At 42.6% G+C, this 144179-nt stretch overlaps 1 protein-coding gene across 2 annotated transcripts; it reads left to right on the forward strand.

The window, feature by feature from the left end:
- The first annotated feature begins 36565 nt into the window (after positions 1-36565).
- Positions 36566-111868, forward strand: LOC126108772 (TD and POZ domain-containing protein 3-like). 2 transcript variants are annotated; one of them, XM_049914122.1, is made up of 6 exons: positions 36566-36712; positions 61840-61974; positions 62097-62144; positions 77436-77997; positions 83712-83861; positions 110845-111868. In XM_049914122.1, the coding sequence occupies exons 2-6, from the start codon at positions 61887-61889 to the stop codon at positions 111038-111040; spliced, it is 1044 nt and encodes a 347-aa protein (XP_049770079.1). In that variant the 5' UTR covers positions 36566-36712; positions 61840-61886; the 3' UTR covers positions 111041-111868. The 2 variants fall into 2 exon arrangements, with proteins under 2 accessions (XP_049770079.1, XP_049770080.1); XM_049914123.1 differs by lacking the exon at positions 36566-36712 and adding an exon at positions 38607-38710 and having other exon boundaries at positions 110845-111866.
- The last annotated feature ends 32311 nt before the right edge of the window (positions 111869-144179 follow it).

A 144179-nucleotide genomic window follows, 5' to 3' on the forward strand; every position in this document is an offset into this window, starting at 1 on the left:
GAAATCAGATACTGGACTGTAAGGCGTACCTAGGAGCAGATATAGACTCAGATCACAATATAGTAGTGATGAAGAGTAGGCTGAAGTTCAAGACATTAGTCAGGAAGAATCAATACGCAAAGAAGTGGGATACGGAAGTACTAAGGAGTGACGAGATATGTTTGAAGTTCTCTATCGCTATAGATACAGCAGTAGGCAATACAGTTGAAGAGGAATGGACATCTCTAAAAAGGGCCATCAATGAAGTTGGGAAGGAAAACATAGGTACAAAGAAGGTAGCTGAGAAGAAACCATGGGTAACAGAAGAAATACTTCAGTTGATTGATGAAACGAGGAAGTACAAACATGTTCCGGGAAAATCAGAAATACAGAAATACAAGTCGCTGAGGAATGAAATAAATAGGAAGTGCAGGGAAGCTAAGACGAAATGGCTGCAGGAAAAATGTGAAGACATCGAAAAAGATATGATTGTCGGAAGGACAGACTCAGCATACAGGAAAGTCAAAACAACGTTTGGTGACATTAAGGGAACGGTGGTAACATTAAGAGTGCAACGGGAATTCCACTGTTAAATGCAGAGGAGAGAGCAGAAAGGTGGAAAGAATACATTGATAGCCTTTATGAGGGTGAAGATTTGTCTCATGTGATAGAAGAAGAAACAGGAATTTAAAAGAGCTTTGGAGGACTTACGGTCAAATAAGGCAGAAGGGATAGATAACATTCCATCAGAATTTCTAAAATCATTGGAGGAAGTGGCAACAAAACGACTATTCACGTTGGTGTGTAGAATATATGAGTCTGGCGACATACCATCTGACTTTCGGAAAAGCATCATCCACACAATTCCGAAGACGGCAAGAGCTGACAAGTGCGAGAATTATCGCACAATCAGCTTAACAGCTCATGCATCGAAGCTGCTTACAAAAATAGTATACAGAAGAATGGAAAAGAAAATTGAGAATGCGCTAGGTGACGATCAGTTTGGCTTTAGATAAAGTAAAGGGACTAGAGAGGCAATTCTGACGTTACGGCTAATAATGGAAGCAAGGCTAAAGAAAAATCAAGACACTTTCATAGGATTTGTCGACCTGAAAAAAGTGTTCGACAATATAAAATGGTGGAAGCTGTTCGAGATTCTGAAAAAAGTAGGGGTAAGCTATAGAGACGGGTCATATACAATATGTACAACAACCAAGAGGGAATAATAAGAGTGGACGATCAAGAACGAAGTGCTCGTATTAAGAAGGGTGTAATACAAGGTATAGCCTTTCGCCCCTACTCTTCAATCTGTACATCGAGGAAGCAATGATGGAAATAAAAGAAAAGTTCAGGAGTGGAATTAAAATACAAGGTGAAAGGATATCAATGATAAGATTCGCTGATGACATTGCTATCCTGAGTGAAAGCGAAGAAGAATTAAATGATCTGCTGAACGGAATGAACAGTCTAATGAGTACACAGTATGGTTTGAGAGTAAATCGGAGAAAGACGAAGGTAATGAGAAGTAGTAGAAATGAGAACAGCGAGAAACTTATCAGGATTGATGGTCACGAAGTCAATGAAGTTAAGGAATTCTGCTACGTAGGCAGTAAAATAACCAATGACGGACGGAGCAAGGAGGACATCAAAAGCAGACTCGTTATGGCAAAGAAGGCATTTCTGACCAAGAGAAGTCTACTAATATCAAATACCGGCCTTAATTTGAGGAAGAAATTTCTGAGGATGTACGTCTGGAGTAAGCATTGTATGGTAGTGAAACATGGACTGTGGGAAAACCGGAACAGAAGAGAATCGAAGCATTTGAGATGTGGTGCTATAGACGAATGTTGAAAATTAGGTGGACTGATAAGGTAAGGAATGAGGAGGTTCTACGCAGAATCGGAGAGGAAAGGAATATGTGGAAAACACTGGTAAGGAGAAGGGACAGGATGATAGGACATCTGCTAAGACATGAGGGAATGACTTCCATGGTACTAGAGGGAGCTGTAGAGGGCAAAAACTGTAGAGGAAGACAGAGATTGGAATACGTCAAGCAAATAATTGAGGACGTAGGTTGCAAGTGCTACTCTGAGATGAAGAGGTTAACACAGGAAAGGAATTCGTGGCGGGCCGCATCAAACCAGTCAGTAGACTGATGACCAAAAAAAAAAAAAAAGTTACATTCCACAGTTTTCACTCTCAAAACAGGAACCATCAAAGGATTTCAATACCAGTTTCGTGTTAGCGAGCATACTAAATTTTGTGTCAGGCCATACGTAATTTCGACACATTATAGGTACTGTGTTAGAACAGAAGTCCATTGTATGCTTGACGAGGGCATTATTGAGTCAGCAGTAAGCTCATACAACAATCCATTACGTGTTGTTAAGAAGAAAAGTGGATCGATCAAGCTTGTCATAGATTTGAGTTAAATCAATACTATCATCATTCCTGAAACAGACAGACCGCAAACGTTGGAAGAACTTCTTTAAAATTTTGATGGTGTAAAAGTGTTGTCTTATATTGATCTCAGATCCAGCTGTTATCAGAACGAACTTCAGCCAGAATGTAGAAAATGCGCCGTTTCTTTGTTTCGGCATTTGTTATAAATTTTGGAAACTTCCTTCTGGTTTGAACATTTCTTTGGCAGCATTTTTTCGTGAGCTAAATTCCATATTACCCGAGTTCTTCAAACGTCACTTCACCTTATATGTGGACGATATTCTAAATGCAGAAGCTTCATGGGAGCAATATAATCGCATCCTCAACAGTGTACTACGTATTTTTGCAGAATCTGGACTTACAGTTGACTTGGAAAAGTCTGAATTCGATTGGACAAAGGTGAAGTTTTTGGGACACATTATTTCTTCTGAAGATATTCAGCTGGATCCTGAAGAGTTACAAGCAATCAGAGCCATTCCAGTTCCATCCACAAACAAAAAGTCCACTCTTTTCTAGGTCTCATGAACTTTTACCGTCGTTTTCTGAATATGAAAATACTAGTAACACCAAAACTTTGTTCTCCCACTGGAAAAAATACTATTTGGAACTGGGACGAACAGGCACAGCTGGAATTCAATTCTTTGAAAGAAGCACTAGTTAATGCCCCAATACTAGCTCATCCAGATCTGTCACAATATTTCTGCCTTATCACGGATTCTCTAAAGTCGGTCTTGGTGCTCGTTTATTTCAAGAAGCCATAGAAAATGACACTACTGTTCAGACAACCATTGCTTCTGCTAGCCGCTTGCTAACAAAATCGGAAAAAAATTATTCCGTTACTGAATTAGAAGTTTTAGCTATCGTTTGGGCATTTGACAAATTCTGTTTCTTTCTTTCTGGTAAGCACGTAAAAGTATAGAGTGATCACTGTGCATTACAATTTCATATGTCTTCAAAATTAAATCATGACAGGTTAAAACATTGGGCACTGTTTCTGCAAGAATTCCACTTGACAATAGTCTACATTCCCAGCAAGGAGAACATTGTTGCGGACGCACTATCACGTGCACCAGCTACGCTTGAGAAAAGTAACACAGAAGGCAACCTCGAGAAAAATTACAGCATTCTTTACATTCAGAAAGTCGCCTTTGAAAACTTTATCACCACATCTTTAAAGGACATTGCTCATGAACAAGATAAAGATCCGATTTGGAAAGACATCAAAAGTAAATGACATGAAAAGACACACACACACACACACAGATTCAGCATTATTATCTGGTTGCACTGTTGATGACTAGCTATGTATACTTTGCATTCCTGACGATTTTGTCAATAAGGTCATTTGGTACATTCATTTCAGCTAAGCACATTTCAGTCCACGAACATGTTATCGTATTCTTTGGACGACTTGTTATTTTAACATAATGGAAAAGAGAAATCGAAGAGTCTTGTCTACTTGTAAACTTTGTCAAAAAGCTAAACCATCTACCACCTCACATCTTGCTCCGTTCATTCCTATCACTCCTTCTAAACTAAAAGAATTTGCTGCTGTTGATCTCTTGCGACCCCCTGTCAGAACGTCAAATGGATTTTCATACGTTTTAGTCACTGTTGAGCTTACTTCAAAATTTGTTTCTTTCACACCATTACGTAAAGCCACTGGACGGTCTGTATCCTACGCCTTTGTTAAAAATTTCTTACGTGAAGTTGGACATGCTGCTAAAGTCATTTCAGATAATGGACCGCAATTCAGATGTGCTCTTTGGTGACACATGCTTCGGAATCGTTAAATCAAACCTATTTTTATTTCATTGCACTCACCACATTGTAAATCGTCTGAACAGGTTATGAAAGAAATCAATAAGCTTTGCAGACTTTACTGTCACAGAAAGCATCAATTTTGGGACAGATATTTACACTTATTTCAAAATGTGCTGAATGAAATGCCTCATGACTGTACTGCTTTACCACCTATTCTGCACTGAAGAATGAAGAACCACCGAACAGAATCAGAGAGCTTGTACCTTACGAATACACGTAAAATTCGACACGAAGACATAATTGATTTGGCTATTAAAAATATAAATTCTGATGCAGACAAAAAAGAAAAAAACTACACTATAAACCAATTGCAAAGAAACTATATATTGCTCAGAAAGTTCTCATTAAAGCTAATTGATTGTCACATAAGAAGAAACACTTGAGTCACAAATTCTTTCTGTTTTACAGTGACCCTTACAGGATCCAGCGTATACCACATGATAATTGCGTTGAAGTTGAAACTCTGCGTACTGGGAAAGGTAAAGGATTACATCACATTTCACGTGTAAAACCGTCTATTGAGAGATAATTAGCTTTCTGAATTAGTGGTTGCTGTAAGATTTCTACTTCACGTTACTAGTACGCTTTGTCACGCTTAGAAACTCTTAACACGCGACAATGATATGAAGGCAACTATCCAGGAAAGAACGTAGGGAACTTATTTAGACAGCAATTTCGAGTGCATATTTGTAGTGAGCAGACGGCACAGTGTTATTGTGTGTACATTCTAGGTTGTTCATTGCACGATTTCGTAACGACTATAAGGCTTACATAATTAAAACATATTCTGCTAATGAGATTTTAATGCGCCATTTGGGTTTACTTGAAAACCTTTGCGGATTTAAAGTACTTTCTGAGAAATAACAGATGACACAGTGCTTAGCTTATCTGACAGCTACACGATTATATCACGTCACTATTAATGAGTAACACAACTTACATTATTGCTTTTGGGCTATATCTGTTTTATATCTGCACAGTTTTTCTACATATGTTTTAGTAGTAACCTTTGTGGTGTAGCTACAATGAGACAGCCTTTTCCATAGCACAACAATAAAGTACACTACTTTCTTGGTCATGGTAATGTACGTAATGACTATGACATTATATGCATAGCATTTCACTTTTGTTTATAAGGAGTTAAGTACGTTGACTTTTGCAGAACTTTGCTTATGAACGACTATAACTAACAAACTTGGAACATTTTTTACCGTTAAGTAATGACAGAAATTGTCTTACAGGAAGACGCACAGTTTAACGCTACAGGACACGCATGTGAATGATTACTTTTTGTACTTAAAACACTTTTTTTGAAAGATTTTCAAATTACAAAGATACAGAGAAGGTTTTCGGTGATACATTTCATTCCATTACTGTAAGCATTAGCACCTGAGGGTATAATTACATTAACCCTCAGGGGTACACGTTTCTTTGTGTACTAAGAGTGTGGAAAGAGCTAGGAGCCGTAGCTAATATGGTATTTGCTTAGTCAGTTTTACACATCAGTACCATATTTCTCTAACACAGAGTTACACAGCTATCTGATCATTTAACTGAGAGAGACAAACATTCTTTTTACTAGATCAGTGACTCAAGTTTATGTAATTACACAGTTGGATAACTTAACACTTATGAAGTTGTATGTTGCCTCCATTTTTGTGAACTGTTCATATTTACTTTAGAAACCACTGTGACATTATGACAGCATTTTCTTAAAGATTTTGAAACTATTGAAGAAAGCAACGTTTTTGAGATTTGACTGAGGTGTTGTGATGTTATTATTGTGACGACGATGTGTATTGTGATGTCAAGGTGTGGTTGTTATCATTATGAAGGGTGAGTATATGCGTGACTGTGAGTACCACTATGATGACTGAAATTTTTGGACACTGTTATATTTATGGGGTTTTGTTTCTACACATTTGTAATGTAAATTTTCAACATGTGAAATTTTTTATATGAGACTGTCACTGTAGTGGAAATCGCTGCTGTAAGTGTTTCAGTAAAGAAGGTAAGTGACCTTGACATAATGTACTGTGGGCGACTGGAAGAAAACCATTAGTGTGTGCCTTACAGAGGCACAGGTGTAAGAAAAAGAGGCCACTAACCTCGCTATTAACATTTCTTTGTAGAAAGCATCGCAAATATGACGTGCTCATACTTGAAAACATATCATTACAGTTTGGAGCTCATACTTTCTGGTATTTACTAAAATGCCTAATGAAATGATGAGAAATATTTTACGTCCATACATCTGATTATGACTGCTGTCTTTCTAGTTGAGAGACTTTTTCTGCCTTTTGAAATGCCATATGGCTAGTGAATGAAATCTGTATGTTTTGCCTTCAATATATTCGCTCATTTTGTTTAATAACTGTTTTCTATCTGCACTGTAGCAGTGCTTAAAATAGAATTTAATAGATGTGCTAATGTAAATGTTTTCTGTCTACAGATCTATGAAATAATATTTTTATGATCTACATTCTTAAAAAAAGGAGCACTAGGAAACGAAAGAAGTATAAGAAAGAGAAGTGATTGATAACAGGAGCTATATACATAATTTTCTTTTCAAGGACTTGGTAATTTTTTTTGTATGGAAGGTTGTTGTGGTGCATCACTTTAGTGTTAAGATGTAACATAGGCATTAAGATGTAAATAGACATTCCCTTATCTGCATTGCTGCCTTTACTGCAATATTTTTTCTGCTTGATCTTTGTCTTGTTTAGGTATGGTTTATTGCTTTTCCTGCTGCTGTTTGTCAGGCATTGTCCTACTGAATTTCACTTTGTACTACTCTTATAAGCCAGTTTTAATACTGATTTCTTTTTCTTGTTTGCTGCATACTGTCTTATATTAGTTGTAAAGTGTATTTGCTTTGCTCATTTAGGTATGCTGCTGCTTGCTTTGCAAATTTGCATTTTTTTGTCATTTCTGTTTGTGTTAATGCTTATGCTGGTGCATTGCCTCATCTGTTAGTTTATGTGTCTGAGCTCAGTAGACTTTAGTTAGCTTAAAAGTAGGGATACTATGCAAGTATGGTGAATAGGGAAAGAATGCATTGAGAAGCTATAATAAAAAGGGTTGGCAAAATAAATAGTGCACAATGAAGAATGATTATTTTGAAAGAGGATATGAACAAAAAAGTAGGGTTTAGGGACAACAGGTTTATGTAGGATTTTTTTGGAAACAAATGATGAGGTAAGATAATGAGAAATAAATGATGATGTAAGATAATGGAAAATACAGAAAGCATGCTTAAATAGGACCATTTTGCGAAAAAATAAGAGGAAAGATCTAGTGAATGAAGTTTTGGGTTGGACTGTAGTACCAAATGTTATACTGAAAACAAACCCTGTCCTTTCCTTTTGTGTTATTCTGCTATGTGTTTAGGTGTACCCTTGTGTGTCTATGTTCTTCCTGTCTTTATTTGTTTATCTGATAGGATTTATGTTGTAGAATTTTCTAACACTAAGCTTCATTCACTATGATGGGGAGTACTGTTATCCTCAAATACTTTGGAAAAATGTGTAGATATTATTTATTCTGTTATGTTTTCCTTAAATAATCATATGTTTGAATATTCAGATTTATGTACTTATGTCACAATTCCTATAATACTCATGCATATGCTTATTTCTATTCTTTTGTATATCCTGTATTACTTCAAATGTTGTCTGTATTATTACGTTCTTTAATGATGTTTTCTGTACCTTTATAATTGTATTGTTATGCCATAAATTTGTAATTTTGTAGACACCAGTTCTTCAAATTAAGTGAGTAGTAGGGATTCATTTTACTACACACATTTCTGTTGGTCATACTGTTTGTGTAAAATCTCAGATGCTAAATGACTGTCTTACTGTTTGGACGTGTGTTGATAATTCACCAAGGGACTGGTTAACAGCATTGCTGGTTCTAAGGACAATTCCACAAACTTTGTGAGTGCACAAGTAGTGGTTCATGAACTTGCTATATTATCCGCAAGACTCTTCGATATTGATTATGTACCCACACAGTCGAAACAGATGGCACAGATGGCAGCTAGCCATCTCTACAAGGACTGCAGTGGTTCTGCACTTTTGGTGGCCCACCAATACCATTATCTGCACAAGGACTACATTGGGTTTGCACCTGTGGTGGCCCTCTAATACCGTCATCTCTACGAAAAATACTGTGGGTCTGCTCTGTGAACACCTACCTATCAAAATTCTTCGAAACTTCTACTGACTCTGCCGTGGGTTTGCTCTGTTGTGGCCTATTACCTGTCTGCATGTCAAGAGTTAGCACTGTGTTTCTGCTGGAAGGACGACACAACTCTTTCAAGACTGCATGGAAATGCACTACGTCAGTGTGCACTTTCCTCTACTGCTCAGACGTGGGCATATTACTATCATTCTTACTGTGATGAATGATTAGGACTGTCTTTATGGACTGTTAGGCGAATTTTTGCTTTGGACTAACATTGTATCAATAAAAGTGGGCATTTGATATCTTTGTTAATGTAAATATGAAAAATATTGTCAAATCAGTAATATCCACTGCCCAGAGCAATTTGTAAGACCTTTTTGTGGGGAGCATGGGGGCTATGTAATTAGGCTGTTTAGGTTTTTATGTTGCTAACGCCACGTAGTGCTCTGTATGAGAATCGCTGACTGCACTGTGTGCAGTCTGTGGCTTATGATCTCATTGTTGGAACATTCGCTAGAGTAGCGCTGGCCAGATAGACGAGAACAGCGTGTAGCGTTGGGCAGTTGGAGGTGAGCCGCCAGCAGTGTTGGATGTGGGGAGAGAGATGCCAGAATTTTGAGAGGTTACTATGAGCGGACGATCTGGATGTGTGTCCGTCAGAAAAAGGCAATTTGTAAGACTGGTGGTCTATTATGACTTTTTAATAATGTCAAGGTAAATACATTATTTATTCTCTATCAAAATCTTTCATTTGCTAACTGTGCCTATCAGTAGTTAGTGCCTTCAGTCGTTAGAATCTTTTATTTAGCTGATAGTATTGGCGCTCGCTGTATTGCAGTAGTTCGAGTAACGAAGTTTTTGTGAGGTAAGTGATTCATGAAAGGTATAAGTTGTCGTTAGTCAGGGCTATTGTTTTGTAGGGATTATTGAATGTCAGATTGCATTGCGCTAAAATATTATATGTCAGTTTAGTGATGATCAGAATAAGTAAAGAGAAAACTGTGAGAGTACGTTGAGTTTTGCTCAGCTGTTTGAAAATCAAATAACGTAAGAGTTTTTAAAGCACTGTCATTTTTTACATACAAAGGGGAAGTTTAAATAGTATTCGGATTACAAACAAGAGTGATCAGAATTCCTAACTTAAACACAAGGTCAATATTCTGAGCGAGCTATGTGAGATACTACAGCATACTGCATGAATTTCACCATACTGTTGAATACTGAAGCTACTGACTGTATGAATTACAGTCAGTCGTCTGGTAATCTCTCAGCTCCTTCTTTAAGTGAATGCGAGAAACACATTTCAGTTTTGGAACTATGATCTGCTACTTTGATAACGAGGCGATCAACAACAGAATCCACGAAGTCACCCAGGCGCCGTATTTTCTCGTCTTCTTTTATGGGCCGCCGTTCTATATCCCACCGGCGTTCGGAAGTGGCATGTGAAAATGCTGCGTGCGTTAGTCCCAGTACGTCTGTTTGGCAGATTAACAGTCTTGTTATTTCGCAGGCCAAATCCATTAACCTGGCTCCAGATCAGCGCTGTTGGATTCATACTGTAATGGGACAGTGGCAAATATGCAGCATGTTTATGGCGTGCTCATTGTTGTGAAAATTATTGTTTTTCATATTTCTACGGCACTCATCACGCTAGTTCGTTTGAGACTACATCTGTGGTATAAAACAATGGACACAGTGCAAATAAAGTGTATTTGGTTTTTTATTTTCCCCTAAAAATTTAATTTTTATGAGTTTTTAATTTAAGTAACCTGTATTAACAATATTTCATAAAACGTCAATAATTAAGAATTTATACATAAAATGAACTCAGAAATTCTGCGTTAAATACGTAATTTGAAACAAGAAGATGTGCATTACTCATAAAAATGATGATTAATTTGGCAGTTACTAGATGTAAGTATTTGAAATTGAACGAGAAAAATGACGAAGGCGAGACTTGGACGAACGATCCATGAACTGTACCAGATTATCACTCTACTACACTACCGATTCCTTTATACAGCAAACGTGTATTTGTTTTTGAACTGTATCAAATACAGTCCCACGGAAAATGTCAAAGCCGATTGTTTTCTGTAAATTTATGAAAAACATTAAGACCAGCCTATTACTGGGGACTTCGTAACCGTGTTCCACACGTGAGTTTCAATATGGAGCAGGAAGCTGCCTCAGCCACTTTCTTACTGCGTATTAACAGCTCGACAGTCACAGCACAACAGTACACAGACTATGACTGTGTACAATTTTTGAAATAAAATGTACATAGCTATAGCGTGATTAACAAAGATGTTGGTGTTTGTTAAAACATTAGAGTATCTTAAAGCTTCATTTAACGTTACTCAGTAATAATGTATCTCAATCGCAAGTAGGACCTACTTCCAAGAGCGTAGCATCACCAGTGTACGCGTGCTACGGCTTCTGACCGATCATCGCTCTCACGTCGGCTAAAGGGTAATACGCGACGATCCGCCGCGAACGGTACTGGTCTAGCGCGCCAGCCACACAGCGGTAGAACGGGTGAAGTTGCGGAAATCAGCACACACATTACCCGTCCGCTACAAAAGGGAGCGGTTCTAAAGTGCCGCCAATCCGCGCATGCGCACTAGGCAGCTGTAACTCACGCATGCACAGAAGGGGGTACTGCAGTGCTTTCTAGTTGTCGTTTACTTATTGTCTAGTGGCTAGTGTCATGTTCGGGATTTTCCGCATTTTCTTCAGAATGCAGATTTTAATAAATGTTTAATAAAAAAAGCAATTTTTTTCCTGTACAATTTTTTATTCTACAAATCGAATGGAGCAAAGAGGCGTCATGCGTCTTAATTCCAACATACAACTAGGAAATGTGTGTATGTGAACCGGACGAGTCGCTTTATCATAATAAGGTACGTCGGCAATCGTTTATTTCTGAGTAATATACATGTAACGTTACACGGTAATTTGCAATTTCTACCGCAATACCGTAGCTTACGAATGTTCATGTTTAACTTGACTGCATCTCTTTCTTTATTTCAGCATGCCAGGGAAGAGAAACTGGCAGTGATAGGGGAGAGAGTCCGTCCAGTTTTGCCTAGTACGACGGACGAGGTCTGCAATACACATATATATTCCGAACTTTGAAAAATACCACTAGTGCATCATTAAGTATTGGGCCTTTAAAGTGTTGCCAAATGGAGTGAATACACCCACAACAACTTTCGAAATCGTGGGCTTTGCTATTCTGTGGCTGACAGCCAGACTTAAAAGATTCGCCAGTCGCCACGAAACGTAATGTTACAACATAATAGGACCTGAACCGTAATTTTATCAGTGATCTAGGCTGGTATGATCACAAAACCTGCTAAAATACGGTTTGATTCTTACTTTCGAGAATACGAGATAGGATAGCCACCCTCATGACAGTGTCACCCCTCCTAATTCCATCTTCTATCGCAGAGAGGAGCTTCTGGGAAAAGGCCATGTGCATCCCCTCGAAATTCCGACATTCTTGCGGATCTGCAGGCCTCCCTTTTCTCATTAGCAGCGAATATATTCCACTAATTTCGTTCCTCCCTTTCAGCCACTGGCTTTTAAGCACTCTTAGGGAACGTACAAATCCTGGACCAGAGTCAAACCCAACAAAATCTAGCTATTCATTTTCGCCCTCGTTAAGCACTAATCCGAAGATTTACAGTCACTACCAGAGCAACAGCTTCTAAAACAAGTGCGTTCTTCATGTGGAAAATGCAGTAGAAATGTAAATTTAGATATACATATACCTGTGTAACAAAGTGTCGTAATATGAAACTAACTGTTGAGTCTGTAATTCAGAACAGTAGTAACCTACATTAGAGAATAAGAATTACATAATAACCATGAACCATGGACCTTGCCGTTGGTGGGGAGGCTTGCGTGCATCAACGATACAGACAACCGTACCGTAGGTGCAACCACAACTGAGGGGTATCTGTTAAGAGGCCACACAAACGTGTGGTTCCTGAAGAGGGCAGCAGCCTTTTCAGTAGTTGCAGGGGCAACACTCTGGATGATCGACTGATCTGGCCTTGTAACACTAACCAAAATGGCCTTGCTGATCTGGTACTGCGAACGGCTGAAAGCAAGGGGAAACTACAGCTGTAAGGGATGTAGCCTTACTGTATGACTAAATGATGATGGCGTCCACTTGGGTAAAATATTCCAGAGGTAAAATAGTCCCCCATTCGGATCTCAGGGCGGGGACTACTCAAGAGGACATTGTTATCAGGACAAGGAAAACTAGCGTTCTATGGATCGGAGTGTGGAATGTCAGATCCCTTAATCGGGCAGGTAGGTTAGAAAATTTAAAAAGGGAAATGGATAGGTTAAAGTTATATATAGTGGGAATTAGTGAAGTTCGGTAGCAGAAGGAACAAGACTTTTGGTCAGGTGAATACAGGGTTATAAATACAAAATCAAATAGGGGTAATGCAGGAGTAGGTTTAATAATGAAGAAAAATATAGGAGTACAGGTAAGCTACTGCAAAGAGCATAGTGAACGCATTATTGTGGCCAAGACGGACACGCAGCCCACGCCTACTACAGTAGCACTGGATCATATACCAACTAGTTCTGCAGATGACGAAGAAATAGATGAAATATATGATGAGATAAAAGAAATTATTCTGGTAGTGAAGGGAGGCGAAAATTTAGTAGTCATGGGTGACTGGAATTCAGCAGTAGGAAGAGGGAGAGAAGGAAAAATAGTAGGTAAATATGGATTGGGGCTAAGAAATGAAAGAGGAGGCCGCCAGGTAGAATTTTGCGCAGAGCATAACTTAATCATAGCTAACACTTGGTTCAAGAATCATAAAAGAAGATTGTATACATGGAAGAACCCTGAAGATACTGAAAGGTATCTGATAGATCATATAATGGTAAGACAGAGATTTAGGAACCAGGTTTTAAATTGTAATACATTTCCAGGGGCAGATGTGAACTCTGACCACAATCTGTTGGTTATGAACTGTAGATTAAAACTGAAGGAACTGCAAAAAGGTGGGAATTTAAGGAGATTGGACCTGGATAAACTGAAAGAACCAGAGGTTTTACAGAGTTTCAGGGAGAGCATAAGGGAACAATTGACAGGAATGGGGAAAAGAAATACAGTAGAAAAAGAATGGGTAGCTTTGAGGGATGAGATAGTGAAGGCAGCAGACTATCAAACAGGTAAAAAGACTAGGGCTAATAGAAACCCTTGGGTAACAGAAGAAATATTGAATTTAATTGATCATAGGAGAAAATATAAAAATGCTGTAAATGAAGCAGGCAAAAAGGAATACAAACGTCTCTGAAATGAGATCGACAGGAAATGCAAAATGGCTAAGCAGGGATGGCTATAGGACAAATGTAAGGATGTAGAGGCTTATCTCACTAGGGGTAAGATAGATACTGCCTACAGGGAAATTAAAGAGACCTTTGGAGAAAGGAGAACCACTTGCATGAATATCAAGAGCTTTGATGGCAACTTAGTTCTAGCAAAGAAGGGAAAGCAGAAAGATGGAAGGAGTATATGGAGGGTCTATACAAGGGCGATGTATTTGAGGACAATGTTATGGAAATGGAAGAGGATGTAGATGAAGATGAAATGGGAGATATGATACTGCATGAAGAGTTTGACAGAGCACTAAAAGACCTAATTCGAAACAAGGCCCCTGGAGTAGACAACATTCCATTAGAACTACTGACAGCCTTGGGAGAGCCAGTCCTGACAAAACTCTACTATCTGGTGAGCAAGATGTATGAGACAGGCGACATACCCTCAGACTTCAAGAAGAATATAATAATTCCAATCCCAAAGAAAGCAGGTGTGAAAATTACCGAACTCTCAGTTGAATAAGTCACAGCTGCAAAATACTAACGCGAATTCTTTACAGACGAATGGAAAAACTGATAGAAGCCGACCTCGGGGAAGATCAGTTTGGATTCTGTAGAATGGTTGGAACACGTGAGGCAATACTGGCCCTTGACTTATCTTAGAAGAAAGATTAAGGAAAGGCAAACCTACTATTCTAGCATTTGTAGACTTAGAGAAAGCTTTTGTCAATGTTGATTGGAATACTCTCTATCAAATTCTGAAGGTGGCAGGGGTAAAATACATGGAGCGAAAGGCTATTTACAATTTGTACAGAAAGCAGATGGCAGTTATAAGAGTCGAGGGGTATGAAAGGGAAGCAGTGGTTGGGAAGGAAGTGAGACAGGCTTGTAGGCTATCCCCGATGTTGTTCAATCTGTAAATTGAGCAAGCAGTAAAGCAAACAAAGAAAAATTTATAGTAGGAATTAAAATCTATGGCGAAGATATAAAACCTTTGGGTCTTGCCGACTGTATAGTAGTTCTGTCAGAGACAGCAAAGGATCTGGAAGAGCAGTTGAACGGAGTGAACCGTGTTTTGAACGGAGGATATAAGATGAACATCAACAAAAGCAAAACGAGGAAAATTGAATGTAGCTGAAATAAATAAGGTGACGCTGAGGGAATTAGATTGGAAATGAGAAACTTACTGAGTTTTGCTATTTGGGGAATAAAGTAAGTGATGATGGCCAGGGTTGAGAGTATATAAAAGTAGACGGGCAATGGCAAGGAAAGCGTTTCTGAAGAAGAGAAATTTGTTAGCATTGAGTATAGATTTAAGTGCCAGGAAGTCTTTTCTGAAGGTATTTGTATGGAGTGTAACCACGTGTGAAAGGGAACCGTGGACGATAAATCGTTTAGACTTTCCAAATATGGTGCTATAGAAGAACGCTCAAAATTAGATGGATGGATTACTTAACTAATGCGGAGGTACTGAATAGAATCGGGGAGAAGAGGAATTTGGGGCACAACTTTATTAGAAGATTGGGCGGTTGGTATAACATGTTCTGAGGCATCAAGGGATCACTGACTTAGTACTGGAGGACACCGTGGGGGGTAAAAATCGTAGAGGGAGACCAAGAGATGAATACACTAAGCAGATTCAGAGGGATGTAAGTTGCAGTAGGTACTTGGAGATGAAGAAGCTTGCACAGGATGGAGTAGCATGGAGAGCTGCATCAGACCAGTCTTTGTACTGAAGACCACAAATGCAACATGTTTCAGTTACGACGAAGTTGTTTTAAACGGACCAAGATAGAACATTGCTTGGGGGAGGATGTTTGGTTAGCTAAGTTGCTGTATCTGAGAGAGCGTAAAAATTAGTTCCACAGCGTGATAGCCTGTGTGACAAAAGGTATAATTGTTGGTCCGCCATTTTAATGTCTAGATCAGCAATCTGTTTCGTTGGGTTGTGGGAGCAAGATAAATTACTGTCGAGGCTTGGCAGCCTTTAGCACGCCCATTTTGTGTGTTTTGGCGAGCCTTCCACCTTTTAAGCACATGTTTGTGTTAAATAAGAAATTGACCCATTAACTCGCCAGTCTGAACTGAGTGGCTTGTCATGATTTTGGGTCCTCAATTGAAAATTTGAATTGTCTCACCGACCGAACATTATAATGTTTAAGTGATGCCAGATTCCGTGAAAAATTGTTGGGTAAGTTACATGGAAAATACAATCAGTATAAGATCTTATTGCAGCTGTTGAATGTATAGAGCATCTCCATAATGTTCATTTAGACATTTTGATGTTGTTATTTATGTAACTAGTAAATTCTTTGTTATTGGTTACTGTGCTTTGAATTTCTTTGACTGCAAGCCTGATATACATTTAATTTCACTTAATGATTCCTTCATTTTTTGACAAATTATTCCATTCTGTTTGAATTTAACTAAATGCCTGTCCCAGTGTATACACTCCTGGAAATGGAAAAAAGAACACATTGACACCGGTGTGTCAGACCCACCATACTTGCTCCGGACACTGCGAGAGGGCTGTACAAGCAATGATCACACGCACGGCACAGCGGACACACCAGGAACCGCGGTGTTGGCCGTCGAATGGCGCTAGCTGCGCAGCATTTGTGCACCGCCGCCGTCAGTGTCAGCCAGTTTGCCGTGGCATACGGAGCTCCATCGCAGTCTTTAACACTGGTAGCATGCCGCGACAGCGTGGACGTGAACCGTATGTGCAGTTGACGGACTTTGAGCGAGGGCGTATAGTGGGCATGCGGGAGGCCGGGTGGACGTACCGCCGAATTGCTCAACACGTGGGGCGTGAGGTCTCCACAGTACATCGATGTTGTCGCCAGTGGTCGGCGGAAGGTGCACGTGCCCGTCGACCTGGGACCGGACCGCAGCGACGCACGGATGCACGCCAAGACCGTAGGATCCTACGCAGTGCCGTACGGGGCCGCACCGCCACTTTCCAGCAAATTAGGGACACTGTTGCTCCTGGGGTATCGGCGAGGACCATTCGCAACCGTCTCCATGAAGCTGGGCTACGGTCCCGCACACCGTTAGGCCGTCTTCCGCTCACGCCCCAACATCGTGCAGCCCGCCTCCAGTGGTGTCGCGACAGGCGTGAATGGAGGGACGAATGGAGACGTGTCGTCTTCAGCGATGAGAGTCGCTTCTGCCTTGGTGCCAATGATGGTCGTATGCGTGTTTGGCGCCGTGCAGGTGAGCGCCACAATCAGGACTGCATACGACCGAGGCACACAGGGCCAACACCCGGCATCATGGTGTGGGGAGCGATCTCCTACACTGGCCGTACACCACTGGTGATCGTCGAGGGGACACTGAATAGTGCACGGTACATCCAAACCGTCATCGAACCCATCGTTCTACCATTCCTAGCCCGGCAAGGGAACTTGCTGCTCCAACAGGACAATGCTCGTCCGCATGTATCCCGTGCCACCCAACGTGCTCTAGAAGGTGTAAGTCAACTACCCTGGCCAGCAAGATCTCCGGATCTGTCCCCCATTGAGCATGTTTGGGACTGTATGAAGCGTCGTCTCACGTTGTCTGCACGTCCAGCACGAACGCTGGTCCAACTGAGGCGCCAGGTGGAAATGGCACGGCAAGCCGTTCCACAGGACTACATCCAGCATCTCTACGATCGTCTCCATGGGAGAATAGCAGCCTGCATTGCTGCGAAAGGTGGATATACACTGTACTAGTGCCGACATTGTGCATGCTCTGTTGCCTGTGTCTATGTGCCTGTGGTTCTGTCAGTGTGATCATGTGATGTATCTGACCCCAGGAATGTGTCAATAAAGTTTCCCCTTCCTGGGACAATGAATTCACGGTGTTCTTATTTCAATTTCCAGGAGTGTAGTTCGAAGCAACCTCTGCTGTTGCTCTGTGAAGTGTGAGTAATCTTGCTAGATGACCTCAGAGTAATAAGTACATTTAGTTTTTGTTATCATGTAACATACATAGTTCTTTAAGGACGGACTTCTGTAATTTTTCAATATATCGAGTTTGTTTCATGAATTCGTATTGTGCACTCGATTGTTTCATTTGGCCACCTGCTCCTTACCCGTCCAACCGAGGTCCCTGCTGTCTTAAGTATCGTACGCAAGGGATAAACTAAATGAGGTAGCACTGTCTTAAACAGACTGGCCTTGTATTCGGGAGGGTGGATGGTTCGCTCTTCATTATCCCACCCTAATTTAGATTTTCGTGGTATCCGTAAATCCTCTCAGGTAAATGCTAGGTTTATTCCTACTATAAGGCCACGGCTAACTACTTGTCACCCTCTTGCCATTCTACACCTATAAGCCTGCACAGACTCTATATGTGTATTACCTTAACTTGTAGTTCTTAAATTGTAATGTAAAGACGTGTCCGATAACCTGTAAAAAGTGATCTACTAATAAACTACTACTACTACTACTAATACTATTGCTACAACAACAACACACAAATGATGAAGTACGCTTACATACCTGATTAAGACATGCGTGGCAGTGTGATCACGTGTGTTCTGGACATAGTGTAAAATGCTCATGCGTACTTGTTACCTCGTCACTTCCTCAGTTTATCAACGATCAGAGGTACAGTTTTCGGTCCTTTCTTGCTTGTTACAGATAATGATCAACCTTTCGCACTCGCTAAGTAGCACACCGTTCTGCTGTTACCAAGAGTATACCCAGTATCTGTGCTGAGGGTCGACGCCTACTAATTTTGTGGATAGACAATGGGTGGAGTAAACGAAGCAAAATTTTTTTGCGCTGAGAAACTAAAAATTATGATAGAATTTTATCAGTGACACATCTTCGTAGGAGGTACCTACTAAAATTAATTGCTCCCTCATAACATGATTACCATGTGGGGCCGACCCGCTACCATGTCAGTCTCCGCCATAGCGACTCTGATTACTTCTTCAAAGTGGCAACAAGCCCAGTATAGGCGCCATAGATTTATTTCTATTTTAATCTGGTCCTGAGTTGATAGGAATATTATTAAATCCGTATGTAACCATTTAATGACTGGGGCCATACTACCTGACAGACTTCAGTGATGTGGGGAAACCGGAAGTTGCCAAAGTCTTTAACTGTATGGGACACAAAGCTCTACAGGGCAAACAATTAGCTGTGGCATTAACGGCATCCTTTCTGCAATGGTGGTGTTTGACCTTGACAACAGAAATTACAGGGAGCCGCAGGAATGAAACTCAGCTCATAATGGGGGGAAGTGTCCCTAGAAGACATCGATACCAGGCACACTCTTGTTGTTAATCCACATAAAAATATGTTGCCTTCCAGCGACATTAAAGTGTGGTTTCAGACAAGCAACATGTGTAGGCATACCTGATGGTATACTAAATTAAACGCAGTGTGTATAAAATGAAAGATAATACCTTAGTCCGATATGATTATTTTAACCTGTACAAATTTTGTTAAGGAAACATCGAGTTAGCTGAACCTGGGTTGTCTTGGTGTAAAAATGGAGGGAAACTAGGTATTATTTTATTAGTAGAAAAAGTAATGATTTTACTGAAAAGAGTGTAGTAATAGGGAAATAATTATAGCACGCACGTAGTGGAAGTACTCTGAGCACGCAGAGACTAAGGAAACCATTACATAGCCAGCAAATTAACATAGCAGCACTGTCGCATTAAAATACAAAAAATGTGAGAGGAGACCACACTATTTGTTTACAAACTATCGACGGAGAAGAGAAGTCAGAAGAGAAAGAGGAAGAAAGGGACAAGGTCCCAGAACTCAAATTGCAGCAGTGTATCTACGCAGACGCTATCCAACGTGAGGAATACTGTAAAGGAATACGTCCTTTCGTAAAATTTTATGGCAACATGTGTTAATGAAACTGAACTTTTACAGAAACCGTGTCATGTAAACGATGTTTTTTATATGACCTGAGATAAATAATATGAAGAGGCGTCCGATCAGGGAACCGAAGGAGCCATGCAAATTGGTCTCCCCATTCGATCCACTGACTGGGATATGTGAGATCCTGTACGTCACGTACTTGCACACATAAGGGAGCAGGTGTTCCAGTTAGTCGTCTTTTTGAGCACCTACTCTTCTGTACAACTCTGTCGAGTAAACAATATTATCTATGCAAACTTTTGGAATCAGCCTGTGCATCGAAATGAATTGAACATCCAGCTTTCCTCCGTGTTCTAACTTAGTTTAGTAAAAACCTGAACCCATAACATCTAAATTTCTTCCTGCTGGCTAATATATCTTACGTACATTACCATTCTACAGAAGTATTCCAGCAACTCTCGCATCAAACGTCGTGGCAGACGAAAACTATCTGCAAGACCGAGACTCAAACTAGGGACCTATGCTTTTCGCGGGAAAGTGCTCTCCCAGGAAGTTTCATATAAGCGCGCACTCTGCTGCCAAGTGAAAGTTTCATTCCGGAACTCTCGCCTGGTTTAGTTGTCATTTGGATCAGACAAGTTTACGTCGAAAGCTGCGTTCCTTCTGGAACCTGTTTCAAAACCATGCAACACGTGACAATAATAACTACTGCTAGCAGCACCATTATTTACATTGTGCTGTAAGAAGCTGTACTTAATGAAGTTCACAGCTGATGTGAACCAGTACAGAACTTCAAAATAAGAGCTGTCGTGCTGCAGGTCGCGGAAAATCGTTGGGAAAAAAGAAAAACATCTCGGTCTTCCATTATCGTTCCCCCGTTTTCATAGCTGCTGCTTTTAAGTGTGGATAACACTGACAACAGGAGACAGCCAAATTGAGGGAAGTTACACGCACAGTACATACCTACCGTACGTTGATGGAGGGAGTACGTGGAGACTCACCAGACACGTCCGGCGCCGCGGCAGCCAGTGCAGTGGTGGTCGGCAGCGAGACTCGCCTCCTGTGCTGGACTGGGCTGCCGCCTCCCACCCACTCTGTCCGCAGTTTCCCTCGAGACCCCCTCCCACCCCCACTCCTTCCCCCTCCGCCATCCACACCGCCAACGATAACCCTTGCATAGGTCTGACGTTCGAAGTATTTTTCCCGTCTCATCTTAGTCGAAGCACTAAGAAATCTTGCTCTTACGCAAACCCAGTAAGTGAATTCAAGTCACGTATTGTGTCATCCAGTGGCCATACTGGCATCGTAATGCAAAGTGATGCATTCGGTATTTATAAAATGTTTCACCGCGAAATGCGGTCCCTCCTTTCAATCATCGCACGAACACCGAAACTGCAGAGACTGAGATGAGCGATCGCGGAACAGAGTGGCTGGAACCTCTGACTAGCAGAAAGCCACGGGGGCCACATCAGATGCTGTTCATTCCCAGCCTCAGCCCACTCAATTCCCCGACAGTGACGTACTTGCCCACCACGAGGTGTTCATTTCAGTGGCCTTTCCCTCTCCTTCTGCGAGACTCGCACCCCGGACAGACCATTATTCGCCCTCTGGAGGCGCCTCGCACTCGCTGTCAGCCCTACGTCCAGCCGTGACAGTGGTTCCGATCCAGCGATGCGCCATATGATTGATGACTACATTTGTAGAGCTACAAAATTGAGAAGATCCTGACTGCTACATTTCACTCGCTCTTCCAAACGGTCCTTGCCCGTCTCTATATCCTTCCAGTTGTGGGAGAAGGCGTTCGCGCCCGAAAGTGTATGAAGATGTCGATAATCTTGTGATTGAGGGGGGAAACCACACGAGGAAGCTGTTTGACACCGAATTTTCGAGATTCTTTTGGGGTGGGAAGATTTAATCAGAATTTTAAGCAATTTTTATACCAGTTAATTCATATTTCGAACAGTTTTTGTGATTTTTTTTCAATAATTTCAGCCAAAATTAACAAAGTTAGGCTGTGATGTCCTCTTAAGTTTGTGAGTATAGTTCTCCAATTGCGTGCAGTGCAGCCATTCTGATTTTCATCAGAAATCAAAAAGGTTTTGATTTTCCATTAATAACTTATTTTATAACAATATGAAGCTCAATGCAGGTGAAAATAATGAATATTGAAGTGTCTGCAGGCGTTGGAACAATTTACTTCGATCTTCAGGATTATTTTTCTCTAATTAAGCAAAGAAAAATACCCTTAAAACCATGATATAATCTCACACGGTGTTTCATACATTTTGTAATTATATAAAGAATCATACTATCAAATTTCACAATGATCGGTTCAGTACTTTTGTAGTTAGACTGCACGCAAATGTCCAAAAAGTCTTTTCGAGATAAACGCGTTTGAAAAATAAATTCTCGCAAACTAGATATTCATGGAAGTTAACAATAATGTAAAATTCTTTCCGATCAATCTGCAATTCCAGCAGCAAATAATAACCCTTCCTTTTCCTCAGCAGTACTTGCAGCAGTACTTTCCTAGTTTTCCGACCTTCTCTCGATTCCAATCAACTAAGTGTGAAATACGATGACCCGATAAAAATGCACCTATTTCATTACTTGAGATATGTGCGTGAATAATGTACCGATGGAAAGAGAAAACTCTCTAGTTTTACATGGTTCCCGCCAGGTAGCAGTCGTGTGCGCCCACTTCACTTTTACTAAAGACAACAAAGAGGTTTTTGATGTTATACGTTTTGTGCAGTGCGGGACGGTAATAGCTGTTCAGTGTGACTTTCGTACTGGGTATGGTGTGGATACTCCAACAGCACGGGGCATTAGACGAGGGCACGAACAATTGCGAGAAACAGGTTGTTTGTGTAAAGGCGAATCGCCGGGCCGTGCCGGAGTGTGTGACACAGACGACGGACGCATCCGCCATAGTTTCACAAGGAGTCCGCAGAAATCCGTTCGCCGTGCAGCTCGACAAGTCAACATGCCCGCGATTTCCGTCTGGCGTGTGTTGCGTCGACGTTTGTGCTAATGCAAGCTCTTCGTGAATGTGACAGGCAGCACCGTGTGGAGTTCTGTAATTTTGTTCTCAGCCAGTTGGAGGGTGACAGTTTTTCCCACTCTTAGTGTTAAGTGACGAGGCAACATTCCACTTAATGCAGAGGTGGACCGTAATGCTGCGAGAGTATGGGGTACGGAAGAACCATATAAAGTTGTACAACATGAGAGGGATTCTCCAAAATTTAATGTGTGTTGTGCAGTTTCACACGAAAAGGTGTACGGTCCGTGTTTCTTTGCCGAGAACTCTGTTACAGGAAGCACATATCTCCATATGTTTGTGAGCGTTCCTATCCCACAGTTGGAGACTGATTCGAATGACAACAGGACGGGGCACCGCCACACTTGCAATTGGAACTGCGGGAATTTTTAAATCAAAGGATTACTGAACGATGGATCGATCGCAATCGACCAAATGATTCACCCTTGCATTACTGTCAGCCAGGTCTACGGTCCTGGCTGTATGTGATTATTTGTTATGGGGGTTTATAAAAGACTGTGTTTATTTGCCTCCATTACCAACAACAATGAATGAACTAAGACATCGCATAACAGCAGCTGTGGAGACTGTAACTCAAGACATGCTAGCTGCAGTGAGGAACAGTTTGAATATCGGATTGACATTCGCCATTCATGTCAAGCGAAGCATATTGAACATCTACGAAAAGGTATGAAAAAACCTTTTTGAGTTTCCCGTTAATGATAAAAGAAAATTCATTGTACGAGGGTCATTAAGTAAGTAATGCCCCACATTATTCTGAAAAGTCCGTTAATGTACAAAGACAAATGTCCCTGTAGATGCTTCACATTTTATGTTTGTTTTGTGCCCGGTGAAGTTTTGAACCGTTCTGACAGATGTCAGATCCGCAGTACAGCGTCAAAATGGCGTCTACATACGACTCACGTTACAAGCAGCGTGCTGTTATTGAATTCTTGTGTGCAGAAAGACTAACAGTGGTGGATATCCATAAACGTTTGTGTACAGTGTATGGCGATGTTGCAGTTGATAGGAGTACAGCTGGTCGATGCGTGAAGAAAGTTACAGCCTCAGGAAATTCAGAAACAGAACTCCGTGATCAGCCACGCTCGGGTCGTCCTGTCACAGCCACTGCTCCAGACTTTCTGAGTCGTGCGGAAGCCAGTATTCGTGCCGACCGGCGCAGCACAACTCAACAGTTGCCTCTACAGTTGTCGCTCAGCAGTGGAAGTGCGTCTGCAATGATCGAGACTCTCAGATATGCAAAGAGGTGCTCACAATGGGTTCCACGACTGCTCACAGCGGACCACAAGATTGAAAGAAAAGCCATTTCATTTGAAGTTCGGAGACCGACGGAAGGACCTTTCTGTCAAGGATCGTTACCGGTGACGAAAGCTGGGCGCGCCACATCGCGCCGGAAACAAAAAGGCTGTCCATGGAGTGGCTTCATCCTCATTCACCACAAAAGAAGAAATTCAGCACAACCCTCTCTTCCGGAAAAGTCATGACGGCAGTATTCTGGGATTGTGATGGCGTCATTCTGGTAGATGTGATGCCATGGGAATCAACCATCAATTCATTGGCATACGTGAAGACTCTGAATAAACTCAAGAACCGTTTTTGACATGTCCGATCAGACAAGAAACCAGCAGAAATCTTGATCCAGCACGATAATGCACGCCCGCACATAAGTATGAGTACCCGGGAACACATCGCCAAACTGCGTTGTACATCATTGCGGCATCCAGCCTACTGTCCAGACCTGCCTGCCCCCCTCCTTCCATCTCTTTGGGCCGCTTGAAGATTTTCTCTGATGATGACGAAAGTGCCAGTTATGCAGTGAAATCATGGCTACGCCCGCAGGACAAGAGCTTTTACCAGCGGGGAGTACGTGCTCTTCCACAACATTGGGGTACAGCCAAAGATCGTGATGGAGACTACGTAGAAAAATAGGACATGAACAAGACATGTTGATGTATATTGTCACAGAATTCTGAGTCTTAACAATATATACGTTCTGAGGAAAAAATGTGGGGCATTACTTAATGAACCAACCTCCTATATCTTTGTTAGTTTCAAAAATGTAGACCTGCCAAATCGGATGATTCTTTTTCATACACCCTATATAATGAAAACGGCGGTATAATCTGACGTGAACCTGTGTATTAAACATATCATCAAATGTGCAGACAGAGAGTGACTTTACGTCTTTTTCCTCATAAGCAGCGCCATTCTTCGGAGTTTGTTTGTTGCTCAGCTGCACTGGTGAGTAATTACTTCTCAGAAAAGAAAAAAATTAACCTTGATAGCGACTGCTGGCGGTCGAGGGCACAGGTTCACAAGCGATATGCGGCGCCTGGCCTTCGCTGAGTCGGCGGCTCCCTGCGTCACACCGACAGAGCGCGGTGCACTGGAGAGGCCGTTTCAGTTCGCAGAGCTGCAACATGGCGGGCGAGGCAGGGGCGTAGCAGCTCGTTCATCTTGTACTGAACTCATTTCTTCTTTAACTTCTCCAGCCCCGGATCTATGATTTTTGCAAACTCGAGCCAGAACTTGATAGTGGAGCCCATCCTCCCCCCACCACCTAGACTGCTTGTGATATGTCGTCAAAAATTTAAAAAAACTCAATTATTCAAACATATGTTCATTTTGTACCGCGCATCTTCCTGGGGAGTTTGATGTACAAAATATATATGTCCCAGCATATGTAAAACAAGTTATTCGGTCTTAAGTCTCCCAAACTGGAGTGCCACGCCTTTTCACACAGCAGTCTTCCATCACACGTGACTGTATTTTGCTCTGTGGAATTCGATCGTGTATATTTTGCAGTGGAAGCCATCAAACGTATATTCAGGGCAGTGGAATTTAAATTGTCCTGTAGTGTCTTTCCTGCTCCTAGTCATTCGGTTTCATATCCTGCCTCCTCCTAAGGAAGAAAAAAAAAGACAGTAAGAAACAACAGACCATTAAATCAATACACATTTGTTCAATCCTTAGGTCCCAGAATTTTTTTGTCTCTAATCTTGCTACAGATTTCCATGGTATGCCTTCCTTCCTGTGAATTAATCTACTACCTCATCAAAGTCCGTCAAACGGTCTGCTATATGCAAAATCAAGATGTCGTCTTCTAATACTGTAAAAACTGTTAATACGCGTAGTACTCAAGACTTGAGTGGTTTTTCGACTTGATTATGTCTATTTTTCCACTGTCTGCTAGATAAAATGAACTGGCCTTCCTAATATTGCTGCAATTGTAACACACACCAAATAAGTGAGTCTGTTTTCCCACAAATGATCATTTTTATTTACGTCACTTACGTAAGTAACATGACAGCATAACTCACGAAGTATCAATATCAAATGCCTATTACGCCTACTATAAGCAGAAAGTTTTAAATTAAGAAATAGTATCACGTTTCGTTCATGAGATCGAAAAATAGTAGACCAAATCTTTTATATAAATATGCAGTCGTCATATTCTTCCAGATAATTTGTGTGGTGTCGCCGTTTCCTCTCCTTCCTCGTTCTAACAAGAATATTTTCATAAAAAATTCTGTAAGTATTCCTTCCATTGTGAAAGCTTATTCTCTGGTTAATTTCAGTAACCCTACCAGCACCACAGGTTCAATTATCGCGCGTTTATTCCCCGCTCAGGTGTCATTACGTATTCGTACGACCCGTTTTCCGCTCTCTACTGAGAACAGAACGTAATGCGACTGCTAACCGGGGAGTGTACAATTGGTAATGTAGCGATCTGGCAAAAATTTTCTGTCAAAATTTCCTTTTATTGGATAAGCGCAGAAATATAATACGTAATCCGTCTTACGTTATTTCCACTCTGATAGTCTGAATTTATGGATTCAACTAATAAAATAACGCTGATAATTCGCACTGCCTATCAACCACATAAACAAACTGCAAATAGCATTCACCCGTTCGGGTTTATTCGGCTCAGCTCGTATAGCACCGTCCTCTGTTTTTATTTCTAGACGCGAGGGAATTCCCTGGTAGAGATATCACTTAGACTATGTATACATGCGAAAACAACTTATGATTCTTTCAGATACAAATTTAAAATAGACAACATGCACTGGATGCTCAGACGACATATCAAACAAGGTTTCTTTCTTCAAGAATATGAACTTGGTGCCGTGTGAAATTGCGGCTCTGGGTAGGTACTCCTGCCTGCCCCCCCCCCCCCCCAAATCCGGGCCTGAACTATTCTCCTCGAGCCGTCCTCAGGTGCGTGTAGTGCATGTTGATATTTTTCACGTTAGGTTCAAATGGTACAAATGGCTCTGAGCACTATGGGACTTAACATCTGAGGTCATCAGTCCCCTACACTTAGAACTACTTAAACCTAACTAACCTAAGGACATCACACACATCCATGCCCGAGGCAGGATTCGAACCTGCGACCGTAGCGCCTAGAACCGCTCGGCCACCCCGACCGGCTTTCACGTTAGGTCGTTCATAGTCATGTGAATTAACGAGTTTTATGAGGTTATTAGCCTTGATTTTTTTCAAACGGCGTTGTCATTGGTAGGGTGTGTGAATCATGTTCTGGTTTTAGTTCTATTCTTGTCCTTACTTTTGTTCGATGGATCAGAGCTGGCAATCTGAAGGTTATGTCACCTCACGTTATCTTTTGAAGATAACACGGAGAAAACGAGTGTTCTTACTGTCAGTGGCGTGCTGTTGAAAATTCCAATGGCAGGAAGATGAAGAACAGCGCTGAATCCTGAACAAGAAGGACCTGTTTATCGTAGGTCGCATGGAGCAACCAAGTGTAGCTAGCGACCAGTCCATGACTGAAAAGAAGCTTGACTTCAGGGAAGCATCCGACACAGCTTCACACTGCCGTTAGTGATAAAGCAAAATCGACGCTGTTATTGTGGGAGACCAAACACTTCCTACCTAAGGGCATTATTTTGATCAATGTAAGCAGTAGTAACTGAAGCTTGTACAAATTCGGACAAAGACACACACACACACACACCCATGCACGAGCGTCTTTATAGCATCTGAAGTGAGCTGCTGAGCATTGTCATGAAGAGGGACACTACAAAATGGCAGGGTTCCTCTTCGCTTCTTCAGGACTCCCCTTAAGGTCGATTTTCTCGAATCGCCTTAATCCAACCAGTGAACAAGGAAATCGGCTGTCATTCGCTTCCTTCCCTGACAGCCTGAATCATGGACATCCTGCTTCAAAGATCTTGCATGACTTCCACTCCTTGCTATCACACGTGAGGGTTGTGTTACATGGGCCGCATGAAATCAGGCGGAATCCCTCAGCATAAAGAGATCGAACTGCAGCACACACTTCTCACCTGGAGCGTGTCTCTGTTGCTTACGCCACCAGCAGCTGCCCATTTTGTGCTCAGAGCTGGAAAGTGCGACGAGGAGCGACCAGAGACACTGCACAGCACAGCAAAGTTGCCTGGAGTCCATTTGACAATCAAGTCCAACAAATAACCAGCATTTCTCCGGAAATATGCGCAACCTCACCGTTGTGATCCTAAAGAGCAGCGAACGAAAAAAAGGAAAAATAAAACCAAGTGCAGAAAAATCGTCCAAAGAAATCCCTAGTTCTACGTTCTAGGGGACTGATAACCTCAAAAGATAAGTCCTATAGCTCTCAGAGCCATTTGAACCATTTAAAGTAGTCCATGAATTTTTCTATTATGGAGGCAAAATAACTGATGATGGTCCAAGCAAAGAGGATATAAAATCTAGGCTTTCAATGGCTAGGAAAGCATTTCTGAAGGAGAGAAATTTGTTAACATCGAGTATAGATTTAAGTGTCGTGAAGTCTTTTCTGAAAGTAGTTGTATGGAGTGTAGCTATGTATGGAAGTGAAACATGGACGAAAAATAGTTTGGACAAGCAGAAAATAGAAGCTTTCTAAATATGGTGCTACAGAAGAATGCTGAAGATTACGTGGATAGATCACGTAACTAATGAGGAGATACTGAATATAATTGGAGAGAAGGGTAATTTGTTCCATAAGTTGACTTGCAGTAGTGATCGGTTGGTAGGCCATGCTCTGAGCCATGAAGTGACCATGAATTTAGTATTTGAGGGCAGCGTGGAATGTAAAAATCGTAAGGGAGACCATGAAATAAATACACTAAGCTGATTCAGAAGGCTGTGGGTTACAGTAGGTACTGGGAGGTGAAGAAGCTTGTACAGGAGAGAGTAGCATGGAGAGCCACATCAACCCAGTCACTGGACTGAAGATCAGAACAATAACTACAATACCGAATTTGTTAAACTATCTAAGGAGTGATATTAAATTCTAATTTTCGTTTTGGCTTCACCTTTGTTCAGAGTTTTAAGGTGATGGGGTGGTGGTAAGTTCCTTTGGAATCAAACTGCTGATGTCATCGGTCCCTAATTTTACACACTACTTAACCTAACTTAAACTAACCTACGCTATGGACAACACACACACCCATGCCCGAGGGAGGACTCGAACCTCCGACGGGGGAGCCGCGCAGACCGTGACTAGACGCCTGAGACCGCGCGGTGTAGCAGCCTCTCCAAGGTCCATACCTTATGTCACTTACAGAGTTAATCATGTGTGTTCCTTGTCATATTGCATACCGTCAACAAATATTTTGTTAATTGCTGTTCTTCCTGGTGTAGCGATTTTAGAGGACGGCAGTCAATATACCGAAGCAGAAGTTGCCTTGCCATCTGGGCAAGCGAGAACATGGCTACCGTGCATCGAGTATACTTTTCAGCTAAAACAAGTTAGCCATAATAAGCATTGCCAAAACTGGGGCTTAATGTCCCTTACTTCAGGGAGAGAGGGCCGTATCTAATTCAGTGGGCAGACTGTAGAGCTGAACTTAACAACGACCTGCAATAAACGGTCGGGAGAGCTGTGTGCTGACCACATGCCCCTCCATATCCGTATTCAGTGACGCATGTAGGCTTACGGTGACACGGCGGCCGGTCGTTACAGTTGGACCTCCATGGCCTGTTCGGACGGAGTACAGTTTTAGTTTATAACAATCCCTATTGTGTGTCGAGGGAACATAGATGTGTGGAGAATACATACATACTTCATTAAATATTCTGCCGTGTTTTGACGCTGCAGGATCAGGAAGAAAAGCTAATAACAACATATTACTAGTTGTCTTCACTTTTCTGAGCGCCTGCAGCTTTGTTGAAATGTGTGTGAAATCTTATGGGACTTAACTGCTAAAGTCATCAGTCCTTAAGCTTACACACTGTGTAACCTAAATTATCGTAAGGGCAAAGACACACACACACACACACACACACACACACACACACACACACACACACACACACATGCTCGAGGGAGGACTCGAACCTCAACCGGGACTAGCCGCACAGTCCATGACTGCAGCGCCTAAGACCGCTCGGCTAATCCCGCGCGGCGCCTGCAGCTTTGCTGTACAGTTGAATAATGAGGGCACACTGTCGGGTAAAATGTTATGGAGGTATGGTAGTCCTCCATGAGGATCTCTGGGCGAGGGAAACTCGGGAGGATGTCATCAACAGAAAAAGAAAACACGAAACTGGCGTTCTAGAGGTCACAGAGGGGAATACGTTAGCCGTTTAAGTTGGTTAGAGAATTTAAAAAGAAAATGAACAGGTTCAATTTAGATGCAGTGGGAGTAGTGAATGGTGGTAGGACGAAGGACAGGACTTCTGGTGAAGTCAATATAGGTTTACCAATACAAAGTCAAATGGGGTAATGTAGATGCAGGTCTAACAATGAAGAAGAAAACAGAAACGTGGCTAACGCAGTGTAAACAGCGCAGAGAATGAATTATCATGGCGAAGATAAACAGGAAGCTAAAACCAACCAGAGCAGTACAAGTTTTATACGTCAACCAACTTCACAAATGATACATAAAATGAAACAATTTAATATGAAATAATTGAAATTATTCATAAGTTAACGGAGAGCAAAATTTAATATTGGTAGAGGACTGGTATTCGAGTGTAGGAAAATGCAGAGAAAAAAAATTCACAATGTGATCAAAAGTACCCGGACAACAGCAAAAACATACGTTTTTGGTATTAGGTGCATTGTGCTGCAACGTACTACCAGGTCCTCCATACCAGCGACCTCAGTAGTCATTAACCATCGTGAGAGAGCAGAATGGGGCGCTCTGCACAACTCACAGACTACGAATGTGGTCAGGTGATTGGGGTGTCACTTGTGTCATACGTCTATACGCTAGATTTCCCCCTACCTAAACGTCCCTAGGTCCACTGTTACAGATTTGATAGTGAAGTGGAAACGAGGAGGGAGACGTACAGCACAAGAGCGTACAGGCCGACCTCGTCTGTTGACTGACAGAGAGCGCCAACAGTTGAGGAGCGTCGTAATGTGTAATAGGCAGACATTTATCCAGACCATCATACAGGAATTCCTAACTGCATCAAGATCGACTGAATGTACTACGTCAGGTATGTGAGAGGTGAGTGCAACTTGGATTTCGTGGTCGAGCGGCTGCTCATAAGCCACACATCACGCCGGTAAATACCAAACGACGCCTCGTTTCCTGTAAGGAGCGTAAACACTCGACGATTGAACAATGGAAAAACGCTGTGTGGAGTGACGAATCACAGTACACAGTTTGGCAATTCGATGGCAGGGTGTGGTATGTCGAATGCGAAGTGAACGTCTTTTGCCAGCGTGTGTCGTGCCAACAGTAAAATTCAGAGGGCCAACAGTAAACTTCTACACGTGTTAGTTGTAAATAAGCTGGAAAACAGTAACACTGGACAGAGCGGTGGACGAGTATACTCCCATATCTTGTTAAGCTGGTTCCTAAGACCCCAGGTTCCATACCTCAAATTGCTCAGTGGAGCAATCTCTATGTCCTGTTGAATTTTTGTCCGGCCTTACGGAAACACCCGGTATGTAATGTTAACAGTATCGATCCTTTGACACGTCCTTCTGATGCGAATGAAAACACCTTTCCACCTGACGATGTAGTTCCTTTAAGAGCAGCGTGCTGAATTCTGGTCGCAGGGAGGGCTTGAGCCTGGTCCCCTGACCGGCGACGTCTTGTTTCCTCAGCAAACGGAGAGCCGGCACTGTCCCAAGTGACTTCCTGAAGTCAGTAAACTAGGAGGAATCAAGCTGGCCGCCGATGTCTACAGCGCTGTGGCACTCAAGGAGAGTACGTGATACGTGAGCATAAAACTTGTTCAATAACTCAACAGCTGCTTGACGTCAGCAATGATTGCATCTAATTTCCTTCTTGGAAAATGTCATGACATTAGGATGTCATAACCATTTCTTCGTTGCTCCACTTGTTCTTGTTTTAAAGCTGTTCTTTTGGTTTTTGCCATTCGAATTTTCATTAGAACGGCAACAAGAAATGAACTCTCCTTTACTTCGTGTTATCTCGTCGCAAAACGGCACGCTCTGGTGAAGGCGAGGCCCGCGCTATCGCTGGCGACCCCTACGCTGTTGACCCGCGACAATTCAGGGAGCGCCTGAGTGTTTTCCTGGTGGACAGTCACTCATCAGTGCAGCTGGCCAGTGGTTTCAAGTAAGCTGCGAAACCACAACTAAATATTTCGACTGTCATTCCACGACGAAAGAAGTTCCACAAAACCTTCAAAAATAATTGTATCTTAATGTCTGATGAAGTGTTCATTGCACTGGTATGATTTCACGTTGTTACATTTCATCCCTCTCATTCTATTAAGTCCATTCATTTCAGATAATTTATTTTACTCAAATATGATATATTATATTTATTTTTCTCATATTAATTGCAAATATATATGGGTTTTGGGAAGATCGGCTATTAACATTACCATATGTAAAGCATTTATTGCAAAATTACAAAAAATCTTAATTGGATCATATACACTGAAGGAGCTGAAGATACTGGTACTCCTGCCTATTTTCATAGAGGGCCCCACAACACGACGTGTCTCGTGTCATGGACTCGACGTGTCATGGACTCCACTATTATCTGAAGTAGTGCTAGAGGGAACTGAAATCCGTAAGGGTACGAACAGGTGGAAAGTTTTTCTGAACAGCACACTGCAAGACATCCCACATATGCTCAGTAATGTTCATGCCTGGGGAGTTTTGTGGCCAGCGGAAGTGTTTAAAATCAGAAGGGTGTTCCTGCAGCCACTCTGTAGCAATTCTGGACGTGTGGTGGTGTCGCATTGTCCTCATAGAAATTCCCAAGTGCGTCGGAATGCACAATGGACAGAAATGAATGCAGGTGATCATACAAGATGCTTACATACGTGTCACCTGTCAGAGTCGTATCTATACGTATCAGGAGTCCCATATCACTCCACCAGCACACGCCCCACACCATTATAGAACAGTGAACAGACCGCAGCTGACATGTAGGGCCCATGGATTCATGGGGCGGCGTCTAGACGCTAGATACAATTTCAAACGTGACTCGTCCGACCAGTCAACATGTTTCCAGTCATCAACAGTCAATATCAGTGTTGACAGACCCAGGCGAAATATCCTCAGACCTCTGTAAGAATGTGAGAGTTCCTATTTCACATAATGCAGGTGCTCACAACTGAAAATTGTAAAGACCCACAAATTTAGTGAGGTACAGTCGCCATTTGTTCAGACGAATTATTTATGAAAGAATGGAAAAAGTGACAAGAAACCCATCTCAGGAGAGATAAGCATATGCTCCAAGGAAATGCAGGCATATACTAGGCTGCACTTACCCTGAAACTTCCTCTAGAACAGAAAGGCAAACATTTTGTTATAGCGTTTGTAGATTTAGGGAAATTTTTTGACTATGTTGATTGAAATACCTCTTCAAGTTCTCAAAGACACTAAGATGAAATATGCGCTCTGTGATCCCACATATCCGGAAGTCCACAAAAACGTGCGTTTCTCATATTAGGTGCATTGTGCTGTCACCTACTGCCAGGTACTCCATACCTTCGACCTCAATAGTCATTAGACATCGTGAGAGAGCAGACTAGGGAGCTCCGCGGAACTTACGAACTTCGAATGTGGTCAGGTGATAGCGTGTCACTTGTGTCACAAGTCTGTACTCGAGATTTCCACACAAATAAACATCCCTAGGTCCACTGTTTCCCATGTGATACTGAAGTGGAAACGTGAAGGGACTCGTAGAGCACAAAAGCGTACAGGCCGATCTCGTCTGTTGAGTTACAAAGACTGACGACAGTTTAAGAGGGTCGTAATGTGTAATAGGCAGACATCTATACAAACCATCACACAGGGATTCCAAACTGCATCAGGATCCACTTCAAGTACTATGACAGTTAGCCGGGAGGTGAGAAAACTTGGATTTCAGGGTCGAGCGGCTGCTCATAAGACACACATCACGCCGGTGTATGACTAACGACGCCTCGCTTGGTTTAAGGAGCGTAAACATTGAATAGTGGGAAAACGCTGTGTGGAGTGACGAATCGGCGTACACAATGTGAAGATCCGAAGGCAGGGTGTGGGAATGGCGAATGCCCAATGAACGACATCTGCCAGCATGTGTAGTGCGGTGGTGTTACGGTGTGGTGGTGTTTTTCTTGGAGGGGGCGTGCACCCCTTGTTCTTTTGCGTGGCACTATCACAGCACAGGACTAAATTGATGTCTTAAGCACCGTCTTGCTTCTCACTGTTGAAGACCAATTCGGGATGGTGATTGCATCCTTGAACAAGATAGAGTACCCGTTCATAATTGACGGCCTGTGGCGGATTGGTTACACGACAATAACCGGGATGAACTGGCTTGCACATAGCCCTGTCCTGAAGAATCCTATAGAACACCGTCGAGATGTTTTGGAACGCTGACTTCGTACCAGGCCTCAGCGACCGACATCGACCCCTGTGTAAGCTGTCATCAAGGCTAAGGGGGGGGGGGGGGGGAACAACAAAAGGAATTCCAGCATTACCGATGGAGGGCACCGCGAACTTGTAAGTCATTATGAACCGGGAGTCTGGATAGTTTTGAACAGATACTGTATGTAGTGAAAGGTTATTCACATTACGTACAGAAACAAGAAGGTGGTTATAAGTGTCAAGAATGGAGAGAGACAGGGTTGTAAACAATCTGTACGTGGAGCAAGCTCTGAAGTAAAATCAGGAGATATTTTGGAAGGTAATTAAAGTTCAGGGTAAAAAAATAAAAACTTTTAAGTATGGTTACGACATCCTAATGTTATAAGGCTTGCGAAGGACTTGGAAGACCACTTGGAATAAATGGATAGCGACTTGATGATATATTATAAGATGAACATCGAGATTAGTAATCGACGACAATTAAGTGTGGCAGAATTACATGAGGCAGTGCCATGGTAATTCGATTAGGAAATGAGACACTAATAGTAGTAGATGACTTTTACTGTTTGGATAGCAAAATAACTGACGAAGACTATAGTGCAGAGGATATTGAGTGTAGAGTGACAATAGCAAGGAAAGCTATACTAAAGAAGAGGTGTTTGTTAAGGTGTAATATCAGTTTAAGTGTTAGGGAGTATGACATGTAGGTATTTGTTTGGCAGTAAATCGTGGATGATTAGCAGATCAGACAAGAAGTGAATGTAAGCTTTTACAGCATGGTTCTATTTGAAAAAAATTTTGAAGGTACGATGGACTGAATAAGAAATGAAGAAGATAGAAGAGACAGACAAAAATTTGTACCAAGGCAGGGATTTGAAACACACACACACATACACACACACACACACACACACACACACAAACACATATATATATATATATATATATATATATATATATATATATATATATATATATATATATATATGTATGTATGTATAAATATATAAAAAAAACAGATGTTTCAGGCTTGAAGAGATCTCAGGAACCATATACTTTCATTTGATTAGGTGACGAAGTACTTAACTGAATTGAGGGAAAGGAAATTTATGACGCAACTTGAGTATAGGATGAAGCTGGTTGGTAGGAGACGTCTTGATACAATAATGAATTGTCGGTTTCATTGTGGAAAGATACGTGGACAATGGTGGTAAGAGTTGTGGAAGGAGACAGAGGCTTGAATAAAGTAGGTACGTTGAAATGGATATAGATTGCTGTAGTTATACAGAAATGAAAAGAGTGACGACCTCATCAGAAACAATCAAGGGAAGTTTGAGGTAGGACTACAACTTGAATAAAGGTGGTTGCTTTGAGTGTATACCAAAGCGGACTGCCCAACGTGTCTTAACGTTCACCTCCATGTAATGCGACGTGGGGACAGTGATCGTAAGAAGCAAGACGAGTGTCACACCTCGTTAATGACAGCAGGCGTCAAACCTATTATTAATTGCTGCTGTCACTGTGTGTCTGGCCATTTCGACAAGTTTGCGAGTGAACTTTGCGAAGAGAACCGTATACAATGGCCATTTAGCGTTAGTAGCCAGCAGCACACGAGACTGCAGGTCTTCAGCTGAGCCAGACAGCACAGGAACTGGGCAGTAGCCTGCTGGAGGTGTGCCGTTTGGCCCGACGTATCACAGGTCTGCTCCCTCGTCAGATGACGGGAGGCCCTAAGTGCACCGAAGAAGCAACGAGGCGTTCTGCCCGGTACGTGTGGAGGCTGCAGTTCACGCTGGAAGCGGCTCGGTCAGCTTTCGCGGTGTTTCGTGTACCGTTACTCAGGCTCGTTCATTCAGGTTACCGTGAACGTGGACCGCCGTGTGTACTTTGGTACATTCTCGGTGTCCAGTTGTTGCCTTTACTGAGCCGTGATTTCCTGCCATGCTATTGGCAGGATAGTTTCTCTGTCGAAACTACGCACTTTGCGGCGTCCAGGTTGGCCAGCGCCCTCTAATTAGGACGGCCGCGGCTCTGGAGGAGAGGCGGCAGTGAGAGGGGGAAGGAGGCAGCGCGAGCAGCCGGCCGGCGCTCCGTGTACTGCGGGGACGCACCGTGCTGACACTCCGGCGCCTGGGCCTGGCGGAAGCAGCCACCGGCCAACACGGGCTCTGTTTGAGAGCCGCGTCCGACTGGAATCCTGAGGAGAGCGCGGGAATTTACCCTGGCGTGCAAGTTAACGGCGAGCTCCTGGACTAACTTTAAATGGTGAGCCATTTGTCGTAGAACTAGTCATTGCTCCGTGTAGCCTCTTTGATTTTCGCTAGTCATTCCTTAAACCACTTGGATGTGGGTCCGGGATACTTGGTATTGCAAGTCCATCTAACTGAACTGTGTCCTGGTTCTGTTGCTATACAAGTGTGGCCGATATTCGGCGATTCCTTTTATTACTATTATTGTTAATACGTTAAGTGGTCAATTTAATGAGTCAAAGCTTATTCTCTGTATAATACTTGAGCCGCCAATTTAAACTGGAATTGCCAACTTCATTGTCGCTGGCAACTGTAATAGTAACGACTTTGCATCGTCAAACGGTGCTTTGCTTTTTAAGGATGTGTGCGGATTGTCTGATCATTATCACCTTGAACTAGTTGTGATTTATAAATTTATCAAACGAAATTTGACGTCATTGGAGATTTTGTAATGAACTATTACTTTAACAGTAACTGCGATTGACACACTATAATGTTTAACACCTCTTCCTGCATTTGGCGCTACCCAGTACTTGGCTGTTGGTTTTATATTTTAGTGAACTGTGTATTCTAGAAGCCCTTATTGGTTTGCGCAGGCCCTCCTGCGTGTTGGTGTCACTTGAACTCTCGAGCACGGAATTGAGACGCGCGGCCGATGTGAACGCCAAACGTCGAGAGGGTGCTGATTGGTGTATAGATCTGTCAGGCTATCGTAACATCATATTGCCGAATGTTTTCCATAATAGTTAATTCACGTATTTATGAGACCTTGCTATTTGACTATTTGTTTAGAAACGAAATAGCTTTTACAAATTGTAATTTTTCATATTCACAAGAGATTAGTGAGCTCAGATCTGTAGTTACGATACGGTTACATTTGTGTGAAGTAATCTTTTATTACTTTAATGTTGCGCCCATAAGGCTGCTTTTCTTTAAAAGTTTTTTCTTAAGTACTCTCATTGCTTTCATGCAATTGAATAATCGGCGTAGAGAACCGCAATTTTCAAAAACTAATTAATCATTGTGTTGTTACCAGTGCTCTGTTTTAATTAACGTGGTAAAAATAAATTTTTCTATCCTCAAATGGGGTCAGCATTCCACTCCAGAAGCCCATGTGCCCTGCTTACTAATCTACCACCTTACCACTTACTTCTCCACTTCCTGATGAGCGTGCTGTAGACACTCACGTTTGTATACATTACAACAGGTGTGTTGACAGAAATTAACAGATAGTTCCCTCTTTTGACGAACGCTCTTGAACCCAATCACATATTATTAAATCAATCGATCTTAGTCCCATAGAAACGCGAGTCAGCGAGTTCTTGGGACAGTGTGTGATCGCAGATCACCCTCGACAAGTAGCTCTACAGATGTAGTCATCATTTGGTGCAGATCATACGAAATCCGCGAACTTTCTTCGCCGCCGAACGGAGGCCACTGTCAAGGGTGCACGCAATGTTGACGGCATTTGCATTCCCAGGTTCGTATCCTGCCTGGGGCATGGGTGTGTGTGATGTCCTTAGGTCAGTTAGGTTTAAGTAGTTCTATGTTCTAGGGTACTGATGACCTCAGAAGTTAAGCCCTTAGTGCTCAGAGCCATTTGAACTATTGCATCCTCAGGGCGTGTTTCTCAGGGGATTGACTGGAACGGGCTCTGATGTGAGCACCCTGCGTTGAGCAGGTACCTGGCTATCACGGAGTCGTTTTGGAAGATGCCGCGAGGCCAGAATGAGCAGCAGAGCGGTTGCCATAGTTATCTCGTGCCCTTGAGGTCAGTGCTGCGAGGCGTTGCGCAAGAATACTTCCAATGTCGGACGTCAGGAAAGTTTGACGACGCTTGAGGGGGAGGGGGGGGTGAGAGGCGGAGGGGTTCTGGAGCAGAGGGCAGGCTGCGGACAGAGTAGGTGGGATGTGTCAACCCAGTCCAGCAGTGGCCAAGACATGGATAAAAGGCTGTCTTCACGACAGCCCACTACACTGGCTGCAGCGGCACAGAGCAGAACTCACACATCTGGTAAGTCTCTATGTGTTTCTTCCACCACTGTGCGGTGTGCTGAGCGTATCACTTTCCTCGACTTGACGGTCTTCTGTTCTCTATGGTACCCTCCTTAAAATCGGTATCTATGAAAACGAGAGTAGCTAGAGGTGGTACCGAGTTTTAATGCAATTCTCTCAAATGTTTCCACCACCTCTAGCGCAATAGCTCTTGATATGCATTCCGGTATCGGTTCACGTCATCTACTCATTTCGGCAGCTACTCATTGCTACGGCACAGTCTACGTAATGGCGCCACTGGCCACACTAACTATTGTTACATGTTGTGCGCCGCAGAAACAGGTTCCCGAGCGCATGCTACTTTCGATGCAAACTTGTCAGATCCGACAGTAGAAGCAGTAAAGATCTGCTGGAATACTGTCGTACAGTCCTAATACACAGCGTGATTCACAAAGACATGAAAATGTTTGGTCACGGAGTTACGGCTAGTAAAACTTATGCCTGAAATTTAGCAACTTCGCAAATATGAAGATATCGAAAAACTGTGTGAGGTTAAAATAAAGCACGATTCCTATTTATTTTGTTGTTATTGGTCTGATGAATCTAATAAAACATGTCCCAGGCGTGTATCTGCAATAGTTTTCCAGAATATCCAGAGAAGCAAAGGCGTAATTTCGTAAAATTTTAAATTTTTTTAACTACTTGGCCCAATTTGTTTTTTTTTTTTTTTTATTCCAGATAATTGCAGGAAGTTTTCAACAGAAGTTGTAGAAAATTTAATTTTGGAAAAATTGAGGTAAAAGCGTTAACTGCAACTGTATCCATGTGTCACATAATCTGCTTTTATTTATACCACAGCACACGTGAATTGGTGTTAAACCGAAAAAAAAAAAAAAACAAAGCTCACTGTTAAGAAACTTGTACAAAGCACATACAATTTCGCAATACAATCAAAATCAGAATATATGTTCAAAAACGTCTCCACCGAGCTCAGTGCATTTAGCTGCACGTGTATGAACAGATTTTGTTGCTCGTTTCAGTTTCACAGGGTTGTTCTTAATTTCGTCTATTGCATTCATAATGCGACCAAGTAACACCTCACGTGTGTTGACATTGTCTTTATAATCCATGTCTTCACCCATCCCCATACACAAAAATCCATTGTTGTTAAATCGGGAAATCTGGGTGGCCACCTCGAGCAATCCATCTCTGGGATGAATGTTCATTTAATTGTGCAGTAACTGCGTCGGTAAAATGTGGAGGCAGGCCGTCATGTTGAAAATACATTTGCAATCGCGTAGCAAGCGGAATATCTTCGGTCAAGTGGGGCATTTCTTCTTGAGGGAATTGTAAGTACGACTCGCCAGTTAGACGTGCTGGGAAAATGAATGGTCCAATAAAGTGTGTGTTGACTGTACGAGACCACACATTTATGCTAAATCGCTGCTGAAAAATTGCGTTGCACTGTTGCTTGTGGGTTTGCTTCGGACCATACGTGCTCGCTGAAATAATTGTTTATATCATCTCGAGTAAACTGTGCCTCATCAATAAATAAAACGTATTTGTGTGACTGTCGATTAGTTTCTAACCAGCTGCACAACTCCAAGCGGAGGGCAGGATCTCCCGGATAAGCGATGCACTTTTGGTTTATGGTAGAGACACACATTATTCTACCTCAGTGCGCGCCATACCTTACACTGTGAAATGCCTAATCGTTGCGGGATACGCCGTGTACTGTGCCCAGGCTACGTTGAAAAGCATCCATAATGTCCTCATCATCGTCTTCACGTATCGAGCTCTCGTAATGATTATCAACGCTAGGTAGAGAACCTGTCTCCCGGAACATTCGTCTAATCGGAATCCTTCAAGTTCAATAATGAATGCGATATTCGTTAATTTCAGCCGTAGCATTGCCATCAGATTTTCCATAAATAAACACCATATCAGCGTGTTCCTACGTCGTAAATTTGAAAGGCATCACTATTTCATAAATAATCTACAAACTACAACAGATACTATGTGATTTTACTTAAATACACTGTTCTTATTGTCTTCTTTCACTGAACAATACAGAAAACTAACTCTTATCAAGGTTGTGGAACGACTGAAACAACTCACTAAAGGTAGCCAACGATGACATAAGAGTTTCTACATTCTTAATGAAAAGTAAACAAATTTACTTGTATAACAACCTTTCCTTCTCTGGACGATACACTGCAGACACACGTCTGGGACATGTTTTATTAGATTCAACACACCAGTAATAACAAAATAAATGGATATCGTGCTTTACTTTAACCTCTTAAAGTTGTGTGATATCTTCTTATTAGCGAAGTTGCTAAATTTCAGGTAAAACCTTTTATTACCCGTAACGCCGTAACTGAACATTTGCGGACCTATGTTTATATGACCTTTTTTCTTTATTTTTACATGTAGAACAACATATTAAAATATTTACATATCTTCGTGAATCACCCTGTATGGAAGATATATTTGCGATGTGGTCCAGCTTGAGACTCTCAGGATTGATAACTGACCCAACATGCAACCTCTTTAGTTTTGTTTTCGAACGTCGGACGTCATTAAAGCTTGACAGCAGTGCGGGAGGAGGGTTCACATCAAAGGCCCCGGGTATGTGCCACCAGTTTTTGACGTTGGACCTCTTCTCGCCAGTCTACCTGCTTCATCTGAAGAAGGTTTTGCCCCCTGTAGATGCCTAATGGACTCGGGAGAGCGCACCAGACTTCTCTGCAAAGATGTTATGCACTGTAGTGAAAGTGGCATTCGCGATATTGAAGACATTCTGCTGTGCATAACGCAAACTGTGATTAAAAGTATCCGGACACCTGCCTGAAAATTACGTACAAGTTCGTGGCGCCCTCCATCGGTAATGCTGGAACTCGATATGGTGTTGGCCCACCATTAGCCTTTATGACAGCATCCACTCTCGCAGGCATAAGTTCAATCAAGCGCTGGAAGGTTTCTTGGAGAATGGCTGCCCATTCTTCACGGAGTGATGCACTGAGGAGAGTTATCGATGTCAGTCGGTGAGGCATGGCACGGTGTTCCAAAACATAGCTAAAGTGTTCTACAGGATTCAGGTCAGGACTCTGTGCAGGCCAGTCCTTTACAGGGATGTTACTGTCGTGTAACCCCTCCGCCACTGGCAGTGCATTATGAACAGGTGCTCCATCTTACTGAAAGATGCTATCACCATTCCATAATTGCTCTTCGACATTGAGAACCACGAAGGTGCTTAAAACATCAGTTTAGGCATGTGCTGTGATAGTGCCACGCAAAACAACCTCCCCCTCACTTAACGACCTTAATGACAGTGAAAAATTAAACCGCGTGTACCTAATGGAAATTTGGGAAAAGCAATCATCACCGAAGTTAATCTGTCGGTAAAGAGGGAGGATAGGGTTACATCTAAATGAAAGGAAAAATGCAAATGCAATTGGTGGAAATTAATTTTGAGAAAAAGGTAAAATTAATAAAGAAAGTTATTGTGCGGTCGTCACGTTAACAATTATTAGGCGTTAATTAGATATTTGAGATTTGGGGAAAATTACAGTCGCCAGTCCTATGGACAACTACTATAATAACTGAAAAAGAAAGGTTATTGCACGTATAATTAGCACTAAAAGCGTGGTAACTGAAGGTTGGCATGTGTTGTGTGAAAACTGAATGTTTGTCAGAAGCAATAAATTTCCCAACACTCTGACTTAATTTAGCAAAAGAATTAATAAAAACGGAAAATTGAAAGCTAATTTAGTGACTGAAATTGAAACGTCCCCTTAGAACAATTATACATGACTGTGCTTAAACTCACACACAATATTTTTAGCGCAACGCAATCTGACTTTCAGAAATCCCTACAAAAGAATGGCCCCGACTAACATTAAACTATACCTTTCACAAATCACTTACCTCACAAAAATCTTCATTACTCGAACTACTGCAATACAGCGAGCGCCACTACTGCCAGCTAAATAAAAGATTCAAACTACGGAAGGCACTAACTACTGATAGGCATAGTTAGCAAAATGAAAGATTTTAATAGAGAACAAACAATGTATTTACCTTAATAGTCATAATATATATAGCAGTTCATAATATCCAGTATAACAAATTTCAAAACTCCGCCATCTCTCTCCCCACATCCACCACTGCTGGCGGTTCACCTCCAACTGTGCAACGCTACGCGCTGTTAACATCCAGCTGCCCAACGCTACAATGGCGAGTATTACAACAATGCCAACCAGCCAAAGACTGCACACAGCATAGCCAGTGATTTTCATACAGAGTGCTAAGATAACCTAAAGAGCCTACTTACATAGCCCCCATGCTCCCCACAAAAAAAAATTTCAAATTGTTTTGGGCACTGGCCAATACATATTTGTTAAAATTTGTTCACAATTACAATAACAAAGAAATCAAATGCACACACGTATTGATACAATGATGGTCAAAGGCTAAAATTTTCTCACAGTCCGTAAAGACAGTCCTGATCATTTATCACATTAAAATTGCAGTGTTTTTTTTTCTCAAAGTCTGAGTAGTATAAGAGAATGCACACGGAAGTAGTGGATTTCCATGCAGTCTTGAAGAAGTAGTGGTGTCCTTCCAACGGACAGACAGTGCTGACTCTTGACATGCTGACAGGTAATGGGCCACAACAGAGCAAACCCACAGCAGAGTCAGTCGAAGTTTTGAAGAATATTGGTAGGTAGGCCATCACAGAGCAGACTCACTGTAGTCCTAGTAGAGATTACGGTATTGGTGGGCCACCAGAGCTGCAGACCCACTGCAGTCCTTGTAGAAATAATGGTATTGGTGAGTCATCAAAGGTGTAGACCCACTGTAGTCCATGTAGAGACGGCCAGCAGCCATCTGTTGCGACTGTGCAGGTGCACATTCACCATCGAAGAGTCTTGCGGAGAATATAGCAAGTCCATAAACCACCACTTGTGCACTCACAAAGTTTTTGGAATTGTCCTTAGAACAAGCAATGCTGTTATCCAGTCCCTTGCTGAATTAGTAACACACGTGCAAACACTAACAGTCCCAACTTTTCACATATTGTGCATTACTATGACCAACAGAAGTGTGTGCAGTGAAATGAATGCTTACAAGTTACTTAATTTGATGAACTGGTGTCAATTACAATTTTATAACATAAGAATACAATAACAAAGGTACAAAATACATCATTAAAGAACGTAACAATACAGATAACATTTGTAGTACAGGCTTTACAACAGAATAGAAATAAACATATACATCAGTGTTATAGGAATTATGACATAAATAAATACATAAAAGATCAGAATAATTATTGAAACATCAACTTCACACATGAGCATTAAAACAAAACAGAATAAATAATGTCTAAGCATATTTACAAGGTAAATAACATATTATTAATGCCAATTATATTTGAGGAGAACAGTATTCCTCATCATAGTGAATGTAGCTTAATATTAAAACAAGAAAAAATTCTATGAAACTACACAGAGACAGGAAGAAAACAAATACACAAGGGTACACAAACACATAGTGGGATAACACAAAAGGAAAGGACAGGGTTCGTTTTCAGTGTAACATTTGGTACTGCAGTCCAACCCAAAACTTCATTCCATAGATCTTTCGTCTTATTTCAAAATTTGTTTCCACCAAAAAAATCCTATTCAAGCGTGCTTTCTGTATTCTGTTCATATCCTCTTTCAAAAATAGTTTTCCTCCACTGTACACTACTTTTTTGGTCAAACTATTTTCTTATAGCTTCTTAATGCATTTCTTCCAATTCATCATAGTTAGTTTCTTACATAGTCTACCCCCTCTTAAGCTAACTTAAATCTACTGAGCTCAGATGCTAAACTAAGGGAGGAGGCAATGCAGCAGCACAAAACAATTAACACAAACAGCAATGCAAGCAGCAGTAAATCTAAATTAACACATAAAATGCAAAATTACAACTAATATGAGCCAATGTGCAGCAACAAGAAAACTAAATCAGTAGTAAACTGGCTTAGCAAAGTAACACAAAGTTAAATTCAGTAACATTATGCCTGGCAAACAGCTGTAACTTATACCTAAACATGACATAGCTCTAGCAGAAAAAATATTAGAGTAAAAACAACAATGCAGATAAGGGAAATGTATATTCACATCTTAATGTCTATGTAATTAAAGTGGTGCACCACAACAACTTATTGTAAAAAAAATATTACCATGTACTTGAAAAGAATATTATGTATGCAGTTACTGTTACTAGTCCCTTCTTATTATTCTTTCCTTTCCAAGTGCTCCTTTTTTGAAGAATGTGGATCACAAAATTATTATTTAATAGATCTGTTGACAGAAAGTGTTCACATTAGCAAATGTATTTTATTTTATTTTATAAAACCAATGCTGCAACACAGCTGGAAACTAGATATCAAATGAAATAAGCAACTATGAAAAGCAAAGCATAAAAATATCATTGAATAGTCATGTGACATTTCATAAGTTAGTAGAAATTCTCTCAACTCTCGTAGAAAGACACTTGTCATAATCAGGTGTGCAGATGTAAGTATCTTTCCAAGTAATGAACGTGTCGTATTTGCGATGCTATCTCTAAAGGAATGTCAAAGGCGAGGATAATGGCCTCTTTTTTTTTTCTCCACCTAATGGCTTTCTTTTGTCAGACGACTACCTCTCAGCTGGGCGCCCAAAACGCATTATGTCAAGGTCACTTACCTTTCTTACTGAAATATTTACGACAGCAGTTTCTGTTACATTGATGGTCTCATATAAAAATGTTTCACAGGTCAAGAATTTGCGTTACAAAGCTGTAGAAACAAAATGCTATTGATATAACAGTGTCCAAAAAATTTTCGTCGGCATTGTAATACATTCACGCATTTACATACATTTCATAACTCTTAAAGTACGATTCATGGTTTCCAACATCCTTTTTCACAAGCCAGAGTCCCTAACTTCTATTCATTATTCATATACATATAAACACATAATCACATGCCTCATATATAGTAGCATCATCTTATTGACATAAACATACCTCAACAGCATAATACACATTGTCATCGTAATAATAACATCGTAAAAACTCAGTCAAATCTTAAAATCGTCGTAGCTTTCTGCAATAATTTCAAACCATAAAAAATATTCTCTGTTCATTTCAATAGCGTCATCTACCTCGAACGTACTTTAAAAATCATGATCTCATACCAAATACATCATTCAAAGCCCTCATAGTATCACAATGGTTCTGAAAAAATATGAAGAAATCACAAAGTACAGACAAAATACAGTTTCATAAGTGTGAAGTTACTCAACTGTGTAATTGCGTAAACATGGGTCACTGATGTAAAAAAAGTTTTTCTCTCAGTTAAATCATCAGATAGCTGTGTAATTTATGTGTTAGAGGAATATGGTACCGATGTGTAAAGTTGTATAAGCAAATACCATATTAGCTAGGGCTCCTTGTGCTTGCCAAACACATGATACACAAAGTAAGCGTGTACCCCCCTGAGGATTAATGTAATTATACCCTCAGGTGTTACAGATTACAGCAATGGAATGAAATGTATCATGGAAAACTTTCTTTGTAATACAAAAATCTTGAAAAATAAATGTTTTAAGTACAAAATTAATCACTCAAATACGTGTACTGTAGCGCTAAACTGTGCATCCTGTTGTAAGATAATCTCTGTGGACGTGTCGTAGTTATCGTCCTCTGTACGCAAAGTTGTGCTGAAGTCAATATACTTACCTTATGATAAACAAAAGTGAAATGCTTTGCGTAGAGATATCTTAGTTATTACGCTTATTGTTGTAATGAAGAACGTACTGTGCTGTAACGTATTGTTGTGCTATAAAAGAGGCTGTCTCATTGTAGCTATACCACAAAAGTTACTACTAAAACATGTTTTACTTTCCAGAATAATTCAGAAAAACTGTGCAGATATAAAACAGATACACCGCAAAAGCAACATTGTAAATTGTCCCTCAGTAGTAACGTCGTGATATAATCGTGTAGCTGTCACATAAACTAACCACTGTGTCATCTGGTATCTCTCAGAAAGTACTTTAATTCCGAATGTATTTTCAAGTAAACCAAAATGTTGCATTAAAATCTCATTAGCAGTACTGGTAAATGTTCTAAGTATGTGAGCCTTATAGTCGTTACGTAATCGTGCAACTAACAAGCAAGAATGTACACACACAATAACACTGTGTCGTCTGTTCGCAATAACGATGCATTCGTAATTTCTGTTTAAATAAGTTCTCTTGGTTCTTGACTGGATATTTAACTTCAAACATTGTTGCATGAATCTACAGTATTTGCAAAATTGTGTCCTATCATTTCGGATTCCTGAGGCGAGCTGTTGCCGAGCGATCGATCGATAATGCTTCCCTGTTCACTAATTGTTTCACTGCCTACGCCATTGTTTGCCACCCTCTCTATTTCCCTATGCACAGTTACCAAATTACTATGTTGAACATCAGTTAATTCATTACATGGTGGCGCTAACACACTACTTTAGTCTTCACTGTCATTTCTCAGTTTACCAATAAACAAAATCTACACTAATTACACAAACTACAAGAAAAAATCAGAAGATTCCAGTGAGGTATCTTTGGCTAAGGGTCGACATATGAAACGTCCCCTTAGAACAATTATACACGCTTAAACTCACACACAATATTTTTAGCGCAACGCAATCTGACTTTCAGAAATCCCTACAAAAGAATGGACCTGACTAACATTAAACTATACCTTTCACAAATCACTTACCTCACAAAAATCTTCATTACTCGAACTACTGCAATACAGCGAGCGCCACTACTGCCAGCTAAATAAAATATTCAAACTACGGACGGCACTAACTACTGATAGGCATAGTTAGCAAAATGAAAAATTTTAATAGAGAACAAACAATGTATTTACCTTAATAGTCATAATATATATAGCAGTTCATAATATACAGTATAACAAATTTCAAAACTCCGCCATCTCTCTCCCCACATCCACCACTGCTGGCGGCTCACCTCCAACTGTGCAACGCTATGCGCTGTTAACATCCAGCTGCCCAATGCTGCAATAGCGAGTATTACAACAATGCCAACCAGCCAAAGACTGCACACAGCATAGCCAGTGATTTTCATACAGAGCGCTAAGACAACCTAAAGAGCCTACTTACAAAATTAATAGCAGTATTTGTTTCTGAAGCACTACGAAATTCAGTAAAATTAGGTTAGTCTTGGGCTACCTCAACCATCATTTCAAAAGCTGCTCGAATCTATGCAATTTAGAAATAAGAGATTTAACTTTGAACTTGAAAGAAATGATTCTGAACAATTAACAATAGTAAAATGTAGTACGTACCAAGCTGAGCTGCAGTCACAGGTAAGCTAAAATATGGTAACAAGACTCGCACTCTTAATTTCTGCTTGTGTAATCTAAATATTGTAGCCAGCTATGAATACTTTAACTGAACATTGAAATTAAAGCAGTGTATTGGATTCATATTACTTTAATGCTGGCATATGAATTTCAACGACACTCGGGTTCATTCCAGAAAAGGAAGGGACCCTACTTGGTAATGCAATTGGGACAATGAGCAACAAAGGTTCATGCTAAGTTGCTGTATTTTTGTGATGCAACAGTTTTAAAAGCTGAAGTCTGCCATACAGTTCTATAATTTTACGTGTTTCCAGTCTTCCTTGTTGGTTGATTGAAGGTTTGAAGTCGTCGGTCGAGGAGGTGGCGACCGTCACTCATTGTCGGCCATCGCTGTTGCTGAAGCTGGATGTTGGCACGCCTTCTTCTCAACACTGTCACCAGGCGAAACGGGCTCTTGATGTGCGCCAGCTAACGCTGAAACTATCACAGCAAGTCGAGCGCAATAAGATGCTGCTAAAATCCAAAAGCACGGCAACTCGCGGGAGCATCACTCAACACACCTGCTCCACCGCCCTACCCCAGCCAATCTCCTCTGCCCGTGCTCCGCGTGGCCGAGTTCAGACTACCAAAGATCCTAAACACTTTGGTTCTCCACACGACCTATCGATGTATTCGATCTATAGCATAGTTTTCCCTAGGCAAGACCCAGCGTAAAAATACAAATAATATTTACAAAACAAACCAATTATACATCGACATAAATGCATATATATATATATATATATATATATATATATATATATATATATATATATATATATATATATACAAATAGTAAAACAATTACAATATATAAAGATACAGAAATGTCATATCTTGAGGTAACAAAACAAGGAAAAAAAATTATAGTACAATAGATGGAAGTAGGTGGATATGCATTTCCGGCGTTACACGTGCCCCACATTGTCTGAGGATGTTCGTGTAACCGAAACATACTCAGAAAATGTCCCAAAAAGGTACAAAAGCAACGTAAATGCATATGTTCAAAATATCAAGAAAATTTAGCATTAGGCTAATTAACCGTGAACCAATTTTTAGACCATAGTAATTGAGTAGAGACACTCCTAACCTTATTCCACTGTGTCATCTCACACAAAAGAAAACAGGTTGACAACATATTAAAATTCATAGAAAACATAGAAAATGGTTTAGCTATTCTAAAATCATCAAAATTCCTAACAGTATCAAGAAATGGAATGCTATTTACAAAATTAATCAGAGTGCATGGTCATAAAAACAGGTAGATCAAAACACGCAAATTAATAATTAATTACACAGAATACACATTTTTATATAACCTTTTCGTAATTAATATTCTCGGCATGAGAGTACACTTAACGCTAAACAAGAAAATAATATACAGCAGAGCGAACAAAAAAAACATACATATTGACAACAGAATTCTTTCACATCAGCTGACCGGGAAGCAAAACAACTCCGCATTCCGTACTCGCAAGTACAAAGAATGCCGAGAGCGGCACAAGAGCCGACAGCAGCTCCGTCTCGCCAGTATTGTTGCGCCCGCCTGTGCAGCACGCTTGATCTCACTCGCCTGTGTAACGGCATTTCCAGAACGTCTGTTTCACTGAATTCCTTCAGAAAAACTCACTTCCAAGTAATCTCAAGGAGTCTATTAATACTATCACAGTGGATAACTCAACACTGTCCATCATCACACGCATGTACTGGTCTGAAACTTAAGACAGCTTCTAAGTACATCGGCAATGACTAGTAAATCACATATTCATGAAATCTTACAGCTAGTTACAAAATCATATTTAAATTCCTTAATCTACTGGGACTCAGCTGAAAACTTGAACTAGCAGCTTGGATTTTTCAATTGATTAATAATGAGTTACCCTTAAATCATTCAGTCAAAATTAATTAATTGTTAATTACAACTTCTTTAATGACCTCTTGGTCAGGCAAAAGCATGGAAATCTAGCAAATCGTTAAATCTTACACTCTATATTTACATACTGCACAAATTACCCAATCTGTGGTATTAATCAGTCCTAGGTTGGTACAATTTCAAGTCTACAATGTTCCGTATACCTAATAGTTTCCCAGAGCTTGGATACTCTAAGCAATAAGCATTTGTGTGAGGTATACCAATGGCTTTATATGGTCCATTGTGAACAAACTTAAATTTAGAGATTTCATTGTCTATCTCCCTCGATTTCTCATGAGCTTTTACAAGTACTAAGTCTCCGATTGCAAACTTAGCAAAACGCGCTTTAGCGTCATGACGGAGTATGCGAGCATCGGCTTTTAGCTTCATTATTTCTCGCAAACGATCTTTTTTCACACCAATATTAATGTCAATATGTGAAGGGAATTTGATTATCTCTTCCACAAGTCCCGGTTTGTCTGAAAACACACTCCTATTCCTCATTATTACTTCATACAGGCCTCGTCTTTGTTCGTGGGTTATGTTTGACACACCGTCTACAATACTTTCCAGTTCACTTTCTACACTAGTGTCACTGCCGAGATTCCTCACGTTACAGTAGTTCAAATCCATGCCTACATCAATGGAATCCGGCCAGTTATAATGTGCATAAGCTGGTATTGCCTATGCACACCATCTCCTGCCTCGTCAAAACTAACTACTATTGTTTTATCTTGTGACGTACATGTCAAAGTTTTGCTTTCGCAATTAATCACTGCACGGTACTTTAATAACCAATCTAACCCGATAATTACCTCCGTAGTTAAGTCTGGCACGACGACAAACTCTTGTTCAAATCGTGCCCCACATATCTCGTAGTTGACAAAAATCTATTTTGTGATCGGTTTACTGGCCTTCCCAGTAGCACAGATAATTTTCACTCTTGTTACTGGCATAACTACGATACCAGGTCTGTCTTTCAGTAACTGACATATTTTCCCAGATACAGTACTCAATTCTGCACCGGTGTCAATCAACACGTTTTGTTGTAGGTCGTGCATATCAACAGACACTACTATCTGTCTACACTTGTCCTCGACTGTTTCTTTATTTTCCCACAATAAATCCTCGTCTATATCCAGGTCATTCCAGAAAAAAACCATCCGGCTTTGATCCTAAATCCGGCTTATCTGGCGGCTTTTTCAGCCTCTGTTCACATACAGTTTTAATTTCAACACATTTGTCCTGAGGCTTAGTCTGCAACTTCGCCTCCAATACCGAAACCTTTTCCTGTAACTCGTCAACTAGTGAGTGTTGCTTTGCTATCAATTCACTAATTGTCACCTTTGTTGATTCCTCTTTTGTCAGATTGATCTCATCTGCCAATCTACCTGGGGGAATGTGCCCAGTAGTATCTGCAATTACTTCCTCTGGATCTGGGCAACCCACACTGCTATCGTCCGACCGTATAACGTCAGCTCTAAGCTCATACACGCTGTAATCTACGTGCTTTTCTACCAATCGTGTCCGGTTATCACTAAAATTCTCGTAATCTTTCTCCTTAATACTTTCGCAATGTTTAAACTGGAGTTTTGCGTCGGATGGGTCGGCTACTTCTACCACTATAACTTTCGGTAAGGTCTGCCGGTTAGGGCCAGAACTTTCCGTTACTACTTCAGCATCCAATTCCTGCGGGACGAAACATGAGGAATCTTGCTCGTGCTCCCCATTAACATATACTGTTTCTGGTAAGGTCTGCCGGTTAGGGCCAGAACTTTCTATCACTTTACAAACACTACTTTCCTGCGAGACGATACGCGGCAAATCCTGTCCGCACACCCCATAAACACTTCTCCCGTACAGGCCCCTATAATCTCTTAGTTCGTCGTATAAGCGACCGAACTGCCTTAACCAGACCTCATCCCTCTCTGCATCCCCTCGCTCGATGACGGACGTGTTATCCGACATCTGATCTACTCTCAACAATTGCGAATCATTCTTAAACTGAATCTCCATTTCCGCTGTGGGTGTTACAGCTGCCACTTTATAATCGATTTCCGGAACACTTCTTAAATTCTTCTTACTGACAGTGAATGTATTTTCTACTGCAGTGTCTACAGGTGATCTACTACTTGTGGGCGCACTCCTTTCTCTTAACACTGGCACACTCTCCCGCCGTTGAATATTCCATACGTAATTTTCATAACGACGACACCTCGGTTTTTTACAGTTATTGGGCCGCCAAAATTTCTCCACGCCCTGTCGGCCCCTCACCGGCGCGGCTAATGGTTTCCCTGTCTCGTCCCAGCAGGTACGCTCCCCGGATGCTGCTGAGGCGGCTGATCACATCCTCTGGCGTTATTACTATTCTGCGAAGCCCGTATCAAGCTAGTATGATACTGGTTTCGGTCATTCCTGTTATTATTTGCATTGTACCGATTGTCATTACGGCTCGAACCACTATTGTTATTGCTGCCAAGATTGCGGTATGCATTATTCCCATAGTTATCGTTGTTGTGGTTCCTGTGGAGCCCGTTGTTGTTACCATGGCCTCTACCACTGCCGTGATTATTATGGTAACAAAACTCGCACTTTTCATTTCTGCTTGTGTAATCTAAATATTGTAGCCAGCTATGAATACTTTAACTGAACTTTGAAATTAAAGCAGTGTATCGGATTCATATTACTTTAATGCTGGCGTATGAATTTCAATGACACTCGGGTTCATTCCAGAAAAGGAAGGGACCCTACTTGGTAATGCAATTGGGACAATGAGCAACAAAGATTCATGCTAAGTTACTGTATTTTTGTGATGCAACAGTTTCAAAAGCTGAGGTCTGCCATACAGTTCTAAAACTTTACGTGCTTTCAGACTTCCTTGTTGGTTGATTGAAGGTTTGAAGTCGTCGGTCGAGGAGGTGGCGACCGTCACTCATTGTCGGCCGTCGCTGTTGCAGAAGCTGGATGTTGGCGCGCCTCCTTCTCGACACTGTCACCAGGCGAAACGGGCTCTTGAAGTGCGCCAGCTATTGCATCCCGTCCGCGACTCCGTGTCAGAAACTATCACAGCAAGTCGAGCGCAATTACATGCTGTCAAACCCCGAAAGCGCGGCAACTCGCGGGAGCGTCACTCAACACACCTGCTCCACCGCCCTACCCCAGCCAATCTCCTCTGCCCGTGCTCCACGCGGCCGAATTCACACTACCAAAGATTCTAAACACTTTGGTTCTCCACACAACCTATCGATGAATTCGATCGAGAGCATAGTTTTCCCTAGGCAAGACCCAGCGTAAAAATACAAATAATATTTACAAATCAAACCAATTATACATCGACATAAATGCATAAATATACAAATATACAAATAGTAAAACAATCACAATATATAAAGACACAGAAATGTCATATTTTGAGGTAACAAAACAAGGAAAAAAAATTATAGTACAATAGATGGAAATAGGAGGATATGCATTTCCAGCGTTACGCTCTCCACGAAAAACACGACCACACCATAACACCACCTACGCTGATGACGTTCATTGGGAATTCGCCATACCCACACCCTGCCATCGGATCTCCACATTGTCTACTGTGAGTCGTCACTCCAGACAAAGTTTTTCCACTGTTCAATCTTCCAACGTTTACACTCCCTACACCAAGCGAGGCGTCGTTTGGCATTTACCATCGTAATATTTGGTTTATGAGCAGCCGCTCGACCGCGAAACCCAAGTTTTCTCACAGTCAACTTAAGCCAAAGTACTTGCTGTGGACTGTATTGCAGTTTGGAATTCCTGTATGATGGTCTGGGTAGATGTCTGTTTATTCAACTGTAGGCGCTCTCTGTCAGTCAACAGACGTTGTCAGCCTGTACGCTTCTGTGCTGTATCACATTGGAAACAGTGGACCTAGTGATATTTAGGATTGTGGTAATCTCGTGTGCGGACGTATGACACAAGTGACACCCAATGACCTGGCCACATTGTGAGTTTCGCAAAGCGCCCCATTCTGCGATCTCACGGTGACTAATGACTACAGAGTCGGTCATATGGAGTACCTGACAGTAGGTAGCAGAACACTGCACCTAATATGAAAAACATGTTAATGGGGGTGTCCGGATAATTTTGTTCACATAGTGTTTGCCTATGATCTCCCATTAAAGTCCTGGGCACAATTCACCGAAATATGCCCAACAAACTACATCCCTGAATGAGCATCATCACTGCTTGTCTTGTAGCCTTCCAGCTCGATAGGAGTGGGAATATGGACAAAATCGTATTTTGTCAGCCCATGCCATATTGGCTGCTCCATATAATAGGCATATGTAGTGGCTTGCCTTAGGAATCTGAATTACTGTGAAGCCTACTAATCGAGAGTACGAAATGGTTTTACTGTGGGTAGGCTGTACTGAACGACAGTGTGTTGGTTTCAAGTAGAAACGACATGGTTTATCGATTTTCTTTGCATGACAACATATGTGTCAGGGACAGTGATTGGTTTCAAGCCCCTGATATGTAAGCTGTACTCCACATTACCTTATCCACTTGTTTAGTGGGGGCTACATATGTGGGTGGGCATGGTTGGGGAATGTTGAGATGGATAGAGGAGGGGATGGACTGAGGGAGGGAGCAGGAATTGATGGACAGGGTATGTAGAGGCAGGGTGAGATGATAGGAGGTGATGGACCAAGAGAGATGGGGAAGGAGAAAATATAAAGAGAGATTGGAATGGGAGGAGATGAAAACTGAGTGACTGGGAGTAAAAGATGATTGAGAAGAGGGGACTGGGGAAGATGAGTGGGGGATAGAAGCAGATGGGTGAGAGAGTTGGACAGGAGGAGAGGAACAACGATGGGGAAGAAGAGATGCTTAAAAATGGCTCCAAGCATCTGAGGTCATCAGTCTGGTAGACTTAGAACTACTTAAACCTAACTAAACTACAGACATCACTCACATCCATGCCCAAGGCAGGATTTGAATCTGAGACCGTAGCAGCAGCGTGGTTCCGGACTGAAGCACCTAGAACCACTCATCCACAACGGCCAGCGAAGAAAAGATGGGTTTGGAGAAGAGGGAGATGAGGACAGAAAGGTATAGATTTGTAGGAAAGAGAAATGGTGGCAGAAGGAGATGGATAAGAAAAGAGGCCAGGAGGAGATGGTTAGGGAAGGATGGGGATGCGAAGGTAGAGGGTGCAAGAGGAAATGTATATAGAGAGGGGCCAGATTTAGATGGAATAACAGATTGGGGGCAGAAAGAGATGGACAGGGAGAGTGAGGAGAGGCTATCGACAAAGTGGGGAGGAGGATATGGACAGTGACAAAAGGGGAAGGAGAAAATGGAGAGAGGGGGTGAGGAGGGGAGGAGGAGATATAGAGAGAGTGTGGAGGAGATAATCAGAGATAGAGGGAGAATGAGGTGAACTGACAGGGGGGATGCAGGAGCCAGATGGATAGTGTAGATGAGTAGCAGTAAGATGAAAAATGATGAGGACATAGGACGAGACGGACAGACAGAGGGGTGAGGAGGAGATGGATGAAGACAGTGTGCAGGCAGAGATGTATACAATATATGTGCCATATACGTTTGCAACTGAAACTGTGGGAACAGTGACATACAACTGGTCCTCTAAACTTTACGCCCATACCACAAACATTATAGGCAGTAAGATTTTGGAACATACAGGCTGTTCCAACTTTATACTTTAAATCATTGGCACATGGACCGCACTGACTTAGAAAATATCTTTCTTATGGAACCCTACTGGCTTTTGGTCCACACAAAGTAATTACTGCTATCGACAGAGGACCTGTAGTTGATTCCATAATTCTAGACCTACAGATAGCTTTTGACACCGTTCCTCACAACCAGCTTCTAATAAAATTACATTTCTGGATTCGTGAGTTAACGCTATAAAGCTCTCATTATTCATCTCTTGGTGCTCCATCTCTCTTTCCATCCCTCTTTATCCCCATCCACCACCATCTGCCCCTCTCTCTAGCACCTCTATGTATTTCAACCTCCCCCAACCATACCCGCCCAGACATGTAGCCCCTACTAAACGTGATGACAAAACGAGCTGATAATACTCCCACAACACACCTATAATACTGGATGGCGTACATGTCAGTGGCTTGAAACTAGTTTCTTCTCTGGATTTGTATGTTGTGGTGCTCTGTAAGGCGACTACAGGGTAAACCATCTAAAACTTGCACTGCAAATATTATGGAAATGGGAAGTGATATTGACGTGCAGTTTTCACAGAATGAATTGGAAGCCAGGGTCTCGTACTGTTAGCCAATACACAGATTGCAACAATACTTAGAAAGTATATTTTCTGTATCTGCACTTTTTCAAATGAAACAAATCTTACTGCCAGTAACAAACTGAAAATAGGGTAAACTAGAATTTCAGTGCTGTATGCTGCAGAAGTCTAGTGCGAGCCAGTTATGGGATATCACACTGTGAAAAGTTTCCACATTGACACTTCTTTGTGCCATTCAACCTGTGCAGTTGTTAGATCGATGTTGTTATGTTGGTTTACAGTGTGCTTGTGTGTTCCTGGAGTGCACTGCTATCAGTTACTATGTGACAGTCTAAGCAGTAGCTCATGTGTGTACAATGGAATTTATCACTGCAGAAGAAGCAGACGTGTTCATGGTCCATGGAGAGTGTAGGAAGAATGCAGTTCGTTCTTCTACAGTGTATGCGGCAGGTTCCCAATCTCTGCCATCTTCTCAATCAGTTGTGTTAAAGTGATAGTGTAACAAGTAGGAAACATAACAGAATGAAACAAGTTATGACAAATGGGGGTAAATAATTTTCTTGCTGTTGTTGCAGTTGATCAACACATTACCTCCTGTGCAATCGCTTGTGGGAGTGGCAGGGGTCAGGCAAGTGTCTTACGCATTGTCCATCAGCCGAAATTCCATCCCTATTACGTCTACCTGAATCAAGAGCTCCATGGAAACAATTATAAGAATAGTGTTAACTTCTGTAGATGGGCATTAAGACTAGTACTCCAGATGTTTCATGTGTCTTGTTTAGTAGTGAAGCCAGGTATTTCCCCAGAACGTGCACTTTTGGTATGTTGACAATCCCCATTGGCTGCCTCAGGTGGAACATCAGCGCCCATGGAGTGTAAACATTTGCTGTGGGGTAGTAAACCATCAGATCATAGGCATGCGTTTCATGGGTAGAACACTGAATGCGCACAACTATCACAGCCTCCTAGCAAACCATCTCCCACAGATACTAGAAGGATTTCCTCTGCACACAAGGAGAAACCTGCGTTACCAATATGACCGCTGTCCAGTACATAGTGCGTGGATTATTACAGCGCGTCTTCACAAATTGTGAATTGCTAATTTTATGTTAGTCGCCCTGTATGCATTCTTTAAATTTTCTTTTACACACATATCTGCAGCCAAGCAGCTGTCCTGGAAACTAGCATGAGTTTTTGCAGCGTCTATGTGACCAACCGGTACATCGGAACATTATGAAGCACCGAGAAGAAAACGATTTATTGACACATAATCAGCACGGACTCAGAAAATATCATTATTTTAAAACACAACTAACTCTTTTTACTCACGAAGTAATAAGTGCTATCGACGGGGGATTCCTATTTTTAGATTTCCAGAAGGCTTTCGACACCGTTCCTCACAAGCTTCTTCCAACCAAACTGCGTGCCTATGGAATATCGCCTGAGTTGTGCAACTGGATTCGTGATTTCCTGCCAGAAAGCTCACAGTTCGTAGTAACAGACGGAAAGACATCGAGTAACAGAAGTAATATCTGGCGTCCAACAAGGAAGTTCCTGATGTATATTAACGACATAGGAGAAAAACTGAGTAGCCGTCTTAGGATCTTTGCAGATGATGCTGTCATTTATCGTCTTGTAATGTCATCAGATGACCAAACCGAATTTTAAAATGATTTAGATAAGATATGCGTGTGGTGTGGAAAATGGCAATTGACCCTGAATACACGCCCGGGTTCCCGGGTTCGATTCCCGGCGGGGTCAGGGATTTTCTCTGCCTCGTGATGGCTGGGTGTTGTATGCTGTCCTTAGGTTAGTTAGGTTTAAGTAGTTCTAAGTTCTAGGGGACTGATGACCATAGATGTTAAGTCCCATAGTGCTCAGAGCCGTTTGAACCATTTGACCCTGAATAAACAAAAGTGTGAGGATGTTCTCATGAGTACTAAAAGAAATCCACTAAATTTCGACTACGCGATAAGTCACACAGACCTGAAGGCTGTAAATTCAACTAAAAATATAGGGATAACAATTACAAATAAACTAAATTGGAATGATCACATTGACAATGTTGTGGGTACAGCAAACCAAAGACTGCGATTCATTGGCAGAACACTTAGAGGATGCAACAAGTCAACTAAAGAGATTGCTTACACCACGCTTGTCCGCCATATTCTGGAGTATTGCTGTGCGGTGTGGGATCCCCATCAGGTGGTACTGATGGATGACACCTAAAAAGTTCAAAGAAGGGCTGCTCGGTTTATATTATCGCCAAATAGGGGAGATAGTGCCACAGAAATGATATGTGAATTCGAGTGGCAATCATTAAACCAAAGGTGTTTTTCGTCGCAATGGGATCTTCTTATGAAATTTCAATCACCATTTTTTCCCTCGGATTGCGAAAACATTCTGTTGGCACTCACCTACATACGGAGAAATGATCACCACGATAAAACAAGAGAAATCAGGGCTCACACAGAAAAATTTAGGTACTGGCTTTTTCCGTGCGCCATTCGAGAGTGGAACGGTAGAGAGACAGCTTGAAGGTGGTTCATTGAACCCTCTTCCATGGACTTTATTGCGAGTTGCAGAGTAATCACGTAGATGTAGATGTAGAACCCTCCATAGCATATGGGGTTCTATCTAGAAAGATCCGCTGACAGGTTACAATTTCAGTCCTCTGCTGAATGTACCCAACAGTCAGTTGGGAAGCTTGAGAAAGGGGTCACATGTCGCCACTGGGCGCGTCCTGTGGAGCAGAGGACTCTGAAGTGTCGCCCTCTTGTGACGCAGTCACCATGCAGAGCAGACGCTCCTGTATTTGCAGCCTTCTGTCGTAGCTGACCGCACTTTGTCGACTGTTCCCTTCTCTGCTCTCTGGTACCAGAAACCAGCTTTCTCTAAACGCGCGCTACCTTCTTCTCTCTTTCCTGCACCAGTACTTCACCAACAGACTGAGGAACGTCCATAAAGTCCAGCGTGGACAAGACCTCGTGTATTCCGTAATTTTCAAAATGTACCAAAAGGTTGGTTTCCCTGCCAGTGCTCTTCTCTCGCATTCTTGACGCAGTGCACTTCCACAACTGGTTCGATGTGTACAATTGTTGTGAATTAGTTTTGACTTTACCACTACACATTATACTGGTAACATTCTGTTTATTGCTGTGCAAATGTTTTGTTGTAGACAAAGATAGTGAGTGAGTAATGTATGAGGGAGTGCCAGATTTTCTCTTAATATATGCTAGATGACTCATGTAACCTTTACCCTTGAAAATACACAATGTGATCAAAAGTATACGGTCACCTGGCTGAAAATAACTTACAAGTTTGTGGCCTCTCCATCGGTAATGCTGGAATACAATATGGTGTTGGCCACCTTTTGCCTTGATGACAGCTTCCACTCTCGGAGGCATACGTTCAATCAGATGGTGGAAGGCTTCTTGGGGAATGGCAGTACATTCTTCATGGAGTGCTGCACTGAAGAGAGATATCGATGTCTTTCGGTGATTCCTGGCATGATGTCGGCGTTCCAAAACATCCAAAAGGTGTTCCATAGGACACAGGTCAGGACTGTGCAGGACAGTCCATTACAGGGATGTCATAGTAGTCTAACCACTCCGCCCTAAACCTTGCATTATGAAGAGGTGCTCGATCGTGTTGAAAGTTGCAATCGCCATCCCCGAATTGCTTTTCAACAGTGAGAAGTAATGAGATGCTTAAAATATCAATATAGGCCTGTGCTGTGATAGTGCCACTCAAAAAACATGGGGGGCAAGCTCCCTCCATGAAAAACACGACCACACCATAACACCACCGCATCCAAATTTTACTGTTCGCACTACACACGCTGGCAATGACGTTCACTTGACATTCTCGATAACTACACCTGCCATCGGTTCGCCACGTTGTGTACCGTGATAGTCAATCCACACAACGTTCTTCCACTGTTCAGCCGTCCAATGTTTACGCTTCGTACAGCAAGCGCAGCTTTTTTTGGCATTTGTCTGCGTGATGTGTGGCTTACGAGCAGCCGCTCGACCATGAAATCCCAGTTTTCTCACCTCCCGCCTAACTGGCATAGTAGTTACAGTGGATCCTGATGCAGTATGGAATTCCTGTGTGATGGTCTGGATAGATGTCTGCTTATAAGACATTACGACCCTCTTCAACTGTCGGTAGTCTCTGTCAGTCAACAGACGAGGTCGGCCTGTACGCTTTTGTGCTGTATGTGTCGCTTCACGTTTCCATCTCACTATCACATGGCAAATAGTAGACCTAGGGATGTGCAGGATTGTGGAAATCTCGCGTACAGACGTATTATACAAGTGACGTCCTATCGTCTGATCATTTTCGAAGTCCGTGAGTATTTGTGAATTTTGTGATTAATTTCAGCCAAAAATAACAAAGTTGGTCTGTGATATCCGCTGAAGGTTGTGGGTATAGTTCTCCAATTACGTGCAGTGTAGTTATTCTGATTTTCATCTGAGATCAGGAATGATTTGATTTTACATTAATAACTTATTTTCTAAGAATATGAACCTCAATGCAGGTGAAAATAATGAAAACTAAAAATTGTGCAGGAGTTGGAACAATTTACTTCGATCTTCACGACTTTTCTCCGGTTAAGCTAAGAAAAATACCCTTAAAATCATGATATTTCCTTATAAGTTGGTTCATATAATTCGTAATTTTATACATAATCATACTATCACTTTTAATAATGATCGATTAAATACTTTTTGAGGTAGACTGCACGCAAATGTGAAAAAAGTCATTCCGAGATGAACGCGTTTGAAAAATAAGTTCTTGGAAACTGGAAATTCAAGGAAGTCAACAATAATATAAAATGCTTGCCTATTAATCTGCCATTCCAGCGCCATAGAGTAATCATTCTTCTTCCTCTCAGGCCTCGTTTTGCGCTTGCAGCAGCACTTTCCGAACTTTCCGACTTTCCTTCGATTCAATGAATTACGTCGACTCTGTCGGCGCACGCGCTGGTTGTCCATTTGTTCGACATAATTGAAGCTTTACGTGTCTCCTACAATTCCTGCTCCGTTCATGACCATCAGAAGGGATGAATTTCCTTCATTGAATAAGCCAGCTGCTAAATACGACGCCAAATCAACCACTTTTAGTCCGGAGTGCAAGTGTCTGGGAGCTAATCGCCAAATAGTGGAATTAAAAGTTTCATTCGCATTTTGTGTGTAGCCACCTAAACATTTCTCCAGTAATTCATCCCGTGATAAATTTTCATATATCGGAATAATTTCATTCTGTAAGTCTGGTCTATGTTCACAAAATCTAAATGAATGCGAATTTCTCTTTGCAATTTTGACCGAGTATTATTGGATAGTTAACTTAACGATTTATACAATAAAAATTGGATTTTTAGAACCACCTAGTGTGGTTTCCCCATTAACCGTCGTAATCCAAATTAGGTTATAATATTAATTTAGATTTGTTGATTTTTGTATCCAATTTGTTGAAAGTAAATGAAGTGTGGAGCTATATTTACTCATAAAATTACAGATTCTCCAGCAGTTGTTTATTTGGCCTGACAACATTGTCCTTACATCATGTTCTGCAGAAGCGTTAGTTGGTTCATCTGCACTTTTGTCGCAGTACTCGCAGCTGCCGACTATATTGACTCTCACGCCAGTACAGGTAAATATTTTACTTGTATCAATTGACACAAGTCTGTATATGATAATGAATAACCTGTTTTACTAGGTAATGAAAAACATATTCAATATTTTCATTATATATTTTATAAATTTGCTTTTCAGGATTCGATCCTGAACTCACAGTCTACCACTTAGGAACTGACAATCCGAGTAAGTGTCATTATTTTCCATTACTTCCAAGAACTTTTCATGGTTCAAGAAATTGATGCAGTGCAAACTTATCTCATTGTGATAGGCTTATTTCTTGAGTTAATGACTGATTTGGGTCACCGATTAGTCATTTGATTATTATGTATGAAGTCTGTAACATCACTGAGTTTCTATATCCATTACTTTATAGGCGGTATGAGTTGGAATACAGTTTACATATGTGTTACATACGTGTTGGTAGATCTTTAGAGAGATAATCATACCCATTTTGTGAAACGTATTAATAATATTTTCGTAAAGGTTTAGTTGTCCCGTCAAGATCAATATAACACATGAACAGACGAAACTAAGCATCTATATTACATAAGTATTTATGGTATACAGATATTTAACATGTCTTCCAGGATTACAGTAGTACATTGTACACTGCCTTTCATAAATTTATATTGACTACAGAAAAAACCTTCTCACGTTCACAATACTTATATAAGCAATTAAACACATGATTCTGATAATGGTAATCATCTCAGGAGGTACCCATCAGAAATTGTAATGCTTGTGCTAACTATGTTATATCCCTGTTTCTTATCTTTTTAAATTCAGTGAGGTGTAGGTTCAAAATTATTGTACATTAGCTTCCAACATGTCCTTTCATCAATGGCAGAATTTTTAAATTAATAGTGGATGTCATCATTGTGGTTCAGCTGAACATATGCTTTAATGTAAAACAGAGTTCCATAGAACCGTTCACATGTGACAAAAAGTAAATTTTGAAGGAGTGTTAACTATTCCCATCTATAAAGACAACTTGTAGCACTTATTCCTTGAATTTATTTTGAACAATGTACTAGTTTCTCTTTCCTTGGTAATAATGGTTATAATGGTTATTTTAGGAAGACAGGAATGCCCTTAAGAACCAGTTACGTGGTACATGCTGCAACTATACCAGTAGCTTTGTGATTTTCTTGTTAGCAACATTACTAACTCAATAATAAACCAAATCTCGTCGAGTTAACTCTCCAAAGTGTGAGATATGTAATGTTCCTTATTACAATTGTTATCTTAGTGAATTATTGCTATATCCTTTCTGTAATAATACGTTACAGAAAGTAACTACAAGTTTGTCTACATTTTTGTAACAGTATGTAGTTGATATGTACATTGTTTGAAAGGAACCGCATGGTAAACAAAATGTCATTCCGGAATGGGAAGTAATAGATGTCTGTAGATCATAAATTTTTAGTAACCACGTTGGTGTTGTCTGTAAGCATTAATTTAATTTCACACCGAATTAACGCCTGCTGTGTGCAGATTGTTACCACAAATTGGAAGCATAAGGGGACGCTAGGCTATACAAAAATGTAGCTCCTTATTCTGATGCCCCAGAAACTTTCTGTGAATGAGCCGGTTAACTGATGAGTTACTGATTTTATAATTGCTAATAGCAGGCTGAACAGCACAAAGGCTTTAGTCAAATCACATAAGGTATTTACAGAAAAACAAATTCTGTTTCGATGCTCTAAGGTATTCACCAATACAAAGATTGGAATATTCGTCTGGAAACCAAATTATTTTTATTTGTAATGTCAAAGCATTCAATACATTTGATTGTATGAATTAATTATTTTAATAATTTGAGGTTCTCCAAATTTGTAACATCCAATTAGAGTTCTCTGGGTTTTGTGTGGGGTGCCATTTTCTAGAGTTCATATGATGGTGTATTTCATTTTGATAAGACAAATACCATGGTAAAGTGTTGCATTAAAACATGAGTGAAATCCAAGTATTCCATCCATTTCCCCAGAGTAGGTTTTCGGCTGTTTACATGCTGTACTGCCATATCATGTGATGCTTATTTCTGGAACGCAGGATGGTTTGGTTGAGTTACCCAGTGGTTACAGACAGGCGACTCATAACTTACATGCCAAATATTGGGAGTTAGTTGTTGTAGGAAATACATTGCATGTCTAATGTCAGTGACTTTTGAGCATCTCATGTACCTGTTCAATGTGTGTCATATGCCTTCTGCCTAGTCTGATGCACTGTCGCGACTTCCTCCCTGTGCCAACCTCTTACTTTCAGAGTAGAACTTGGTATCTCACGTTCAATGTTCAAAATTCATACACGACTGTACTCAGGACGAAAAATCTTAGAAATACTTTCCTTATGTTTGATTGTAGTAGACATCTTTGACGGAGGAAATCCATCTTTCCCTCTGCCAGTCTGCCTCTTAAATCCGCCTTACTTTGTCCTTCATCCGTAGTTTTGCTTTCAAGGAAGCAAAATTCCTTCACTTCATCTATTTTGTGATCCCGGACTTCGACGTTAAGTTTAACGCTAATCTCATTTCTGGTTTTCTTCATTACGTTCATCTTTCATTTGTTTACACTCAGTACATATTTGCATTCATTTGACTCCCCATTCCATACCACATACCTTGTAATTCTTCCTAATCTTCTCTGACGTGTTTTCAGCGAATCTTCTCCACGGCACTTAATAACAACGAATGTTAATCCAACTCCTGCACTTGTCTTTTATGTTCATTACGGTTTCCTAAATGTACAGATTAGACAGCGGGGGAGAAACACCGTTTCACTACCTTACACCCTCATTAAGCCGACCTCTTTTCTCACAGTCTTTCGATCTTATAGCTTCTTTTTCGTTCGCATACATATTATATGTTACCCAAATTACTGAGTATTTCTAATCATTTTACGCTGTAGAACACTTTTTCTAGGTCGAAGAATTCTATACGAGTATCCTGATTCTTCTTAACTCTTGCATACATTACCAATTGGAATGTAACAGGTGTCTTTTGCGTTCTGTCGTGTTTCCTATGTACCTACGCTACATCTGTTCTCAACAACACAGCTTTTTATGTGGACCACAATCTCTTCCAGCCACTCACCCTCCCACCGACGCAAGACTCTTAGGCTCAACAAGGAGGTGATGGCATACAGGGGGATGGAACACTGTAATACTTGAGAATCGAGACAATCCTCTTGTCTGCCAGATGTGTCCTTTCGTTCCTCGCAATTCCGAAGTGTCCTGGCACCCAGCAAAAAGACACCTAAATTCCCAGTCGTTGTAAATGGAGGAGGGAATAGCTTCCCTGCTGAGTACAAACATTTCACAGAGTGAAGGGCACTTAGAGAATCGGAAGAGACAAGACATTTATCACTGGAAGAATGTCTCACCTACTCCAATGACCACAAGATCGCATAAAATTCTGCATCAAAGACAGTAAACGCTTAAGGCAGTCTGATCTTGAGGATAAGATGTGGCAAAACAACAGAGCAACCAACAGAATCCCCTTTTAGCGATCCATGCATTAAAAACCCTTATATTGTTGTGGTGCCCAGGTAAAATGTCAGAAAATATGTCATTAAAAACGGAAGCAGGAGTGTAATCTCTCTTGTAGTGCCCCAAATCTAAAATCATTCTGGGTGTCTCCAGTAACCAGGGCAGCAGGCAGTTGAAACCCTGGATTTGGGGCAGTACTGGCTCTGCACTGAGAGACCCCAGCACATGGTGCACGTGGATTCCAAATGGCATTGTGGCTCTTAAACGGTTAGAAATGAGGGGGATGAGCAACATTATAGTGTATGGGTGAAGTTGGAGCTGTGAAGAACTTGCACACCTGATGCACTAGGGGGAACTGCTGGTGGACGATAAGAAGTGATTCCCCAGCCTCAGCACGTATGCTGGGCTTGGGACTGGTCCTATAGCGACCTGTGGCCAACTGGAGCCCCTCAAAGTGGACAGTCAATTCTCTTCAAATCAGAAGGCCTCGCCAATGCATAAACCATGCACCCATAGTCCAGCCATGAACACATGAAAGCCACATAAAACTTCAATGCTCAGACACACATTGCTGCGGTTCAAAGCAAGTTCTTTAGCTGTCAGAATATTCACTCCGAAATCAATAGCTAGGCTCCGGAGTCTCTCCCAGGAATGCTGGTCCTCATGTGCCACAATGCCAGCTCCCTTGTGCATCAGCTCTCATCTATAACATGATTTTAGCTCACACTCCTGATGAGAACCTCCAGCAGAATCTCCTGAACCTCAAAGATCCATTGCTCATCTCATGACTTCCTGTCATTCCGGCTTCTGAGCAGTCTGCCATAGCAGCAGCTTTTATCGAAGACCCAACTCTGGTATTTGCCATCTATTCCGAATTGGAAGCTTTGCCACATTGGTTGTTGCCCAAGTCTTTAAAAGTCCCCAATGCCATTTCCACAAGCCAAACTGTGTTACTAGGAGTTAGTGTGCCCACAAAGCTGAAATCTGCCCCACCTCCACTTTTGTATCTATGGACACGTGACTGGGCGACACCAAGGAATATTCTTCCCAACCATATTTTACAGAAGCGACTCTGGTACAGGCTATCCTCCTGCAGTCCACTCACTTGCTGTCTATACAACATTATAGTGTATGGGTGAAGTTGGAGCTGTGAGGAACTTGCACACCTGATTCACTAGGGGGAACTGCTGGTGGACGATAAGTAGATTCCCCAGCCTGAACACATAAGCCATGAATGGGACTGGTCCTATAGCGACCTGTGGCCAACTGGAGCCCCTCAAGGTGGACAGTGTCAATTCTCTTCAAATCAGAAGGCCTCGCCAATGCATAAACCATGCACCCATAGTCCAGCCATTAACACATGAAAGCCACATAAAACTTCAATGCTCAGACACACATTGCTGCGGCTCAATGCAAGTTCTTTAGCTGTCAGAATCTGCATTCCGGAATCAATAGCTAGGCTCCAGAGTCTCTCCCAGGAATGCTGGTCACCATGTGCCACAATGCCAGCTCCCTTGTGCATCAGCTCTCATCTGTGACATGAGTTTAGCTCACACTCCTGATAAAAATCTCCAGCAGAATCTCCTGAACCTCAAAGATCCATTGCTCATCTCATGACTTCCTGTCATTCAGGCTTCTGAGCAGTCTGCCATAGCAGCAGCTTTTATCGAAGATCCAACTCTGGTATTTGCCATCTATTCCGAATTGGAAGCTTTGCCACATTGGTTGTTGCCCAAGTCTTTAAAAGTCCCCAATGCCATTTCCACAAGGCGAACTGTGTCACTAGGAGTTAGTGTGCCCACAAAGCTGAAATCTGCCGCACCTCCACTTCTATATCCATGGACTCGTGACTGGGCGACACCATGGAATTTTCTTCCCAACCATATTTTACAGAAGCGACACTGGTACAGGCTATCCTCCTGCAGTCCACTCACTTGCTGTCTATACAAGTCAAGTTGAAAAGCAAGCCAGACACTTTCCAGACTGACACTGCGTCATCAGCTACAGTAATCGACTGGGCTACACAAACCATTAAGTCTCCTCCAGGCACCCCTTCACAACAAAGTTATGTACTTTTAGTAACAACACCATTTCTGTTACAAGACGTATCTGTTACATGATATTTCCATAGCAGATGCTACTATGGCGCCACAGTAACTCCACCTTGGATTATGATAATTGTGGCCTGTGGGGTCTCTAACCTGTCCAGCCTAGACTTATTCCATGCCTTGGGGCTTGAGATCTGCACCACCTCTGATACAGTCCAAGCCCTGGGCCTCTCCCTACATCACCAACATCTTGGTTAAATTAGGACCAGTGTTCTGCCAGTGAGCATTCTGGGGTTCCAGTCACATATAACCCATATACTTACTGCAGCTCCACAATTGTTTAAGGTCTGTAGCGTCGAGTTTGCATACCAGGATAAGGTTCAACAGGACTTGCAATACCTTCCGGATGGTGGCGTCCTCATCCCAGTAACAGATAGCCAAAAGGCCCTTCCATTTTGACTGTGGAGAAATCATCAGATGTTGGCTGCATTTGTGGTAACTTCCAGGGCACTGTGAATGCCCAATCTGTAGTCACCAGACATCCCACTCCCATGTTTCAGGACACTGTTTCCATCTCGCCGGCTCTATGGTATTTGCCAAAAATGACTTCCACGATGCTTATCTCCACCTCGCACTGCATAACAGCTCCCAGGAGACTGTAATCATAACCACCATCACCACTCCTTTTGGATTGCTCCAATATAAACAGCTTCCGTTTGGCATCGTCAGTGTTACATCAATTTTTTGGAGTTACTAAGAGCAATTCCTGAAGGACGTCTCAGGGATCGTGAGCTACCTTTATGATTTTCTGGTTGTTGGAAAGATTACAGCTGATGTTGCCCTTCTCCACATTCACAGCAGCTTACCTTCAGAGTAATCTTGGCAAATGTTAATTTTTCGTCCACCAGATTGAATATTTAGGACACATCCTTAGGACATCACGCATGTGTATTATACCACATTGTGTGCCTGCCATGCAAAATTTACTGGCCTTGATAGATGCATCCCAGTTGAAGTCTGTCTTAAGTCAGCCGAACTGGTGTCGACCATTCATGCCCCATGCTTCAGCGATTGTGGCACCACTCGCTCTGTAACACAGTTCTCTGGAAGTGGCCATCCTAATGTAATAAGGCGTTCCAAAACCTGATGAAGGCCCTCTTTCACCTACTTGTCTCGTGGCGTACAATCCAATGAAACCATTGGTATCAGTGGCTGATGCTGACTGCCACAATTTGTCCCATATTGAGAATGACGTGGAGTGACCCATTGCATTTGTATTCTAGACACATACTGAAGGATAGAGGAACTACAACCACATAGAAAAGGAGGCTGTGGTCATCATCTTTGGCATAAAACGCTTCCATGACTACATCTATAGCCATCGTTTCACACTTATGACAGATCATAAACCTCTAATGCGTCTCTTCAAGTATTCATCATCAATACCTACCTAACAATACCAACTCGCACAGTGCACCAGCTGCCACTGTGGGTTCTGTTTCTCTCAGGATATGCCCGTGGTATCCAATATTACCCTAACGCCTCCCATGCCAATGCCAATATCCTATTGCGATTGCAAGTCAGTCAGAAACCAGAATTTCATGAGTGAGACTGCCATCATCAAAGGCTCATCTTCCAATTGGTGCACGCCTTGTGGGATAACACACGGTGACAGGCTGTATCCTCCAGGAGGTTTTGCATTATACAACAGAAGGATGGCCTGCAGACAGAGTAATGTCTCATGTACCCAGACCTCTAAGCCTTCTGTAACACGCAGCAAAAGTTTTTATTCTTGCATCGCACTGTGCTGATAAAGGTCATTATGGGCTGCACTCTGGTGCTCATTCCCAGAACCCTATGGCATAACGTTCTTTGGCATCTCCATGATGGTCATTGGGAAGTCATTTTGACTCTCCTAGCAATACATCGACTGGAAGGGTATGGAGACACTTAATGCGAGGATGGTGAAAGAGTGCCTCACATGTCAAAACAAGCAATCTATGCCCCTCTGTCAGTATTTTCCATGGCCTCCTATGGGTAGTCATTGGTCCTTTCTCTTCATTTGGACTTTGCTTGCCCATTCCTTGGATCAGTGTGGCTTCTGGTTTTGAATGTGAGCAGTAGGTTCTGCTTTGTGTTTTTCATGTAGTTCATAACCTCAGTGAAGACGATCAAGATTGTAGCATGGTTATTGACCCTTAAAGGCGTCCCAGAAGCCTTGGTCACTGACAAATGCCCCAATTATCATCAGCAGAATTCCGAGATTCTTGCTGTTTAATTTAATATCATCAATCCACATGGCCAACCTCACAGATCACCATTTTCCCTAGTATACTCTCAGAACAGCCCCATACCTACTTGGATCAATGGATGGTGTAGGTTTTTATTGCATGTGTGGACAGCTTGCCTTTATTTTCAATTTGACTGGGCAGGCAATGTTCGAATTCCAGCTGCTGTGAATCGGCTATTGTTGCTGGCATATCCACGAAGTATGGACCCATCTTGGATCCAAACCACTAAAGGGTGCCATAACTTCTTGTTCCATCCCAAACGCCTGTAATGCTACTCTCTTTGCACCATCTGCCGCTTCCCTCACCCAAGACCTCCTGTGACCAACCACAATTCGTCACATTTCTCATCCCATATGAATAAAAGTGGATCCAGTCCCCCCCCAGAATAGTGAATGCTCCAACATGGTCGAGGCCTCCAGGACCTGCTGTTGCCTAGAGGCACTGGTGGGGGAGAAGGGCGGGCAGCGGCTGCATGAATTATGGTTGTACTGTGTAAGCCACAGAATGCAACACTGATGCAGTCCATAGCAGCCATGCAATATTTTCAGAAGGCGCACCAAGAGCTACAGACCAACAGATATCTCGCCAGGCAATAGTAAGAGGTCGCTGGTCTTATCGCCAGACCATGCCTGTATCCGGTCACGAGTTAGAACGGGACAGCATGATTCTTCCTGGAGAATAACTGTTTAAGGAAACCCAGGGATCACTGTGCACACATCACATGGACGGGAGTTGACCGATTCATGCTATTGTCTATACGCCATCGATGACAACAGTGTAGCGGCGAGAAGTAGGCCTCTGATTTGGAAATCAGCTCTCACCAAGTGTTGGTCATTTCAATGTTTAGTTCTGGCTCCAGGGAGTTAGGTGGAGCCAAATCCACAGAACTGTATTTTGTTCGGAAACACAGAGGAGGTATAGTCAGTTTGTAATTATAAATTTTGACACACAGTTAATTTGCCTTTCGAACAGACAATAAAGAAACTAAGAAACTTTTTTGCTTCAACTGGGACCCTCAATAACGAAAAATGGATGGATTTTGCAGAAATTATGAGCTGCACAATGAGAATATACAGCTAAACGGTAGTTCTGTTGTATGAATGCATAAACCCCACAGAAATTCCCCCACATAGATGCAGTAAGGTAAACATAGGAAACAGGAGACATTAAGACTGAATTTTATTGGGAGGTGCTTTACAATGGCACAGAAGTTACCCATGTACTTGTCATCTCGTTTGTCAACTTCAGTATGATCTAAGTCATCCACAGATAATCACCAAATCGATTACACGGGCTAGCCCTTTTCTATTTCTTTCCAACCTGCTCCCCTAAGCCTTGGTCCTGGCAATGTTTCATATCATATGCCTTGTTGATCATCATGCGAACAAAATTTTGACCATCGATTAGAGTAGCCATATGGTAAGCATTGCATTCATGGATGTTGAAATATTAAAGATCATGCTTCCACAACAGAAACTTGGAGTTTTCCCGGGATGCAACATTTTGATTGATACCTGTACGAGAACTTGCCATAGCGAAAAACAAACCGTACTTACAGACGGCACCGTCCTCTTTGGCAGAGTATACCAACTAAAAAGATTTCTCCATACAAATAAGGTTGAACGTACGATATTGGCAAATTTGCAAAATGAGGGGAAATCTATAAATTGCGTTAGGCACAGAAAAGTTTTGGAATTGTTGTAGCTTCATGTGGTAATCAGATTTTTTGATGCTTAGTGAACAAATACTTATCTCATAGTTACAGCCCGATTGTGTATTGTTTCAACGCAGACAAACATAACCATTACCAGTCAATGATCGGCTCAATTGGGCCAGAGGACCCAGTCTACTCCATGTAAACACAGTCCACACCAGTATGAAACTAGCACCAGCTTGCACTGTGTCTTGTTGACAACTAGGGCCATGACTTTGTCGGGGTCTGCACCATCCTCGAACTCTACAATCAGATCTTACCAAACTTCCTGGCAGATTAAAACTGTGTGCCCGACCGAGACTCGAACTCGGGACCTTTGCCTTTCGCGGGCAAGCGCTCTACCATCTGAGCTACCGAAGCACGACTCACGCCCGGTACTCACAGCTTTACTTCTGCCAGTATCTCGTCTCCTACCTTCCAAACTTTACAGAAGCTCTCCTGCGAACCTTGCAGAACTAGCACTCCTGAAAGAAAGGATATAGCGGAGACATGGCTTAGCCACAGCCTGGGCGATGTTTCCAGAATGAGATTTTCACTCTGCAGCGGAGTGTGCGCTGATATGAAACTTCCTGGCAGATTAAAACTGTGTGCCCGACCGAGACTCGAACTCGGGACCTTTGCCTTTCGCGGGCAAGCGCTCTACCATCTGAGCTACCGAAGCACGACGGTACTCACATGTGAGTTCGAGTCTCGGTCGGGCACACAGTTTTAATCTGCCAGGAAGTTTCATATCAGCGCACACTCCGCTGCAGAGTGAAAATCTCATTCCAGATCTTTCCAACTTTAATCGGGACTCATCCAATCAGACCACCATCTTCCAGTCGTCTAGGGTCCAACCATTGTGATCACGAGACCAGGAGAGAGGCTACAGGGAAAGTCGTGCTGTTATGCAATTGCACTCACGTTGGTCACCTTCTGTCATGGCCCATTTACGTAATTTCGCTGCACTGTCCTAACGGATACGTTTATCGTACGTCTCACATTGATTTTTGCGGTTGTTTCGCGTAGTGTTCCTCGCCTCTTAGCGCTGACAAACGCCGCCGCTCTCGGCCTCTAAATGAAAGCCGTCGGCCACTGCCTTGTTTGTGGTGAGAGGTTCTCCCAGCATACTCTTGACGCTGTGGATCTCCAAATGTTGAACTGTCTGACGATTTCTGAAATGGAATGTCCCATTAGTCTAGCTCCTCCTTCTAATCAGCGTTCAAAGTTAATTCCCTTGGTGCGGCTATAATAAAGCTGGAAACCTTTTCATGCGAATCACCTGAATACAATCGACAGCTCGGCCAATAACTGCCGCTTCATACCTCGTGTATGCCGGACTACCGCCGTATGTGAAAGTGCTTACCGCTATCCCATGATTTTGCCACCTCTGTGTGGATGTAGCAGCAAGCATCTCTCGTAGTTTGATTCTGGAACTTCAGTCGTGGACTTCCTCTGGTATTTTTATTATGATATATATATATATATATGTCCATTGCACCTAAACAGATAATCAACAAAACCCTTCTAGCCAGCATTATTTTATTCATTTCGTCGTTTGTTATCTTATTAGTCCCTTTGACTTTTCACGATGTGCCTTTAACAACACATTTCAAAAGTATTCCGTTTTTCAGTTCTTTATGTCACAGAGTCCAGGTCTCACATTTACAAGATGCAACACTACAAACACGCTTTCGGAAGCATTTTTCTGGTGTGTCAGCAGTCAGTTTTAGATGCTAACATATGTTTTTTAGGTTTTGTTCTGATTCTTATTTTTTCCTCGTTTCTTACTCCTTCAGCGATTTTATTTCCTAAATAAGCAACAAGGTGTTAGAGTACGTGGCCATCCACGACATGTACTCGGACGTTGATTTGTCGTCGTTTTGTCACAAACCATTAGTGTTGATTTACGCTCAAGCATTTTCATTTAATACAGTTTCGTCATGACTTTGTCCACTTCATTTAAGGTGGAAAGTAAGATGTGCTGGATCAAATAGTGATTTCATGAAATGGTGTCGTTAAGGGTATGTGGGTATTCACGTGAATCATTATTTTGACACAGGAAGAATGTCGTATTGTTGTACTGACTTGTGAAGAACAATATTTCTACTAGGAGTACTATGTGGGTCATTTTTGACCCACGATGGATTTTCCAGGCCGTTACCCATCTCTATAATCATCGCACGACCAAACGCTCCCGTGAATTATGGGGTTGTACAACTTACCAAAATTTCATCTCCCCTAGCTCACTCACCTAGAAGTACGAAAAATTTATCTGTTATACCAGTAGTACGATGTGGGTCATTTATGACCCATACCTATTTAACGCACAGTTTGATATCAGGTAATACCGGTTTTCTGGCACTAAATAGTTTCTGGACACGCCTCAACGTTATTCACGAGCTGTTAGAGTATATTATACTTTGGGCCAAAAAGAACGTTAAATACGAATTATTCGGTTGTCGAATGATACTTTATATCAGCGAGGCTTTCCGTTTTCTTTGGACTGGCGACATGCAGACCTATGCGGAGTAACATTGCAAAACTACAGAATAACATGTGATATATTAGACTTCATTATTTTCATCGTGGCAGCGGCAGTATAACAGAGGTAGTGGCGGAGGACATAAGTGGCCATATGTAATTTTATTTATGTTCGAAACAGGCTTATGTCTCTTGAACCTATTTTATTGGTCTTGACGCAGCTGCTGGTCTAAGACATTTTTCATTTATTTGTGTATATTAGTTCTGAACAAGGCTATATTATTATAGCAGAAACCATAGTCCATATTTAAAATAAACAAAATTGAGTGCAACTGTGAGCTATTTTTCATTCGAGACAACATATTATACAGTGCAGAATCCCCTCGCCCCCTCCTACACTACTGTCTGGAGCACTGCTAACAGTTCTCTTACACTACAGCAGATGTCAGTCGCGTCGACCTTATGGAACGTCACGACTGACAGCTTCTTCACCTCCATGAAACAGGCAGATGAGGTGAAACAAAAAGGAACAAGTTTAGTTAGTGGTCTTCGGAGATCACTCAATGAGGTGCGTCCTGCAGCACGAAGTGGAGACGACACATGGTATGCAACACACTTACAAGTCAGGTGACCATCTTCTCGCAGCTTACCATATCCTGAGTAGAATGCATTCCATCCTCACCCGACGCATCCACCAGCATCTGAGGCAGCACCACCTCCTTCTCACTACCCAATGTGGCTCTCCTTCGCTGCTGATGACCTTCTCCTTCACCTCACTCACTTCCCCTCTGAACAACTCAACTCCCGTCGCTCCACCATCTTCCTCTCGCTCGACCTTGAACGTGCTTACGACTGTGTATGGTATTCCGGTCTCCTCTTCAAGCTCCAAACTTTCGCCCTCCCTATTAACTACGTCTGCCTCATCGGGTCCTATCTTTTGCAACGTCCATCCTCTGTCACCATCAATAATACGGATTCCTACACCTTCTACCCCTCCGCCGGTGTGCCGCAAGGTTCTGTCCTCTCCCCTCTTCTCTACCTTCTATGTATGGCGGACATGCCACTACCTTCAGCCCCCATCCACCTTCTCCAGTACGCCGATGACACCGCCTTCCTTCCCCTCGCCCCCACCCTGCAATGCTGCCAACATCTTCTCCAATCCCATCTTGACCGGTGCATCACATGGTGTAACCAGTGGTTGCTCAAGGTCAATCCTTCATAGACCCAGGCGATCAGTGTAGGCAAAACCACCCCTTCCTTCTGTCTCCTTGATTTCTATCTCTCCATCTACGGCCATCCTATCAACTTCACCCCCACCCTCAAGTACCTTGGCATCAACCTTGACCGTCACCTCTCCTGGATCCCCCATCTCCAGACAATCCAAGTTAAGGCACACTCCCAACTTCGCCTCCTCAAGCTCCTTTCTGGCCGCACATGCGGTCTGGACCATCCTTTACACATATAAATCCCTCATCCGCCATATCCTCTGCTATGCCCATCCCACCTGGATCTCTGACTCTTCCACCTTCTACAAATCCCTTCTAATCGTTGAACACTATGCACTCTGCCTCGCCTATTGCATCTGCCTACCCTCCCCCACACGAATCCTGTATGACCTCATTCCGTTCCCACACCTCCTCCTTTTCCTTGAATTGATACAGATCCTCTGCCCCTCCTGGGACTTGATTCCCATCACCCACTTGTCTCTTCCATGCTTTCCCACCCCCATCCACTTCCGCGCTTGTACTCCCACATCCCACCCACTTTCCATCTCTCCACACTCCATACCGTTCCCCAAGGTGGCTTCTGCCAACCCCCCCTCCCTGATGATGCACTCATCCCCTCCATCTACCCCTCCTACCAATTTTAATCCTCCTCTTCCTCCACCTGTGGTTTTTCCCCAGGGTACCCTCTCTCCCATCTGTTCCTCGTCTCTTCCTCCCTCCCTCCTCTCCCCCAGGCTTCCCGTACTCCTATTCCTTCTTCCCCACGTCACTTCTCCTCTGTCACTGGCATCTACACCCTCCCCCTCTCCGTCCTACCCATACCTTTTCCCTTTGGCAGGTCCCTGGCTTTGTGCATGAACAGTGAATATTCATGCGCCGGAGACTGTCGCTAGTGTTTGTGTGTGTCTTCGTGTTAGTGCTTAAGTGTGCCTATGTTAGTGCTCCACCGTTTCACATGTATAATTTCTGTCTTCTATGTTTGTGAACAAGTGCTGAACGGTTTTTATTCGGACTTGCGCCTGTGAATCACTACATGTAGTTTAATATGAGTACCGTTTTTTATCCACCATGTTCGTTTTGTTTTTTCGTCTCTCATCATGAGGCATGTGTGTTATCTGTGACCAAACAGCGGCATAGGTAGGCCACTGCCGGCCTACCTTTCTTGTAAAGGTGTTTAAGTAACAATAAAGAAAAAAAAATAACATGCCTGCTGGATGTCAGATGAACGAGAATACTGAGAGGTAACTTCCCTAAACTGTGAAGTTTTATAATGTTTTTCACTAAATCGCCAGATACTACAGTCTCTGAGTTGTTACTCAACGATGCCCTGTACGTGTCTTTTCCTTGACCTCGCCATGATTAACGCTCGCACAAATTTTAAGTTACGTACCTCTACGAAGATTTCACGTCGGGACCTTATCCTCAGAGTAGCAGATGACCTTGCTGCCTCTTACACACTGCAGACAAAAGTCAGTCTCCCCCTACAGGCACTCGATACTGTCAATGGCCAATAAGGAATTAGAAGGTCTTCTCAAATTCAGGTTCCCTGGAGACAACAAAACAACAAAGGGAAATAAAACGTCAAGTGCAACAAGTATGTGTGCAAAAGTTTACGTGCAAAAAGTCTTGTCGGCTTTCTGAATCCCAGATTAGGCACTTCTGTCACGTCCTCGTTCTTAAATATTTATAATTATAGGCTGAAGTTATTTGTTCTTGTTTTATTTCCTTCATTGCAATAACTACAAAAAATGCAGAGCATTTTAGTCACCTACAGCTTTTTAGAATCTTTCACAAATATTTGGTACTTATCTTATTCTTATATACAAGGAAAAATACTATTAATACATAAACAATATGTTTTGATTCTGTTTCAATCTTTTTATAAAGAAAAACATTACAACATTGCTTTACCAAATTTACGAAAGATTGTGGAACTTCTTCTGTAACATTTAAAATAAAAAAAATGTTTTCTTAGAGAAAATTTGTATTTGACCCTGTACTATTCATTTTAGAGACGTATTGTCAACATGAAGACACTCAAAATACCACCCAAATACGAACAAAATGGTGGTTTTCTACTGCAGGTAAAAAATGACCCACATGGTACTACCAGGGGTATGGCGAAGTCTAGTTCTTTTAGTGTTAGGATGTGATGGTTGACGCAGATCCACTTCTGGCTCAAGCATGTTCTCACATGGAGGGTGCTGTGCAAGGGGAAGGGTCTACTCAGTGACGCTGTGTTTCAGAATCGCCCACAGCAGGACAGGTCCAGGAGGGGAAAGAGGCTGCAGCCGTGGACCTGGGCACCCTGCTGGACGCTGGAGGCAGCGCCGTGGTGACTCTGGTGGCGGGCGACACCCGTCTGGCAGCGCACAGGGCCGTCCTGGCCGCCAGGAGTCCCGTGTTCGCCGCTGTTTTCAGCCACGGCACGCTGGAGGTCGCAGTCCCAGACGTGGGGGGCCCGTTGCTGCGCCACCTCGTGGCCTACATGTATACCCTGCAGGCCCCGCAGCTGGCCAGACTGGCCCCCCAGCTGCTGGTCGCGGCTGATAAGTACGGCTTGTCAGGCCTGAAGGCTCAGTGCGAGCAGCAGTTGGCTGCACAGCTGTCTGTTGAGACTGCGGTGACCACAGCTGTGCTCGCTATTCGGAACTCCTGCAGCAGTCTTAAGAAGGCCGCCGTTGCCTTCATAAAGACTCATATCTTACACGTGATGGCCACGAAGGGCTGGGCAGATGCGCTACATTGTCAGCCTGAAGATCTGATTGAAGTGCTCAAGTTGCTCTCTGAGCCACAAGCAGAAACGAGGTAAACACAAGACAAGCTACATGTCTACGTTGTCCAGTCCTGTGTAGTTCTGTGTGTGTGCGTGTATTTCCAGCTCCTGAGTTTCTTTACGGGTATCTGTGCAGCAAAATACACCATCACTGACAGACATATTCTGATATCTCGCGATGCTTTCATTGATTTCTCATGTTAGATTAATGTTGTTGTTGTGGTCTTCAGTCCAGAGACTGGTTCGAAGGAGCTCTCCATGCTACTCTATCCTGTGCAAGCTTTTTCATCTCCCAGTACCTACTGCATCTAACATCCTTTTGAACCAGCTTAATATAGTCATGTCTGGGTCTTCCTCTACAGTTTTTACCCCCCACGCTGCCCTGCAATACTAGATCAGTGACCCCTTGATGCCTCAGAATATGTCCAACCAACAGATCCCTTCCTTTATTCAAGTGCTACAAATTCCTCTTCTCCCCAATTCTATTAAATGCATCCTCATTAGTTATGTGAGCTACCAATCTAATCTCCAGCATATTTCTGCAGCACCACATATCGAAAGCTTCTATTCTTTTCTTCTCTGAAATATTTATCATCCATCTTTCACTTCCATACATGGCTACACTCCATACAAATACTTTCAGAAAAGGCTTCCTGACGCTTAAACCTATACTCGATGTTAACAAATATCTCTTCCTTGCCACTGCTGGTCTACATTTTGTATCCCCTCTACTTCGCCTATCATACCTACTTTGCTCCCCAAATAGCAAAACTCATCTACTACTTTAAGTTTGTCATTTCCTAATCTAATTCCCTCAGCATCAACTGATTTAATTCAACTACATTCCATTATCTGCAATTTGATTTTGTTGATGTCCATCTCATATTCTCCTTTCAAGACACTGTCCATTTCTTTCAACTGCTCTTCCAGGTCCTTTGCTATCTGTGACAGAATTGCAATGTTGTCGCCAAGCCTCGTAGTCTATATTTCATCTCCATGGATTTTAATTCCTACTCCTAATTTTTCTTTTTTTCCCTTTACTGCTTGCTCAATATATAGATTGAATAACATCAAGGATAGGCTACAGCCCTGTCTCAGTCCCTTCCCAAACACTGCTTCCCTGTCATGCCTCTCAATTGTTATAGCTGCCATCTGGTTTCTGTACTAATTGTAAATAGCCTTTCACTCCCTGTATTTGACCCCTGCCACCTTCAACATTTGAAAAAGAGTATTTCAGTCAACATTCTCAAAAGCTTTCTCTATGTCCCCAAATCTTACAAACGTAGGTTTACCTACCGTTAATCTATCTTATAAGTCGTAGGGTCAGTATTGCCTCACGTCTTGCAACATTTCTATTGAATCCAAACTAGTCTTCCCATGTTCGCTTTCTACCATTTCCATTCGTCTGTAAAGAAATCGTGTTTAGTATTATGCAGCTTTGACTTGTTAAACTGTAATAATCACACCTGTTAGATTTAAAGAAGTACTAGATCCAACTGGGCTTATTAACGGTAGGTTAGGTTAAAAAAATCATTGGAGAACTAAATTATTCGTTGATTTGTAAATGGTTTTATCATTATTTGCAGTCATTACTTGTGCTGAATTGCATATGTGCAACAGCCTTATAGGTTCTGGTGTAAAGTATCTGAATAAGTGGTAAATTTGCTGTGAAGACGGCAGGAGCCATATCAGTGGTGGACATAGTGATGTGCTGCTCACAGCAGATGTATCGTGGACAGCACGATGTGTAGTGTGAGCAGCCAGGGCAGCGAGCCTACAGGCTTTATTCTGTGTGATGTGCAATTCACCATAAATCTCTTTACTCAGTATTACATATATTGTTGTCTGCTGTCTCTGCTGGTGTTCACAATGAGATACTTACAAGTGACATATGCTGCATAAAGGAAAGATGGCGTTGATCAACAAGCGTGTAGTCCGACATTAACACCAAAAACTCTGCAGCACAGTTCAAAGAGATCAGAAATGAATTTAAAACTTTCCATCTCTGATGTTGTCATGACATAAAAACACTCCTGGAAATGGAAAAAAGAACACATTGACACCGGTGTGTCAGACCCACCATACTTGCTCCGGACACTGCGAGAGGGCTCTACAAGCAATGATCACATGCATGGCACAGCGGACACACCAGGCACCGCGGTGTTGGCCGTCGAATGGCGCTAGCTGCGCAGCATTTGTGCACCGCCGCCGTCAGTGTCAGCCAGTTTGCCGTGGCATACGGAGCTCCATCGCAGTCTTTAACACTGGTAGCATGCCGCGACAGCGTGGACGTGAACCGTATGTGCAATTGACGGACTTTGAGCGAGGGCGTATAGTGGGCATGCGGGAGGCCGGGTGGACGTACCGCCGAATTGCTCAACACATGGGGCGTGAGGTCTCCACAGTACATCGATGTTGTCGCCAGTGGTCGGCGGAAGGTGCACGTGCCCGTCGACCTGGGACCGGACCGCAGCGACGCACGGATGCACGCCAAGACCGTAGGATCCTACGCAGTGCCGTAGGGGACCGCACCGCCACTTCTCAGCAAATTAGGGACACTGTTGCTCCTGGGGTATCGGCGAGGACCATTCGCAACCGCCTCCATGAAGCTGGGCTACGGTCCCACACACCGTTAGGCCGTCTTCCACTCACGCCCCAACATCGTGCAGCCCAACTCCAGTGGTGTCGCGACAGGCGTGAATGGAGGGACGAATGGAGACGTGTCGTCTTCAGCGATGAGAGTCGCTTCTGCCTTGGTGCCAATGATGGTCGTATGCGTGTTTGGCGCCGTGCAGGTGAGCGCCACAATCAGGACTGCATACGACCGAGGCACACAGGGCCAACACCCGGCATCATGGTGTGGGGAGCGATCTCCTACACTGGCCGTACACCACTGGTGATCGTCGAGGGGACACTGAATAGTGCACGGTACATCCAAACCGTCGTCGAACCTATCGTTCTACCATTCCTAGACCGGCAAGCGAACTTGCTGTTCCAACAGGACAATGCACGTCCGCATGTATCCCGTGCCACCCAACGTGCTCTAGAAGGTGTAAGTCAACTACCCTGGCCAGCAAGATCTTCGGATCTGTCCCCCATTGAGCATGTTTGGGACTGGATGAAGCGTCGTCTCACGCGGTCTGCACGTCCAGCACGAACGCTGGTCCAACTGAGGCGCCAGGTGGAAATGGCATGGCAAGCCGTTCCACAGGACTACATCCAACATCTCTACGATCGTCTCCATGGGGGAATAGCAGCCTGCATTGCTGCGAAAGATGAATATACACTGTACTAGTGCCGACATTGTGCATGCTCTGTTGCCTGTGTCTATGTGCCTGTGGTTCTGTCAGTGTGATCATGTGATGTATCTGACCCCAGGAATGTGTCAATAAAGTTTCCCCTTCCTGGGACAATGAATTCACGGTGTTCTTATTTCAATTTCCAGGAGTGTATTAAACCTGGGAAAAAATTGGTGCTCTACAGAAGACGGTCAGACTGATCGGTATTTCCACATCGCTACTGCAGTTTGATTTCTATGTTTCTCCTTCACTTTCTATGTTTATTTCTGAAATATACCTACAATTCACAGAACAAACTTCGTTTATTCTCCCCAAGTAGTACAGTGTTATTAGATACACGTCTTAAGATGTGTGCTAGGTTCCAAGAAGAATGGTGCGGTCCTGAATCGAATCATGAGGAAGACTTCCGTTGCAGGACGTGACACAAGTACGTCTGCAGGAAGCTGTAGGTACTTACTCCTCAAACAGCCTGTGACCACATCAGGAGACAACAGGCCAGTCTCTACAACTCAGAAAGATCCACAAAATGCGCAGATCCACACAACGCTTCCCATTTCCTTTCGCATTTTGGTCAGTTGTTCCAAAGGATATATGCTGTAATTTGGACATTTCCATTCTCTAGCACGTTAGGAGAGGTGGTTTTATTAGTCAAAACGCTGTATGTGCTTCTTGGTGGAACATCTGTCAGTTGTCTAGCAGGCTGCCGGCCTTGCTTATACTTCTCTATGCTGTTTCTAAAGGCTGCCCAAAGAACTTCACAGTGTTAGGACCTTCCATAGCCCATACATTGCAGTCATTGATACATCTCCCACAATATGAGTATTCATAAGACCTTGTCTCATTATCATTTTTTATATGCTGTATCACTTAGCAAATGTACCATAAAATCCTAATGCCCAATAGTTCACACATATTTGCTTTTTGCAGATGTTATATATATATATATATATATATATATATATATATATATATGTGTGTGTGTGTGTGTGTGTGTGTGTGTGTGTGTGAGTGTTCAGAAATTTCCTTTAGAGACTTATATGATTTGTAGGGGAGTGAGAACTGGAATCCATGTCCAGAAACAGCTGAGTTAGGTGTGATGCAGTACAGTTGTTAGATAACAATTCGAAAGAAACACAACGAAAGATCCCTTTATCAGCTAAGCCTCCTTGTTCGTATTATCACTTAAATATTACGTGTTCACATTACTCCAAAACAAAAAATCAACCTAGCTTACTGTACATGCAGAAGCTAACGTTTAAGTTTTAATGCAAACAAATGTGCGGAACTGATAAATGGACGCTTCGTTATGTTTACTTTCGGACTGTTACCTAATAACTGTACTACATCATGCCTAATTCACTTCCTGAACATTTAAACATGTGAACTCAAACTGTCGTAGAATGCATACAGTACATTTCCAGATGGGGTTCCTGTTCAAAATATTACGTACTCTCTCCTCTCTACAAGTCCTAGTAGTTTGTAAAGAGAATTTCCGAACACCCTATGTATGCTTCCATCACTGATAGAGTTTCCACTCACCAACCTGTATCTTCTCCTCACTTGTAGCAACTACAGCTTACTTTAGTCACATTTAATGACTAATATTAATGCATATTTACACAACATTACATTGTCTCCTGTGTTACATAACCCATGTCTCCTTAATTTAAATCCAACTCTTTCCTTCGTTCTACAGGAAATCTTATCACAGTCTGATAGAACTGTATATATAGAATATAAGAATTAAGCAGAAATTTTCATTCGAATAACAACTTCCGATTACATATCACGCATAACTGCATGTATAGAATGCTTCTGTTTGCCTTTTTTATCTTAACAATGCTCAATGTTGGCTAGTTTATTGAAAGTGCTCGTTGGTCAATGTGAAACAAATATATTTACTTGCCTATTTTGGTGACAGTTAAACGTATTAAGGGAATAGCTGCACAGTATCACACATTCTGTATCCCTTGCTTCTCTAAATTTCTTTTGGTGCACAGTTCAGAATCTACTCTTCTGTAGTTTACCAGCTGTGCATCCTACAGCTAAGTCCATAACAGCTACGGATACTATCTGATGATAATGGTACAAGTTGTACATGTAAAGATTATTTCCATTTTTATTTCTGTGGGAATGTTGTTTTTATGTATTTAAACTACGCTGATGACTAGTTGTCATATCAGTTCTACCTAAATGTTGACCTTAGCATGTATTTTTATTTGTTCTTTAATTTATGCAGCCGGTTGTTTGCTAAGCGATGCTACTAGTGTGGGGGCTAAAGCGATTAGCACAGGGGTAGGTCCTTCGTCTCAGAGGACCCATTACTGATGTTGAAAGTGTGTGTTCTTTTAGGGGTGTCTGGACAAATTCTCAGCAGCATTGTCTGCAGTGGGCTGCCCTCTGTCCTCCGTGTGTACTGCGTGACCACACCCTGTGTCTCTGCACAGCACTCCAGCCACTGGAGACAGCGAGGTCACCCCGACCAGTCAGCTGCACATGGGCCACAAAAACTGCAGCAGGGCTCCTGTTCCAGCTGCAAAGCACACAGCTACCTGCCCCACTCCCACATTTGACGATGCTTCCGTCTCTTTCCTGAGGTGAGTACTGTCGCTACACATGCACGATTTCCACATTCACCATACCACTTATGAGGGCGTTAGCCAAGTGATCTTATCCAAACACAGAATTTCATTTTATTGTATTTTTTGATAAAATAGAAGTTATAATTGTCAAGAAACGGAATTTTATTTGTTAATTTTTGACATTTGTGTAAGCATGTATCATAGTGTTTCTCGAGATATTTTTGTGGGAACAGAGTGTGAATTACAACCTGTTCAGACCACAATTGGTCCACTCATGCAGTTATTTGACAAAGGTACCATAAACAACTTTTACTCTCCAAATGTAGTGAATGAATAGATGTGTCGGGTGAAAGCTATCATTTCAGTGGTGGTTTCCCATCTCCTAAAGTAAATTTGTATAAAATTGGTCTTACAGCTATATTTATGCATTGTAACTAAAATATTACTTTAATGCGAATAAATAATTATGTACAAGTTCGTTATGGTCGTCAAATGATGATGGGTCATTATGAAGGAAAAGACGTAAAAATAATATCCATCACTAGAATAAGGTTAGGGAATGTTGTAGAGTGAAGTTTAATTTTTATGTGATTTCCGGCATTTTTTCTTCAAATTAGTGTTTGACGTTTCAACAACTGAAAACTTGCGCCATACTAGGTGTAAAATACTTGTTTAACAGCTGCAACAAGCAGTAGCCTTAACTAGTAGGTCACCCTATCAAACGACCTCACTTGGCTTGAACTTTCAGCTGTTAGTTTTATTTCCATGTTTGTTTTGCAGACACTATAATTGCGTTTGACAGGATGAGCCGGAATAGCACCATAGAATGATTGGCGTCTGTAAGAGACGGAGGTTCAGTCTGCCACAAGAGCCGAATATGAGGTCGTCTGGCAGTAGTTCTTGGAAATCATTTGTTGGAACATCAGACTCAATGAAACTGGAAGTCACACGTGCAGTCGTGTGGTGAGGCAGCCTAGTAGTAAAGGCCACTGCTTGTGATGAGCAAGAAACCCGTATTCGACAGCCAGTATGGGACAAATTTTCGGTGGTCACTACATAATGGTCAATATGGCTGCTCATGTTAATCAGGCAATCCTGCTGCACGTGTGGTCAGGTCGAGTCGTGTGTAGTGGCGTACGGCGTCTTCTGTAAACAAATCCCTGCAATTGACAGTGTGTCACAGGTGTTGTGGGTACAGATCTTGACTCAGCATGGGAAAATTTCTGCGTAAATGGACCCTGGTATCGACTTATATTTATGCAAATCGGTTGTCGATGGTAGCAGATAATGGTAGTTGACTTCACGAAAAACTGTGAGTGCACATTGCATTACATTTGTTGCATATTTAAAGACCTGTTACCTGACATTTTAAAAAGCTTGTCGTGCATTATGCAATTTTACATATAATACTGCATTGTTCTACATCACTAGTAAAATTAATTTTGAGCTATGAAAGGAGGGTAAGAACAATGAATTACAAACTAAATTAAATCAGTTGTAGGAAATAGATTATTAATAAATGATAGTAATTTAGAACAGAAAGTAGAAACATAGGAAAGGAATGATCTCCAAATATTATTTTACTGTTAAAACAAAATATAACATATAAATTATGATTTGTGTGGTGGCCATTCCATGTAGGAGGCCCTTGGCAGAAACGTTACCAAATGAAATACATCATGAGTGACTGTGAGTGTATTTGTTTATACTGTCTATGGAGTAGTGACACTTATTAGATCTTATCTAGGGCATACTATTGCACTATCTGTGTTGCCATGGCTTGATGTAGTTACCCATATACATGTCATATGTGTGCTGTTATCTTGTATGTCTCTGAGCATGATGTTTTTATCTTTAAGCAATGTCATAGGCTGTAGTGGAACCACAGAACTTAAACTTTAAGATTCGCCTCACCATATAACATATTCCATAGATGTAATGAGTGTCTCAGTTCTTCAATTAGTCGTTTTCTTTCCCATTTATAACTGTTGTATTGAAAATGCATATCAGGTAAATGAAAAAATCACATGTGATGCCTCCTTTCTTATAGTTATCTTTTTTTGTCTGTTTTAGGTATTGAACCTCTTATAATATGAGTCTTTGTCTGATGTTGTTGCTGTGCTTGTGTCATTTTCTGTGTCCACACCTACATCAATGTCTGTGGTGTATCTCAGTTTGTGTCCTCCCAAGGATCGTGTTGTTGTGGTTGTTATGTGCTTGTCTGAGATCTGCCATATGAGTTCCATCGTCTGTAGATTTCGTGCAGTGTTCTTGATACCTTAACAGTTGCGTTGCTTAGAGAACACTATATGTCTGGGTCTCGTAGCATTTCTTTGATGTCGTTATGCTCTGTTACAGATCTTATAGGTGTGAGGGTGTTGAATGTAAGGTCACATGTTCAGGAGACCCATATGCCCCACATGTGCTTGTAGTGCTCTAGCTAAGGCCCACTCCGTGCAGGCCGAGTCGCAATGTGAACAACGGCACGGCTTGGATCCGTATGCTTGTGATGAAGCTGTACCTGTAAATAGTGGAAGAAGGAGAAAACACGATGGCCTTTGTCGGTCACCTCTCAGTCCATTTTTCAGGTGTCAAGGTGGCAGTTATTTAATTGACTCATGTCTACAATGTTTTCCCCTGTTATCACTGGAATCTAGTCATGTGTACCCCTCATGACCCAGCACACCGCCGCTCTGTGGTGGATAATGATGTCAATGCGGCAAGACCCCAGAACCACACACAAGGCTTCTACTGACGAGGTGCCAAAAGCACGCAGCATTCTGAGTAGCAAGCTCCTCTGTCCTAGCCTCACTGTGCCTCCATAGGCCACTGGACACAGGCACTGTGTTTATGCACCTATTGCGAAGCGTAGTAAGGCTTCCAAGAGAGCTGTGTCATATGTTTGTAGCGCATGGACAGGGCCATATACTGATTTCATTGCTAATGCACTTACTGTTGAAGTCAAAGACAATGTATTTTGCACGTGAGCAATGCGTATACATGCCCACAATTAGCAACAATGACCGTATTCAACGTGCCTTCTTAATATAATTAAGGCGTTATGCAGTAAGGTACTGTGTGACATAAGAATTTCTTTATTATTCAAGGGAAAATATGGGAGCGAAAGAAGTACTGTAAAGTTTATATTTTGGTACAAAGTCCATAAGTGAATTTAAGGAAACACAACGCCTGCTCCACAGAGATTCCAGTACTGTGTGCTTTGGTGTACCAGGACAGTCAGCCATGGTCATGCATGAACTGTGGATCCAATTTACATTTAAAAGTCTCGTACGCCATACAATACAATTCATACACAGTAATACATAATCATGGAAGAGAGAACACTTATTCATAAGTTACATCACGAACTGGAAACTGACAAGCATTTGCCAAATGTCTTGCATGAAAGTAATGCAGGTGATGTAACACAAGAAGAGGAGCAAGCTAACAGCCAACGAGAAGAAAGTATCAAAAAAATTATTAAAGCGGCAGACCACAGCGAGAATCTGTAGAAATGCCAGGTACCTCTCTGCTTGAGGTGACAAGCAAACATGCACACCACAAAACATACGATATTGTTAAACACAGTGTACATACTGTCGAGGAAAAACTTTAAAATATATTGTATGTAGTATATTATTGTAACTAAAATATTATTTTAATGCGAATAAATAATTATGTACCAGTTCGTTATGGTCGTCAAAAGGAAATGATGATGGGTCATTATGAAGGAAACGACGTAAAAATAATATCCATCAGCAGAATAAGGCTATGGAAGGTTGTAGAGTGATGTTTAATTTTTATGTGATTTCCTGCATTTTTTCTTCAAATTAGTTTTTGACGTTTCAGTATTTAGTAGCAACTGAAAATTTGCGCCATAATGGGTGTAAAATACTTCTTTAACATTTGCAATAAGCAGTAGGCGTAACTAGTAGGTCATCCTATCAAACGACCTCACTTGGCTCAAACTTTCAGCTGTCAGTTTTATTTCCATATATTAGTGGAATCTCGGTAAAGTACGTAACAGAACAGAAAAGGAATTATACCAATTTATAGAGTTACGAAAACTTGAGAGACGCAATCCCCTGCACCCCCTGTCGATTTGGGGGTTAGAGTAGACCCAAGGTATTCCTGCTTATTGGAAGAGGCGATGGATTGGAGTATCCCACTTTTCAGCCTAATAAGTTCTGGTCCCCTTTTAAGGTTTGACCTCGAACTTCCGAAATTCTACAGACGTACAGACGATTTGGGTAAGGACACCTTACATGGTGCACCAGACATCCATTATACATCTAGATCTTCACCACCTCTTATTGTCACAGCTGTTCAACTCCGCCAACAATTCAGCTGTTTGGGTGATGTCACTTTCCAGGATACATCCCATTCTCCACTGTCCTCTTTCATCCCACTCACCATAGAGGATTTCTCTGCATCCACTATCCAGCGTGGTAGCCATCCATCTTGGGCAGCTGTCAGGTACCCTCTTGGTCCTTGCCCCCTAACAACACAGGGATCGCACTGCTGATGCCTGAGCTGCAAACTCCCCACATTTGCCAAGGAGTACATGCCCATCTTCTTGGGGAATCAGGACTCCCGGCCACAGCCATCGTGCCAGGTGGCTTGCTGTGGCTGGGTGGCGCCTGTGGAGAGAGCCTCTCATCAGAGTGCGTGGCATCAGGGCGCACGACCTGCAATAAAGTGCACCAAGTCATCTCTTGTTGGGGACTGGCGCCAGCAATCTCTAAGAAGGGCAGGGTAAACTACAATGTTGACAGATATGATCCTGAATTGTTCGCCTCCGTAGTTGCACCATGGGAGGAACAAAGGAGTATGGAAAAGAGAGAACCTTGTTCGCCAAGGTATTTAGTCTGCAGCAGAATAGATGGGCACTGCTTTCTGGCTATAAAGCCTCTATTTTCTTTATCAAGAACCTGGAGGACGAGTTTGACGAAGTGGCTGTATTATCGAAAATGAGAAATGTGGCAGTCCTAAATTAGACAGTATCCTCAGCCCAGCCCTGGGCATCGCTCGCCTGTGACCTGTTCAATCATATTCCTCTTTCTGTCATCCCCCATCAACATGGTCCCCCACAACATGGTCGAGGGGATTATTTTCCACTAGAACCTTCTCTTGCAATCTGACGACAAGCACCACACCAATTTAGAGCAGTGGGATGTTCACTTCATTCGGCATATCTATATAGGACTGAAAAACAATAGGGTTGCTACTGATGCCTACATCTTGCCCTTTGTGGGTGGTTCACTTCCCAAAAAATCAAGGTGATGGTATATCGATGTGATACGTCCTACCCCCTATATGGTGCTTTAACTGCTGGTAACTTGGGCATATCTTTTACCACAGCAATTCCAGCACCACATGTTGAGACTTGCGAACCGTTACAACATTCTCCTTTCAAGGCAACAATTTCTACCTGTAATGAAATGGCAAACTTTTGCATGGCAATAAAACACACTCATAACCAACTTACTGTATAAAACACGTAAGCACTTTGAGTAAAAGCCTTAAAAGGTATTGAACTGAAAAAACACAAAACAGTTCTTGCTGGCTATAAACAATATAAAATAATCCACTATGGCATACATTAACAACCTTGCTTGATTATAGCCATATATACATAAACACAAATTTACATAAGTTAGAGCTTCCAGATGAGCAGGAATTCCTTATGCAATTGACTAGTTCTTACTACGAGGAAAAAGGAAATTTTCTTTCTTTCTAGGAGTATCTTTTACATGTGAGTCTAGTAATACCAGTTATGGCAGGCGAGAGAACGGATCACTCTTAGTGCCTTGCATCTTAAACTGTACAACCATTGGTGCATTAGATTTTCACAGACATAGCAGAGGCTAACAGTCGAATAAACCCGTAGGTGGCCGGGCACGGTGGCCGAGCGGTTCTAGGCGCTTCAGTCCGGAACCGCGTGACTGCTACAGTCACAGGTTTGAATCCTGCCTCGGGCATGGATGTGTGATGTCCTTAGGTTAGTTAGGTTTAAGGAGTTAAATGTTCTAGTGGACTGATGACCTCAGATGTTAAGTCTCTTAGTGCTCAGAGCCATTTGAACCAAACCCGTAGGTAAGCTGGGAGAGGAAAGAAGCAATCCGAACCACAAATTTAATTTGACCGCCCTTCCCCCTTTCGTCCTCAAAAGGGGACAAAGGGACCACCCTTTCTAATATTACCACCTTCCCGCAGGTGGGCAGACGAGAATGAATGGCGGGAAACCCACAAAATATACGGTTGATATAATTAACAATAATAAGTAAATTGAATTCAATTAAACTTCATAAAATCTAGTAACAATCAATACTCAACTTCTGGTGCGTTACGACTCCCAGGCTGAACCAACGCAACATCTCTGCCGAGCCACCCGCTGCCAGCCATTTCAACGGACGCAGGAAGGTGCGCCGATTTTCAGAACCTCCTTGCCGGTCGACAGCATACGGCCGAACTGCAAAGTAGGCCCCTCGCGACCCACGCTCAGTAAGATTCCTTTCGCGACGAGCAGTTAACGCCGCATACCATGGAGCCGCTGTTCGCGTCGCTTACGCTGGTGCCGCGGTCTGCGCGCTGTCCCTCTGGCACCAGCAGAGAAGTCGCTTCTCCATGCCACAACTGCAAACTCTCCACAAGAGCCCATGCAGCCACATCATAAACCCACGTGAACAGCCCACTTTTCCCCTTTCCCTCTAGAGGGAGACACCCAATCCTTCAATTGCGACAAACGCACCACCGCCAGAGAAAGGAGGGCGACTGCTTCACGCTACGTGCTGTGGCGCGCTTTTCAAAGCTGACCTTACTATGGCTCACCAGTGGTCCCAACACCACCAGTCCCTAGCAGTTCCAGGTCTGAGGACGAGGTGGAGATCGTAGAATCCCTCAAGGTCCTAGATCTTGCTGACGCTTCAGATGCAACAGTCCTGTCACTCATGGTGACACTGAGGCATAAACTGTCTCCTTCATCCCTTCATGCATTCCCATATGACTGACTACCTATTGCTCCTGTGGAACTGCGGCGGTTTTTTCTCTCACCTCGCTGAATTATGACAACTTTTAAGCATTACATTTGCGTTTTGCATTGCTTTTCAGGAAACGTGGTTTCCTGTGATGTTGACCCCAGCCCTTTGTGCCTGACATGGGTACTACAAAAATTGTACTGACTGTGACAGACTGCAAGGTGGAGTCTGCGTCTATGTCTATGTCTGTAGCGAACCTATGCCCCTTGAAACACTTTTGGGAACTGTGAGGACAATGCAGGAAGTTACCATCAGCAACATATACGTCCCTCCAGACGATGAAGTTTTGCACCATGTATTAGCTGCACTAATTTCTCAAGTCCCACCCCCACCCGCACTTTTCCTACTTCTGAGTGATTTTAATGGATCTAATCTTGTTTGGGGTGGAACCAAGATTGCTGCAGTGGTGAGGCTTTCAATGATCTACTAACTCACCTCAGCTTTTGCCTCCTCATTACAGGTGCCCCCATTCACTTTAGTGTGGCATACGACACATACTGAGCCATTGATCCCTTGGTTTGCAGTCGTGGTCTGCTCCTTTATATCCACTGGAGATCTCACGACGACTTGTGTGGTAGTGACCACTTTCCACTCTTTCAGGCCCTACCCCAGCATCGCCTGGACACTTGCCCATATGGGCTCTTACCATTGCTGAATGGGATGCTTTCAAGTGCACCACAACTGTTGTATCTCCTTTGTATGGGACCACCATTACTACCATTGTTGCCTAATCTGAATCTTGAATCCCTGGTTCCTCAGGTTGCCTTATGCTGTAAAGTCAGTGCCTTGGTGGTCAATCAAAATCGCTGTGGGCCCTTCAACATCATAAGTGCCATGGATTTCTAGAGCACCTCATTACCTTGAAACAGCATCGTGTTCAGGTCTGTCAGCTCATTGAATGATGGGAGTATTGGGAACGATACATCTCCACCATTGCACAAAAACCTCTCCTTCCCAGGTCTGGACTAAGCTCAGATGCCTTTATGGATATGAGACTCCTGCAGGTATACATGGAAATTCTAGATGGAGCTGTATATGCCGATCCACACATAATTGCAGAATGTCTTGTGGATCATTATCTTTGCACCTCTGCATCTGAGAATTAAACACTGGTGAAACGACAATTCCTATCTCTCGCTCCACACCAATCCGAGCCATATAGTGCACCCTTCAGTGAGTGGGAATTGCTCAGTGACCTTGCCAATTCTCCTGACTCAACCCCTGGGGCAGACCACATCCATTCCCAAAGCTTAAACGTCTGTCAGCGGATTATCAGTGTCACTTCCTTGCCATCGTCAACTGAATCTTGAGCGATGCGACGCCCCATCGCAGCGCCAGGAAAGTAAGCTTGCTAAAGCCTGGTAAGAACCTGCTAGATTTGGACTGTTATCGTCCTATCAGCCTCACCAACGTTCTGTGCAAGCTGCTTGAATGTATGGTGAGTTGGCCGTGGTGTTGGCTCCTCAAGTCTCAGCGTCTTCTGGCTCCAGGGCGGTTTTTGGCGAGTTCGCTCCACCACTGACAACTTACTCTACCCGGAGACTGCCACCTGAATGGTCTTTTCCCGGCCTCAGCACCTCATTTCCGCCTTTTTAGGTCTGACGAAAGCGTACAGTATCACTTGGCGACACCACATCCTCTCTACTCTGCATGAGTGGTGTCTTTGTGGCCCGCTCCCAATTTTTATACGCATTTCAAAGCTCGAGCTGATGCCTCACACTGGTCGCCTCACATCCAAGGGAATGGAGTCCGACACAGCTCTGTCCTGAGCGTACCAGTCTTATTAATCATCGTTAATGGTCCTCAATATCTCCCCACCTATATGTTGATGATTTTTGTATTTCCCTTACCTCCTCTTCTGTTGGTGTGGCTGAACGTCGACTGCTGGAAGTCATACAAAAGGTGCAGCAGTGGGCCCTCACTCACAGGTTTCAGTTTTCAGCTGTCAAGACTTGTGTCATGCCCTTCTGTTTTTGTTGTACTGCCATCTCCATCTGGAACTTTACCTTGATGACCAACTACTTAATGTAGTGGAGACATTCTGCTTTCTGGGACTGGTCTTTGATACTTGGCTTCCTCATCTTCGTCAGCTTAAGGAAATGTGCTGGCAGCATGTTAATGTTATTCAATGCCTGCACCACAACGAATGGGGTGCTGATCGCCCTACACTGCTGCAGCTGTGCAAAGCACTTTGCATTCCCTTCTTTTCTATGGATGCCTGGTGTGTGGTACAGCATTGCCATCAGCATTCCAGCTGCTGGACTCTATACACCACTGTGCGACAGGAGCTTCCCAAACCAGCGTCCTTGTAACAGCTGGTGTTCCTCCATTGCGAATTAGGTGACAGCAGTTGCTTGCGAATTATACTGCCCATATTCATTATTCGCCTTACCATTCAAATTATGGTCTCCTTTCCCTAATATGGTTATCCATCCCTGACAACAGCAGCACAGATTGGGGATGCCAATTGCGGTTTGTGTTTGCTTCTTACTGATCTCGACACTTTCCTTCTATCACTTTTCTATGTGTTCACTTCGTGGTCCATACCACAGCCACTGATTCGTCTGGACCTATCGCATAGCCCAAAAGGCTCAGTTCCACCTGTGGCCTCCACTGGCAGTTTTTATCTGTTCTTGGTGAGTTCGACTCAGAAACCGTCTACACAGATGACTCAATGGCTCTTGTTGGCTTCGCTTATGCTCACGTTGGACATGCTGAACAGAGCTCCTAGCTGGTTTGCTTCAGTGTTTTCACTGAACAGTTGGTAGTTACCTCTCGCACTCTTCAGCATATCCATTTCTGCACAGGTGAGTCCTTCGTCATCTCTAGTGACTGTTTAAGTAGCATACAAGCTCTCAATCAGTGCTTCCATCACCACCCTTTGCTGTTAACTATCCAGCAGTCTCTTTTTGTACCCTCGGTGACAGCAGACATTCAGTGACCTACATTAGGACCCCAGGACATGCTGGGATCCTGGGCAGTGAACTTGCTGGCAGGCTGACCAAACATGCTACCAGTAAACCAACTCTGGAGATCTTCCCACTGGAGACTGATCTCCAGTTGGTCTTATGCTGTAAAGTTTTCAGGATCTGGGATGCTGAATGACACACGGTCAGTACACCAAATAAACTATGTGTTGTCAAGGAGAATACGAATCTGTGATAATCATCCATGCAAGCCACTCGCAGGGAGCCTGTTGTCCTTTGCTAACCCCACATCAGCCGCACCTGGCTGACTCATAGACACCTCCGTCGCTAGGACGTACCTCAGTGTTGCTGTAGGTCGCACTTGACTGTCGTCCTCATCTCACTGGACTGTCCTAGTTTAGCTGCTCTGCAGTGGACTTTTAACCTTCCCATCACACTGTTAATGGTGTTGGGAGACAATGTCTTAACGGTTGACATCGTTTTACGTTTTATTTGTGAGGGGATTTCTTATCACACAATCTAATGGTGAGCATCTGGCTTTTTCTACCTTCATTTTAACTCATCCTCACTCTTTCTTTGTTGTTTTTTAGCCTTAGTGTTCGTATTTTCCCTGTCCGAGTTCGTCTAGCCTTGTCTTTAAGGCTGGAGGTTTCAGTGTGTTGCAGGGTGGCTTGCTCATCCTTTATTCCTGTTGTGATCACCCAGTCCTGGCCATCTGCTATATTATTCTGATACCATCCACTGTTTTTTCTTTTAGTTTACGTTTTCCCCTTTTGTTAGCCTTTTTTGTTTTCTTCTTCAGTGTTTCTTCGAGTCAGTCTTTCGCCTTTTACTTTCCCGAAATCGTTTTGGTAATGTTTTTAACCCGAGAGCTGTTTGAATGTTGGGAAAGGGACTCCCCACACCAACCAACCAACTAAAACTGCTTCTCATAAAGAATCAAGCTCAATGCAGTTTTCGTAGTACTATAGCTAGGAACATGTCAGATCTATTGCCAGAATGTACAGATATATTTTATATCAGACCTCAGCTTGTAAATCACAACCAGCGAAAATGATAGTTGGGTTTGACAATGCATATGACTGAGTGAAAAACAATTTTTAATATGACTGTGAGCGAAATGCGATTTAATGGATGAGTGACTAACATGATATACAGTGCTATAATTAACGAGGCATCCACAGTCATCGTTAGTCAGCATCTTATGACACCACTATACCTAGGAACCCAGATTAGTATGGGATGGCTGCTTCCAGCAACATCACATGCTACTGATTTTAAATCACATCTCGTAATATGACAAGGACTTCAGGATTCCAAGATGAAGAAGATATGTAAGGAAAATGCTCATAAATCAGTTTGCAGTTCAACAGGAACTAAAATTTGCAGAAAACTGCACACGTTTGAACAGCAAGACCAGTAATTGACTACGAAACAGTTCCAGCTCAAAAAGCTACCCTAAATATCATCTCCATAAATGTAACTGACGAGAGGATGCTTGCGGATCTTACGTATTTTCCCACAATTTACAATACGGTCTGAGTTAGTTACGAACATAACCGTATGTCAGTGCTTGAAAGGGTAGACGGCTGTGACACAAAAATTACTTATAAGATACAAGTGGTAACTTTCATGAAGACTTATACCCTTGGTAACAGTATTTAGCAGTAGTATTTCCACTGTTCACAACATTTCCAAACAGAACACAGGCAGTGGTGTATTCCTTCATGTGTAATGACAGCAGCTTCAAGACCATCTTTAGTGACACAATGCTACAGGACATGCAGATGTTAGATCTCAAGCCATGGAACTGAACGTAACGAAAGACAAGAAATTACTGCTATATCCAAATACATTCTCATTCCATATGAAGCATCTAGCAGATACACTTCGATCAATGTAGATCTAATAAATCACAAGCTAGAGTCTGTTTCCGAGTATTAGTTGGACACAGTTTTTTTTCAGGGAATAATCTAAATAATCCCTTGCTGGCCACAAAACTCTGAGCCAGCAGACAGGAGGTAATTTGTGATAATGTTCCCATCACAGATAAATTATACAGTTTCCTATTCCTCCAAGTTTACTTTGCCTGTAAATCTGAATAGTAGACAAACGATGAATGGAGCTGCATGGTGGAAACAACATGTTCACCAACAGAGCAACTTACAAACACACAGAATTCAAGTGCATTCCTAAACTGAAATATACTGATCACCAATGCACTAAATCACTATTTTAAAGAAAAGAAATCCTATTAACTGTCTCTCAAAGTGAAAGATTAAAAAATCTGTTAAAGTGTCTGTTGATGTTAAGCAGGAAATCTAACTTGCGGTCGTGATGTGAAACAAAATTTAAAATGTCACTAATGTTCATTACATTACTTTGCAAGTTCAACTTTTCTGCGTGGTTTTCCAGGATATCGTTTCACTTCAGTGCATGTTCATTGTTTTCAATGTGGATGGCTACTTCTTTCTTAGTGCATTAAATTAATTTCACTTCAATTATTGCTTATGGCACATACTGTCTCTCAAATGGTTCAAATAGCTCTGAGCACTATGGGACTTAACTTGTAAGGTCATCAGTCCCCTAGAACTTAGAACTATTTAAACCTATCTAACCTAAGGACATCACACATATCCATGCCTGTGGCAGGATTCGAACCTGCGACCGTAGCGGTCGTGCGGTTCCAGACTTTAGCGCCTAGAACCGCTCGGCCACCCCAGCCGGGTGCCTCTCAAAACTACTTACTATAAATGAATTATATTTTTATAGTTTGTTTGTGTTCCTGCCACTTTCATGAGGTGAAACATTATTTTTCATCACTGGAGAGGAAAAATTGTGTGCCAAAATTATAAATGAAAAACACTGTTTTGAGAATCATTCAGCTAAAAGTCCGTTAAGTATAACAAATTTTTTATCAAGTCATTCATACATTTCAGAGTGAATCATAAGTTACCCCATTTCCTGTTAGTATTCTACATACAGTAATCCTTATGCAGAGAGCAAAACTTTAAATTTATGGGAGCACAGTCAGTCCCATGGTTTGAGATCCTACATCTGCATGTCCTGTAGCATTGAGACACTAAAGGCAGTCTTGAAGATGCTGTCATTACATAGAAAGTGACACACCACTGGCTGTGTTCTGTTAGGAAATTTTTTGGGCAGTGGAAGGACTGCTGTTAAATACTGAAAGAATTGGGAGTGACTCATTATTACTAACAAAGTTTAGATGTATGTAATATTTGTCAAAAATATGAGAGAAAATGCTAGGAAAGCTTATGACGTGTAGTTTTCATTTTCATGCATGCGATTTTGGGCATGGTTTGCAGGTCTCCACCATATCCATTGTACATCAGTGCTAGAAACACCACTCAACAAATGGCCTGCTACACCACACCCCATCAGAGATCACTCGAGTATAGGAGGTGGCTATCATCGGTTCACAGCTGAGGCACGCCCATGCTGGGTGGTACCACTACCAGCCCCAATAACCACACATATGAAAGGCAAAGACTCATCGCTCTGTAGAAGTTGTGTGTGGCTGCTTCAGCAGCAGATTTAGAGTACAGAGTAGCGGATCGTTTTTTAACAGCGAAAAACTTTGTGGCACAGAAGCCCACATAGGAATGATCTAAATGAATATAGACTTGCAGCATCTTGTCCACCCAGAAAATCTGTTGGATTGGAGGAGAGGGGATCATGCACTGGGTGTACTCATGAGGCAACGAGCTGTAATTAAAGTGGGGATTCCATAAAATAATCAGTAGTAATGAGAAACCGTAGTAGATTAAGTGTCTTAAATCGTCACTGATTCTGGTCAGGTTATAAATGATTACCATTAAAGTACCAGTAATGATAGATTATCGCCTGTTTGTGAAGCAGCTTCCACAGCTCCGTATTAAATTTCCCAAACAGCTCAGAGTCTGGCTCTCATCTGTAGGAGTTTTTTGAATCTGGAGATGTGACTTTGACGTCTGTCAGTGATCTGTGCATTTAAAATCTAAGTAGCACTACTTCAAACATTCAGTGTCACACCGTGGGTACACCTTCACCAGACTACACACACACATACACACACACACACACACACACACACACACACACACACACAAAACGTACACACACAAAACACACATACACACACTCAGACATGTGTGCGAGGCAAACACAAATACACTGCCTTCACCAGGACCACACCAAGTTAAGCACTGTGGGAGTCAAAAGGGCTTCAGAGCTGTTGGTTCCTGTACAGTCATTCATGATTCACGTCTGTTTCTCTCTATATAGAAAAGAACCATTATTATCTCATGCAGTTATCAGAACTATAAAATGAGTTTTGAATATGTCAGCTGTATGATTTTCAATAGAATCAGCAACATTTGCCAATCTGTCTGCTAAAATATTTCTAGAAAAAGGAATTATGTATTTTATCGATCAGCGGATATTGGATTCATTATTTTAATACCTCATTTACCAGAATAATGGAAATAATTACTTCTTAATTAACTTTACTTTCAAAAAATGTTACTCAATTCTTCTCCTGAGCACATGCCGCACAGTGCGTTCTATCAGCATGTAGGTATTTTCGTTTAGACTCGTCCTAGCGAGATTGTCGTATGTAAATTACATACTGCAGCCCTTTCCAGGAAAAAAGATTTACTTTCCAACGGTTGTCATATCGAGACAAGTACATTAAACTTTAATTTACTCTCATGATCTCGCTGTCGCCTTAAGGCGCATCACAGCCAGAGGAATGTAAGACGAAAGTTTCTCTCTCTCTCTTTCTCTCTCTCTCTCTCTCTCTCTATGTGTATGTTTCTGTGTGTGTGTGTGTGTGTGTGTGTGTGTGTGTGTGTGTGTGTGTTTGTTTGTTTGTTTGTTTGTGTTAGTTCTTCTGTGTATGTGCATCTGTCAATGAGTGTGATTGTGTGTAGGGGTAGAGGAGTCCAATTTGGTATCATTGCTGTCCCGAAATGTACCTACTAAATGGTTTCCTGGTTAACAGTAGCTTTCTCTGTTTGACGAGGTTGTGTCAAGAAACTTGTTGATAATTGGGCTTACTTTTGTTCCTGTAATAACAGAAACTTCTCTTTAAATAGCAGGAGACGTCATTAGCATTATTTGTCACATTTGCAAGTGTCAGAGAGGAGTGCTGCGCACAGAGACGTAGTAATGGCTGAACGAAGTGTGTAACGCCGTAAATGCATATCCTCCTATTTCCATCTATTGTACTATAAATTTTTTCCTTATTTTGTTACCTGAATATATGACATTTCTGTGCCTTTATATATTGTGATTGTTTTACTGTTTGTATATATATATATATATATATATATATATATATATATATATATATATATATATATATATATATATGCATTTATGTTGGTTTGTATTGTGAATATTATTTGTATTTATACGCTGGGTCTAGCCTAGGGAAAACTATGCTATCGAACGAATACATCGATAGGTCGTGTGGAGAACCAAAGTGTTTAGGATCTTTGGTAGTGTTAACTCTGTCGCATGGAGCGCGGGCAGAGAGGGTGTCTAGCTGGAGTAGCGAGTGCAGCAGGTGTGTTGTGTGACGTTCCCACGAGTTGCCGCGCTTTCGGGGTTTGGCAGCACGTAATTGCGCTCGACTTGCAATGATAGTTTCTGACATGGTGTCGCGGACGGGAAGCATTAGCTGGCGCACATCAAGAGCCCGTTTCGCCTGGTGACCATGTCGAGAAGAAGGCGCGCCAACATCCAGCTTCTGCAACAGCGACGGCCGACAATGAGTGACTGTCGCCACCTCCTCGATCGACGGCTTCAAACCTTCAATCAACCAACAAAGAAGACTGGAAGCACGTAAAGTTTTAGAACTGTATGGCAGACCTCAGCTTTTCGTAACTATAATTACAGCAACTTAGCGTGAATGTTTGTTGCTCATTGTCCCAATTGCATTACCAAGCAGAGTCCCTTCCTTTTCCGAAATGAACCCGAGTGTCGTTGAAATTCAAACGCCACCATTAAAGTAATATAGCTAATTCGTTTTCACTGCTTTAATTTCAAAGTTCAGTTAAGGCATTCAGAGCTGGCTGCAATATTTAGATTACACAAGCACAAATTAAGAGTGCGAGTTTTGTTACCGTATTTTAGCTTACCTGTGACTGCAGCTCAGCTTGGTACGTACTAAATTTTACTATTGTTCAGAATCATTTAATTCAAGTTCAAAGTTAAATCTCTTATTTCTAAATTGCGTAGATTCAAGTAGCTTTTGAAATGATTGTTGAGGTAGTCCAAGACTAACCGTGTTTTACTGCATTTCGATGTGCTTCAGAAAGAAAGCTCACTATTAACTTCAGTCACTAAATTAACTTTCGATTTTCCTGTTTTATTAATTCTTTTGCTAAATTAAGTCAGAGTGTAGCGAAATTTATTACTTCTGACAAACTTTCAGTTTTCACACTACACATGTCAACCTTCAGTTGCCACACTTCTAGTGCTAATTATATGTGTAATAATCTTTCTTTTTCAGTTACTATAGTAATTGTCCTTAGGACTGGCGACCGTAATTTCCCCCAAATCTCAAATATCTAATTACCGCTAGTTGATTGTTAACGTAACGGCCGCACATTTACTCTCTTTATTAACTTTACCCCTCATTCAAAATTAATTTCCATCAGTTTCATTTGCATTTTCCCTTTCATTTAGATGTAACCCTTTCCTCCCTCTTTACCGACAGATTAACTTCGGTGACGATTGCTTTTCCCAAATTTCCATTAGGTACACGCGGTTTAATTTTTCACTGTCATTAAGGTCGATACGTGAGGGGGAGGTTACACGTGGCGACCTAGTGACAAGACAATCTTCGGATTTGAAGTTGTTGTGGACACGAATTTTGCATTGTGCAAATCTCGTAACAAAGTACTGGTTACGAAATGTTCGATATGTCAGCCAGAATATTGGTGTGAGGAATCCTAATTAGATTTGAGATTTGGCATTTATATTGAAAATTATTAAAATGAGTGAAGGCAACAATTACCAAAATTTGGTAGGCTTGGATAAGGAACAATCGGTCGAACAGTGGGAAACGCGCACCGCGGTACCCATTGTTCAGGGGCAGGCGGCTAGTATGAAAGACGCGATCGCCGAAACGCAACAAAGAGCAGAAATGGAATTCCACACTGTAGAAAATGTTTCGGAATCGGAAGTGAAAATCAAATGTGAATCCCTTGATGACGAATACGGGGGGACAATTAAAGAGGAAGCCGCTACGGAAGTAAAACCGTTAGTTTCCGGGAATTTAACTGATTTATTGAATGTTTTGATTAACGAAATCAAGAGTCAATCGGCCAAGCAAGAAGCTCAGTCTGAAAAAATTGAACGGAAGCTAGACAGTCAGAACGAAGCTATTAATGTTGTTAACAACAATGTTGGAGTTGTTAACACAAAAGTTGATAAAATCAAAGAACATATTGTTGTGATTAATACCGAAATCGTTAATCTAAAACAGGAAATGATAGGCGTTCAGGCGGAAATTGCGAGCATAAGTACTCGTTTTTATTCCGAAATTAGTAGAATCGAGAAAAGTGTAGGAGAATCAGTTGCTCCGATCATCGAGAATAAGGTGACGGAACAAATTCAATTAGTGGAAAAAGAGGGTCAAAAGAAGGTGGAAACTTTAAAGGCCTTAGTATCCGAAGTAGATACCAAAGTGACGAAGCAGGCTAATACCTGCGAAGAGAAAAAAAAGGGAAGTAGAAACGCTTGCGACAATCAGTTGCCAAGTAATTACGAGAGTGTCGGAATTAGAAAAAAAAAAACTTGACGAAAAACACAGCTATGTGCCAATCTATGCACATAGTTCGGAATTGTTGACGAAAGAGGAGCGGTTCGACCCCTTGAAAAAAGGCGGTATACACGCGACGGATTTCATTAAGAATTGTGAAAGAGTTTTACCCAGATCATGGACTAATGAGAGAAAAATTAATGCGATTATTGATGTGTTGACTGGTGATGCCAAGCGTTGGGGCTTAAACCTCAACATTACGAACCTGACTTTTGACGAATTTAAAAATTTGTTTCTGGCTGAATACTGGTCAGAGCAAAAACAGCAAAGTGTCTGGCGCGAATTTGTCGTATCGAGGCCTTTCGATGCGAATTCGCACGGCTCGATGAAGGAGTTTTGTGAGGGCTGGATCCGCAAGTTGGAATATTTGTATGATCGCCGCACGGAATCCGAAATAGTCTGGGAACTCTACAAGAAGCTTCCATATGATACAAAACGCTACGTAGGAAGCAATTACAGGACAATAAATGATCTCGTGGAAAGAGTGGAGGACGAGGACAATTGGCGCAATAATCGCGACAGTGGTAGAGGCCGTGGTAACAACAACGGGTACCACAGCAACCACAACAACGATAACCATGGGAATAATGCATACCGCAACCATGGCAGCAATAACAATAATGGTTCGGACCGTAATAACAATCGGTACAATGCAAATAATAACAGGAATGACGGAAACCAGTATCATACTAACGTGATACGGACTTCACAAAATAGTAATAACGCCAGAGGGTGTGATCAGCCGCCTCAGCAGCATCCGGGGAGCGTACCTGCTGGGACGAGACAGGGAAACCATTAGCCGCGCCGGTGAGGGGCCGACCGGGCGTGGAGAAATTTTGGCGGCCCAATAACAGGAGAAAACCCAGGTGTCGTCGTTATGAAAATTCCGTGTGGAATAATCAACGGCGGGAGAGTGTGCCAGTGTTAGGAGAAAGGAGTGCGCCCACAAGTAGTAGATCAGCTGTATACACGGCAGTAGGAAGTACATTCACTGTCAGTGAGAACAATTTAAGTAGTGTTCCGGAAATCGATTATAAAGTGGCAGCTGTAATACCCACAACGGAACTGGAGATTGAGTTTAAGAATGATTCGCAAGTGTTGAGAGAAGATCAGATGTCGGATAAAACGTCCGTCATCGAGCGAGGGGATGCAGAGAGGGATGAGGTCTGGTTAAGGCAGTTCGGTCGCTTATACGACGAACTAAGAGATTATAGGGGCCTGTACGGGAGAAGTGTTTATGGGGAGCGCGTGCAGGATTTTCCGCGTCTCGTCCCGCAGGAAGATAGTGTTTGTGAAATGATAGAAAGTTCTGGCCCTAACCGGCAGACTTTACTAGAAATGGTTGATGTTAATGGGGAGCACGAGCAAGATTCGTCGTGTTTCGTCCCGCAAGAGTTAGATGTTGAAGTAGTAACGGAAAGTTCTGGCCCTAACCGGCAGACCTTACCGAAAGCTGTAGTGATAGAAGTAGCCGACCCATCCGACGCAAACCTCCAGTTTAAACATTGCGAGAGTATTAAGGAGAAAGATTACGAAAATTTTAGTGATAGCCGGACACGATTGGTAGAAAAGCACATAGATTACAACGTTTATGAGGTTAGAGCTGACATTATACGGTCAGACGATAACAGTGTGGGTTGCGCAGATCTAGAGGAAGTAATTGCAGATACTACTGGGCACATTTCTCCAGGTAGATTGGGAGATGAGATCAATCTGACTAAAGTGGAATCAACGAAGGTGACAATTAGTGAATTGATAGCAAAGCAACACTCATTAGTTGACGAGATAGAGGAAAAGGTTTCGGTATTGGAGGCGAAGCTACAGTCTAAGCCTCAGGACAAACGTGTTGTAATTAAAACTGTATGTGAACAGAAGCTGAAAAAGCCGCCAGATAAGCCGGATTTAGGATCAAAGCCGGATGGTTTTTTCAGGAATGACCTGGATATAGACGAGGATTTACTGTGGGAAAATAAAGAAACAGTCGAGGACAATTGGAGACAGATAGTAGTGTCTGTTAATATGCACGACCTACAACTAAACGTGCTGATTGACACCGGTGCAGAATTGAGTGCTGTATCTGGGAAAATATTTGAGTTACTGAAAGACAGACCTGGCATCGTAGTTATGCCAGTAACAGGAGTGAAAATTATCGGTGCTACTGGGAAGGCCAGTAAACCGGTCACAAAACAGATTTTTGTCCACTTCGAGATATGTGGGGCACGATTTGAACAAGAGTTTGTCGTCGTGCCAGACTTAACTACGGAAGTAATTATTGGGTTGGATTGGCTATTAAAGTACCGTGCAGTGATTAATTGCGAAAGCAAAACTTTGACATGTACGTCACAAGATAAAACAATAGTAGTTAGTTTTGACGAGGCAGGAGACTGTGTGCATGGGCAATACCAGCCTATACACATTGTTAACTGGCCGGATGCTATTGACGTAGGTATGAATTTGAACTACTGTAATGTGAGGAATCTCGGCATTGACAAAAGTGTAGAAAGTGAATTGGAAGAGATGGTCAAATTCCCTCCACGGATTGACATTAGTATTGGTGTGAAAAAAGATCGTTTGCGAGAAGTAATGAAGCTAAAATCCAATGCTCGCATACGTCAAGACGCTAAAGCGCGTTTTGCTAAGTTTGTAATCGGAGACTTAGTACTTGTAAAAGCTCACGAGAAATCGAGCGAGATAGCCCATGAAATCTCTAAATTTAGGTTTGTTTATAATGGACCATATAAAGTCATTGGCATACCTCACACAAATGCTTATTGCTTAGAGTATCCAAGCTCTGGAAAACTATTAGGTATACGGAACATTGTAGACTTGAAATTGTACCAACCTAGGATCGATTAATACCACACAATGGGTAATTTGTACAGTATGTAAAATAGAGTGTAAGATTTAACGATTTGCTAGATTGCCATGCTTTTGACTGACCATGGTCATTAAAGAAGTTGTAATTAATAAGTAATTAATGTTGATTAAATTATTTAAGAGTTACTGAATATTAATCAATTTAAAAATCCAAGCTGCTAGTTTAAGTTTTCAGTTGAGTCACAGTAGATTAAGGAATGTAAATATGCTTTTGTAACTAGCTGTCAGATTTCACGAATGTGTGTTTTATTAGTCATTGCCGATGTACTTAGACGCTGTTTTAAGTTTCAGGCTAGTACATGCGTGTGATGATGGACAGTGTTGAGGTATCCACTGTGATAGTATTAAGGGACTCCTTGAGATTACTCGGGAGTGAGTTTTTCCTAAAGAATTCAGTGAAACGGACGTTCTGGAAATGCCGTTACACAGGCGAGTGAGATCAAGCGTGCCGCACAGGCGGGCGCAACAATACTTGCGAGGCGAAGCCGCTGTCGGCTCTTGTGCCGCTGTCGGCATTCTTTGTACTTGCGGGTACGGAAGGCGGAATTGTTTTTCTTCCTGGACAGCTGAAAGAATTCTACTGTCAATATTTATGGTTTTTTAGATCTGCTGATTATTATTTTCTTGTTTAGCATTAAGTGGACTTTCATGGCGAGAGTATTAATTATGAAAAGATTATATAAAAGTGTATTCTATGTAATTAATAATTAATTTGCGTATTTTGATCTACCTGTTTTTATGACCATGTACTCTGATTAATTTTGTAAATAGTATTCCATTTCTTGATACTGTTAGGAATTTTGACGATTTTGGAATAGCTAAACCATTTTCTATGTTTTCTATGAATTTTAATATGTTGTCAACCTGTTTTATTTTGATCAAGATGACAGAGGGGAATAAGATTAGAAGTGTCTCCACTCAATTATTATCGTCTAAAAAGTGGTTTATGGTTAATTAGGCGAATGCTAAATTTTGTTGATGTTTTGAGCATATGCATTTCCGCTGTTTTTTTTTTTTTTGACATTTTCTGAGTCTGTTTAGGTTACACGAACATCCTCAGACAATGTGGGGCATGTGTAACGCTGTAAATGCATATCCTCCTATTTCCATCTATTGTACTATAAATTTTTTCGTTATTTTGTTACCTGAATATATGACATTTCTGTGCTTTTATATATTGTAATTGATTTACTGTTTGTATATATATATATATATATATATATGCATTTATGTTGGTTTGTTTTGTGAATATTATTTGTATTTATACGCTGGGTCTAGCCTAGGGAAAACTAAGCTATCGAACGAATACATCGATAGGTCGTGTGGAGAACCAAAGTGTTTAGGATCTTTGGCAGTGTTAACTCTGTCGCATGGAGCGCGGGCAGAGAGGGTGTCTAGCTGGAGTAGCGAGTGCAGCAGGTGTGTTGTGTGACGTTCCCACGAGTTGCCGCGCTTTTGGGGTTTGGCAGCATGTAATTGCGCTCGACTTGCAATGATAGTTTCTGACATGGTGTCGGGGACGGGAAGCATTAGCTGGCGCACATTTAGAGCCCGTTTCGCCTGGTGACCGTGTCGAGAAGAAGGCGCGCCAACATCCAGCTTCTGCAACAGCGACGGCCGACAATGAGTGACTGTCGCCACCTCCTCGATCGACGGCTTCAAACCTTCAATCAACCAACAAAGAAGACTGGAAGCATGTAAAGTTTTAGAACTGTATGGCAGACCTCAGCTTTTCAAACCGTACCATTTTCGTAACTATAATTACAGCAACTTAGCGTGAACGTTTGTTGCTCATTGTCCCAATTGCATTACCAAGCAGAGTCCCTTCCTTTTCCGAAATGAACCCGAGTGTCGTTGAAATTCAAACGCCACCATTAAAGTAAGTCCATGAACCATGGACCTTGCCGCTGGTGGGGAGGCTTGCGTGCCTCAGCGATACAGATGGCCGTACCGTAGGTGCAACCACAACGGAGGGGTATCTGTTGAGAGGCCAGACAAACATGTGGTTCCTGAAGAGGGGCAGCAGCCTTTTCAGTAGTTGCAGGGGCAACAGTCTGGATGATTGACTGATCTGGCCTTGTAACATTAACCAAAACGGCCTTGCTGTGCTGGTACTGCGAACGGCTGAAAGCAAGGGGAAACTACAGCCGTAATTTTTCCCGAGGACATGCAGCTCTACTGTATGATTAAATGATGATGGCGTCCTCTTGGGTAAAATATTCCGGAGGTAAAATAGTCCCCCATTCGGATCTCCGGGCGGGGACTACTCAGGAGGACGTCGTTATCAGGAGAAAGAAAACTGGCGTTCTACGGATCGGAGCGTGGAATGTCAGATCCCTTAATCGGGCAGGTAGGTTAGAAAATTTAAAAAGGGAAATGGATAGGTTAAAGTTAGATATAGTGGGAATTAGTGAAGTTCGGTGGCAGGAGGAACAAGACTTTTGGTCAGGTGATTACAGGGTTATAAATACAAAATCAAATAGGGGTAATGCAGGAGTAGGTTTAATAATGAATAAAAAAATAGGAGTGCGGGTTAGCTACTACAAACAGCATAGTGAACGCATTATTGTGGCCAAGATAGACACAAAGCCCATGCCTACTACAGTAGTATAAGTTTATATGCCAACTACCTCTGCAGATGATGAAGAAATAGATGAAATGTATGACGAGATAAAAGAAATTATTCAGGTAGTGAAAGGAGACGAAAATTTAATAGTCATGGGTGACTGGAATTCGTCAGTAGGAAAAGGGAGAGAAGGAAACATAGTAGGTGAATATGGATTGGGGGGAAGGAATGAAAGAGGAAGCCGCCTGGTAGAATTTTGCACAGAGCATAACTTAATCATAGCCAACACTTGGTTCAAGAATCATAAAAGAAGGTTGTATACCTGGAAGAATCCTGGAGATACTAGTAGGTATCAGATAGATTATATAATGGTAAGACAGAGATTTAGGAACCAGGTTTTAAATTGTAAGACATTTCCTGGGGCAGATGTGGATTCTGACCACAATCTATTGGTTATGAACTGCAGATTGAAACTGAAGAAACTGCAAAAAGGTGGGAATTTAAGGAGATGGAACCTGGATAAACTGAAAGAACCAGAGGTTGTAGAGAGTTTCAGGGAGAGCATAAGGGAACAATTGACAGGAATGGGGGAAAGAAATACAGTAGAAGAAGAATGGGTAGCTCTGAGGGATGAAGTAGTGAAGGCAGCAGAGGATCAAGTAGGTAAAAAGACGAGGGCTAATAGAAATCCTTGGGTAACAGAAGAAATATTGAATTTAATTGATGAAAGGAGAAAATACAAAAATGCAGTAAATGAAGCAGGCAAAAAGGAATACAGACGTCTCAAAAATGATATCCACAGGAAGTGCAAAATGGCTAAGCAGGGATGGCTAGAGGACAAATGTAAGGATGTAGAGGCTTGTCTCACTAGGGGTAAGATAGATACTGCCTACAGGAAAATTAAAGAGACCTTTGGAGAGAAGAGAACCACTTGTATGAATATCAAGAGCTCAGATGGCAACCCAATTCTAAGCAAAGAAGGGAAGGCAGAAAGGTGGAAGGAGTATATAGAGGGTTTATACAAGGGCGATGTACTTGAGGACAATATTATGGAAATGGAAGAGGATGTAGATGAAGACGAAATGGGAGATAAGATACTGCGTGAAGAGTTTGACAGAGCACTGAAAGACCTGAGTCGAAACAAGGCCCCGGGAGTAGACAACATTCCATTTGAACTACTGATGGCCTCGGGAGAGCCAGTCATGACAAAACTCTACCATCTAGTGAGCACGATGTATGAGACAGGCGAAATACCCTCAGACTTCAAGAAGAATATAACAATTCCAATCCCAAAGAAAGCAGGTGTTGACAGATGTGAAAATTACCGAACTATCAGTTTAATAAGTCACAGCTGCAAAATACTAACGCGAATTCTTTACAGACGAATGGAAAAACTGGTAGAAGCCGACCTTGGGGAAGATCAGTTTGGATTCCGTAGAAATGTTGGAACATGTGAGGCAATACTGACCTTACGACTTATCTTAGAAGAAAGATTAAGAAAAGGCAAACCTACGTTTCTAGCATTTGTAGACTTAGAGAAAGCTTTTGACAATGTTAACTGGAATACTCTCTTTCAAATTCTGAAGGTGGCAGGGGTAAAATACAGGGAGCGAAAGGCTATTTACAGTTTGTACAGAAACCAGATGGCAGTTATAAGAGTCGAGGGGCATGAAAGGGAAGCAGTGGTTGGGAAAGGAGTAAGACAGGGTTGTAGCCTCTCCCCGATGTTATTCAATCTGTATATTGAGCAAGCAGTAAAGGAAACAAAAGAAAAATTCGGAGTAGGTATTAAAATTCATGGAGAAGAAGTAAAAACTTTGAGGTTCGCCGATGACATTGTAATTCTGTCAGAGACAGCAAAGGACTTGGAAGAGCAGTTGAACGGAATGGACAGTGTCTTGAAAGGAGGATATAAGATGAACATCAACAAAAGCAAAACGAGGATAATGGAATGTAGTCAAATTAAGTCGGGTGATGCTGAGGGAATTAGATTAGGAAATGAGACACTTAAAGTAGTAAAGGAGTTTTGCTATTTAGGGAGTAAAATAACCGATGATGGTCGAAGTAGAGAGGATATAAAATGTAGACTGGCAATGGCAAGGAAAGCGTTTCTCAAGAAGAGGAATTTGTTAACATCGAGTATAGATTTAAGTGTCAGGAAGTCGTTTCTGAAAGTATTTGTATGGAGTGTAGCCATGTATGGAAGTGAAACATGGACGATAAATAGTTTGGACAAGAAGAGAATAGAAGCTTTCGAAATGTGGTGCTACAGAAGAATGCTGAAGATAAGGTGGGTAGATCACGTAACTAATGAGGAGGTATTGAATAGGATTGGGGAGAAGAGAAGTTTGTGGCACAACTTGACTAGAAGAAGGGATCGGTTGGTAGGACATGTTTTGAGGCATCAAGGGATCACAAATTTAGCATTGGAGGGCAGTGTGGAGGGTAAAAATCGTAGAGGGAGACCAAGAGATGAATACACTAAGCAGATTCAGAAGGATGTAGGTTGCAGTAGATACTGGGAGATGAAGAAGCTTGCACAGGATAGAGTAGCATGGAGAGCTGCATCAAACCAGTCTCAGGACTGAAGACCACAACAACAACAACAACAACAACAAGCTAATTAGTTTTCACTGCTTTAATTTCAAAGGTCAGTTAAGGTATTCATAGCTGGCTACAATATTTAGATTACACAAGCACAAATTAAGAGTGCGAGTTTTGTTACCGTATTTTAGCTTACCTGTGACTGCAGCTCAGCTTGGTACATACTAAATTTTACTATTGTTCAGAATCATTTAACTCAAGTTCAAAGTTAAATCACTTATTTCTAAATTGCGTAGATTCAAGTAGCTTTTGAAGTGATTGTTGAGGTAGTCCAAAACTAACCGTGTTTTACTGCATTTCGATGTGCTTCAGAAAGAAAGCTCACTATTAACTTCAGTCACTAAATTAACTTTCGATTTTCCTGTTTTATTAATTCTTTTGGTAAATTAAGTCAGAGTGTAGCGAAATTTATTACTTCTGACAAACTTTCAGTTTTCACACTACCCGTGTCAACCTTCAGTTGCCACACTTCTAGTGCTAATTATATGTGTAATAATCTTTCCTTTTCAGTTACGATAGTAATTGTCCTTAGGACTGGCGACCGTAATTTCCCCCAAATCTCAAATATCTAATTACCGCTAGTTGATTGTTAAAGTAACGGCCGCACATTTACTTTCTTTATTAACTTTACCCCTTATTCAAAATTAATTTCCATCAGTTCCATTTGCATTTTTCCTTTCATTTAGATGTAACCCTTTCCTCCCTCTTTACCGACAGATTAACTTCGATGACGATTGCTTTTCCCAAATTTCCATTAGGTACACGCGGTTTAATTTTTCACTGTCATTAAGGTCGATAAGTGAGGGGGAGGTTACAAGTGGAAGGCTACAACTTCTGCAACGACAGAATTCTAAGGTCAAAATACTAACCATCACGAATTAAAGTGACAAAATGTGATAACTTTGTATCTTGAGAGTTGGAGTGTAGGAATTTTTTGTGGAGAGTGGATGGAGAATTTGAGAGGATGACGCAACTGTGCATCTGTACGTTAATATAAAACGACTTTCTCAGTGTTCTGTATCCCAGAAGGGAGATTTATCAGTTGTCAGAGAGATGAGTTTTAGAATTGGATACAGTTGTACCACTCTGATACATTTCTTCATCAGAAGTGTGTGTTTGAAGAACAGTACGAGAATTTCTCTGTTTTGTGTAGGACCCTCCCGGCAGCGGAGAAAGGCAGGAGGCTGATCGAGGCAGCTAGCGATGGGGCAGTGCAAGAGCTGCAGATGCTTTTGGCAGCTGGGGCTGATGTGGGTGCGACGGATGGGAACAAGAATACTGCACTGCACTGGGCAGCCTGGCAGGGTCACGTGGAAGCGGCGAGCTGTCTGGTGGGGGCTGGCGCGTAGGTGGACGCCCGGAACTGGGTCCAGAACACGGTTCTCCACTGGGCTGCGTGGGGCGGCCGGCCGGCCGTGGTGCGGCTGCTGGCGGCGTCCTCTGCAGACCCCAATGCCTGGAACGTGGACGGGGACACGCCGCTGCACTTTGCGGCAGAGCACGGCCGCACGGAGGAGGCGATTGCACTACTCGATGCAGGGGCTGACAGCACGGCCAGAAATGACAAGGGGAAAACCCCAGTGGACCGCGCCAGGCAGTTCAACCACCAACACTGGATAGACAGGATGAGACGACACTAGCAGTACAATACACACCTCTGAAGTAAAAACAACGCTAGTCTACCAAAATCACAACAGTAGCGACAATGTGAGATTCATATAGACTAATGTGTGTAGCAAGAAGCGAGTTTCCTTCCATGAAAACTCAACAATAATCGAAAAGTATATCATTAATAATAAACATATTTTTAACTAAATTCATTATTGTAAAGTTATTTGTAAGAATGTGCTATTACAAATAACACCATCTATAGTGTGGCAGTAAGGCGCTGTACGGTTGCGGTAAGTTGTTGGACCACAGTAACAATAAATCTTTAATTTAATCAAGAACAATTCATTTATTGAGCCAACTGTGCAGTTTGTAAACACTGCCAGTGCAGGTCGCCCAAGTATGACTTTAAATAAACAGTTATGATGGAACTCCAAAGACAATCGTCTGAACAGATTGCACATTGTATTGAGCAGAAACATCAGTCATCCCCCAGGAAACCCCAGAGGCTTATTCTGTGCCTCAGAATACTGTAATACAGTATCACAGTAGCTGTGGAAAAAATAACAATGATTACTCAAAGCCGGCCGCAGTGGCCATGCGGTTCTGGGCGCTGCAGTCTGAAACCGCGCGACCGCTATGGTCGCGGGTTCGAGTCCTGCCTCAGGCATGGATGTGTGTGGTGTCCCTAGGTTCGTTGGGTTTAAGTAGTTCTAAGTTCTAGGGGACTGATGACCAAAGAAGTTAAGTCCCATAGTGCTCAGAGCCATTTGAACCATTTGAACCATTTGATTACTCAAAACAAACCATTCCTCTTACAATACCATAAAGATATTACAGCACTTCTTAAAAACATAAAGAATTTTCTTATTTGCCAAGGACAAGCATTTACAAGAGAAACACACACTCACTAATTATATCCATGTCTTGTGGAGCTGAAAATGTGTTCACAGTGCAACAATTTCCAAAATTCATGATAAGGCACACACCTACAAAAATTTTCATCTAAGGAGTCCACATACATGAAAATAAATCATCTTTGGTAAAACAATTACTGACTGGTTCTTCCATGTAGTATGCTGCACAAAGTAGAGCGGCCTGAGCTGGCGAGGCGAGCGCATCGCTGCCGTTGCGCGCTTAGCCTACTCGGCCGTTGAGAGCTCGTGAAGAGGTTTTCTGTGCTGTGGGCGCCGCGGAGAGCAGATTGTCGTGTGTTGTTCTTACAACGCGTGCAAATTGTCGTGTTCCGCGCCTCGCAGCATGGGAAAGAAGGGTGCGCAGAGGAAACCTGCCGCTACGAAGGGTCCTTCGGTTGTGCAACTCACCGAGTCTGCCGACCATGCGAGGAACTCCCGTGAAGACGAGTCACGGCCTGCTCCCCCTTTGTACGTCAAGTGCAAAGGCGCGTGGACAGCGCTGTTCGACACCATCACGAATTGCGCTCGGAACGAGGTGGTCTACGAGTCTGTCGACACAGACTCGCTGATCTGCGTTCGAGCTGCAAACGTGGCCGACCACAGGGCGATCAAGGTCGCAGTGGCCGACCACGTCGTCGACGCACCGCCGGCGCGTGATAAGGCACCTTCCGTCGGAAGGATGAAGACGACCAAGGCACTCCTCAGGGGGTTGCCTTGGTGCTGCAACGAGGCAGCGGTCCGGGAAGGGCTGCTGCGAGCCGGGTTTGGTTGCGCAACCGCAAGGTTGCACAACCGGACCAACAGGAAGAGGGCGCCGCTCTATGCCGTGACCGTGCAAACGGTCGACGGCGGGAGCGACATCTTCGACTTGCGGAAGTTGCTGGGCTTCCCGGTGACGACGGAGGCTCTCCCGACCGCCATGGACCCTCTGCCCCAGTGCTTCAGGTGCCAGGGCGAGGGCCATGTTGCGAAGTATTGCCGCAACGCGGCGTGGTGCGTCAAGTGCTCAGGCGAGCACGACAGCCGCGCCTGCGACCGCGGCAGCAACGCTCTGCCGACTTGTGTCCGGTGTGGCGGCCCGCACGTCGCCAGCTGGCGCGGTTGTGCGGCTTTCTCTAGCCGCAGCCGTGCCGGGGGCGGCGAAGCGGCCGCGGCCGCACCGACGCAGCAGCAGAAGAGAAGACGACGTCGGAAACGGCGTAGGGCGCAGACCAGCCCGGCGCAGCTGAGGGACGGCGCAGTAGCAGATCCACCTGCCAGGGGCAGGGACGACCGCCCGGAAACGGGCAGCCAGGACGCAGCTCGCCCTCCCGTAAAGAAGTGTGACCTCGAACTCGGCGCCGCCGTGAAGGAGGCCACAGCAGCCCTCCAAGCCGTCATGGCGGCGGAGAGGGCTGCCTTCGCAGCCGCCGTGGCTGCAGAGAAGGAGGAGGCCTTGAGGCAACTGCGAGCAGTCTTCGCCCAAGGCCTCAGTGCAGTCGTACCTGCGAACACTCCTGCGACCTCGCAGAAGGACGTTCGCGCGCCTATCCCAGCGGTTGCCCCAGCAACACCGCAGGTGAGAGGCGCAAAGAAGACAACCGCCGCCCCAGCGGAACCGGTGGCGACGCCGACCGCTGCGACGGCGACCTACATCGCGACAGCGAGAGCGAACGGCGTACATATCTCCGACGCTGACGCGGCGCAGCTCATTGAGACAGCGGCGCGTCTTGAAGCTGCAGAGCAGAAGGGCTGCGCCGTGCAGTAGAGGAGAAGGCTGAACGGTAGCCGATCGCCGCCGTTCTGCACCAGCCTGATGAAGCTGCACCAAGTCACTGACGACAGGGCGCAGCAGAGGGCCTAACAGCAACGCATGCGTTGCCGCGCCGAACTTTTATGTTACAGGGAGGAAGCCACTGCGGCCGGCCCAGGAGACTACAAGCGAGCCCAGCCGCAGCAACCGGACTGACCCAGCTAACGACCACGCAGTACATAGGTAACGTTGCACGATACCTCACGCTAACTTTCCCTCACCTTGCATGCTCTGTCGCAGCTAGCAAGCCGCTACTGCCCTTACTACCCGTCCTACTGTCGCAGAGGTTTTTTTCCCTTGGCGCTGGCCTTGGCACTTTTTTTCCTCTGCTCTTACAACCGCTACCCTTCGATCGTTTTCGACCACTATCTATCTCCGATGGACCATGTTAATGAGTAGTCTTACCCAGACGCATGGATAACATCACAGCCTGCATCCTGTGACGCCTGATTCAAATACTAACATGCTTACGGAGGTGACAGTAGAACTTTTGGTTTGGTCACCACGTTGGTGCGGGCGTGGAGGGGCCCCATCCTATATAAATGCTGCACAAAGTGGAAACCGTAAGAAATAAAAGGTAAAATATTATTAATTTGATATTAAGAGACAATGTAACAGTCTATCAAACAATGCTCAGAGCTGTATCCCATCTAGAATAATTTATGTTTACATGTTATTCTAAGCCAATTACATACATTAAAAACAGTTTTGCATCACCCCAGTTCCGAGATCTCCTGAAGATAGATGTTGACTTTGGCTACTGTATCACATACACAGTCTATTTTACTGTTCAGAGTTGTCTATACCCGCCCAAAGATGTAAACAACCATGTATGAGCAGCGCCTATTAGACGGAGGGAGTCCGACAGCTGATCAGTTCCAGTCATTCCACCAGGAAGGAGGTACATGGCTAGTGTTGTCTGTAGTTCTGCCCTGCCTAGACGGTCAGTACTGCGGTCTGTTTGCGTTCGCATTGTTTCTTTGTGTCCGGAAGGGCTCTCAAGAAGGGAAGCATCCAGGTGTCTCAGAGTGAATCAAAGTGATGTTGTTCAGACATGGAGGAGATAAAGAGAGAGAGGAATTGTCGATGGCATCCCTCGCTCAGGCTGCCCAAGGGCTAGTATTGCAGTGGATTATCGCTTCCTACGGATTATGGCTCGGAGTAAACATGACAGCAACGCCACCATGTTGCATAATGTTTTCGTGCGGCCACAGGACGTCGTGTTACAACTCAAACTGTGTGGAATAGGCTGCATGATGCACAACTTCACTCCAGATGTCGATGGTGAGGTCCATCCTTGCTACCACGACACCATGCAGTGCGGTACAGTTTGGCCCAACAATATGCGAATGCATCCCTCAGGACTGGCATCACGTTCTCTTCACCGATAACAGTCGTATATGCCTTCAGTCAGACTACTGTCAGAGATGTGTTTGGAGGTGACCCAGTCAGGATGAATGCATTAGATACACTGCCCAGCGAGTGCAGCAAGATGGAAGTTCCCTGCTCTTTTGGGGTGGCATTATGTGGGGCCGACGTACGCCACTGGTGGTCATGGAAAGGTCCATAATGGCTGCACGATACGTGAATTCCATCCTGCAATCGATAGTGCAACTATATTGGCAGCATATTAGCGAGGAATTCGTCTTCATGGGCCATAATTTGCCCTCCCATCGTGCACATCTTGTAACGATTTCCTTCAGCATAACGACAACGCCTTACTAGAGTGGCCAGCATGTTCTCCAGACATGAACCCAATCGCACATGCCTGGGACGGGTAGTGCGGTTTATGGACCACTCTGAGGCATCCACGCCGAATCGCCATTGTGGAGTGGGACAATCTGGAGCAACAGTGCCTTGATGAACTTGTGCGTAGTGTGCCACGACGAATACAGGCACGCATCAATGCAAGAGGACGTGCTACTGTGTATGAGAGGTACCGGTGTGTACAGCAATCTGGATCACCATCTCTGAACGTCTCGCTCTATGGTGGTTCAGCATGCAGTGTGTGGTTTTTATGGGCAATAAAAAGGGAGGGAGGAAATGATGTTTATGTTGAGCTCTATTCCAGATTCTGTACATATTCCGAAACTCTCCGAAACCGAGTTGACGCAAAGCTTTTCTTGATGTGTGCGTTTTAGCTGGTCAAGAGGCATCAGATAAGGCGCTCTTGCTTAACTTCTCTCTGTAAATAAATGAATGTATGAAAAGGAACTTCATATATGTCGGTCAAATGTGACCATACATATAATTTGACATAAACTTCTACCTATTGTGTGAAACTAATATGTAAAAAGAAGACGAAAATAAACTTAAGTAACCAATTGCTCTAACTGGAACGACTTAGCAGAAGTCTTGTTGGGCAGAGTAGTGTCCGACAGCCAACGGCGCTCCACAGGTTACAAACAGAGTAAAGTTAACACTACGCTGGATACCTGTAGGAGGCTCACGAGGAAGAGTAAATAAGCTCACCATGCAATTAATACACACTGGCCTACGGTTACTATTAAAGGAAACGTAACATATCCAGATACCTCAAATACGATACGAACAAAGAATCAGTGACGATGGATAAACAGTGTTACGTGGATTAGTACAATTTTGAACTTAGCCAGACAAGTAATGACCTTGGTCACAAAACCTGGCTTAGGCCTGTACTATTCGCATTTTTATTTAATAATGGACATTTATACTAGATCTTAAGTCACTGGCAAGAATAGTAGGAATTAGTACACAACAACAAAAATAAATAACAAGTAGCCAAATCAGTAGTTTTCTCAGAACAGTCCATGAGTTGGCTCACACTAAAACATATTGTAAACCAGAGCATAGGTCTGTAAGAGAAGCGCGGAATACTAACACAAATCAATCAGAACTAACGAAATTTGCAGTTAACACCGAAGATCAGTTACTCTCGCAGCCCATGTATTGACCACACAGAAATGTATCTGAAGTTGCACCACTGCATGCAATAGATAACTGCCAAACTTTGTACAGATTGACCAGGTAAAGGCGCCAGCAAAATCATAGAGGAGAACATTAACTGTACAAAGATAGAGGTGGAACCAGAATGCGATGGTTTACTGCGATGTGAAACCAGTACTTGGTGAGACATATCAAGTGTCACAGTTAATTAGAAGAATCGCAGTATCGGGCAGTCCAAACCATCTTCCTTCCGCCCAAGGCCTGATGTATTAATCACACAGCTCCAATGGTCATCTACAATCCAAGACTCTTCAAAGTCCAACAATCGCAAACACAGCAATAATAGTGCCCCCTCAGCGCCCATGACTCTGACCACGAAATTCTCCATCGGCCATGTAAAATTGTCCTTCATGTGCCCAAAATACCCTGTGCTCGGGCACCTACAGCTGACCAGCGGAGCTAGGGACTCTTAGCTTCGCTGGAACCAAAGAGGGCGCGTGAGCTACTGATACACACTGGTGCCAAGAAAACAGAACACGTGTGTGGCACATCCATATTACTGGCATATGAACTCTATGGTTAGAATGCATTTTCACTTCAAATCTAAGACTGCTTCTGTGTGTGCAGACGATGCATTAATTGGCGACCTCTGTTATAATTTGACATTATAGCACTATTCACACCACTTAGTTCTGATCCCAGATTAAATTTACTCATGTGTCAGCAGTAGAGATGGTTTGAAAGCTAGTGTGTTCATAGTATGGCGTTAGTACCAATATTCGCACCATATCGTTTGCGCATAGTATAAAACAATATAACAGGTTTACATTTATTTACAACGAATTGTAGAAAACCGTTAGTAACACATGTCCCAACAGAGCTGTAAAACTGTAGTTCCACAACACATTACGATGTGTGGGGTCAAATAGACCTTCACGGTGACATTGCAGGGTGCTGCAGCATATTTTCCCTTTTTCAATGTTTGCCTTCCATCCGTCGTCTGTGCATCTCCCTTCACCAGGCGTCACATCGGCAGAGCGCCTGCACGTGCACGTGCACGTGCAGGGCGGGTGCCGTAGTCAGCAGTGTGATGAACTGCAGAAAATGTACCGCTTGTTCAATATGCAGATTGAATAACATTTGGGATAGGCTACAACCCTGTCTCACTCCCTTCTCAACCACTGCGAGAGCTTTGTGTATATCTTGGCTACAATAATGAATTCAATATGCTTTTCGTAGTTGCTTACCCACACTCCTATTTTTTAAATCATCATTAATCCTACTCCTGTATTACCTCTATAACCCTGTATTCACCTTACCAGAAGTTTTGTTTCTCCTGCCAAAGAACGTCACTAATTCCCACTATATCCAGTCCATTTCCCTTTCTAAATTTTCTAACCTACCAGCCCTATTAATGGATCTGACATTCCACGCTCCGATCTGCAGAACGCCAGTTTTCTTTCTCCTGATAATTATGTCCTCCTAAGTAGTCCCTGTCTAGAGATCCGAACGGGGGACTTTTTTTACCTAGAGAATATTTTACCCAAGAGGGCGCCATAATCATTTAACCATACAGTAAAGCGGTGCCCTCGGAAAAATTACGGCTGTAGTTTCCCCTTGCTTCCAGCCGTTCGCAGTGCCAGAGCAACGAGGCCATTGTGGTTAATGTTACAAGGCCAGGTCAGTCAATCATCCAGATTGTTGCCCGTGCAACTACTGAAAAAACTGCTGCCCGTCTTCAGGAACCACATGTTTGTCTGGCCTCTCAACAGATACCCCTCCATCCTGGTGGCAACTACGGTACAGCTATCTGTATCGCTGAGGCAAGCAAACCTCCGCGCCAACGTCAAAGTCTATGGTTCATGGGTGGGAAATGAAATATGTTACACGTCAAAAATGAAATTGATACCATCTTCATTTCATCATGCACACATTTCATCATCCAAATAAAGTTGTCAAAAGGGTAGAAGTTCCCATTCAGGCAAAAGTGAAACTGTGACATATGAACACAAGACAGTCAAACAAATTTCACAAAGATAGACATGAAATGGAACCCACCCTAGGCAGAATGGTGCAACTGAGGCGGTAATAACAGAAGTACAGGGAATAATTTGATACTTTTTCCATAATTCAAGTAAATAATTGTGATTAAGTTAGTGATCCGTCAGCTGAGTTGCTGATATCCATATTGACGGAAATTAAACAGCTCCTTTGACTCTCCGTGAATGATAAGGCGTAATATGTCTATCAAACGTTTGTAAAAGTTAAGCTATGATTACCTATAAATAATGAGGAATTCATATATCAGCTGCACAGCTATTGACCTTCACTTGGGCAGTATCAACAACATATACATCTACATGGATTCTCTGAAAATCACATTTAAGTGCCTGGCAGAGGGTTCATCGAGCCACCTTCACAATTCTCTATTATTCCAATCTCGTATAACGTGCAACGAACGAGCACCAGTATCTCTCTGTACGAGCTCTCAGTTCCCTTATTTTGTCGTGATCATCGTTTCTCCCTATGTACGTGTGTCTCAATAAAATATTTTCGCATTCGGAGGAAAAGTAGGTGATTGAAATTTCGTTAGAATATTCCGTCGCATAGAAAAACGCCCTTGTTTCAATGATGTCCAGCCCAAATCCTGTATCATTTCAGTGACACTCTCTCCCATATCTCGACATAATATGAAACGTGCTGTCCTTCTTTCAACTGTTTCGATGTACTTTGCCAGTCCTATCTGGTAAGCAGTGTTCTAAAAGGGGACGGACAAGTGTACTGTAGGCCGTCTGCTTAGTAGATCTGTTACATTTTCTAAGTGTCCTGCCAATAAAACGCGGTCTTCGGTTAGCCTTCCCCACACTATTTCCTATGTGTTTCTTCCAATTTAAGTTTTTCGTAATTGTAATTCCTAGATATTTAGTTGAAGTTACAGCCTTTAGATTTCACTGATTTATCGTGTAACCGAAGTTTAACGGATTTCTTTTATCACTCATGTAGATAACTTCCTACTTTTCGTTATCTAGGGTCAACTGCCAACTTTCGAAGCATTCAGATATTTCTTCTAAATAAACGATAAACGACAGCGTCATCTGCAAACAACCTAAGGTGCCTGCTCAGATTATCTCCCAAATTGTCTATATAGATAAGGAACAGCAAAGGGTCTATAACACTACCTTGGGGAACGCCAGAAATAGCATATATTTTCCTCGATGACTTTTCATCAAATTACTGCGAACTGTGACCTCTATAACAGGAAATCACAAATACAGTCACATAACTGAGACGATATTCCATAAGCACGCAATTTCACTACGAGCCGCTTGTGTGGTACAGTGTCAAAAGCCTTCCGGAAATCCAGAAATTCAGAATCGATCTGAAATTCCGTTATCAACAGCACTCAACACTTCATGCCAATAAAGAGCTAGTTGTGTTTCACAAGAACGATGTTTTGTAAGTGATTGTTGACTGTGTGTCAATAGACTCTTTGCTTCTAGGTAATTCATAATGTTCGAATACGAAACATGTTCCAAAATCCTGCTGCATATTCAATCCTCAGCGCGTTTTCATTTAAAACATATACATGAGTTGTTTCAGCGTAGACGAGTTACAATTTTTTTTGCCGCCAGCATAGCCGAATAGTTATCGTCATTGCCTTCAGTGCGGAAGGACGAGAGTTCGAATTCTGGAACCACCTCAGTTTTTCTATGAGGCCAGGAAGTCTGGAAAAGGTGCCACCCAGCCCTGTGGGGCCAGTGGAGTAGCTGCTCGAATAAAGAACTGGTGATACCGTCAGGATACACCTGTGGCAGGAGCAGGTGGAAATATTGGCTGTATGGCGATGACAAGGGCCACGGTCATAGATAGCTCTTCAGTCTGATTTTTAGGTATAAGTTGCCCAGACTGAACAGCCCTAAGGCTTAACCTCTTAATGGTTTACGTTCTACATCCCATATTTTGTGAGTACAGTGTACAGGTGATATTTGTCACTAGGACAGAATGTACACTTTTTCACGATTTAACACAATGAGGTGACAAAAGTATTGAGATACCTCCTAATGCCGTGTCAGACCACCATTTGCTCGCCGGCGCGTAGCAACTCGACGTCGCATTGACTCAACAAGTCGCTGGAAGGCCCCTGCCGAAATACTGAACCATGCTCCCTCTACAGCCGTCACTGACTAGTAAGGAGTGTGTCAGAACTCTCCACTACATGAAACAATATATCCAACTCAACGCTATTCTTTCCATTGTGTAAGCATTCAAATATCGGTAGTAACATATCTGAGGGCGAAAGAAGGGAGCGCATTGCTGTGAGACGAGGTGTGTCTGCGGGAGTGGAGGCAGTGGTGTCGGTCGAGAGCTCGGAGACAGAAGGCGTGTCACGCTGCCCTCACGGCTGTGACGGCGGATCTCACCACACTCGAGGCCTGATGTCATTTATACAGCCAGGAGAGATTCAGATGGCTTAACTACTCTTGGAGATGGAATTCCAGGTAAAATTCGCAAGCACAGCGCAAAAGCAACTGCAAGGTTAGACTCGTGATTGTTAGTCCGAGCTTGCAATAATCCCATGTTTCGCTTGTCAGTGAAAGAAGGCTCCTTATCTTCCAAATAATAATAAATATTCTGCACATATAAATAATATGCTGTGGTTACTAAATGTTAACGCAATTCTGAAACTGAAATAATTTGTTAATCTAGCACTCAGTCGTTATTGACACATATGTCATTTGTCATTGTCATTATTAATACTTGTTCATGATGATTCTGAGGTTTACAATAGACTTATCTGATAAAATCCCTTCTCACAAGTTATTTAGCAGTTAACAGGGCCCAAGCAAACTACTTTTTATTAAATTTACTCTTAGTAACAATAAGCTTTAGCCGCTGCTGCTGCATACTGCTTTGTATGCTGTAAACCACATGGAAAAAGGCAGTCATCTAAAGAGGTGAGTGGGCCAAAACAGAGACACTGCTCATCAAAACATGTCATGTACTCGAATCCAGTACATTCCGTTGCACAAGTCACATTCTGCATCACTTTTAAATTCCTCTTCAAAAATGCAGTCACATAATTTAAGTATTGTTTCAGGTTCATTTGTTCCTGTAGTTTTTCATATTAAAACACGCAGTGAGATAGCTTATCCAAATGTTAGTTTTAAGTTTTTCATCTAACGGTCGGCTGAGGCCTTTAATGACAGTGAATCTGACACTCATATAACACGCACACAGTGTTATATGCAGGTTTGATTCCGCTTACTGATAGCTCACCTTACTTACCAAGTCCAGTTTCACAAACGAACACAGGGGAATTTTGGCTATAGCTACGTTACATATATTAGTTGAATATATGTTACAAACTGCGGAAATGTAGCCATTGGAAGATTTTATGACGAAGCGACGTGGCGATTATCTCCCATATTTTTCCATTCACGTCGGCCGATCTGGGAGGGCAGTTATTCGCGCGAACTGTGCAGAGAATTCTTAAAACCAATCTTGAACTTTTGTGGCCCAGTGACATGGGACACCGTCATCTATAAAAATTCGATTGTGGTTTGGGAACATGAAGTTCGTGAATAGCCGCAAATGGTGTCCAAGCAGCACAACATAGCAGTTTCCAGGCAATGATCGGTTGAATTGGACGAGAGGAGCCAATACGCTCTATGCACACACAGCCCACGACATTGTGGAGCCGTCCCCGACTTGGACATCGCCTTGCTGTCAACCTGGGCCCATGGTTACGTGGGGTTTGTTCTTGGCAACTGAAATCTGGATTCCTCTGACCAGGTCGCCGTTTTCCAGAAGTCTAAGGTCAATACTCCAAGAGAGGTGGTGCAGGCGATATCGAGTTGTTAGCAAAGGTACCTGCATCTGTCGTCTACTGGTACGGCCCATTAACGCTAAATTCTGCATCCCTGTCCTAACAGATACGTTCACCGTACGTCTCCCAATGATTTCTGCAGTCGTTTCACGCAGGTTAGCTTGTCTGGTAACACTGACAACTCTACGCAAACGCTGTTGTTCTTTGCCGTTAAGTGAAGGCCGCGACCACTGCGTTGTCCGTGGTCAGAGATAATTACTAAAATTTGGTATTCTCGGCCCAGTCTTGACGATTTGGATCTCGCCATATTGAATCCCCTAACGATTTCCGAAATATAATGTCCCTTGACTCTAGCTGCAACTACTATTCCGCATTCAAAGTCTGTTAATTAACGCCATGGGGCCAATCACGACAACAACCTTTCCACATGAATCACCTGAGTATAAAAGACAGCTCTGACAATGCAGTCTCCTTTCATATACTGGGTGATCATATGTGTCCGGACACCCACAAAGCCAATCGTTCTTCATATTAGGTGCATTGTGCTGCCACCTACTGCCAGGTACTCCATATCAGCGACCTCAATAGTCAATAGAAATCGAGAGAGAGCAGAATGGGGCGCTCCGCGAAACTCACAGACTTCGAACGTGGCCAGGTGATTGGCTGTCACTTATGTCATACTTCTGTACGCGGGATTTCCACACTCCCAAATATCCCTAGGTCCACTTTTTCCGATGTGATAGTGACGTGGAAACGTGAAGGGACACATGCAGCACAAAAGCGTACAGGCCGACCGCGTCTGTTGACTGGTAGAGACTGCCGACAGTTGAAGAGGGTCGTAATGTGTAAGAGGCAGACATCTATCCAGACCATCACACATAAATTCCAAACTGTATCAGGATCCACTGCAAGTACTATGACAGTTAGGTGGGAGGTGAGAAAACTTGGATTTCGTGGTCGAGTTGCTCGAAATGGTTCAAATGGCTCTGAGCACTATGGGACTTAACATCTTAGGTCATCAGTCCCCTAGAACTTAGAACTACTTAAACCTAACTAACCTAAGGACATCACGCAACACCCAGCCATCACGAGGCAGAGAAAATCCCTGACCCCGCCGGGAATCGAACCCGGGAACCCGGGCGTGGGAAGCGAGAACGCTACCGCACGACCACGAGATGCGGGCGGTCGAGTTGCTGCTCATAAACAATACATCTCGGCAGTATAAGGAAAATGACGCCTCACTTCGTGCAAGGAGCATAGTAGCGACCCGATGACAGGGTGTGGGTATGGCGGATGGCCCGGTGAACGGAATCTGCCAGCATCTGTATTGCCAACAGTAAAATTTGGAGGTGGTGGTGTTATGGTGTGGTCGTGTATTTCATGGAGGGCGTTTGCACACCTTATTTTGCGTGGCACTATCATAGGACTTTTCCACATTTGTGTTTTAAGTACCTTCTTGCTTCCCACTGTTCAAGAGAAATTCGGGGATGGCGATTGCACCTTTCAACACGATCGAGCACCTGTTCATAACGCACGGCTTGTGTCGGAGTGATTACACCACGAAACATCCCTGTAATTGAGTGGCCTGCACAGAATCCTGACCTGAACCCTATAGAACACCATTGGGATGGTTTGGAAAGCCGACTACGTGCCAGGCCTCACCCACCGACCTCTGCTCAGTGCAGCACTCCATGAAGAATAGGCTACCATTCCCGAAGTAACGTTCCAGCACCGGATGGAACGTATGCCTGCGGCAGTGGAAGCTGTCATCAAGGCTAAGGTTGGGGCAGTACCATCATGAATTCCAACATTACCGATGGATGGATCCACGAACTTTTAAGTCATTTTCAGCTATGTGTCCGGTTACTTTTGATCACATAGTGTACTCTGTGTACGCCTGTATATGTGCATATGGCTATCCCATGACACTTGTCGCCTTAGTGTATTCTCATTGAATGATTATCAACGAATTAAGACCTCATACATGGCAACCAGAACGGATTTCCATCACGCATTTCTCCCAGAATACCCCGACAGCAATGGATTAACGGCCGCACAATGTCGTACAATGGGAAGCCTATACTGCCATGTAGTTCAACACTTTTTAGAGTGCAGATATTGCTGGAGAAATGTTGATAAGCCCAAATGCACAATGTATAGTAAAACACCGAGTATACTCCATACAAGTACTGATTCAATTTATAGTCTTTTGTACCTGCTGCATTGAGTATGTCTATCAAGGGCAATATGTAATTACATTTCTAAAAGCGATGCTACAGCAGAACGTTTTATTCGTTACAATAGGCCTGCTATGATATATAGCTATCATCAGGTTATCTGCAAGTACTTGGACATAATTTTGGTACAGTGCTCCTAGAATTATAGGTAAATATTAACTAGAATACATTATTATAATTTTTTACATACATCATATGGGTTTGACAACCATAAGTTATCGTGGTTCTATCACTGTCTCTTGGTTTTAATTATATTCCATTTGTGCTCTTGGAGTAATACCGGTCCGTTATACTAGATATGAATTATTATCTGACGTAATTTTCAAATTGTCTTCCATTTCTTCTGAGTGACAATTATCTGACAGCATATTTAGCCGACCCACCAGCGTTATTGTATGGTTTCAATCAGTTTATCATGCTGTAACTGCAGTAGCCTTTACTACTGGTATCATGAGTGGACTGCAAAAAGAAAATAGTCCCACTATCGTATTCCAGAGATCTTTGCACTGATAAAGGAAACAGCCACATGAAGTGTAGCACAATTTACCTTCAATACCGGTTTTTATATTTATCCAAATAAGGTTCAATGAAAATTTGTATTCTGAGGTTCACAATGGCATAGCTATGAGCGCCCAATCTTTTCACTGTTTGGTCTCGCCATTTCCCGGATGATGATGAAATGATGAGGACAACACAAACACCCAGTCCCAGGACAAAGAAAATCCCAGACCTAACTGGGAATCGAACCCAAGACTCCGTGATCCAAAGACAGCAACGTTAACACCAAGAACTGCGGATGATTTTTAGAAATAGTCCCATCGAACTTTCCTACATCTCGTTTCCTGCCTACCGACACGTCTGCCTGATAATGACTACAAACAGTGGTTCACTGCCCTAGAATGCAGTTCAAATAGTTCAAATGGCTCTAAGCACTATGGGACTTAACATCTGAGGTCCCGTAGACTTAGAACTACTTGAATCTAACTAACCTAAGGACGTCATACACATCCATGCCCGAGGCAGGATTCGAAACTGCGACCATAGCGGCAGCGCGGTTCCACACTGAAGCGCCTAGAACCGCTCGGCCACATCCGCCGGCTAGGTTGCAATAGTCTGTTGTATGCGAATTATTATTGATATGCACAACACTTTGAAGGAACCTTCCAAACAAATGTAGTCGACCCACGCCCCATGGTGTGTATATAATGACGAAGTTGATAAGAGATAGTGTGACATTAATTTGCAGCCCACAGTAGTGTCATAGTTTTGATGACTGTAAAGTGGAAAGTGAAAATACATCCAAAATTCCAAGGCAGTGGCTGTACCAGTTATTTGTACAAAATATTGTAACACACGAGGCAGAAGAATGGACACTGACAATTTGAATAAAAGAAAGTGTCCACTCAGTATAAATGATATGTTTGATGAGGTTTTGCTGTAGACAGAAAAAGAGAACAGACCATGTGATGAGGATATCAGACAAGTTATGGAAAGAGATTCAGTATTTATGCTGATGTATCCGTGCTCTTGGGATAGCATCTATGATTAGTAATCAAAACGTCCTCGGTCCCTGGTTCGCCACCACTCCAGTTTTGATTATTAATCAGCATTGGCGGCCGAAGATTTCTGGCATAAGAAGTCAACCTCATCCTGCCAACGGCTTTGTCAAAGAGGGCGCAGGAGTGGACAGAGGTTCATGGCACTCTCTTGTCCTTGATGTTGGAAACTGCCCTTAAAGGCGAAAGAATCAGCAAAGATCAACGGCATGAGGATGCAGAAGTTATAGAACATGTGAACTGTAATTGAAAAAGTGTCGTGATGATCTCTCCATTGGCAAAATATTTCATAATAGCCCCCATTCAGATTTCTGGGTGGGGGGGGGGGGGGCGGACTGCCAAGGGAGACGAGAGTACGAGGGAAATACTGAATAAGCAAATAAATGATAACGTTCTACGAGGCTGGGAAAGGAATGTCAGTAGCTTTAATGTGGTAGAAAGCTAGAAAATCAGTAAAGGGAAATATAAACTCTCAATCTAGACATAGAAGGGATCAGTGAAGTGAAATGGAAAGAAGACAAGGATTTCTGATCAGACGAGTATACAGTAATATCAGCAGTAGTAGAGAAAGGTATAACGGGAGTAGGATTCGTTATGAGTAGGAAGGTATGAGAAAGAGTGTGTTAGGATCAACATATCAGTGATAGGGCTGTTCTTACCAGAATCTATAGCAAACGAACATTGACATCGATAGTTGAGGTATACATGCCGACATCGCAGACTGAAGAAGAAGATAGAGAAAGATATGAAGCAAGTGTAGTGCAGTACATACACAGAGATGAAAATCTAATACACTGGGGATTTTTAATTCATTTGTAGGGGAAGGAGTAGAAGAAAAGGTTACAGGAGAATATGGACTTGGGACAAATAATGATGGAGTGGGAAGACTATCTGAGTTCTGTAATAAATTTCAGCTATTAATATCGAATACTATGTCCAAGAACCACAGGAGGAGGCAGTATACCGGGAAAATAATGGGTGATACAGGAATATTTCAGCTAGATTACGTCATAGTTAGACAGAGATTCCGAAATCAGATACTGGATTGTAAGGCGTACCCAGGCGCAGATATAGACTAGATCACCGTATAGTAGTGATGAAGAGGAGGCTTTAAATTAGCTTAAAATTCCTTAAGACTACAAATACAGCAATAAGGAATAGCTCAGTAGGCAGTACAGCTGCACACGGATGAACGTCTCTAAAACGGGCAATCACAGAAGTTGGAGAGAAAAATGTGGATTCACGGAAGATAAGTGCGAAGAAACCATGGGTAGCAGAAGAAACACTTTATGAAAGAAGGAAGTAAAAAAATGATCAGAGAAATTCAGGAATACAAAAATACAAGTCGCTTAGGAACGAAATAAGCAGAAAGTCCAGGGAAGTTAAGACGAAATGGATGCAATAAAAATGCGAAGAAATCGAAAAAGAAATGGTTGTTGGAAGGACTGACTCAGAATATAAGAACGTCAAAACAACTTTCCGTGACTTTAAAAGTATGGGTGATAGCATGAAGAGTGCAACGGGAATTCCACTGTTAAATGCAGAGGGGGAAGACTCGTCTGATGTGATAAAAGAAGAATCAGGAGTCGATTTAGGATCCAGTACCAGAATCAGAGTTTAAGAGAGCTTTGGAGGACTTACAAACAAATAACATAGAAAGGGTAGATAACATTCCATCAGAATTTCTAAAATCATTGTGGAAAGTGGCAACAAAACGACTCTTGACGTTGGCGTGCAGAATGTATGAGTGTGGGGACATGCCATCTGGCTTTCGGAAAAACATCATCCCCATAATTTCGAAGACAGCAATAGCTGACAAGTGTGAGAATTATCGCACGATCAGCCTAACAGCTCATGCATCCAAGTTGCTAACAAGGATAATTCATAGAAGAATGGAAAAGAAAATTGAGCATGTGCTAAATGACGATCTATTTGGCCTTGGAAAAGGTAAAGGCAAATGATAGGCAATTCTGACATTGCGATTGATTCTGGAATCTAGGTTAAAGGAATATCAAGACACATTCATAGGATTTGTTGATCTACAAAAAGCGTTCGACAATGTAAAATGGTGCAAGGTGTTCGAAATTCTGAGAAAAATTGGGGAACAGTATAGAAAGAGACGGGTAATATACAATATATAAAGGAGCCAAGAGGGAAAAATAAGAGTAGACGAACAAGAACGAAGCGTTCTAACCGAAACGGATGTAAGATAGGAATGTAGACTTTCCCCACGACTGTTCCATCTGTACATCGAAGGAGCAATGATGAAAATAAAAGAAGGGTTCAGGAGTGGAATTAAAATTCATTGTGAAAAGACGTCGATGATACGATTCGCTGACGACATTGCTATCCTCAGTGAGAGTGTAGAAGAATTACATGGTATGCTGAATGGAATAAACAATCTGGAGTACAGAATATAGAGTAAATCGAAGAAAGACGAAAGTAATGACAAACAGCAGAAATGGGAACAGCATGAAACTTAACATCAGGAGTGATGGTCACAAAGTTGATGAAGTTAAGGAAATCTGTTAGCTAGGCAGCAAAATAACCAATGATGGGTCCAGCAAGGTGGACATCAAAAGCAGACCAGCACTGGCAAAAAGGGCACTCCTGGCTGAGAGAAGTCTACTGGTATCAAGCATATGCCTTCATTTGAGGAAGAAATTTCTGAGAAAGTGTGTCTGAAGCACAGTACTGTATGGTACTGAAACAAGGACTATGGGAAAACCGGAACAGAAGAGAATCGAAGCATTTCAGATGTGGTGCCACAGGCGAATATTGAAAATTAGGTGGACTGGTGGGGTAGAGAATGAAGAGATTCTGCGCAGAATGGGAGAGAAAAGGGATATGTGGAAAACACTGACAAGGAGAAGGGACTGGATGATAGGACTTCTGTTAAGACATCAGAGAATGATTTCTGTGGTAGTAGAGGGAGCTATAGAGGGCAAAAACTGAGGAGGAAGACAGAGACTGGAATACATCCAGCAAATAACTGAGGACGTAGGTTGCAAGTGCTACTTAGAGATAAAAATGTTGGCAGAGGAGAGGAATTCGTGGCGGGCCGTATAAAACCAGTCAGAAGACAGATGATACTCCCCAAAAAATTATCCTGATTATATGAAGGAAACAACTGGAGGAACAGGGCCACTTTAGACATGTTGATGGGAACCTGTGGTATGTGTCTGTATTAAGCTTCCTGTAACTGTGCTCATTTAGGTCTGTACATTGCACAAATACAGTCTCTCGTCTAGGGCGAGGAACATTAATTTGGTCAAAAAAAGGTGTAGAAAAATCGACTGAAATATTCGTGTCACAAAACTGTGTAATGATGAATGTTGGTCTGCTGTAGATTTGTTTTACATGTCGGAGCTAGATTCACTACCTGAAGTAAGCACTTTGAAAATTATATGTTTCGTGTGTTGGCATAAAGTCACTATTACTGTCACCAACCTTATAACACGCAATGCACAGTACTTGCTACAAATGTCAGTGTTAGGGTTGGGTTGGGTTGGTTTTGGGGAAGGAGACCAGACAGTGTGGTCATCGGTCTCATCGGATTAGGGAAGGATGGGGAAGGAAGTCGGCCGTGCCCTATCAGAGGAACCATCCCGGCATTTGCCTGGAGTGATTTAGGGAAACCACGGAAAACCTAAATCAGGGTGGCCAGACGCGGGATTGAACCGTCGTCCTTCCGAATGCGAGTCCAGTGTCTAACCACTGCGCCACCTCACTCGGTTGTCAGTGTTAGTTTAAGGCAATCAGTCTTTACACTCTATTCAAAACCCGCCATTCTAATCGAACCGGCGAGCTACTAGTGAGAAACTGCAACTAAATTCATTGTCACTGTCAAAATTGTTCTCATAGTTTATTACTTCACAGATAGCTTGTATCTCACAGCACATGCACTATTCCGGCTTGGATTACAAAAACTCACAATAAAAACATCCGAAATGGACGTTAGTAATTACGCCAGCTTGATAGTGTTTTCTGCCATACAGTTGTTCAAGAAACTACATTAATGAATTAATTTTAAAGAAACCCTGTAATTTATTATACAGTGAGATCCACATCTCCACCAACAAACATTCAGAGATTTTTCAGGGAAACCTTCTGAGTGTTTCGGTATGAGGGACTCATGCTCTCTGGTAGCTTTATCTTTGTATTTAGTTAGGTATTTTGCTGCAGTTAGCTTTGTATATACCTTAATGTGAAAACGTATGCACAATAGCGCGACAGAATTTGGTGTGTGCCTTGCTTGGAAACAAAATTGTTCCATTCATTCAGCGTACCGGCTATTAACAACAATAACGCCTGCTTCAATCTCGCCCTCAAGATTACATACGGTACAGCAGGCTCTTGCCTCCTGTTTGTTTTTCCAGTGGTGTCCGTTGAACGTCGGCAGCGAAACACGGGAGTAAGGGTAGGTTTACTGGTAGGTATTTGGCCAACATGCACATCACGTACCAGTTCATGGAATGCAACGAAGAGAGGCATAGCGATGGTAGCCGAGTAGCTGCTTCCACGTCACACAACCTTTGTGATGGAGGGTTGTTGCGTAAGGCTCTGCTTGACGATGTACATCCTTGGCGATTGCGCGTTGTATCATTTTTTATTGTTGTGAAGCATTAAACCGACTAAATCAAATAACATTATTACTCAGTAATGGATAATTTACTTTGTCTACCCGCGTGGTTGACGAGCAGTGCCATCTTAACACACGATCACAGTAAGGTGAATAATGCCATATCTACTGTTATAAGCTTACGAAGGATAATTGAACAACGTGAAGGTATGCATAAGAGTACTAAACAACTAGTCAAACTTCCCTGAGCCACTTCCCACCTTCCACATACCGTACAATAGTAGGGGAATAGTGTTCGACCTGGCACAGTTTTAATTTCTTCGAGATGATGGTTCCCACTCCTCCCCCCTGCCCCTTGGTGTAGATGTCGCAACGTCACACCGATGAAGGCACGGGTTTTCACCCTCCCCTTTTCGCACCTTCCCTCTCACACTTCCCCTCCCCCACTTCCCCTCCATTTCCACCATTCCCATTATTGGCGATATTACCTGTGAGCATTCAGCTGAAGACTGCATCCATAGTTCCCTACATGGGGATTGGCAATGGCAAGATAATGGACGAGAATAAGAAGGAGAATACCTTTCAGCAAATAATGGTAGTTCAGCAGGACGATTTGCCATATCATCCAATAGTGTCAATTACATTCCAGAAGATATATTTTTCTTTAGCAAATTCAATTTTCATAACAATTTGCTGTCCTTGAGTCATTTATTTGACAAGAAAAGCTCATTATACTCTGCATTTTATTTACTTTTGAAAGATGCAAGTGTAGTAAAATACTTCGAGAAAAGATATTGATCTTTCGAGAAGTAATTAAATGCGAAAATAGATCGGATTTTCCTGTCGCCACAGAATTGGCACATGAACATAAATCACCACATGTAGTTACACTGCTATGGATCGCAATCGCAATCGCAATCTAGCACTAAATTTGGGCAGTCCAGACATATATGACAAAACAAAGGTTTTTAGACGGCGCATTATAGGAGGGTCATTCAATAATTAAAGAGACAATTTGGTTTGGAGAAAAATGCGTTTAATTTTACGAAACAATACTTTTTCTACCTTTTCAAACATAATCCCCTTGAAAATTTATGCACGTGTTCCACTGGGCTACAAGCGTTTTTTATTCTGGCTGCAAAGAACTCTTTGTCTTCATGTTTCAATCAATCTCCCAAAAACTTTTTCATGTCCTTGTTGTCCTCGAACATCTTCCCATGTAATGCCTGATTCAGTGCACCCAACAAATGGAAAGCACTAGGTGCTAAATCATAACTGTAAGGGGGATGAGGCCGTACTTCCCAGCCTGTTTTGTCGATGGTTTCAAGTGTTAGTTGAGCAATATGAGGACTTGCGTTGTCTTACTGGAGAGTAACACCTCTCCTCTGAGATCCACGACGTCTCTCTCTCATGGCTGGCTTCACCTTATTTAAAAGCAAATCCGAGTAGTATTAATTGTTCATTGTACGCTACTCGTTGGAATAATTACAAAAAACTGAACCTTCAGAATCCCAAAACACCGTCAACACGACTTTTTCTGCTGATGCTTTGGTTTTGAATTTTTTCTTGACAGGTGAGTTGGTGTGCTTCCAATCGATGTTTTGTCTTTTTGATTCTGGCTCATAATAGTGAACCCAAGTTTCATCACAAGTTAAAACTTTGTTGAGCAAGTGCTCACCTTCTCTTTCATAACGTTCCTTTAGCTCTGTCCTCATTCTCAACTTTGTTTTCTTGTGTCGCCGCGTCAACTGCTCTGGGACCCATCTTGCACATATTTTACGGTACTTCAGCTTGTTACAGATAATGTCATGAACTGTACCAGTAGTCAGATTGAGATTTTCACTCTGCAGCGGAGTGTGCACTGATATGAAACTTCCTGACAGATTAAAACTGTGTGCCCGACCGAGACTCGAACTCGGGACCTTTGCCTTTTGCGGGCAAGTGCTCTACCATCTGAGCTACCGAAGCACGACTCACGCCCGGTACTCACAGCTTTACTTCGGTCAGTATCTCGTCTCCTACCTTCCAAACTTTACAGAAGCTCTCCTGCGAACCCTGCAGAACTAGCACTTCTGAAAGAAAGGATATTGCGGAGACATGGCTTAGCCACAGCCTGGGGTATGTTTCCAGAATGAGATTTTCACTCTGCAGCGGAGTGTGCGCTGATATGAAACTTCCTGGCAGATTAAAACTGTGTGCCCGACCGAGACTCGATCTCGGGACCTTAACCTTTCACGGGCATGTGCTCTAGAGCACTTGCCCACGAAAGGTTAAGGTCACGAGTTCGAGTCTCGGTCGGGCACACAGTTTTAATCTGCCAGGAAGTTTCTGTACCAGTAGTAACTGGAACCATATCGATTATAGTTTCCACAGCCACATGGCGGTCGGCACGAATAATGTCATCAATTCGACTCTCAAGTGAGGGAGTAAAAACAGTGTTCGTCAGTCAGTGAGTGGTGACCATTTTTTAACTTCTCTGCCCACTTGTAAAAATTTGCACGATTCATACAACCTTCATCTTAAAGTATACAGATGGCTCAGATGGCTCTGAGCACTATGGGACTTAACATCTGAGGTCATCAGTCCACTAGAACTACTTAAAGCTAACTAACATAAGGACATCACATACATCCGGCTTAAACTTTACACATTCTACAGGACAGTGACTGGTTTCTTGCCTTCAGCAAGTAAAAAACCAATAACAGAACTTTGTTCAACAAATGTGGGCGTTTCAAGCAGACTCGTCATCTTAGAATGTAGTTTTGTGGTTATAAACCAAACAATGCTGATACATTAGCTGATCAGGGCTCATCTCAGTGACGTCATCTTAAAGCCATAAATGGCCCTACTAACAGCTTTTTCCCCTGACCACATTGTCTCCTTAATTAATTAATGACCCTCGTACATATCTTGAAAAATCAGATAATAAGAAACATTGTCACAGGTAAAAATAATCACGAAAAAGTTAACTCACACCACTTTACACCAAACACACGCGTGTAAATAGACGGGAAATCATTAACGCTGCGAAAAATCGGTAATTAAAAACATTTTCACGTGTAGAAATAATCACGGGAAACTGAAGTGCCAGCTATCTCGCGCGTAGAGAGTGGCAGGAAATTATACATATTCGAATAAACACTGCAGGGCTGAGTGCTGGGGGTATCCATACCGTACACGGCGCATGCGCCACCCATCATAGTTCCTGCCCTCGAAAGCTGGGCAGGTGGCGACGATATATCGCACTCAGAGTCCAGGTTCCATACATCCAGTTCTTCAGTGGAACATTCTCTATGCCCTGTTATGTTTTTGCACACTCTTACGAAAACACCCTGTTTAGGGTGACGTGGACCTCGTATAATTCTGCATAATTGTTTGGCGTTAGAGATCGAAAGGTTAAGAAATTTTCCGCTATTTTATTGACAACGATTTCAGACAATGAAACTATCTGATTAATAAGAAAATCCCATAATAGCTTGGTATATAAATGAAGAAGCGTACATAGTTGTGGTGAAGTTGAGCAAAATGATCTTTTATAGAGGCAGAAATATCTTTATTATGTATGAAGCATTTTTACAGCGCACGCTCTATTGTCGTTCTATTTATTTCCATGGCTTATTCCTCATGGATTTGGTGTGGTGACGTGAACTGTAGCATAGGTGCTCAACGTCATCACAAGTGCAGCAAGTGAAGCATAATATATAGCAACAATGTAAACATACACAGAATTTTTTTTTGTAACAGCATTTAGAATCAGTATTATGTCATATTATCAACCTACAATCTTGCAGTAGCTATCTGTTATAGTACTTTGGGAAAAAAACCGACAGAATGTCAATACAATCTCTAGGAAATATTGATCCGAGTATTTAATTGTATCTACATAGCGAACTCTCTGCCAAGAATTTCTAATAACTGTTGAAAAGCGTCCAGAGATATACCATCAACGGTAGCTTCTCTACTTCTGTAGAATATTTGATGATCTAACATATTTGTTGGTTTTGGGAAATCCACTACTACCCTGTCGTTACCTTCCACAGTAATTCCGCCTACAACGATAGCCTCTTGATGCCCACTTCTCCAGATTCACATAGAGTGTGCTAGAGTGCCTAGAAACGTGTTGTGTTCTAACGTACTTCCCCGGTCCTTGCCACTTGCTACACATGGAGATATATGACAGAACCCAGGCCCTGCAAGGAAAGGAGATCCTGGATCGAGATTAAACATCAGAATAACAGACATCATACATGTCCTAAAATATTTCAGTAAGGGAAGGATACCCTTGACTGTAGAACACACAAACAACTGTAACCTTTACTAAATCTTTTTATTATAGAATCAGCATGAACATTGGGTTCAGGTACGTAGTTGGTGGCATTGGTAAATCCTCCATAATTAGGAAGATTCTGACAACGAATTCACGAATGAAATTAATCGTGATACATGAACACATAGCCACCTTTCAAAAGCGTTTCTACATGAGAAAAGAACCGCTAGCGTAACTTAAAATACAAGGATCACAAAAGAATTTACCCTTCAAAGTATTACACTCACAACATTTCATTATTGCCCTATTGTCTATGCTATTTTAGCTGGGCAATAACATATATTTACCGATACCTTTCTCGACTTTTAAGCCCTATGAACACACACACGATACGTGGCTAACATCGACACAGGGCAACGAGAAGAAAATACGTAACACAACTCGAATCTCCAGTAGAACTGCAGTGCACGCACACGTTAGTGACTGCCTTAGTGAGCGCCTGAGAAACACGACATCCAGCGCGCTCTGTCGGCGGCTGCTGTGGCCGGCAGTGGCGTCCGATGGCGGCGGCGCGTCGACGCTGTGCGGACGTCTGAACCTCGGCGCTGTTCTGGCCCCAGCTGTGTCGGCAGTCGGAAACACACCCTCACTTTTCGTGCCGCTGAACTATTGGCAATGTTCACTCTGCCCTCTTATTTGTTCCGCAGAAGGTGACTAACTCGGGTCGAAATCTGTAATCTCGACTCCGGACATGTTACGAGATTTTCGAACCCTGTGAACAGAAGTGTTCACTAAAATACTTTTTTAGGCTTACAGAACAGTAAGTGTTCCGTCTACACTTGGCCCTGCTCTGAAGAGCCCTCTCCTCCTACCCAGGGTCCCGCTCTGTATACCTACTTCGTTCTCTGCCTGTGTACCCTGTGATCATCCCCTACCACAGGTGCGGTGCCGACTTGCGTCGTTTCTTGGCGGAATGAAGCTTGAGAAGCGTATTGGAGGGTGGAAACTACTTTCCTTCTGGCCTATAGCATTCATGTTTCGTTCCTGTCCTCTCAGAGTCCGCCCACACACGAGCTGTTCACATGGAACCTCGTGTTCTCTGCTCCTTCATCACGTGACATGCGATTATTTGTTAAAAGTATCGGTGCTTTCCATTGGTCTGTTTTCTGTCTTGAAAAAGAAACACAGGGACAATGTTTTTCGTGCTTGTCAAAGACCTTCCGTTGTCATTCTGTAAGCATTCCCTTCCGAGAAGCTTTCCGAGGCCTCTGGTGTGGTCTTTCCATGTGTGTTCTCCCGTAGTCAGTGCCCCACTCTTAACTTCATTTTTGCGACTTGACATTTCTCGCAAATGCGAATTCCGTGCATTGGTCCTCTCAGAGCGGCCATGTGGACCCCTGCTATGCTAAGAAGTTTCTTTCCGTTCCACGCAGGTGTCAGTCAGGGTAGCTCGATTCATGGCTTACTGTCAGCTAATGGTGTCATTTTGTAGCTGTTTTTCACAACCTGTTTGCCACGTACTGCTCCACGTGTAACTGATTTCTCGCTGTCTGTAGAAAAATTACTTAAACTACTCAAATTATGAAACTTCCTGGCAGATTAAAACTGTGTGCCCGACCGAGACTCGAACTCGGGACCTTTGCCTTTCGCGGGCAAGTGCTCTACCATCTGAGCTACCGAAGCACGACTCACGCCCGGTACTCACAGCTTTACTTCTGCCAGTATCTCGTCTCCTACCTTCCAAACTTTGCAGAAGCTCTCCTGCGAACCTTGCAGAACTAGCACTCCTGAAAGCAAGGATATAGCGGAGACATGGCTTAGCCACAGCCTGGGGGATGTTTCCAGAATGAGATTTTCACTCTGCAGCGGAGTGTGCGCTGATATGAAACTTCCTGGCAGATTAAAACTGTGTGCCCGACCGAGACTCGGACTCGGGACCTTTGCCTTTCGCAGGCAAGTGCTCTACCATCTGAGCTACCGAAGCACGACTCACGCCCGGTACTCACAGCTTTACTTCTGCCAGTATCTCGTCTCCTACATTCCAAACTTTGCAGAAGCTCTCCTGCGAACCTTGCAGAACTAGCACTCCTGAAAGAAAGGATATAGCGGAGACATGGCTTAGCCACAGCCGGGGGGATGTTTCCAGAATGAGATTTTCACTCTGCAGCGGAGTGTGCGCTGATATGAAACTTCCTGGCAGATTAAAACTGTGTGCCCGACCGACACTCGAACTCGGGACCTTTGCCTTTTGCAGGCAAATGCTCTACCATCTGAGCTACCGAAGTACGACTCACGCCCGGTACTCACAGGTTTACTTCTGCCAGTATCTCGTCTCCTACCTTCCAAACTTTGCAGAAGCTCTCCTGCGAACCTTGCAGAACTATCACTCCTGAAAAAAAGGATATAGCGGAGACATGACTTAGCCACAGCCTGGGGGATGTTTCCAGAATGAGATTTTCACTCTGCAGCGGAGTGTGCGCTGATATGAAACTTCCTGGCAGATTAAAACTGTGTGCCCGACCGAGACTCGAACTCGGGACCTTTGCCTTTCGCGGGCAAGTGCTCTACCACTGCGGACGCACGTGCACTGGCCGAGCAGACTGTCGGCACTCCAGACAGGTCGGCTGGCGAGCACGTGTTACGTACCGTACAGCTGCGTGCAACCCGTAGACCCTTACACATGTATACATTCAAGAGACAATATGAAGATCGGGGCACGAGACGAACTTCACATGATTAAGTGTTAGCATAATAGATAACGGTGGAGTTTGTCGAGTCGAAAGTTGTGGGTTTCCATCCCATCCCATGACATGCAAATAATGGTTTCACGTTATCGTTGCTAACACGTTCTGCGACCATCTTATCAATGTAATACAAGTACGTTGCGCAATAAACGATGTTATTTACATAGTGTCAGGTTTTTGAACGGAGGATGGATTAAATAGCGATTTCCAAGTGCGTGGTTAGGTCGGAAATTAAGAGAACATCCTAAATTTCAGCGACTGAAGTAACTAACAATAAAATCCATATTCTTCCTTCTCGTAAATATTTGACTCTCTATTTTCGAATAAGTGCCGTGTTTCGAGTATTAGGCGAAGGTGGAATCTTTGTAAAAAGACAGCTTAAACTGCTGCTAGTGAATGTAGGTGCTATGACATTCATATCCTCCCTTGTCACCAAATCGATAGCCGATCATGTAGCCGTTACTATTGAGAGTAACGTCAAAATGACGTCACGATTGCGAGAAATTCGTGAACGAGATTTACCCTTTCAAACATCCACATGCACCATCCTCAAATCTTGCCACCGATTATTCGTTTCAGAAAATAAAAGTTCATTTCTTCTCTTTTCAGTCAACCGTTACCTAACGCTCCATTTAAAAATTTCCACAACCAATGGTACTTAAAATTTATCAAACACTCATATGTGAAAATCCACATCTTCCTACAATTTCTTCAGTATTAGTAAGTGTTACCAACGATTAAACAATGCTCACAGGAAAAACCCACCAGGCTAGTCCATGTTCTCCTAATATTTTTCTTTCTTTTCCTCGAATTGAATTCCAGTCCTCCATGACAATTAAATTTTGGTCCCCATTAACCACTTGAATAATTTATCTCAACATACACCGTCTAAGTCTCTTCACCAAGTGTTGAGACATCAGGCTTATGAAGTTGTTCTCTTTTGGTGAGTGTTACCTTATCCATAGTGATTAATTCGCTGTGCTGCTGGTAGCAGCTCACCCACATTCTAATTTTCTTATTTGTTACTAGACCTGTTCCTGAATTTCTTGTATTTCATATAGTGGTCGTAATCTTAGTTTGTTTAATATGTCCCATCCGAATCATCGTGCAATATGCACTTGTGGTTACAATGTATTAAAGTAATTTTAATGCGAACTATAGTCATCTCTTTCTGCGTGCTTTTATTGGGCCTTACCGATTAATATTCCGGTATATGAAATTATATTCCGTTGCGCTTAAATATTTTGATGTTGTATGTGACTCTGTTTCAAATGTTTAAGCGCAACGAATCATAATTCCATTTACCAAAAGATTAATCCTTAGCCCCCAGTAAAATCACTGACAAGAGAAAACCATGACTCGTAATGGAATTGATTTGCCATTGTTTTGTACGCATATTGCTCAACGGAGTATCAGCTAACACAATGGTTTCAGCCTCCACTTGCACGCTTCAAAGGCCCGTGTCCAATGTTTTGTCATCTTTTTCATCTCTGATCTGGAGTAAAATTCCCTGCACATCGATATTAAACATTCCCCGACACTGCTTTGTATTCTCGGTGGAACATCACCCCGTGTCAGCCACTGTGTGTTGCGACATGACGGGTGTCGTCACCGTCTCCTGCTCTGCTGAAGTCGCTAAGTGTCCAAAGCGCGCTCCGCCTGCAGCTCTGCTCCTGGCAGTACACGCTGTGCTGAGTCCCTCGGACTTGACGTCATTCAGTTTTTATCTGTCCGGCTGCCCAATCCTTCAAACTAAAATGTTTAATGACAGTGCGACATTTTTACTGCTCATTTACAGAAGCAACTGATACAGTGTCATCTTCAGATTACAGTCATCAATTAACTGCCTGACGCATCCAGTTCAAACTTCGTTACGACTACAACAAGAATCACGTTTACCATCTGAAAAATTCTACAGTATTTCAGAAAAATTAACCTCGCCTATTAAACGAACGCAGTAATTTTTCTACGAATGACTGTCGATGGCGTAAACTGTGTACGATCCGATACTCGTGCGTCGTTCGGCTTGTTCTTGGAGACTGGAGGATTTTGCTGCCCTGCACATTACGGGATTTCTGCTCTGCAGCCTGCCTACGGAATTAGATAGAGCTCACTCCTTAGCTCTAGGTTTTATCAGTACCTTGTTCCTGCTACAGTGTATTTTTAGCCTAAATTCTTTTGATTGGAACACATGCTCGAGGCATAGCAGTAAGATGCACCCCTACCTAACAAGGTTCGTCACATCTCAGGCGGCTGCTGCCATGTTAAATATTCTGCTGTCCACTAAAATGGAAACACCTCGAAGAACGGCAGTTACCAAATTATTACTTTTTGTCCGTATACAGTATGGCACGAAAAATAAATGATAAAATCTGTAGGTGATATGGACCGTCGAATTCCCAAGGTGGAATGTCTTGCCTGCATCTAGCATAGCTTTACTGTGCGTGGAACCACATTGTGGTGGTACATGTGAAGCGGCCAGACCAACATATGGCTTCTGACAAGCAGCGGAGGGCTTCTCAGCAGCTGCAGAGGCAACAGTCTGGACGATTGACTGGTCTTGTAACACCAGTCTGAGTGGCTGACTGGTGTGTCCTTGTAACATCAGCCAACATGGCCATGCTGTGTTGCTACTGCGAATGTCTCAAAACGAGAGGAAACTACAACTGCTATTTTTTTTCCAAGAAGATGTACCTCTGCGGCATCGTTAAATGGTGATGGTGCAGTCTCAGACAAAACATTACGGACGTAAAATAATAGCCGAAACCGATCTCCAGGCTGCGACTACTCAAAAATGGCACGTAATCAGAAGAACGAAACTGGCATTCTACAGGTCGGAGTGTAAGGTGTTAGTGCCCTTAAGTAGGTAGATAGGTTAGAAAATTTTAAAAGAGAGGTGAATACGTTCAAGTTGGATGTAGTGTAGAAGTGAAATGCGGTAACATGAAGATCAAGTCAGGTCAGTATGAGATTACCAGCAGTAAATGAAATAGAGCTAATAATAAATGAGAAGATTTGAATGTGAGTAACCTACTACCAACAGCATAGCAAATGAATTATCGGGGACAAGGTATGTACGAATGCAACATACGCCTGCTGGCTCAGCAGTTGGTGGAAAGAGTGACACAGTGTATGTTGAGATAAATTATTCAAGTGGTTAATGGCGACGAAAGCTTAGTTGTGATGCAGGAGTGGAATTCTGTTAGAGGAAGGGAAAGAAAAACGGTAGGACAACGAGGACTGGCTTGGTGGGTTTTTGCAGTGAGCATAGTTTAATCGTTGGTAACATTTCGTAATACTGAAGAAATTCCGGGAAGGTGTGGATTTTCGCACATGGGTGTTTGATAAATTTTAAGTACCATTGGTCGTCGAGATTTCCAAATGGAGCATTAGGTAACGGTTGACAGAAACAAGAAGATATGCACTTTGTGAGGCTATACACATTCCGCTTTTATTTTTTGAAAGGAATAATCGGTGGAAAGATTTGTGTGTGCTTCATGTGGATGTTTGAAAGGGTAAATCTCGTTTCATGAATTTCCCGCAAACGTGACCTCATTTTGACGTCAGTCACAATATGGACGACCGCATGATCGGCTATCGATATTGTGACAAGGGAGGATATGAATGTTATTGCACGTCGATTCACTCTCAGAAGTTTAAAGTTTGCTCTTAGGTTCCAGCCTAACCTCACACTCGAACACGGCACTTATTCGGAAATAGAGAGTCAAATATTTACGAGAGGGAGGAATATGGATGTTATGGTTACTTGTTTCACTCGCAGCAATTTAAGTTGTCCTCATAAGTTCCTGCATAGGCGCGTACTCGGATATTTCTATTTATTTCATCCTCACACAAAATGTAAATAACATCTTTTATTGCGCAAGTTACTTGTATTACATTGACAAGAGAGTCGCAGAATGTGCTACCAGCGATAACATGACAAAATTATTTGCATATCATGGGATGGGAATCCACAATTTCCGACTCCAGAAACCCCGCCGTTATCAGTTACACTATCTGTTAACCATGTGAAGTTTGTCTCATATTTTCTCCTGAATATATATATATTTGGTCCGTTCTTAAGTTGCATTATACGATAATGACAACGTGTTTGTAAAAAATAATCAGTGCTGTGCTAGCTTAGAACGACATACTACAAATTATAAAACAAACGTGTTCCATGCTTAATCTGGAAATTATTGACGATAATAAGTCACTTCTGAGAGAGCACTTTTATATGAAGACATTAACCATCGATAAATCATTATGTAACATTTTATGATTGCAGTAATTATAATAAATCTATCAGAGAATGACTTGGCTTTGAAAATCTTCAGTGCTTGCGCATTAACTCTTGTCAGTGGCCCGTATCGAAGGCTACCGAAAGTTGATAGCCGATGGTGAGGTCGTCGATATTGCGTGTGACATCAAGATGACGTCACGTTTGCGGAAAGTGTAGTGAAACGAGAGTTACCCTGTTTGGAAACATAGCACGTGGTAAATGAGTGTTCATATTATCAGTCCTTTGCTACTCAAAATTCGAATGGCACACAGCAGATCTGCCCTACGCTCAGAACACAAGAATGGCAGCATCCATAAACCTCACCACTGACGAAGCGTTTTGAAAAATACAGGATGTTTCGAAAAGAATATATGTATTACAAAGTATTATTTAGTCCAAACTATCGATCGCTGGGCCTTGGTTCAGCTATTGGAGAAACGAATACATAGTCTAGTTCATATTAATAGCCGCTACGTGTCAGTGGTCTCCTGTTTTCTTTGGTAAGCGTGATATGTTTAAAATGGCTGCTCCACAGCTGAAATGAATCTGAGTTCTAGAGTTTGCGAAGTGCAGTTCCGTGATTACAGTGCAAAGACGTTTCTGGTTGAGGTAACAAATTGATCCAGATGGTATCGACAGTTTGTAGGTACAGGATGTGTGTGTAAAGGAAAGAGTCCTGGCCGTCCTCGTGTTCCTGAAGAAAATGTTGCACGAATTCAATCTGCTTTCAAACACAATCTCTCAAAATCAACTCGTCATACCAGTCGGGAGTTACAACTGCGTACAACAACAATTTGGCGTGTTTTGAGACGTCAGTTGGTTATGAAGCAGTACAAGTTACAGCTGTTACTAGCTCTGCGTCCTGTTGACTAACGCAAACGTGTGGCATTTTGTAACGAGATTCTCGACACTATTGACAATGATAACACTTTTGCACAATGCATCGTGTTCAGTGATTAAGCGACCTTCCATGTTAGTGGTCAGGTAAACAAAGGGAATGTTCGAAATTGCGGCCATAGAACCCGCATACAGCCACTGAACGAGATTCGCCCGCAGTCAATGTGTTTTGTGCGATATGCCGATCATCAGTTTACGGCCAGTTCTTCTGTGATGGAAACACGGTTAACGGTCAGTAGTGTGTCACTGTGTTACAAAACTGGTTGTTTCTGAGACTGCAAGAAGACAACTTCACTTTTCAACAACACAGGGAACCCACTGGCTGGAGTCGGCAAGTACGTGAATATCTGAATGAAATTCTACCGAACCGTCGGATTGGACATCAAGGAGCTGGCGCGTTAGCATGTCCCAGCTGGGCTCCACAGTCACCGGGTCGGATTTGACACCCTCTGACTTCTTCCTGTGGGGTTTCGGTAAAGACAACGTGTATGTACGACCACTCCAACAGAACATGGAAAAGTTGAAGAACCGGATCCGTACTGCTGTAACATCAGTGACGAAGGACATGCTTCCCCAAACATGAGTGGAATTTGAGTATCGATGTGCTACTGTTCGTGTCACTGATGGAGGACATATTGAACCTCTTTAATCTGAACTTGAGAGGTTTGTAAATATGAGTGTAAAGTTTCATATTTGTATTTCGTAAGGTTTAATAAATATATGCACTCGAAGTAAATATATTCCTTTTGAAACACCCTGTAATGGCGAAATGAGAATGTCTTGGTAAAATTAGTTTTATTCGGTTCCGTAATGTGAAAATTGCCAACATAATATCACACGCCAGTGAGGGAAAC

The sequence above is a fragment of the Schistocerca cancellata genome, chromosome 11 (assembly GCF_023864275.1).
Source record: "Schistocerca cancellata isolate TAMUIC-IGC-003103 chromosome 11, iqSchCanc2.1, whole genome shotgun sequence".
Classification (NCBI taxonomy): domain Eukaryota; kingdom Metazoa; phylum Arthropoda; class Insecta; order Orthoptera; family Acrididae; genus Schistocerca; species Schistocerca cancellata.

Coding starts and splice junctions, on each gene's coding strand:
- LOC126108772 (XM_049914122.1), top strand. CDS start 61,887: ATGTTCTGCAGAAGCGTTAGTTGGTTCATCTGCACTTTTGTCGCAGTA. Junction 77,998..83,711: donor GAGCCACAAGCAGAAACGAG/GTAAACACAAGA, acceptor GTCTCTGCACAG/CACTCCAGCCACTGGAGACA. Junction 83,862..110,844: donor GCTTCCGTCTCTTTCCTGAG/GTGAGTACTGTC, acceptor TGTTTTGTGTAG/GACCCTCCCGGCAGCGGAGA.